Source organism: Strongylocentrotus purpuratus, unplaced genomic scaffold (genome assembly GCF_000002235.5).
Source record: "Strongylocentrotus purpuratus isolate Spur 01 unplaced genomic scaffold, Spur_5.0 spur5_contig_850, whole genome shotgun sequence".
Lineage (NCBI taxonomy): Eukaryota > Metazoa > Echinodermata > Echinoidea > Camarodonta > Strongylocentrotidae > Strongylocentrotus > Strongylocentrotus purpuratus.
The window spans coordinates 1,950,669-2,088,487 of record NW_022145558.1 but is presented as its reverse complement, the minus strand read 5'-3'; the positions used below and the strand labels follow the sequence as shown (position 1 = coordinate 2,088,487).

Below are 137,819 nucleotides of genomic sequence, written 5' to 3'. Positions count from 1 at the left end.
TGTAGAAGTGACGGATAACCCAAATGAAATGAAAGACATAGGCTGCATGAGTCTGTTTTTCAACATCTGGTGAAATGGCATTTGGCAGATACCTGTGCAAGTCAGTTGAATCGTGTGGTCCAAAAATGAAGCCAGAGGAAAATACATCTAACTAGAGCTAATCGACCAAACAAAAAATATACATATCTCTTGCTCAGTGAGTCGGTTCTGTGGGCATTGTGGCGCAAGTAATATCACGTGATAAAGTGGCCTGGGCATTCTGCTCAACAAATGGAAACCTTAGTCTGTTACCAGACAGAAAAGAAACTACTTTAAATGACGATGGGGAGGGGGGGGAGGAGGGACTTCAATGTATATCAACTGCCATTGCATCTGAGTTCTTTTCCCCACAATGCAATCACTTAAATATACTACAATAGCGAATAATGTAACATGCTATTTATTTGTTAAGGGGGTTAAGGGTACGCCAGACTTTTGTTACCCGGTGACTATTTAATTATGTTTTCAATTTTGATATAAGCGTTTTGTTTTATCATGATTTGTATACATGTGTTTATTCATTAGTATCTAAATCTAAGGACATTTATACAAATCTAAGGAACTTGAAGATAAAGTTGAGTTCTGTTTATGCGATTGCATTGAGAAAGAAACTATCAAAAAAAGGGTTGATCAAATAGCATATACGTCTAGGTGTGCAAGGTTCTGGAGTAATCACAATGATAACAAATTTGGCCCAGCTTTGGTTAAGTACCAAGCACTGTACAAGGAAAGATGTATATGGGACTAAAGAAACATGTGAAATAAAAATCGGCGTCATTTTTAAGCTGATACTTGTCAACTACGATTGCAAGTCAATTAATTCCTTCAAAAAAAAGTTGAAGCAGTTTCTTTATCCCAAATATGTATAGTTACTTATCTTATGTTTTATATTTGTGTTATATGTTTTTTTGTTTTTTATTTCTTTTTTATTTAATATTCTTCTTTTTTTCTTTTTTAATCTTTGCTTTACTTTATGCTATGAATGCTTTGGGAACTATGCTTGTACAAGGCCTAAGGGCTTTATTTATGTAGTTTCCCATTTCATTTCTAAATTTGTCATGAATAATTTTGTATCTTTTGTATCAATGTTATTTTTAATCGAGAATGAAATAAATGCGAATTCAATTCAATTCCATTCAATTTAGAATAGAAGAGACATGTTTTTCAGGGAACATTTTATTTCTCTGATTTCTTCCACACTTGCATTATAAAAATATTAAAACTCACAAGTTTTGTTTTTACCTCTTCCCAGAACTCAACCTTTTCTTTAAACTCAACGATAATTGCCCGACAATGTTTGTGAAAACATTCATGAAATTCAAATGAAGCCATAAAATAATTATGTCCTTATTACATCATGTAGAAAAGAGGCTCTCTATGTAAAGTTGAAGACAAAATAATCACGCGACATTTGACGATTCTACAAGTAACCTTGCTCGCAGCCTAACGAATTTTCTTCTTTATATTAAAAACATTGTTGTGGAACCAGTTCTCAGTTTATATTATGTATCCTATATGGGTTTACTCATAGACCCTGGATTATTTAATACAGAGAGAGAGGAAGAGAGAGAGAGACAAAAGAATGACTTTGCCTGGAAACCACACAAATCTATGTCTGACGCCCATTAGTCATATCATGATATAAAGACTGGCATACCCTTATTATCATGTCAAGTATGGTAGGTGAATAAGATATTTCATACGCCGACTGGGCTTGTATCAAAGGTGTCAGAAGAAAGAAAAAGCACATTTGAAAGGAACGTTCTAAAGAGAAACGTACCTTGATTTATATCATTTTTAATGAATTTTACGCTGGTAGGTGGTACATTAAAAAAAAAAGTTTGATGCAAGTCAGTCGGATCATGTGGTTCAAAAACGAAACCAGAAAAAAAACAAATAACTAGAGCTTTTCGACCAAACAAAAAAGATACATATCTCTTGCTCAGCGAGTCGGTCCTGATAGGCATTGTGACGCAAGTAATATAATGTGAACAAAATACGACTGAGCTTGTATCAAAGATGACAGAAGAAAGAAAAAGCATTTGAAAGGAACGTTCTGAAAAGAAACGTACCTTGATTTAAATCATTTGTAATGAAGTTCACGCTGGTAGGTGGTACCTAAAAAAAAAGGTTATGAACACTGGTTGTAACCCGAGGAGCGTGGGTGGTTAGAAGCTCAAAAACATGTTTACCAAATTGATTCTTTAGAGCAAAATTACAATGGAAAACTATATTTGAAATGTAAGCATGTCCAAATTATGGGTATTACACCTCGTTCTGCTTTGATACAAACATTGATTTTTATGAAATGATTTATTTTGAATGAAATCTCTAATAGAAGAAATATTGAAAAAGAGGGGGGAAGTGTGTGTGTGTGTGTGTGTGTGTGTGTTATGCGTGTGCGTGAATTCGATTGCGTGTATGTGGTCCTTGTTTTTAATTTCTGGGTGTAGTGCTTTCCATTGTATGTGATTTTCAGCAATATGTTCTATCATGAATCAATTCTTGAAAAGAGTGAGGATGCCAGAGCCTCAAAATACATTATGTAATTATCGCTGTGTACTATGAAATCTACCTTTCTAAATAGTTTCTTTGATATTAATCAGATTACAGATTAACTCAACTTTAAGGCTTGTTCAGATATGGCTCGGTTAACTGACCAACAACAAAACAACGCCGCGCTTTTGCAGCGTCTTATGTGAAGGAGCCTTTACATTTAATGGTTGGCCGTTTCCCTGTTTCAATGGAGAACCATCTAGGTGCGCGGCTCACACTCTTACAAGTGATGCTGACGGTTCCAGGACACCTACCCCCTGGACATCCACCCCCGGATAACCACCCACAGTCAACTACCCCCTAGGACAACTACCCTTCGGACGACTTCCCACTGGGACAACTACCCCCGGACAACTCATATGGAAACGTTTGCTTGTATTTGTCTCATAAAAGAATTTGACCACAAACTGACTCCCACACGGTGTTGAGTGCTCAGAGGTCACAGGCCACTGGCTTCATCGGGCAGGTAGTTCCATTATGTGAATTGGGTAAATTAACTATTACAAAATGAGGGGACACATCACATTGTACAATAGGAACACACACATTGTTTTTATTGTGCAGAACATACTCTTTCATTGACTTACTTATTGCATGAAACTATTAAACCAAAATGCATTTTGTACTCTAACAATTGGAGTACAAAGAATAATAATAGGTGAATGAAATGCATTAAACATCACAAACACCTGGGGAGGAAGCATTCATAAATTTGAATACTATAGTTGATAAACGACTCCGATGAAACTATAAAACCAAAATGAAATTTGCGTTCTGGCAATTGGAGTACAAAGATTGGTAGCAGGTGAATGAAATGCTTCAACAGCAACACAAACACCTGGGAAGCTAGGAAGCATCCATAAATTTGAATAATTTAGTTGATAAACGACTCTGCATGTGAACGTTTGTTGGAGCAGAAAGCAGTGGATTCTTAACACCACGAACCCATTTAACAGAATGTCGGAACGTAAATTAAATTTGGCGCGGTTGGAAATGCATCTTTCTACCCTGCGACTTTAATGGTACGATCCAGTAAATTAAAACAGTAAAATGGCTGTTATTTTAAAATTACTCATTAAATAAAACCCAAAACTTCAGTGATATCAGAAAAAAATATGTTATATCTTACTAATAATTAAAAAAGATGTATAAACATTGTGAAAGTGTCGCATTTTACGATAAAAGACACCGATTTAGCAAAGATGACCTCATTAGTGCGCTTGTATCAGGGAATTCAAGGTCAAAAGGTCAATTCATACGCTGATAAGTTATTGGTCGAGCATTTTTGTTTCCTTTATTCCGACATAATTATACAATCAATCAAAACAAGTTTAATACCAGAAGAAAGCTAACGATTAGTATTTTCATTAACCGCTTGCCCCAAAGTCGCTTGACCACAGTAAAACGAGTGAGAGCTTGCGAGAGCGGCCAAAGTGTGATTTAAACTCGCTATTTGTTATTCTTCAACGCAAAAAGAAACGACATTGTGCTGGATAAATGTATTTTTTCCGACGAAAGTACAGAAAATTTGCATATGGTCTTTTTATACTTTATACTTTTATACTTTATGAAATGTTACCCGAGTGAAATCCGGGCGCCCCAATGCTGGAAAGAAACGTTCATTTTAGAAAACTTCACTTTTTCATGGAAAAATGCTTTTTTGTTCTATGCACGCAAGTCAGATTGAGCGGATGATACAACGTTTCCATATGCTCCTAGTAAACTACCCCCTAGGACAACTACCCCCGGACAATTACCCCCAGTCAAATACCCCTAGGACAACTACCCGCTAGGACAAATACCTCCAGCAAACTACCCCCTAGGACAACTACCCCCGGACAACTACCCCCGAACATGTACCCCCTAGGACAATTTACCCCGGACAACTATCCTAGGGGGTATTTGTCCGGGTGGTAGTTCTCTCTTTTTTAAATTATATACACTTAAGAAAAACATGTTATTTTACGCACATGAAAGTATGGTTATAATACAATATTTAACGGCTGGCTACATGTAGCTAGACCAAGGCGAGAGATGGCGAAGAAATCGAGAAGGAAAGAAATGACGAGAGAGAGAGAGAGAAAAAGAGAGAGTGGCGAGGGAGAAAGAGAGGGACAGAAAAAGGGAGGGTAGAAAGAAAGAGAGAGGGGAGAGAGGGAGGGGAGGGAAAGAGAGGGGAGAGGGAGAGAGAGGGAGGGGGAGATAAAGATTGACGTGGAGAGAGAGGGAAGGATAGATAAAGAGAGTCGTGGAGAGAGAGGGATAGAGAGGAGAGAACTTTAAAAGGCAAAATAAGAAACAAGGTAGAAAAACGCAGCGTTAAAGCATTAATACTTTTCTTATACACATCTACACAGGAGAAGGCGCACCGGAGCGATCAGAGAAGACAGTAATGAATTGGCCTGCAACCCATCTTCATGTCCACTCCGAACGCCACGGTGCGCCTGCACATGATGGTCAACATTTCAGCATTTTCAAGAAATTCAGAGTAGCTAGATAATGTACAGGCAATTTGGCAATAAATGGCAAAATATAATTAATATCCTTCCTAACAATGTTGTGCACAACATGTGACGCTAATTGTTATAGAGTTAACACCTCTATTAATTGACAAACCCGCATATTTTCAATATTATGAATCAGAAAATACAGCAATAATAGAGTATATTGCACGTATCAGGACAATTGCCCCTGGGCAATCACCCCCAGGAAAATTACCCCCGGAAAACTACCCCCGTAGGACGATACCCCCCGGGGGTATTTGTCCTCGGGGGAGGGGGTAATATACCTCGGGGGTAGATTTCATCGGGGGGGTAATTGTCCTAGGGGTAATTGTCCTCGGGGGGTAATTGTCCTCGGGTGTAGTTGTCATCGGGGGTAATTGTCCTCGGGGGGGGGGGTAATTGTAGGACACATCGGTTCCAGAAACCCATCCTTAGATCTTAGGGGGCGATAATTAGGTAGGGTACTTCGGAGAGGTGGGAGCATTGAACTGCGCCTATAGCTGGTGATGGACTTAGCAAACTTCTCGAATAATTGTTTTCGACGGTGCTCAAGTAATATGATTTTGAGCATTTGCGTAGTCAGAGCAGAGTAATTGTGGTAACCAAAGATTATTCTACACGCACGTTTTTGTGTGCGCTCAATATGATTGCTGAACTGTGAGGGCAGGAGACCACACCGGGGAGGCATACTCCAGTATTGGTCTGATATACATGAGGTAGGCCGATAGCAAATCACTGACAGGGGCTTTGTCAAATGATATGCATGTTGTTGCTATAAATGAAACCAAAATAGATGTATCTATTTTGATGATGAAGTCATGATTGATAATTTTAACTTGGTTCGCAAAGACAGAGTTCGACAGAGAGGCGGGGTCGCCATATATCTTCACAAATCTTTACATTTTGAAAAAAAGTAACGCATGAAACCCTAGATGATTTAGAAGCAATAGTAATATAGGTGTATCTTAAGCTTTCAAAAACCCTCGTGATATCAATTTGGTATAACCACCCTCTTCAGACGTTGGAATCTTAAATTCATTTGAGCGGTTTCTTAGCTTTATTGACATAATAAACTGTGACACAATTTTAGTAGGAGATGTAAACTGTAAACTGGTCAGACCTTTATCGAGTATGAGTAAGAAATATATGGATATCAATAATATATATTCTCTAGTTCAAGTTAACCAACCAGAATCATAAATGCTTCTGCTACGTTAATTGATCATCTCTTAACTAATAACTTCCAAAACTTAAAGAGTTATGGAGTAATTCATAATGGAATGAGTGACCATTCTATTAGTTTTTTTAATTTGGAATGCCAATGTTTCATCACACTCCAGATTGATTAACTTCAGAAGTTGAAGCAAACTTAATGGTAATGAGTTTAGAAATGATATTCGCAACCGGAAAAGGGAGTATATAAATCAGTGCAATTAAAATGCTGAAGCTGTTGAATTATGGCAAAAATCTGTTTTTACAAGTTGTTTACAAACACATACCATTATCATCATCATCATCAACTTCACGTGGCGCTGTCAAGCGCTGTTGTGGCCTTCATGAGAGCACGCCATGCAACTCTTTCACTAGTCCAGATTCTGGCCTATTTAATTTTGATCTCCACCCCACCAACGCTACCTCTACCTACTTACTTGCTACCAGCCGATGATGGCGTGATCACTAAATTAGAACGCCCGCCCGGCTGCGTTATTTTTTTATGCGGCACAGATTGGGGCTTTTTTTTAAAAGGGGTCTTGATTTACAGACTAATAGTGGTCGTGTGCGTACTACGGTACTAGACAGTATAAGTAGTAGAGGTCTGTTTTTAATAGTGTTACGTGTAATCCACTTAGACTACCGTATAGAAAATCATTACATCAACAATTAAAATGAAATTGAAAATCTGAAGAGGAGGCAGCACGTCAATAAGGAGAACATCACAATAATTAGTCAATAAAACTTTACTAACTTTAAACGAAGAGGAATGTTATCTAAACACATAGTTCGCGATGGATATTCAAACTTCTTCGCAGCGCTAATGCGCTAGCGAACATGACTAGTCTCACGTACGTGCAGACACTATTTAGAAGGGAAAGAACGTACTTCCCATAGGCTCAACACGCGCCATGCCCCAATTATGTGCCGCATAAAAAAATAACGCCGCCCGGCTGGGCTGGTGAGCATAATTATGAGTTTGTTGATAACGCCATCTTCGACGGCTTGAAACAAGTGTGTAGTGAAATTATAAAGGACCGTGCAGATTCTGGACTACTCTTTCACCTGCCATTTGTGTTGCACTTTTCATTCCTTGTCCAGACACTTTCTTGATATCATCAGTACAAGATATTGGTGGACGACCTCTACCCCGTTTTCCTTCGACTTCTCCTTGCAGTATTTGCTTCTCAATAGCTTCAGATCTCTTAACAATGTGCCCAAAATAGTTAAGTTTTCTTTCCATAATTCCCCTTCTGATAGTCAAGTCTGTTCCAATCTTTTCCAGGACCCAAACATTTGTCTTTTTATCTTTCCATGACACCTGCAACAGCCTCCTGTAGCACCACATTTCAAAGGCATCAACTCGCTTTCTGTCATTCTTTGTCATGGCCCATGTCGTATCGTTCAAAAAAAATAAGTACTAGCGGCTCTCCGTGGATGAATGCAGGTATTTATAAACTCATGAAAAAGCGTGACAAACTGAAAAGGAGAGCGTGTAAATTTAAAGATTAAAAAACTCATGTGTGAATACAGATTACTACGTAATAAAGTTACTACTGATGTACGAAAAGCAAAGAGAAAATACTACTTTGATAAATTCTCACTTCCTAGTGCTAATCCAAAGCAGACTTGAAAACATTAAAATCTATCATTCTAAATAAGAAACGTGAAACACCAATAGTTGCGCTTAATTCAGAAAGTAATTTTGATACTGCTAACCTATTCAATACCTTCTTTGCTGAAGTAGGAAGTAATTTAGCAAAAGAAATTCCTGATATGCCTCTCCCTATAGAAAACAATATACCCTTAATTAAGAGTTTTGGGTTAACCCCCTGTAACCGAAAATGATGTGTTTGGAATTATTTTTAAAAATGAACAATACTAAGTCAGTAGGTGTAGATCAAATATCAGTTTTTGTTTTGAAAGCATGTGCTACCGAGATATCACAGAGTATTGCCAACCTGATCAACCTCTCTTTGTTGAACGGTAAATTTCCTCAACAATAGAAAAGGTCAAAGATTATCACAATTCACAAAGGTGGCGATAAGAGCTCTCCTGCAAATTATCGGCATATCTCGATTTTGCCCTGCGTATCTAAAACACTGAAACGGGTTGTCCAAAGGCAAGTTTTGGAGTTTCTACATACGAACAATATTTTGTCAACCGCCCAATCTGGTTTCAGGTCACGTCACTCAACTAGTACCACTCTCCTAAAAGTAACTGATGACTAGCGTCACGCAACTGATAAGAAACAGTATACGGGGGTTGTATTTGTGGACTTAAGAAAAGCGTTCGACATCGTGAACTCTTGTTAAGAAACTCAACAGCTTAGAAATTTCTTGCACTCTATATTCATGGTTTAAAAGCTATATGTCAGACTGAGTCAGAAGACACTTATTAATTCAGAGCTTTTTTCGAATCAGTTATTGAGTGTGGTGTGCCCCAAGGTTCCCTTCTAGGGCCACTGCTCTTCATCTTATATATATACATGATTTAGTAAAATGTATACAAACCTGTGAAGTTCAGTTGTATGTTGACGATACTGTTTTATATATTTCTCACATCCTTCTATAGATAAAATTTAATTAGTTTTAAACTCAGACTTAGGAAATATGTATTACTGGATGTACCAACATAAATTAAGTGTCAACTGTCAAAAAACAGTTTTTATGCTCATTGGAAACAACCACTTGATATCTAAAAAAGAATGTCCTCCGAGTTTCATTGAATAACATCTCCATATAGATCAAGTTCATCATGTCAAGTACCTTGGCGTCTTAGTTGAGTTAAACTGGAATTTACATATAGACAATATGTCGAAGAAAATTAGTCAAATGGTAGGCTTTCTAGGAAGATTAAGGCGATTCCTATTAAAGTGAATCCGTACTGAAATTAATATATAGCTCATTGATCCTTTCGTAGTTTGATTATGGTGATATTATTTACAGTGCAGCTTTTAGGAAATATACAGATCTCCTCCAAAAATTTCAAAATAGGGCAAGCCGTATTATACTTAAAATAAAACCTGAATCTTATGTCTCTGTTATGGAAATTCAATTGGCAACTCTTGGACAAAAGAAGAAATCATCATTCCTTTGTTCTTATGTATAAAATTATGAATAATCTAACCCCTGAGTATTTAAGAAATTAAATTGAGTTGATAACCCATTCCTACCCTTCCCGAATTTGAGCTCAATAAAATTACCCAAACCGAGAACAAATTACTTCAAAAGATCATTCTTCATCAGTCCCCTAGTGTTAATACTGTACATTCAAATCTAAGATTGCAGAACTGTAGCACATGGTCCCCTTCCTTATGTTGTTATGATTACTTGTTTGTTTGTTTTTGTGTTTTTTCTTCTTTTTGGGGGACAATTTATTTACGGTTGTTCAGATATTTTATGTTTTGTTTTGTTTATGTCATTGTTCCGGACCCCATGGACCCCAGTTTTCCCATGTCGGGTAAGCTGAATGTGGGCAATCCACCGTTTATCATGCACTGTTACTATGTTTTTATACGGTAATAAATACTACTACTACTACTACTAAGAGGTAGTTGTCGTAGGGCGTAGTTGTCTAGGGGATAGTTGCCCGGGGGTAGTTGTCCCAGGGTAGTTGTCATAGGGGGTAGTTGACTAGGGGTGGTTGTCCGGGGGGTAGTTGTCCGGGGGGTAGTTGTCCTGGATACGGGTGCGGACTTCTCTAGCCTGAGTAAACTTACATTCATTCCTTCATTTTATGGTCCAATGCACATTAAAACTTGAAAAATTGTTTAGCTCCCATTGAAAGATAGGCTCAATTCAGTTAACCTACACTCAACAAGCCTAGATTTTAAGTAAGTTCATTTTTCATTTCCGTATTCAATAATTTACAGGACATTCTTTCAGGTCATTATTTACTTCCATATTACTTGAAGAAATGTTATACGTTGAAAAATACATTATCTCTTGTTAATTTTGCATGGAATATGAATAATAAATATTTTAAAAAAATCAAAGATCGTACACTTTTTTTCAGGTACAATTATTCTTAGTTTTTTGATTGAAAATGTGATTGTGAATGATTTCGATATGTTTTTTTAGTTTAATGAACCATCTAATTCAACTTGACCATGCTGGCTTTTACAAACCATGTAAACTGCAGCTAGGGCTCACAAGAAAAACGGAATTAATACTGATGAGGCTACCCTGGATTAACAAGACATATTAGTATCATCATTATTATTACTGTACATTTACTTCTTTTGAAAAGCATACATTTTAAAGAGGCCAAAGTTAATATTCAACATTGGGTATGACAAAACGTGTTGTAAACAAAGTCAAATCATTCAAAGGCGGGGAATTTCCATTATGTTATTGCCACTTTATTGACAGGTGGGCGTTGGGAAAAAAATTTATGCACAGAAAAAGTCACTCAGAATTTCAAGGTGACGTGTACTTTATGGCGTGCACGTTATTTTTTTAAAGGGGCACGGGCTGATTGCCCTCCCCTAATCCATCTCTGCTTATTATTGATAATCGTGTGGCGGGATAACGATCAGGTCAAAACAAAGGGGTAGATTTTACTCATGTGAATTATTGCGATTGAAATGTTTTCGCTCCTAATGCAATAGCCACACAAAAGTACCTTCATTGTAATCTTCAAGTGTGTAGACCTTGAAGCCCGTCTCTTAGTAGTACATCTAGGTATAATGGCTCCCGAGGAAAAGAGTAGGATCCCCACCCCAACCCCCACTGCCCAAACCTATCGACGTAACTGTACAAGCGAGTGTAAAAAGTGACCGATCTTTTATTTTAATTTTTTACTTTAAGCCTAAGAAGCACAAAATCTTTTTCCTTTTACCCCGTAGGAAAATTCGAAAGGGAGCACTGCAATCGAGCGGTAAAGTTTGAAATGTTGAACATTGATAGGCGCGGTTTTATTCATTAACTCCATCCTCAAATGAGGCTAAAATTGATGAAAACTGTCATAAATATATTCGAGGAAATAAGCATGGTTGAAGATTGCTTTCAAATGTGGAGCCTTTGCAAATATATGTACCATTAACACATTTTTTCATAGCAGTAGGGCGTATTAAAGGCTGATGAAACTCCTGTAACTGGGAGTAAAACAACGAGGAATACGCCGCGCTCCCCACCTAAGTATTTTACAATTAAAAAAAAAAAACAATTTATTTCTGCGCGTGGGAGGTGGGCGCTTTTGTTTGCAGATTAAAGGCAAATATAGACCCGATTGGCTACGTCAGTGAGTCGTGAAGGCTTCCATATTTGGACAAAACATGACAAACATGTCGTGATAAAGGAACGTGGAATTCGAAATATTTTTATTAGCTCACTTGATGATAAGTGATGTGAAAAAACAGTATATTATACGAAATATGGCGTTAATGTTGTTTGTACTTTGTGTGCTATTTTTTTTCAAAAATTTACATTGTTTGTATGTTGTATAAATATATTTTTATGTTTGAACTTTTTAATTAAATAGGAATATGAGAATTCCGCTTCTGATACGTATCCTTTGTATTCCTATAAAACAATGTTTTGCGAGAGACTAATATTTGATAAACACTTCAAGATATCTGACATTTGATCGAAAATTATCTCACTCATTTTGTAATCAAAAGCTCCACTTCTGATCTCTATGCACGCTCTTCATCGTACATCCTATATCCTGAAGTGAGAACTATACTTATCTGAAAAGGCATGTATTTTTGGAAGAAAGAATAATGGATAAATCTTTATTGTGTATCAAGAAAAGTTGTCTCCCGCTCTTGGGGAAAACCCGCACGATGTCTTTTTTTTTCGCGTGCGTAGGCAGTACGGGGGTTAACGCTTTTGTTTGTAGATAAAAGGCATTACTAATTTAAGATAACATGTAGACCCCATTGGCTTTGAAAGCTGCCTTATTTGGGCGAAAACATGACAACAAATTATCGTGATAGAGGAATGTGGAATTTTAAATGTTTTTATCTGCTCACTTGGTGATAAGGTGAAATCTGAGAAAGGGCACTCGCCGGAGATGAAAGGGGCACTTTATGAGAATTCACTTTCAGATTTCAGATTTTCAAGTTTTCCTTGTTGTTGTATAACCGATTATGGTATATAGTATTTTGTTCCAAAATTTACTAGCCCGAATCATTCCATTAAATGAACTATAAACCTTGATATGCCCAGGGGTTGATAAAAAATATATTGTAAGGTGAAGGGTTCATAAGCACCAAGCTATACGCTCACTAAAAAGGTGACAACCCAAAGCCAAATGTGTGTGCGCAAGCATATGTATTATATGTCGTAAACTGCACACATATGGTTTTCTGTCTCGCGTGCCTTCTGTCAACTGGGCTGTCGCGCCCATCCCCTGGATACGCCATCTCCCTCCTCATCCCCTACATCCCCCAGTGCTTAGTTTGTCAAAAATGTATGACAAAGAGAGATCACAGCAAGTCAAAACACGAAATCGGGTGATTTTCCTCACGCTACTATGAATGACCATTAGAATGGTGCCACGTATTTGCTATGACCCCACATAAAAAATCCCCTCAGAATCTTGCGCAATATTGTGACGTGTCACTGGAAACCGCCCTTCTCTCACGCACACACACTCACACACACGTATTTATTATCTGCCTCCGATATACATTACCCATTCTTTGTTTCGTCGATCATAAGCTCAACATCCGATCTCCACGCACGCTTTACATAGTATATCCTAAACCTGAAGTGAGAACTATAACTATCTGAAAAGGTATGTATTTTATAAAGAAAGAATAATGGAATACATTATATTTAAACTGTTCACTGCTTTATTAATTATTACACAATTATTACTTGAAAATGTGGGTATTGCTATTTGTCATAATACTGGTGTTTTAAGTGAAGAAGTAACGGTGGTCCGACATTAATTTTGCTCGGGTTTCGTCTCAAGTGTATTCGAATTAGTGGCGCACTTGTAGGTTTAGAGTAAGGGTTAAAAAATTGTATTGAGTTCAGGTTTGAAGTTAGGAATTCAATCTGTGTAGAGAAATAATCGAGCAAATTTTGTCCTAGGAACAACGCAACCAAATTGAACATCGTGTAAATTGTGTAGACTATTAAAGATGAAGACCAGTTATGGTCATGCGATTGCATTGTGAAAGAAACGTTGTGGAATCGATCAGAAAAGGTTGATCATCTAGCATATAAGTATTGGTGTGTACTGCAAGGTTCTGGAATCATCAAAATGATAAGAAATTTGGCCCAGTCTTCGTAAAGTTACAAGCACTGTACACATAAACATGTATATGTGACTACGCACACGTGCGCGACACGTGCGTTTATCTCTCACAGTCCAATAGATAAACTAATTTACCAAATATATCAATTAGTAGGCGGTTTCCCGGCAAAAAAATTATCATCATGTATTAGTCAAAACATATTCTTTCACATGACTGGTAATAAAGAGCTTCCATTTCATTTTTTGAAATTGGGGCGTTTCCAATACTGGTCTTTACATTTAACCTTAAATCCCTGCAAATTTGTAGCATTTTGTTAAATGTTGCAAGCGTCTCTGCGTGCGAGTCAGTTGGTAATGATTTTTTTTCAATAAATAAAGTAATTTAAAAAACATATCCGACCTGAGAATTAAATGCCCCTGAGAAAGCAAAGACCAAATCTTTCAGTCAACTCATATTGTGTCGACACTCTTATCAAAGTAACATATGACTTTTCATTTAACCTGCAAATGTTACCTAAATTTTGCAGATTATTTTATCTATTCATTCCTTATTTTGTGTGTTAGCGTGTGTCCCTTTGCACTGTAGATGTACATGTACAGAGTGTTTTCAAAATGCGCATCCTGTAAAAAGACATCAACTTATTTGGGATAGCATAAAATTATTATACATTATATTATTTGATCTTTTTTTTTTCTTTTGTTGGCATGACAACATATATTATATGTTTAATCAAGGAAAAGTGTTTATGAGAACTTTTTGATTTATTTTTTTTAAACTTTGAAATATGATTAGTTTTAATAACCCAATATTAATATTCTGAGTAAGTCACACATTTATGTTTTATCGGCCGTACTTATGTGTGTTAATTACACAGGTTTATTTCTTCAGACTCATAATGAAAATGTTATTAAAAATTTCGCTTGGTATCCACCCGTTTGTTATTCTTTTGTATTTACGAGAGAGTTTTAGTATGGACGCCATGCATTACCCCAAAAATGCTGTCCAAAGTAAAAAGAAATCACGTCTTGGCTGATCTACTACCAAAGACAATTTCTCTTCGGAATATTACCCCCGGAAACTTACTCCCGAGGACAATTACCCCTTGGACAATTAACCCCAAGGACAACCACCCCAGGATATTTCCCGAATTTTGGAACTCTCTATGTAATTTATCAAACTTACCCAATCAAAGGATTCATTTAAGAGAAAATTAAAATCGTAGTTTTTTGGCAATTTAAAAAACAAATTAAATCTCCGCGTAGTAAATTTGTGTTTACTGTTCGCCTATCTTTTATCTTCGAGTTTTTGTTCCCGTTGCGTTCTCATGTCATTCTTTTTAAAACACATAACTGATCATTTTCTCTGCATCATTCACATCGTGCGCTCCTCCTTTCTCCCCTTCTTCTCTGTTCTCATGTGCAGCCCTATTTCCACCTATGCAGTTTCCTGTTCCCCTGCTCCCATGTTCCTTTGTCTTTTGTCTTTATTTTATGCGTGTCCTATCTTATCAGGCCATTCTTTTTCGTAAGTCTCTGTTGGCTCAATATGTTCACCCTAATATAGGAGAAGTATGTGGTTATAAATTGTCATATTATGAATTTATAATTATTTCATAACCCCACACTTAAGTTCAATCTATGCATCCCTTTTTTTCTTCTTCAAATGTATATATGTATTTATTACATAAGTTTGTAATTATCGATATTTGAGATATTCACATTCTACAAGCCCTATTTCTCAGTTGATTTTCGGTACAGCGCAACTCGGAGAGGAGCTCGCGAAATACGTCAGAGGGTTGCCAATTTGTGTTTGATTGATCGCAACTTCGAAAGTTCATAACTTTCCTTTTTCTTAACGGATTTTGCTCAAACTTAAAATAACTCTCTATTTGCTCTGCTTTTATCACAAGCAACTTATTATCAGGGTGAACTTCCCCTTTAATGACCTGGAGATAATTTTCCGGGGGGTAATAGTCCTCGGGTTGGTTGTCCTTCTTTGTCCTTTGTTGTGGTTTACCTTGCTAAAACTTTAAAAAATACCGAGGAATATAAACATACGTGTGGGTGCCATGTCTTTGTAATTGTGCAAGGGCGGTATTCTCATCGGGGGTAATTGTACTAGGGGGTAACTTTTCGGCGGGGGTAATTGTCATTGGGAGGTAATTTTCGGGGGGGGTGGTATTTGGCCTGGAGTGATTGTCCAGGGGGTAAATGTCCTAGAACCTTATTATTGATATAATTGATTTTATCAAATCCTCTCCACTTTTACCTTTTATTATTTTTGCTGATGATACGAGTATTTGTTTATTGGTTTAATTAACATATCATGTATTGTAAAAGTAAAACAAACTTTATTTGTTTGAGAAAGACGAACGTACATGATATAAGAAATTGTTATATTGAGATTGACGGCTTGCCTCTCATTGCAAAACAATCTGTAATTTGTTTAGGAGTCACTATTGACTATCATTTAAGTTTGAATGAGCATCAATATCAAGGAATATTGGAATACTTTATAAGTTGGTTAAATTTCTTTCTGAAAGATCCATTTAATATATTATAGAATCCTTAAATTTATCACATTTGTTATATTGTAATATCATATAGGGCAGTTGTAGTATAACAAGAATTATTCCTTATTTTTGCTTTAAAAGAGAGCGATTTGCATAATTACCAACTCCAATTTTTTGATCACACACGGAACCTTTATTTTATCTTTAAAAAGCATTACAAATATAATCATTTTACAGACAAGTATTTAAAAATACTCTCACAATCAAATTCCATCCCTATTTCACAACATTTACAATTTAAATTCAAACATTGAAACATATCGCACCCGCCGTTCAGAAGATTATCACTTAGAAAATCCCAAAATCATTTTAGCCCCAATGTCAGTCAGACATCATGGACCAGATGCTCGAAAATGTTCATCTCTCTTTTCGTTTAAAGCATCTCCTAAAAAACTCTTATATCGAAATGTAAACAAAGTTGATTTCAACATGCTAAATGCAATTATTCATCTCGAATTTCGGTCACGTTTTAATCCCTTTTGCTATTCGTATTCTTTGTTCCTTTTTAACGTCCTATCCGAGGGACGGGGTGTTTTCCACTTAACATAGCCTTTGTCCATGAAACAAGGGGAGGGGCACGTTAACACACAACACAGGCTTCAGTCATCCGCCTGGGTGGGAGTCGAACCCGGGATCTTTGGTTCGACGGGCAAACGCTTTACCGACTGAGCCAACTCGCCTCCGATTGTTTTAAAGATGGCTGCGCTCATCATGCGCTTGATGGTCGTGATACTAATATATTGTCATTGCATTATATGTCATTTCATTATATAATTGTGGAGGAGTCTTGGTTTCATAGAATCATTTGTAACGTTATCATGGTTGTGTGTCCTGTCCAATACTTTTAGGGTATATTAGAGAGTTAATAAATGTATGAGTGAATTGTTGAATTGAAGTCTAAATAACTTGAGATGTTTCTAAGTATCACTGACATTTAGTGATTAAACAGTCTGTCCTTTTGTAGATAAGGATTTAATGAGACTCTTTAGACAATTCCACTCCTCATTTATGATTTTGATACCAAAATTTAAATTCAGCTATCAAGGAAGGGCCTTTTTCTTATAGTCAAATATTGTCTTTAGCCAACTTAATTGTACCTAATAATGATGGTTAAATATTCATAATTGGTAATTATTTTCTTTACCACATGGCTGGTGTATGGCTACTTCATTGTAAGAGCCAAGTCGGTTCCTCTATGGTTGGACGTAGGAGAGTTGGAAGTGTCTGTCCTGTGTGAGCATTTTTTCCATCTAATCCCTTAATTTGAGGTCAATTGTATGTCTTTATTATTGATTAGTGAATTGTAAAGTTTGATGTGGTGGGAGTACTTGTTTATTCTAAAAATGTTCTTGTTGTACTTGTACATCAGGGTGGGGTATGTTATCGGAGGATAACGAGGTGGCTAATTTATAATTTTATTATGACGATGGTCTTAGTTTAATAAAACTTCATTACTGTCTGTAGACGGAGACACAGAATAAATGATGCTACGATGGGGAATGAATGACATAGCGACTTATATGTTGCTATTGTTTGTGGTATTGTAACAGGTGGACAACTTTGGAAAAGTTACATGCCACTTTCTCAAGTTAGCTCATTGATGACTGACAGATGATGTCACAAGGGGAAGGAGATCTGGAGGTTTTTGGGGTGGAGCTTAGCAAGTTTGAAAAACAAATATTTAAAAAAATATTTAAAAATCTATAAAACAAATTCAGAAGTTTACATAACAAAATATGACATGTATGCAGTACTGCACACCAACAGGAATACACTTGTATTTCGATGTCATGGGCCCTTTAAATTAGAGGCCGTGAAGACAGATAACTAACTACTACAGGCAGGGAGGTGAATACTTTTTTATGGAGGAAGAAAATCACAGCACTTCACCTCATGCTAGCCAAGCATAGCATACCCAAGATTCCCACCTGCTGCTGTGCAATTCTAGCACACATGGACACCAACTCATCCCTAACTAAAACCAAGCCCGGAACCCATATTTCTTTTCTAAAAGCTTTCAACTACAGCACTATTTAAAAGAAAGGAATTCTCAAGATTATTTTGGACAACTTACAGATTATCAAGCAAATCGGGGGGCACACTATCATAACATCTAAAGGTAAAAAACCTGACCTCCGACATACACAAAGATCGTATAAACACTTTTTCATTTAAATTTCACTTAAAGATTTTCCTTTTGAGGCCACCATCCTAGTCAAGCGTCGCTTATGATGGCGGTCTCCAGCACTTTTTCACAGATAGTTAATACTTTAAATTCATAGTTATATAACTTATTATAAAAATATTAAATTCGTTATTATAATGTATATATGTAAATCACATTTTGACATGAAATTATTTTTGTTTGCATATTTGTATTATCTTACGTTAACATGTTTTTGTTGTACAGTTGAGAAAAGAATTTAACCGATTCAATTACTGTGTTTTTAACAAACTATGTTTGGCATTTGATGCCATGAAGATCAATCAATATTTGGCTTTTTATTGTAAACATGTTATTGTTAACAGCTTTGACAAATCAGAGAGCCGAGTTCAACTACATTTTTTCATTAAACCACGCGCCCGAAGCATGTTCTTTGGTAAACTGCGAGATGATTTTACACAATCATCGATTGGTCCGGTTGCATGAATTGATCGCAAGCTAGAACTCTCTCCCCAAAAAGTGTGTAATAAAATATCTATATTTCTAACTTCCCAAATTTCTGTCGCGGTAAGATCGCTTCTCGTTTGATGCTTATATAGACATAATAGTGATAATTCCGCACCATTCTTACTTTCACAGGATATCAAGAACGAACCAAAGAAGCCTGATACTCAACAAACATGAAGATCATCGTTGCCATACTCTTTTTAATCTCAATCGTTAGTGCGACTGAGCAGGCAAGGCGCGACTCACCCAGGCTCAGTTTACTCGACGCCCTGCGATATACTTGTAGTGACATAGCACTACATGGACTTGAACTTTTGAATCATTTTAATCATTATTTTGGCGATCTAAGGATGGGACTGGAACCCGTATGTGCCCTCTTCAACAAGGCTGGCAGTCTTAAAGAATTTTTGGAATCGTTTTATCAATCATTTCCCCTCTTCAGGGATTTTATTGATTATGGTGTCCAACAAATTAAAAAACTAATATCAAAGGTAATTTAAATTTATAATATGAATAAAATTGACTACTCAAGATACAAATGTCATACCTTTTCATGTTGTATATACTTATGTTTTCTTACGTTATAGAAATTCTACAAATTCATCATTATTTTCCTCTTCTTCCTTCTCCTCTTTTTCTTCTTCTCCTTCTTCTTTTTCTTCTTGTACTTAATATCATTTCTATCATCAGTTTAATGTTGTTATTATTATTATCTTTAATAAGTAGTTCTTTTAATTTTCTTATCTGTCTGTAAATATTACTATTTTAACTTATTAATTTTATTCATGTCTGTAAGGGACCCCACTGGAAATAAGCTCTCGAGCTTTCGTGGGTTATCCTGTTCAAGCTGACTTATTTTTGATCTGTAATTATTGTATATTGTTGTATGTTGGAAGCTTGTCGAATAAAATCAATCAATCAATCAAATATTTGTTGAACTGTTGAGTTAACAGAAGACAAACATATTTTCAATAAATAAATGTATTTCTGATGTTCGTGGGTAAAAAATGGAAAAACAATACAAAAGACACATATTTATTGTTTGATTATTGGGCTATACAATTACATAGTTGTGACCACTGCTAATGATTTGGAAAATATATCTCTCATTGGCAACACCTTAAAGATGATGCACAATAATCTAGTTCGGAGCTATATTATGTGAATGACTAGATCAAGATCGACTGCACCAAATTGTGAAGTTTAAGGCCCGGTCCCACTGCACTTACGGATGCAAAGAGGATGTAAAACGTACAAAAATCTTGCCATCCGTTGGAAAACGCTATGCATCCGTTGTGCACTCATTGCATACGTGTTTCATACGCTCTATCCATCGAGCATCCGTCCACTTTGATTTCATCCGCGCAAAAAGTTTTGAGCTGCACAAACTTTTAGAACGGATGAACTTCCGCCGTGTACAATGTAAATCCGCGACAAATACGAGCAACAGACGTTCTATGTCCGTTATCATCCGTTAAACGTCCACTGTATCCTCTCTGTATCATCTGGGCATCCTCGCAACTCACATGCGCTGCAGCTGAAAACGGAGAGAGGGAGGAAAGATAAGGTACATGGAACGTCTATACATCGTTAGTAGCACGGAAATAGAAAGAATGTAAGCGTATGCATCTCGTATTTATTCAAAGCTGTCATCCACTTCCATTCGCTTTCATCCGCTAGGCTTCCGATGAACATCCGTTTAACATCCCCGCTACATACTACCCACGTCCGTTATTTTCCGTTCTGTTTTCGCCAATTTTCGCCAATTTTGTCCATTTCTGGAGCGGATGAACACGGATGGAGCCACCCCCGAAATTTTGCTCGTCCGCTGTGTCCTTTATGCATACGTTTTGTGTCCATCGGCCAGTGGGACCGGGCCATAACCAAGTTTAGGCTCCCCATCACTACAAAGGGCTTCCAATCACCAGCCCCGGGACAACAACGCCACACACCCAATCACCAGCTCAATATTTACTGCTACGTCAGACAAGTCCCAACAATAGGGAGTTTTCGCAAGCTCAACGAGGACGGAGAATCTGCGGTTCGTGTGCAAAATCGAGAAGCTACAATAGTAACAGCAGGCATGCGCGTAGCCAGGATTTTATTTTAGGGGGCGGTAGTGAGCACGCGAAGCGTTCGAATCACTTACAGAACGCGCGTAGCGCGCTCTTTAGGGGGTGGGTGCAGGGAGGGGGGAGTTTAATTGGATTACTAGAGAAAGAAGGCGATTTGTTGTACCGTACTCGACTCTTAATCCTTGTCTAAATTCAGTTTTTACTGACGTTTCATTAAATCATTAGAAGACGATTCGTTGTAATAATAATAATAATAATAATAATAATAATAGCTCGTTCTTATATAGCGCTTTTCAGGACCGGAGGCCCTCTCAAAGCGCTTTACAGATAAGTATATTATTACCCCGGTCATTGTACAATTCTCGACTCTTTAATCCTTGTTTGAATCAAGTTCCCTGCCTCCGCGCGTAGCGCGGAAGCTCAGACGTTTCATTAAATTATTAAAGAAAGAAGACAATTCATTGTACCATTCTCGACTCTTAATCATTGTCTGAATTCATTTTGCCCCTCTCTCGCGCGAAGCGAAGCGCGGAAGCTTTGGCGTTTCATTAAATTATTGGAGAAAGAAGACGATTCGTTTTACTGTTCTCGGCTCTTAATCCTTATCTAAATTCAATTTTCCCCCGCCTCTCCCGCGCGAAGCGCGGAAGCCTTGACTTTTCATTAAATTATTAGAGAAAGAAGACGATTCATTGTACCGTTCTCGACTCTTAATCCTTTTTCTTCCTCTTCCTTTCTTCTCTCTCTTTTTTTTTTTTTTTTGGTTTTGGCCGGCGTTTTTTGGGGGGCGACCGCCCCCACCGCCGCCCCCCCCCCCCCTGGCTACGCGCCTGACAGCGGGGTGACCGATGAAGCTATGGTCACAAATCAGAGCGGCGACCGACCGATTAGTAGCCTGCTCAGTCGCCGCTGGAATTTAGGCTTCGCCCAGCAATTATTTTGAGAATTCGAGCACGCTGTAGAGCCCCAGCGATGCCTGGGCGGTACCCTGTCTATTTCCCGTCCGTCGCCGGTTGACCCAAGCAGTCTCCCTCTGGCCGCCGGCTGGTTTTAAAGATATTGCACGGCGGCCGGCCAGTGATCGGCGGGGCTCCAAAATACGCTCGAATTAGGTCAAAAATCGAAGCGGCTAGGTCAATGGCTGCCGACTGATTTTGGACTCGCCGTCAGTGACCGACTGATCTCCCAGCGGCGACCGAGTGGCGACCGGGCGGCGACTGCTCGACAGCATTTGACCTAGCGGCTTCGATTTTTGACCTAAATCGCTCGACGGTGAACGCTCAATTAGGTCGGCGTCCGGGCGGCGACTGTCCGGTCACCGAGCGTAGTGTGGGCGGCGAGTGAATGTGAGCAGACGCCGCCCGAATTTTAACTCCGCGCTAAAACTTCAGCAGCGACCGAGCGATGCCTTAAAAACCTGGGCGGCCGCCGCTCGGCCACCGAGCAGGCTACTTTTGGGTAATGTGACCATAGCATTAGGTACTGAAATCCGGAACGGGTGATTTCAATTACGCCCCAAGTGAATCAAGTGCCTCGATACAAACTATTTCATTCCCCTGATAAGAATAATAGTATTTCAATAGACAGAATTCAATCTACATACATTAGTTGTTGCCACACTTAATACATGAAGTTTGCACTCTGACTATTGAAATATGATTAATATTAATTAGGCCATTTTCGTAATGTAACTAAATTCAATACATAAGTCTTTGTGAAGTGCCTCAATACAAATTATTTCACTCACCTGATAAGAATAATAGTTTTTCAATAAACAGAACGCAAACTGCATATATCAAGTGTTGCTAAGAAGGTCAAGCCATAGGCCCGAATTCACAAAGCAAGGTTTGAGCTCAAACCTCCTTTTGTTTCGCCAAACCTCCTTTTGTTCTTTACAAACCAGGTTTGTAAAAAACGCGTAAAACGCGTTATATGACGTACGAAAACCAAGATTTGTCGACAAAAACTGTTGACAAGTTTGTCGACAAAACTTCCTTTGTGAATTCGGGCCATAATGTTTGTTCTACCTGGCAACAATTAATGTATGCAGTTCGGATTCTATCTAATGAAATAGATATAATATTATTCTTATCAGGTGAATGAAATAATTTGTATGGAGGCGCTTCACAAAGACCTATGTATTACATTTGGTTAAATTACGAAAATGGCCTATTTGATTACATTAAGAAAATGGCCTACTCCCTGCCACGCAATACAGTACATACGGGGCTACACGACTAGCACAACTTGTCTCGACCAAGCCACAAAATGGCTTTTTATAATATTTCAACTATTTACTATCAAGTTCTATAACAGTTCATGTTATATCCATATTCATGTTGTGATAGTTGTCCGAAACAGTAGTCGAAAAAAAACCTCACCGAAGAGCCGTTCGCGTTGAAATTCGTCATCCTTCGTTATACAACGACATAATTCCCATACCATCATTGGTGCAAGCTCGCTGAATGGCTGTTTCTTCACTCGGGGCGTCATTGAGAACGCCCGTAGATTTGGCAAAAAAACATCTAGATTTTAGTACCTCAGCGGTCACCCCGCTGTATTGCTACGTTTACACTATGTTCCCGGCGTCCACGGCAACCGCGTTTCAGGCCACCGTGGACGAAACGGGATTGACGTGACACAACGCGGGGGACCGTATGGGCAAACGTGACAGGCCGTGATTGCCGTGGATACCGTGTCAGATTGTTAAACTATCAAAAGATTTGCCACGGGAGTGACGGTGCGGATGAGATACCTATTAGACCGTCGTAAAACGGGGTGAACGTAACAAAACGTGACAGTCCGTAATATGCCGTAACAAAACTTGGAGGTGGTCCGTAGTGGGACGGGAGGCCCGCACATTCCCCGAAATCTTACGGTCTGTTCAAGTTTTGTCACGGTCTGCCACGTTTAGTGCACGTTTTGTCACGGTTGCTTCACGGTTGCTGCACATTTTCTCCCGTTTTTCCACGGTTTGCCACGGTTCTCACGGCAGGCCAGGGTGTATGGTAGCCGTTTTGTCGCGTTAATCACGGCGTATCCCGGCTTCTGACGGTTTACGGGCGCGTTGCGTTCTGACATAAAAGAGTTTATAAAAGACGGACGCGACAGGAGCTTCATTCGAGTCTGAGCAGTCGACGACACATTACTGCATCAACAATACGAAGAAAGAAGGTCAAGCTATGCCACCGAAGAAGCCAAGTCGTTCGAAAACCCTCCGCCCTGCACCACTAATACCACCAGTAGTGCTAGGGAGGCCTTCTTTCTATACAGTGGGCACAACCTCGTTATGCTACGTTTACACTATGTTCCCGGCAGCCACGGCAGCCCCGTTTGCACGAAACATAGTGCGCCGTGGGATTTAGACCAATTTTATCTCTGGATTCAAGTTTTGTTACGTCTTGCCAAGTTTTCTCACGGTTTACCACGGTATCCGTGACGGGCCGTGGGGGGAAGGGGATGCTAAGTCCCGGAGGCTCCAAGGCGCACTACGGTTCGGCCCACGTTCTACCACGGATGCCAGAACGTTCCCTCCCGGCCCGTCACGTTCTGATGGGGTCCCTCACGTTTCCCACGTTCTGATCAAGGTCTGACACGTTTTTCACGTTCTGTCAAGGCTTTGTACGGATGAAACGTGGACGCAGGGCAGCTTTGGAGCACGTTTGTGCCGGCGGTATAAAAAGAAGGTCTCCCAAGCAATAGCAATCATGGTATTCTGAGACCTCGCGTTGTGTCAGACCGTAGTGGAACGCAACGCGCCGTAGCGTGCCGGGCGCTTAAACCGTCCCACTACGGACCACCCCCAAGTTTTGTTACGGCCTATTACGGACTGTCACGTTTTGTTACGTTTACCCCGGTTTATTACGGCCTACTAGGTTTCTCATCCGCACCGTGACTGCCGTGGCAATTTTTTTGACAGTTTAAAAATCTGACACGGTATCCACGGCAATCACGGCCTGTCACGTTTGCCCATACGGTCCCCCGCGTTGTGTCACGTCAATCCCGTTTCGTCCACGGTGGCCTGAAACGTGGTTGCCGTGGCCGCCGGGAACATATTGTAAACGTAGCATAAGCTCGTAAGCTGCCCAGCGTCTACGTTTCATCCGTAGAAAGCCTTGACAGAACGTGAAAAACGTGTCAGAACTTGATCAGAACGTGAGAAACGTGAGGGACCCCAACAGAACGTGACGGACCGGGAGGGAACGTTCTGTCATCCGTGGTAGAACGTGGGCCGAACCGTAGTGCGCCTTGGAGCCTCCGGGACTCAGCATCCCCTTCCCCCCCCCCCCCCCCCCCCCCCCCACGGCCCGTCACGGATAACGTGGTAGACCGTGAGAAAACTTGACAAGACTTAACAAAACTTAAATTCAGAGATAAAATTGGTCTAAATCCCACGGCGCACTACGTTTCGGGCAAACTGCCGGACTGCCGTGGCCGCCGGGAACATAGTGTAAACGTAGCATTACTATAGCTTCTCTATTGTGCACACGAACCGCAGATTCTCCGTCCGCGTTGAGCTTGCGAAAACTCCCTAATGTTTGTCAAACCTGGCAACAACTAATGTATGCAGTTTGGATTCTGTCTATTGAAATACTATTTAATTTACCATAAGGGAAAAAAACAATGAAATAAATTTATTATTTTCATTTTATCTCCCAATCAATTTTTGTGTGCATAATAAGAGTAATTTTACATGGAATTACTTGTTGACACTTGGCCACGCATGAACAGATGAATCTGTGGACTAATTAGTCATGCAAGGCTTAATTTAGGCCGCTTTTGAGAGTATGGGCCTTTGGTTCTAATGGTTTGTCTGTTTTTTCATCCTTCTATCCACAGATTATGCAGATTGAAGATGCTAGGATTAAGAGTGAATTACAGTGCTCAAGCGATTCATGCTCTTAGGCCACTGTCTATTAGTCTACAACTAGGATCCCAGACAAACCGGACAGAACTGTATGAGACATTAGGCGACCACGCTCGTTTAGATTTGGCGCGGTATACCTCCGCCAAAAGAGCCGCTGTTTTTTCTTCATGTAAATTAATGTACATTTAAAGGGATAGGGCTGGAGTAGTAGAGTTTTGGTATAGAGAGTACAGTTTTGGTCAAACTGAATTGTATTGACCAAAACTTTGACCATTACATTACAAACTAATAGTTGTTACTGCACTATGCTCGAAAGGTATACAAAAATTACAAACGACTTAGTCCGTTAACAATTAAAATGAGCTGTTTTAACACATGAGGGCATTCTCTAAAAAAAAATCATTAGTTTCATCAATTTTTAATAATAGAATTGTGCGTGTTATATTTTGTTAAAATAATGATTAAATAGAGAGATCATCAAGAACTATTTAAACACAAATTTAACGTATATTGCTGGGGCCCAACAAATATTAGAAATGGTTTTATTTATGGATATTTCACCCGTCTCTGAACCGATTTCGATCAAACAAAGGTGATTTCGCCATTTTAATTGCATGCTTTTTTCAAATTTGACACTCAGTTTTTTTAATTATTCTGTGTAGTGTTCTCCATACCAAAACTCTTCTATCCCTTTAACGCCATCCACACACACACACACGCACACACACACACACAACAATACACCGCGATTTTGCTGTGGCATATCTGAACGAGGCCTTTATTAGAGAGTAGGTTAAGGTCTGGTAGAGGTTAAGAAATATTTATGAGCTTTTTCTTTTCTTTTATGTTAGTGTAGAAGAATTACTTTTATAAAAAAAAGATGGCTCATCAAACTATGCATGGTAATCAGTATAGCAAGAAATATCTAGAATGTTTAGACTAAACTTTCATGCAACATTTCTGTGTTTTATGTATATTACTCTCAGTGGCACTGAGTCAATTTTTTTTTAATTCTTCCTAAACCACGTATAACATACAGCAGACTACATCATTCTCATGTGCTATAATATCAACTTTTTTCAATAATTGCATCCATACACTTTCTGTCACAATGCAATCACATGACCAAAAATGAACTTTATCATCTTGAAGTAAAATAAGCAGTTGAAGACAGTACTATTACTAGTATACGATATTTTCTACGAGATATATACATATGCTCACTGCAAAAGAGGCGCCATTTTGGCTGACGCATGACTGTGTCATTAAATAGATCTTTGGCGCACGGTGAGAAATTCGTTTCGTACAAATGTGGGTGCACTATACACATTTTAAACAATTAAAAAAGTATATTTAATTACTAACGTAAGGGCTATTTTTTCTCGACACAGTTTTGATTAGCGCATGTTATGACGCTTTCAAAGTGTCGCCTCGTGGGTAGCAGGCATTAGAGTATTCTATAAAAATGTTATATAAATATACGTCAGCATTTTTCAACCTTTTCATAGTCAAGGCAGCCTTTACAGAAATAGGAAATAAAAAGTTTATTGTCACCCCTTCTTAAGTTCATCATAGAAGAATCATTTTGCATCACGATGGTAGTCGTAAGTGCCATATATACGTATTGTCACATTCTTCTTTTCTAATTGCGAGTAAGCGAAGCGTGTCAGCTCGGTCACCTTACGAATATGAGGATGTTCGGTCAACTCGTTGCCTAGAATCAGCCTGTTTCTATATATCCCGAGCGAGTAAAGCGAACGAGCATGGTATAATTTATTTTCGATAGAAAAAAAAAGATATATAAGAAATATTCGGACACCTCCCTGTCATATTCTGGCACCCCAATTCCAAAATAACGAGACATTCAGGCACTCAAAATCACAGCTTAAAATCAAATTTCTAAATTTTGCGAGCGAGGGAAGCGAGCCAGGAGAAAATAACAATTAATTGTTTTTCAAACATTATTTCATAATGAAAATAGATACCGTTGATATTTTTTTTCTCGCGAATTTGACGTTTTTTTAAAAATGCATCAACAATGGATCTTTAATAAATTTCTCTCGAGACACCATTAGAGATGTCTGTCACGCCACTTGAAAAACGCCGAGTATTCCTATTTCTATGTTTAAAGTAATGTATTGAAATGTAAGTAAATGAGTAGTTTAAACTTGTACTAGATTTTCCACGAACTTGCGAACCATCGTGAGCTTGTTAGAGTGTTACGATATTTCGCAGCCTGGTTAACTTAGTTATTTAGTATATTTCTTGAGTTGAGAATATTTGCAGATATCCACTGAGTGATTAGTGTGTGTGTGTGTGTGTGTGTGTGTGTATGTGTTTGTGAGGGAGGGTGGCATGGGGAAGCAGGACTTTCTTCCTTGTACCAATAACATAACCTGCAGATTTGTTTAAGTATTTTTATGTAGAGTAAATAACATGTATTTGATTTGAAAATAATGTTTATGTACTTCAAGTTCACTTTGTTGCTCAGTTATAATATAGTGACAATGATGATTTGTTTATAAGCAATTAATATTGAAAAGGTTTTTTTTTTAATTCAATTGTATGTTGTTCTTGTTTGTATTAAATTTTGTACAAAATAACCACAAAAAAAGTTTATGAATGTATAAGTGCATGTAACCTTATAACCATGCTGTTAGTATCTGACTCGTAAAAGCTCGAATTTAAAAACCAATACTGAATTAAAGAAACAATTAAAGTCTCTCTGTAAATATATAAACACGCTTGTAGTCTTGTCTGCAGACACAGAACCTTGTCATTATGACATTGGTAAAGCGTAGCAGAGGGTCTGAAGTTGTACATAATGTAGATCAACTCCATTGGTCATATATCTACTCCTGAAACCGACAATGTTAGTCAAGGCTCAAGACTTCACGGAATTGTGTTGTTTCATCAAATTAGTCCTAGTAAAATTGATGGATTCCTATTTTCTCGTCCAGATCTTGGGTTCCATATTATTTAATATTTAATAGCTTTCCTGTACCTGAAAATGCAGGGTATTGCAATATCGATACATATTATCTTAGATACTTTATTTTCATTTGATTTCGTTGTTTCATGCACTTTAGAGGCTCTAAACGAGGTGAAATTGTTTACTTGGTAATTTATGTATATCATTTTTTTAGAAAACATCAGATCCTTGACTTCAAATTTCAGCACAAAATTATCAAATTAATTCAAAATAAGACAAGCCATACAATAAAGGGAAGGGTGAGAATTTAGGAATTTAATTCTTTTTGGCTTTATATATGCATCCATGATTATCATTTATTTGTCAAATTGAATCATTTTTTATCGTCGAACATGAATCTTTAAAATGTTTATTGCTTAATTTTTTGTTCTGTTTCAATTAAAACGCTAATCCTAAAATAAACTCTTGGTTTAATTCTAATAGTTGTTTGCCGATTGTATTTGTTTCCTTCACATATTCTATTAAGCAACTAAAACCGAATTTGGTGAGAGTAAATAATTAACTATGCCCCCGAGACGAACTTCCGACAAGACTGTTTCGTAGACCAGGCGCGGATCCAGGATTTCTAAGGGGAGGGGCCCAATTTTTTTATTTTTTTTTGCTCCCGAAAATTTAAAAATCGTGCCGGCCGAAAAGTCTCCCAAAGTCCCCCCCCCCCTTGAGCGCCAGGGGGGCCCAACCCCCCAAAAGGGTAAAAATCACGTGATTTTACATGATTTTTTTTTTCTCGAGATCATTTACATGATTTTTTTTCTTCTGGATCCGCCACTGTCGTGGACCTTCTTTCAACCTACTCTGATGATCCACTAGATCGGTTGCTCACGGAATCTAAAGCCAGTAAGGCCGACATAATATCTGACTCCTTTTTTTACGTGTTTGTAAGCCCTTTTTTATCATTTGTTTTATTTTTTAATATCACCTCCTGGAGAAACTATAGAATAAGCCATAACTAATTACAAATGTACATGAACGAACATCTGGGCCCCGTCCTATAAACGGTTGCGATAACCGCATCTTATTTGCGATTGATATCAATCGCAACTATGTACAGGAGAGACTGCAAACTTGCGATTGATCAGGAGACTTGCGATTGATTCTAATCAATCGCAACTCTTCATAAAGACGGGGCCCAGATGTCCGTTCTGTTCTTTATCATGTACATTTGTTTCTTTTCTATGTCTTTCCTTTTTTTAATATCTAAGTTTTTCATTTTCTCATCTTCTATTTGCTCTCTCTGTTTATTTTCCTCGCTTTTCTCTTGCCACTCTTTTCATGAATGTTTTTATGTCTTCAATATTTCATCTTTCAGTATGCATTTCTTTGCTCTTTCGGCCGATGGGCAATCTAGCCACTTTCAATTATGATTCACTAGACCGAATGCCAACGAGAAAGACATCCCCCCCCCCCCATTCAGTATTACTTCATTTTCTCGTGGGTTGTTGATATCCTAGGATGTCAGTCTCGCGGACCGATCGGTTTTGTAGACATTTCGTAACCTTTATTTTTTTCTATTTATGTCTTTCTTTAATTCTTCGGTCCTGTGGGCTGTCGATCCCATAATTGGCAGTTACGTGGAGCGGTGAATATGAATACGTGGGCAACTACAAGATATTTATATCTATATAAACAGATGAATATCAAACAAGAGTCCTAAACTGAATTGTTGCCAAATACATACAATTATTGTCTTTACTCTGATCCAATGTTTTGTTGAGTTTTAAACTGGATATAATCATTGGGTAAGCCATCACACAAAGAGAGGGAGGGAGAGAGAGGGGTGAGAGAGAGTGAGAGAGAGAGAGATAAAGCGAATCTTGAATGGCACATTAAGTTGTTTTTCAGTCTCATTAGCGCCTTTGATCAGTGGCGGTCTACAAAATATAGGCCTTTATCGTGATGTACCTAATTTATGCATATTTGAAATGAATTGAATTGAATTTATGTTCTTCTCCAACAAATCAAATTGCATTTCAGAAACACAAAATAATAAATGATGGCATCAAAACAAAATGTAAACTGATAACACAGAACCTAAAATTATTCATAAAGAAATACGCAGAAGAGGACGGGCTATTAGGTGATTGCTTGATAGCGTGATAGCCCGGGGGTTGCCCACTATTCGTAAGGACCGCTATTCATAAATTCAGAAAAGAGTCATTATTCATAAGGGTCATTATGAATAGCGCCCCTTCTTCGTGATTATGAATCGCAACCCCCATGTTGCATTATGAATAGCGGTCCTTAATTACCCTAAATGTGATTTTTGAATTTTCCAAATCGTTTTTCCATGAAAATAAGACATGAAAAATGTTTTTTTGATATAAATCTTACAACACTTAAATGTCTGGAATGGTAAATAGAGCCAATTCTTTTCTTTAGGACAATTTACATTCACCGAAAATGTAATTAAATTGTAGTAATATAAATGGGAGAATTAAGGAAACGATCAGATCAGTTTTTCCCAATTTTTATCATCTATTTTCAACAACAAAATTCAAATTTATTTATTAATAATGGTCTGTCACTCAAACTTTCAGATTATCTTTAATTGTACATCTAGCATTGAATTCACTCATCTGAACAATGTTACCAAGTCCCTTTAAAGGGCGAGTCCATCCCACACATAACTTTCTTAAAATAGAAGCAGAAAAATCAGACAAACCAATCGAGAAAAAAAGTTTGAGCGAAATCGGATAACTAATAAGAAAGTTATGAATTCTTATTGACATGAAAATCTTTGAAAATCACAAAACAAATTGGCGATTCACTTATGAGTTTGTGACGTCATTGCCTTACTATCCACTATTCTGTCAGTTTATCTGTCTTCAAAGGTAAACTGAAGTTATACTTGTTGAATAATTACTTAGTTGATTCTTAATCTATGCTCCAAATTGTGATGCTGCTGTGATTTATATTTGAACTTAATCCATTCCTCAATTTACTACTGTATAGCAACTGCCGACTTACCTTTTCCTTATTCTTTCCTTTTCTCTCATGTATTAGCTTTCAGCTTACAGTGAAAGTATGTCCCCCCCCCCCCCCCCCTCTCTCTAACTCTCTCCCTATCCCGCCCCCTCTCTCCATTTCTATATCCCATGTTATTATCGTTGTATCGCCCCCTCTTGTACAGTCTCTTCTCCCCATCCTTTTTTTATTACTCAGTTAAACCATATTTATAATCATAGGGTTATAGTTATTACAAAGTTTTGGAAAAAATTTGAAAATTGGATGGATAGTAATTTTTTAAAGTTCCCGGTAAATTTCAAATATTTCAAATAGCGCCTAAGGCCATTACATAGTAGCTGCGACCATGAAAATCTCAGAATATGCAATTCTGATATATAGTTTCCAAACGGTAGAAGCAAATCGGTCGATTGTAGTCAAGAAATATTGTTTCAAAGCTAAAGTAATATCAGTCTTGAGAGGGCGCTATACAACATAAAGAGTTTATTATTTACAATTTCATTACTTTAAACTAGATTTCAACCACAACAACGATCATTGAATATTGTAAAATCGCATATGCTTCCAATATTTTTATTTCAAACAAATTCATGAACATATGCTTGCCGTAGGTACCAAAGGGACATTTATTTGCTTTAAGCGCCTTCAAGTTGACGAACATTTCTTGTATTAATCTGTTATACACTATGTATAATCAGGCGGGGTGTTTTTGTCTATATGACAGGGGCGGCGATTTCTTTTCATGACCGAGGGGGGGGGGGGACGACGAAACGCGAGGGATGAGGGAGTAGTGGCGTAATGAGCAAAACGTTTTTATTTGGGGGAGGGGGGCAGAACAAAAATTCCGCACCACCCCCCACTCTTACATGTTACATGCAGGCCCCGCGGAACGTTTTTCAAAGTGGGGGTGCTAAAGTAAGCAAGTGGAGCGTAAATTGGCGTGGGGTCCAGGGGCAAAGCCCCGGCGGTGTTAAGGAGCGTAGCCTAATGAAGATCGGGGGTTTTAGGCATTTAATAACGGTTAGATGAGCATCCAGGGGGTGGATTCCCTGGAAACTCAGGGGTTTTAGGCATTTAATTACGGTCGGATGAGCATGTTTTTATACCTTATTTGTGACACTGGCATTCATGTCACTAATTGGAGTGGGGTAAAGGGGGCGCAGCCCCTAGAATCTAAGGGGTTTTAGGCAGTGAATTACGATCAGATGTGCATCTAGGAGGTGCCTTAGGGCCCAGGTGGGGTCCAGGGGGCGGCGCCCCGGAAGCTCAGGGTTTTCTTAGGCATTTAATAAAAATCAGATGAGCAACCAGGGGTCTGCCTTAGGGCCTTTGGTAAGGTCCAGGGGCAGAGCCCTCGGAAGCTCAGGGAAAGACCATGCCATTTCAGCAACATTTGTAAATCACTGGTATCGAATTAAAAACAATTCACGTTTGAATGTTAATAGGGGCAACTGCCCTCCAAGCCCCCCCCCCCCCCCACCCACCCCCTCCCACTATACGCTTGTGCGAGGGAGCATAGTGAACGAGAGGGGTGAAGGTGACGGAAGTGACTACCCCCTCACAGGTTTGTAAAGTTTTGTTGAATTAAAAAATGACGTTCCTTAGCAAAACTATAGTATAAAAACAAGCAATATGCTTTTTTCACACTTCACTTTTCTACAATATTTACGTGAACACTTTAAAGGATATTATGCGAGGGAGAAGATTTTTGCATTTCTATTTGTCTAAACGTTGCACTCTTGGGCCCTCCAGAGCCTAAGGGTTTGTTAATGTGTTTAGTCAGTATTTGCTATACACTTTTTGGCACTTTTCCGGGGGGCGATCTAAACAAAATTGAGGGGGGACGTGCCCCCCCCCCCCCCGGATCGCCGCCCCCGCCATATGATATTGTTTTGAGGGACCTGACCTCTACGAGCTAAGCTTTCTTAAGGTCTCCTCGTCTTTCTTTCTTTTTTATTCACTTCAATTCAATTTCAATTCATATTTATTTCATTTCCAACAGAAAGGTGAACAAAGATTTTACATTTTTTCATACATAATTCATTTTTTCTTGTAATTATACAAATACACTTTGCACATAATACATTATTACCAAAGAAATTCTTAATTTCTGAGGAAACCTGAATGCATTAGCCTATATGAACTTGTTCCTTATAAGTTTTCCTTTTTATATACTCTACATGTTATCAAATTGTTTAATTGTATTACATTCATGTTGGAAGAAAGACAAATAAACTTTAACTTGAGCTAATTATTGTTTTCTTCATATTAATAATATAAATTTCCAATTTCACCCCTAACAATCTTATTTCCTCACACCAGCATCCAAGTTGTATTGATAGTAATATGTTTTTGTTTGGGTACTTTTTTGTTCTGTTAAATCATGAAAAATGTAAAATTTGATAAACTATATATAATATAAAAATCAGCGATTATGAATAAACAATATATTGAAAATAGTATCAATTCTTAAAAATGTCATAAAAGATTTTATGAAATGTCATGCACGCAATCGTGATACAAATCATATAACCTGGGCAAAGGCATTGGGGAAATCAAGTTTTGGGGGATAAAAAGGGAAATTAATGGGATAAAAATATATTAAGCAATTGACAAATAGTGAGGCAATGACGCCATAAGCTGATAACCAAATTGGCAATATTTTGTCATACTTTAAAAGAAATTCATAACTTCCTTATAGTTATCCGATTCAACTCAAATATTTTGTGGTCTGTTTCTCTTGTTTTTCTGCATCTATTAAAAGCATTTTTTGTTTTGGAATGGACTTAGCCTTTAATTACAGTCAGGCTCACAACCTACTTCTCGCCATTGATTTAGATAACGTTTAAGGATAGGCTAACTAGAGACAGGCTCCTGGCCTAGAGAATAAACTTCTTCAATGATAAATTGATAATTATGTATAGATTATATATGATTCTATTTTAGTTCAGTTCTTTTTGCCTGGCGAATAGCTAGCTGGCCTGTTTACTGTAAATTAACAAGTGCTTTTTCCACACACCATTCCAACAATTCATGACACTCCTTGTAGTTACTCGCCTCACCTACCATCACAGTATAGCTACTGAGTGAGATGACAAAGGGATAACCAAACCAAGTACCAAGTACCAAGTACAAGTACATTGGGTTATAATCTGACGTCACTTCCGTTTGATGACCTAGGCTCGATATAGCGTGACCCAGCAGGGAGCCAGCTAGCCACAGAATCAAGGTACCGTATTGTCATTTTTTTCAACCTTGAATGTTATAATTTCGACCTTTACCTTTGATGATATATTTATTGTTACGTTAGGAAGATAACGACTCCTCAATTTAACGATAATTTATTTTATAACTGATCTAATATTGAAATTCCTAAAAAATGACCCATGGCTAGTTTGGAATGTTCGGTCCCACCTACACAATTTGACGTCATGTGAATGGCCGTCTCACATTAACATAAGATTTTATATCCTAGATCCTACACCGACAATTTCTGTCTCTTTTGTTCGTTAGCCTCTTATTTAATTGTGTATGGTCGGCTCCTCTCCGACCCTACCCTACAAATAAGAGGCTAACGAATGAAAGAGACAGAAATTTTTGGTCTAACATAGATCTAGATCTAGATCTAGATCTAGATCTAGTAACAGTGTTGTGTTTTGCTCAAATTGTTTTCTTTTGTTTGGGGAATGGGGACGGGTTTCTTTATTGTTTTTTTTTTTTGGGGGGGGGTGGAACAGAAGGTAAGCTCATTAATGTACATGTATATTAAGAATCAGGCAACGATTTTTTAAAACTAAAGTAGATTCTAAATAACAACAAAACCAAAAAAGGTAATCCAAAATGGGAAAAAATGATGTTTTTAAGTCTTTAGAATACCTCTAGATAGGGTGTTTGAAAGATTTTTCAATTTTCCCTTTTGGAGCATTTACCACTATGGTTAGATAATTGAAAAATTCATTTACTCAGAATAATACAATTCAAATTTCAAGAAAGACTCACTGATGTTTCTATGAAAAGATACAGCCGCGCCCCCCCCCCCCAAAAAAAAAAAAAAAAAAAAAAATCTAGGCAACATTCATACAATTTTTGTCAGAATTATAGATAAGCAAATTCATGCAAAAAAATATATTAAAAAAATTGACTTGAAAACACATCAGACAATTATTCTGAAACGAGTCAGGAGCAAATTTGAAGAAATTATATTTTTAAATGTTGTAAAACCAAAGATATAAGAAGAAAACTGACCAAGTATCTGTACTAAAAATCGTACATGTAAAATTGGTCGTATACATTCGACAGCTGAAAATGACGCGCACGGTTGCATTACGTGCGTTCTCGAATCCAAAATCATACTTCACACACACACACTCTCGCCATACCGCGAATGGTCCTTCGTGGGGAGCTAGCCGGCTGAGAGTTTGCAGCGATACCAATGCAGCTTCGGAGCTCCGCAGAGCGCCATTTTAGCGGGACTCGGAAGGGTTCGCGTGGGAAGGCAGCGGCCTAGCTTTTTGCCCAAACAACGCTAGATCGGCTGCTGGCAAAATGAAAATAACTAAGATCGAGAACATCGTCGGTTTCTTAACTTTTCAGTGAGATAATTCTGAATTCTAATTGAGACTATATAATCAATTGAATCGACAAAGAAACCTCGGTAGAACTCTTATAACTATACAAAAGCTTGTTTATTTCTTCATTTGACATTTTGTTTTCGACCATTTTTTCGTACGCGAGTCAATGCAAACTATGTATTACCAAACTTTCAACACGCAAGGAACGGGGAACACTCGCGGACCTCGTATCAAATTCGTTGCAAAAAAAAAATTCAAGTGTGATTTTGAAGCAGTGTAGAATATTGGCGCTGCAATGCGCAGAAATATACTTGAAAGAAACTTAATAAATCATACCTGAATTTTCAGAAAATCGTATTTGTATTAGTGTACCTAGATGTGACTTGTTTATAACTCAGATTTTATGAAGATTTGTCGGGAAAAAATGTCAGTTTTTTCCGTGTGGTGGTCATTTCTAGGCTAATATTTAAAAAGTTACTTCAGTAATGGGCCCGATGTTTCTCTTATCACACTCGCATGTTATTTCTACATAGATTAAACATAGGATGGTTAAGGGTAAGACCGGATAACATTATAAAAAAGATATATCCTTCCAACCTCCCATATCCAAGTTTTGGGCTGATTATTGCCGACCCACCGCAGCAAGGCCATTCAGATTGTCGTACGCGAGCGAAGCGCCCTCTAGTGCCCCATGAATGTGCCTATTATAGAATAGACGAAAAAGACGTACATGTACACGCAGAGTTATTTTGTTTTGCTAAACAGCTGCATTGCGCGATATGCAAGCGTAGGTGTGTCGCTAAGCTGCAGCGCTACATGTGTGCAATCGGCAAGCTCTACCTCCATTGTCTTCAATGTCATGTGCATCCGCATGCGGTTCCATTCGCCGAATACACAAACACACACCCGACCTGAATTCATGCATACAAACACATGTCCGAATGCACACACGCAGTACTATGTGTACGAAGGCTTGCGACACAGGTAGCACACACAAAAATTGCTTCGCACAGTTAACGTGAAATACATTTGCATGTGCAGATTTTACGCGCCGTCACTATGGATTTGGGCTTAGCAGAGTCACGCCTCCCTATTTAGCTGATTCAACAAATGAGGGGAAGGGTATTTTCAAACTTTAATGGCTTATGATCCCTTGGGGCTAGCGAAAAAATAAGTGCATGGATATATTCCTTACAGCTGGCCCAACATTTTGGAGCCACGATGGAAACAATGTTTAAATTGCGGTTTTGATCAAGATATTTTTAGAGTTCCGAGATAACGCCCTTTTTGGCATATGGAGGAGAACCTGCTCTTTCATATGACACCTCATTTGTAGTGTATTGCCTTCAGAATCACAAAGCAGGCAGCTAGATATATAGGTTCACTGTTCGCTGTACACTCTGAGTTCATAAAAACATGAACTGGACACAAATTTGACTGTTTTTTTTTTTTTTTTTTAATTTTTTTTTTTTAATTTTTTTTAAACTCTGGTTGTTTAACTTTGTTAGGTCAGGAATATTCCCGAAATATAGGAGGGTAGAGATTTTTTGGACACTTACGGCAAAATCCGAAATTTGGCTCCTTTGTTTTAGTATTATTTTCACTTCTTATTGAAATCATGAAAGTTAATGTTTCAACAACAACAAAATCCAGAAAATATACCCGAACTATTTGTATTTTATATAATGTATGTTCTCGCCTTCTTTCTTTATATGTAGTTGGCTGTCAAAACCTGAGCACACTGTACTATGCATCACCTTTCCAGGCAAGGCCGGTGTCACTGCTGTTACTGTTAGAGAAAGATGGCTTTGCAAGACCAAGAAATTGTTCTTGAAATTAAGCAGGAGCCTTCGTGGCAAAGCGGTAAGTACAGAGTAGACTACAATCATACAATGGATAAATTGCCATTTGGTCGAATACCAGTTTATTCAAAGTTCTTTTCAAACCCCAATTCATTCAATTCATTTCCCCTGTTGCATTTATAAGAAATTCTAAGTGTAGAACTGTAGATTTTTATCTTCGTACACTATCTAGTAAATTGATTTATGGTCAATTTATTGGTCAATATGCGAATTTTAATGGATGAATCATTTATCGGTCAGTATTCAATATTTACATGATTAAAAATAATCTTCATGAAAAAATAATTGTATAATGTATTCTTTGAGTGTGTACATGTACATGTATGTGTCTCGTAGAATTAATAAAATGATAACAAGTTTACTTAATCCTGTTTAGAATCACAAAATGCACACATACAACTTAGGGGTAAATGGACTACACACTCATAAGGCATGAGAATTTGGTTCAAAGTTTTAATTCATTACTTTATGTAGAATATGTTTAGGCCTGAGGGCATTTCAAGATCAGCCCGTTTAATATATATATTTAAAGTGCACTGTAATACAGAAATGGCACTCATGGCACTATGATAGATGTTTGACCTATGGAAATAAGCATGTACATGTACATTGAAAGTTTAATATATCAATTAACTACATGTACATATCTACAACACCAGCTTTGTGTAAAAATTGAAGATGCTTTTATTGTTCTTGAAATGTTTCTAGACTATTTCTGATGCTACATGGAAATGGTGCGAAACGTCTACAAGTTCAATACTATTCATGTGTCACTACAAATATTTATAACTGTCTCTTATAAATAATAATAATATTCCGCTTTTATATAGCGCTTAATACATCTATGATGTCTCTAAGCGCTCTACAGATTTACTTTAACCCGGGCATTGGATTCAATACTTGCCAACACACACTGTGTGCACGATCTCCACTCCCTGGGGAGCATTCCAGCCAGGCGTTACTTGACGCTCAAAAACTGTATGACCAACAACGACGGTCGCATCCTACCGGGTGGAGAGTAGCAAGTGCAGGTTAATATCTTGTCAAAGGATATTAGTGCCGTGTCGGGATTTGAACCCTCGATCTTCGCATCTCCAGTCAGACGCCTTAAACAACTCGGCCACAACACTCCTTCTAAAGCGCTTTACAGACCAAATACTTACTTTATAATAATTACCCTAGTCCGTGGATTCATTTACTATTCTGCACATTAAATTTCACACTATCCACTTCCTGTCCAGCATTCCAGCTTGTCGCCTTCTTACGGGCACAGCCACATGCATGCTTATGCAATCACATTGACCTTCTCGTCCTACCAAGTACCCATTCAACACATGGGTGGAGAGGAGCAATGTAGATAAAAATACCTTGCTGAAGACCATGAATGCCGTGCCTGCGTTTGAACCCATGACCTTTGCATACCCAGTCAAGTGATTGAACCACTTGACTATAACTCCTCTACTACAATATTCTTCCACTTTATACATGGTCTAAAAAATTAGAGAGCTAACAATTTATTTTCACCTTTACAAGAACTCTTATTTCTCCTGGAGATAAATATATGAATGATAATTAATTTAAATAATTTACAACTCTCTCTCTATCTTTCTTTCACTCTTCTTTCTTTCTTGCTCTCTCTCTCTCTCTCTCTCTCTCTCTGTCCCGCTCTCTTTCTTTCTCACTTTCTCTCTCTATCTCCCTCTCTCTATCTCCCTCTCTCTCTCTCTCTCTCTCTCTCTCTCTTGATTCCATCAGAGTACGGTTCCAATCAAGAAGGGTATGAGATGGGTTTCAAGGAAGGAGAGGAAAGGTCCTCCAGGTCACCTGATTCCCAAGGTGAGTGATCAATTCATCACCTGACATGTCACATGACAGTGATGTTTACTAACAGGAGCTCGAGGTTGGACAGGGGAGGGGGGTAGAAGTGCAGTTTGTCTGCAGATCCTTGTATTCCTAATATTCTTTTTTCCCAGATTTGAGATTCTCATCTGCATTTCTTGAGGGAATAAGCCAACTTCCAATTAAAGAAAATGTATCTGCGAGGCCAACAAACAGAGGACAAGAGTGATTCGTAGTCAGAGTAAAGTTGCAGTGTTAAGTGTTTAGAGACCTTTCTGATGATATGCACATAAACAGATTTGTAAATCATTGGCAATATTCTTTGGGTTTGTTTATTCTACTTCTCCTCCTCTTCCTTCTCCATCCCCTCCTTCTTCTCCTCCTTCTTCTCCTTCTCCTTTTCCTTCTTCTCCTTCTTCTACTTCTTATTTTTTTTCCTTCTTTTTGGCCTGCTTAGAACAACCCAATGTTTGGTACATTATGAATTCTTTCATTTTATTTCATTTCAGTACATCTTTATTTCACTAACATATAATTTTAAAAACTCATCAATATAACATAGATATTAATCTGATGATGTAAGAAGAACAAACTTGCATACAACAATAAATTAAAACATATGTAGATATTGATGGGTGGATAATATTGATAAAAAATATTAAAAAATTGTTTGTGAGGCATACCTAAAAGGGCCTAGAGGCCTATGGGCAAGGTAGCCCATGTAAGAATAGATACTATTTTCTTTTTCTTCAAAGAACACAATTAAGGTTGGAGCGTTAACATAAAGAAAAAAGAGAGGAGAGTTGATAAGGTGAACTGAGAGGGGAAGTGCATTAAATAAGTACAGGAGAAAGGGGAGAGAAAGAATCTATCTCTAGATGAAACATTGACTTACAACAGTGACTTTCAGACCCTTTCACAATACTATTGCACAACTTTTACTCATCTTGACCCTTTACAGGCACAGAAAACATCGAGATGGAAGAGCTCGACAATGAATCAGCGACCGTGGAAGATCTCGGAGAAGAGTGGTGTGAGGACGAGACTGGTAACCTCTGTGATCCCCTGTGTCACATGAGCTCCGATGTCCTGGGGTCACCTGAGTCGTCGGATGGAGGAGATGCAGGGAGTTATAGCTCAAAGAGAAGTAAGCAAATACCTTCAATATCAGACACATTATTAGAGATTTATCTATATATATACAGTCAAACCTGCTTTAGTGACCACCTGTCTACAAAGACCACATTTTTTGTTTCCCTTAAAAATGGCTTCTCATTGAAACATGTACTAAGGTAACCTGTCTACAAAGACCACTTTTTGTGTATCCCTTGGGCGGTTGCTATAGACAGGTTTAACTGTATTAGTACACTTGAAACTGGAAGTGTGCATGAGTTGGTTTTTATATTGAAGAAAAATAAACATGGGTAACTTTTGAATTGAAAGCATTTTACTGAAGCGCCAGTCCTCTTGTGGTTTTGTTTTTGTGGACCACAAAGATCTGGCAATCGCAGATAAAAATCTGTTTATATGCTGTTGTGTTTGTTTTGTTTTGTTTTCAAACTTTAAAACTGTCCATACACTGTATTGATGCATTGAGGTGCCGTAGCAGCTTTAAAATGTTTGAACTTATTATTGCCGTAGAATGATTTAATCTCACAGCCTATTGTCATTGTGTATTCAAGCGCAGTCCTTCCTCCTCGCGATTCGTTTTACCTTTTCTGCTCTATGGACAGATTGCTACTCATTAATCAAGTCACATGTATTTACATAGTTTACGTTTCTTTGACTATCACATCGCTCTGCTGTGCTCTAGGTTATGTCAATATCGGCTTCAGTCATTCTGTGTGAAGTGTATTCTACATCGGTTGTTAATCAATTTGATCGATGGACAATGTCCGGTTGATCCGTTACTCTATGAAATCAGGCAGTCCTGGTGGCTTTGAAACAAAATCATCCTTGAGGTTATTAAAGCCTTCTAAGTTTGCACTGCTTCTATTTGGTTCCATCGCTAAAAAAAATTCTTCATTGGGGCTGGGGCACTTAAGCATCATCGTCGTTGGTTCTCATGGAGACTTTGACACCAATGCGGTGTTTACCGGATTATGGGTGATATCAATTACAGAGAGTGGACTTCACCTTCACGACCAACAGGTCTTACATCACGCGCACGCCCTCCACAAACTTCAGAAGAACCGCGCCATCTGAAAAAATTCCTCAGAAATCTCATCCGAACGGCGTGAAAAGCTTTGTTCACTCATCAGTTGCTAATTCCATCAAGTTGTATGTAAACAAACTGTGACGCATTGCACTTGGGAACTCACGAGGGTATGTCTTACGTTTCCTTGCCTGCTCTTCTTCTTCAGGGACCACGCCAAAAGGAGGAACCCAGGGAGGCCGAGCAGCTAGAGCTCTGAAGAGGACGTCGAGGGGTGAGACGCTTCGTACCTCGACTCGTGCTACACCTCCTAGAGGTAAACCTCCTAGAGGTAAACTTGGCAATCAAAGGAGTGAAGGTCATAATCACAATCAAGGTCACAGCCTGGACGATGAAGAGGTACTGGGGGATATGCCTCAATCTCCTGGGAAAAGAACAGAAACAGACTCTTTCGCTATGAGGAAGAAACGAAAAACTGCCCGTCTAGTTCTGACCGACGAGCAGGAAGAGGGCCTGGTGGAGTGGCTGCAGTCATCTCCGGAACTGTTCGACAAGAGCCACCGGAGGTACAAAGACATTGATTTGAAGAGTAACCTTTGGGAGCAGAAGGCAGACAAGCTTGGTGTGGAATCGGGAGAGGTGCTCCAAGTGTGGTACAAGTCGATGAGGACAAGGTTTGGCAAACTGAGGAGGATCACGTCAGTGGGCAGGAAAAGGGAATTCACCTGGAGGGACCAATGGATTCTAAAGAAATTTGCCTTTATCTCTCCACACATCTATGCTTGCCCTAACAGAGGGACTCATCCGACGACTGGCTTTGTAAGTATTGACATATATTTTTCTCTACTTCTATACATGCACTGTACAAACATACAAGATCTCTATAGTTGGTTTATAGAATATAATTCATCAAATTTTATCAAATTGCTATATGTATCATTAAGGTTGTAAAGAAAGGAAAAGGGATTAATCTGAACGTACATTTCTGTCACAATGATAACTGTACAGGTACTATATGGTTTGTAAGGAAGACAAATTGTTGAGTAGATATTTCCAGGTGGTATGTGTATACTTCACACACAGGATAAAGGAAAGTATTATCTTTTTCTCTAGTTCTATCTCACACCATTGCTTATTGCATTTAGCTGTTACATTTCTCAAGTTATCCTATATTTGTCTTCATTTGCAGCCTATTAAGCATAAACTACAGTCAAAATCGGGTGGCCAGTGGTCCAATTCGCAACAACATTCTGGTTCAGAGGATGATGACAATGATGATGACCTTTACAAGATTCCAACCATTCCAATAAGCACTGCAGCGCCCTCACCTTCTGCAACCGCACCTACTGTATCTTTGGCAACAAGCAAAGCTCCTTTGCAGATAGAGTCCATCCAGCCTTCCCCACTACCTGACCCCAATCCAGTGAAGCAGGTATCCCAGCCTGATGCACAGGCGGACCAGCTTCTCGCCGGCATCTCTGCAGCGATCCTGCCCGGCCAGAACGACAGCATGGCCAAGGGATACGGGACGTTCCTCTCCACCGTTGTGACATCCCTGCACCCGTCACTCTTGACGCAGTTCTACCAGGAATCGTGGGCCATGGTGATGAGGTACCACACGCAGAGTGACGAGTTGAAGGAGAAGGAGAGACAGAGACCGCCTGTACCTGTTACAGTCAGGCCTGCTCAACCCCTTCCACAGGGGTCCAAGTCCAACCCTCATCCAGCAGCCCAGCCTTCATCAAAGGTAAGGTTCATTGGGTTCTCCCATGAGTGTTTGTCATCTATCACACATATACAATTCAAATCAGTTCATTTTTTTTTATTCATCCAATTTACAAGAATACATGAGCCAAAAATTGGTAATCTATACATGAGAAACTATATTGTTGTGTTTATAATTATAGAAGAACCATCAAAATAAAAGATAGAAGAGATAGAAATATTCTTATATTCTAGAATTACACATTGAAAATGATGAAAAGGATAAAACATCATTTTCATAATTTTTAATGTGTGTGACGAAATTCATGCAAATGCTTGTGTGCTATACCTTAACAGCTGAGCTATTTAAACCTGGGTAATAATATTGGAACTCCAAACTTTCTATAATGTTCATAAGTGTTATGTTCTCCTTCTATTCTGCTTCTTGTCAAAGCCTGTTCAGCATCTAGACAAGCCACTAACACAAGTATATTTTTTTCCTTATCGTTAATAATTATGATATTTTTTCTCTCTTGAAATTAAATTACTTCATCGCTTGCATCTTATTCTTTATTTGCTGTCAGTCATCACAGGTCGTGATACACCTAGAAGAACGTTGCTAGAACCACTCAAACTTACAAAGTAAACGCTGTGGACCAGAAATGCCAATTCTAAGGATGCGTGTGTATGCTCATCCATACCGGTAGGAGACACCAGCATATCAAAGTGGGACAATTAGTTTGGAATCTACCAAGATTTGCATACTGAAACCTCTGGGTAGGGTACCAGTTCCTATACTGCTTCAAATATGTTCATCCATATCGGTAGGAGACACTAGCATGTCAATTTGGGACAACTTTGGAATCTACCGAGATTTGCATACTGAAAACTTTGGAGAGGAATACCAGTTCCTATACTGCTTCAAATATGTTCATCCATATTGGTAGGAGACACTAACATGTCAATTTAGGACAATTTTGGAATCTACCAAGGTTTACAAATTAAAAACGCGGTAGGAATGCCAGTTCTAAGGATACATGAATACGATCAGCCATTCCTGTGAGAGAGTCTGGCATATGGAACTACAGCATTTCCGCGAACCAGTCAGCTGTACAAACAACATTTTGGACTGGAATGTCAGTTCCAATTATGCTTGAATATGTTCAGCCGTTTTCATATAGGAGGCGCAATGGCCCAGTGGTAGAGCGTTGGTCTCGTAACCGGGAGGTCCAAGGTTCAAAACCAAGTCAAATCGCCCGTGCCCTCTTGTAAGGCACTAATCCTCATTACCAATTTCCTCAGAGAGGACTTGAAGCTGTCGGTTCCCAGGTTGTTTACCCAGCATGTACATGATTTCTTAGCAGTCGGGTAAAACAATCATCAATCATCATTGATAATATATAAAAAATTGAACTTGTAAGTTTCGAACTTGAATAATATACCGGTTTGTTTATCACATGCAAAGTGTTATTTGAGCTTTCCTTTAATTAATTTATGTTCGAAATCATTATCCCTTTTATTCAACTCATAGAGCTGCAATTATGTCATTTTTAAAAAATACAAATAACGAAGTATCGCAATGCTCTCATTTGCAAATCGATGTGAAATCGAATGTAAATCCTAATCAGGTAGGCTTACGTCTTGCATTAGTTGGTGATACAGTCAAACCTGCTTTAGCAACCACCTGTATAGATAGACCATCTGTCTAAATAGACCACATTTTTATGTTTCCCTTGAACAGAATTTCTCTTGAGACTTAAACTAGAAGAACCTGGGAATATCATTAATGTGTTTACAAGTCTGCACACAGCGAACCTGTAGGCCTATCAAGAAATACCCCCTAGTCTCTAGGAGAGTCTTTGGGCCAGGCAAGAGTGAGATAATGATTTAACCATATTGATATTATGGAGGAATGCAAATCATTACATAAGGCCTGTTGGTCATCAAACTAAAGGCTAATCCTGATATTGGGTCAACACCTGAATGGTGTCAAATTTCCCATAAGAGCCCACTCCTTTGTGTCTTTAAAGTGACTCAGTAACATTGCCTCAGATTCTGAAACAAAATCCTGAATTTAGCTCATGCTGCAATCATACCGGTAATCATAAACCTTTAGGTCAGTCAGGAATCCCATGACTTTTACTAGCCGATCACCTCTCTGATTATCAAGATATTTATGATTGGAAATCGAAATTTCATTTTTCATTTTCTTAACGGTTGTTATAACACCACAGTCTATTGGGGAAAATGAGTATGGATGATCATTTTGAAGTGCAATTTGATAACACTGATAACTCGTAGGGTCATGTATCTCAGATTTAACATTGTTAAACGATGCCCTTAAGGATTGTTGTGGATGACTTTTGTTATGGGCGTGTATTAAAGGTCACATAACCTTGTGCGATCTACTGAAGAGATGATCAAATTAAACTTGAATATTGTTCCATAAATGTGTCCAAATATTTACATGTATGTACCATATTCTTTACATTCTGCCCAACCTTGATTTACCTTGAATCAGAAATCAAGTGAAACCTGCTCAAGTGACTGCCTGTGTAGAAAGACGACCTGTCTATAAAGACCACATGTCCTGTTCCCCTTGATGAAATGTTTTAATTATTGTACATGTACTACAGGAACCTTTACATAAAGACCACCTGCCTATAAGGACCACTTTCCTTGTCTCCCTTGGAGTGGACTTTATATACAGGTCCTACAGTATCTACTAATCCGCTCATGGTGCTTCTGGACTTCGAGAGCTCTATGATTCATGAGACAATCGGTTGGCTAAATAAGGACCTTCCTATTTTGATAGATGATGTACTCCTTGATATTCTTCATACGAACGAACGAACTGTACATATTAGCTTTTTTTAAATCCCATAGAATGCCCAACATTCAGCTCTGTGCACAAGCTCAACACTTTTTCATGCGGTTCACACAGCCTAAATATTCATTTGTGTCATTGTCTTGTTAATATTATAAGTAAACACCTGAATAGCAGTGTTGTCATCGATACCAGTTTTGTGTAAAATAAATGCTTAATTATATTTTTTCTAAAATACTCTTGTGTCTTGAACTTTGTTTATAATAAAGAGAAACAGTCGTTTTGTAACTTAGATTTGATGACAGAAACATGGGAAATTCTGTAAGGTATCAATATTCCTAAAGAATAAACATGTATGTCAAGAAGTTACAGGACAGGAACTTTCAAAAATCCTTGTACCTTTACCGATATTGTGCATTATCCAATATGCACGCTAGGGTTCGTCTGAATAAGTTGGTTTTGGAAGAGCAATATATAGCCCTGCGAGTCGTTGAATCTGCATCTACTCGGTACATATAAACCCATGAGTATGCAAGAATGGATCCAGAGTTAAAGATGTTAATCCGTGGGTATAAAATCGTTCATGAAGTAATCAACTGGCGATCACTACATAACACTGAGCCAACAGGTATTACACTCCTGTGAGAACGTCCATGTGCTACCCCTCTATATACCCACACATGAGCAACTTTAACATGAGATCTTTTAGAAATATTTACTTGTTGCTCGCTGCTTGACTTAGTTTTAATTGTACAGTGTAGGAATAGACTGGTAGAGTGGCGTGATGCCTAGTGCACAGCCGACCGTACAGCGAGGTTGGATTGCACATGTGTCATGGTATAGTGGTTCATTCACTGGACTCTCAATCCTAGGGTTGAGGGATCAAATCCCAGCCTGGCACTTACATTCTTTGGCAAGTAATAATTCACTTTTGCCACCCTCCACTCGGATGTAAATGGGTAACCGATATGGCAGAGCACTACATATTTCTTTGTTGCAAAGCTGTACATCATTGGTTTCCATTAACAAAAACAAAAGTCATTCTTCCTTATTGTGCTGAAGATCATGGGGGCCTTTCACAAAACTTGTCATCAGTGATAAATTACTGTTTTTGTTATAAGCTACTGAAATCCTTGCTTCTGATTGGTTATCAGTAGATTTGTCACTGATTTTTGTCATTTGTCATTGAAAAAAGGCTTTGTGAAACGGGTTCCAGGTCATCCTTGTGTTCATCTTGTTTTTTCACAGCAGTCTTCTCAGCTTGAATCGATGATCCTTAACAGATCGGTAGGAGTTTGTAAGATGTTACAGTGATTCAAAGTTACTCAAACTATGCAAGTGTGTACAGGGACTTGTTACATGGCCAAATGGAATTTAGCTATCTTACCAACTAAGCAGTATCAGTTTCTTGAAATGGAAGAGGAAGGACTTCTAAAGAATACACAATAATTGGTGATTAAGACAAAATCCTTGGAATGCGTCATAATTTGTTTGACATTTTAAAACTGTTGCAGCACCTCGGTGAATCAAGACAATTTGCAAATGTACAACAAGTGTTTAAGAGTACAATAATGAACTAGGACTATGGTAGTGATGATTATATGGAACTCTTTACATTGTAACTGCATATTTTGTTACTGCAGAAGTTTTTAAAATTATATTTCTGTTCAAAGTATGCACTTTGAACTCTCATATTGTATGACACCTACATACCCACTTTTGCAATGAAAACACAATAAGAAGGTACATGTAAGACATTGACTTCCTTTGAAGCCATCCGTAGCACGTACTAATCTTGTGAGGAGCTCAAGGAGAGAGATGGTCCTTATCGGCATTCAGCAAAATATTCTTTGAATTTTAGTTTTTGGGTAACAGAAATGAGTGTTTTGGTGTGAGATGCTCACGATATTGGATCTGTGTACATATTAACTGTTAACCCCTTCGAGCTTCTTTTTTTCTCTTGTGAGAGTTTTGTCCAGCCTAGAAAATTTAGCAATCGTTGTTGACACGTGTATCATACAACAATCACTTATCGTTACCTTCTTTAGAGAATACAAAGCGAATCGTTATTCTGAGATTACGACAGTTTGATACAAATTCAGTACACAACACACTTAATCGCTTAGCACGTCCTTAAACTCGGCTCAATCACGCGGGATTAGTCACGTGTTCCGGATGCGCAGACACGAATGCGAGTATACATGTACATGGAGCTAACAGCGCATTTCCATCAACCACAACAGAGAGACCCGTGGCGCCCACGAGGAGCGGACGCGGAACGGCCCCGAGAGTGAGCCAGATCTCCCAGGTACTCCCCCGGAGGATCCTTAGGAAGAGGTCTCTAGGGAGAATGGATGATGGAGAGCAGGTTTACTATGACTTTGAGGAGCAGGAGGAGGAGGGAACTGATGATCTCCCTGACCCGTCCATCGCCGTCCCGCCCCCTCGCATCACGCATATCCCCAGGGTGATTGGCGGCCCTGTCGAGATCCCTCAAACTTACCAATTAGAAACCTTCAGCCCCAACTTCAGCCCCAACTTCAGCCCCAAGGGCAGGAAAAAGCGCCGACCAAACACCGTCCCGTTCCTCTTCACACCAGAGGAGGAGAAAGAGCTCGCCGAATGGTACCGCGACAATCCTCGTTTTTACAACAAGCGGTGCAGAGACTTCCGACTCACCCACGTGAAGCGCCGTATGCTGGAGAACAAGGCCCATGAATACGTGGACTGCGAAGGGAATGAATGCTCTTGTAAGTTTCATTCTTTAATGTGTCAACACCATTTCTTTTTATACATGTAGTTCATTTGTTTTAGGTATACATGCCTTTCTCTATTTCCTAACAAATATTGATAAATTAGTGTGATTTTGTTATTAGATGATAAGTTCATCTTTATATTAATGGGTAAAATTTGCTGAGAAATTTATCCTAGTATGTTCAAATTGTAAAGGTAATATTACAATGTAGATTTGAGCTGAGCAACAATTTCATCTGTAATGCAATGCCAGTTGAAAACATTCTTAGAATGTAGTGAATATTTTGTCAATATTTAAGGTTGTCTTTGATAAACGAAATTATAATATCTGAGAGAATTTTTAAAAAATACCAGGTGATAATATACGGCAAGTAAATAATATCATCCAAAGTAATTTGATAGACAAATATGGAAGCACTAATGTCCCTTTGCAAGGCATTTAATCTACATCTGCCTCTCTCCATCCTGGAGTAGAATGGGTACATGTATTGAAGGAATGAAATCTGTACAAGAAGCTAATGTTTCTCTGTCTTATATTTCATTGAATAATCCCTGCCGCTCAATACTTTTTCATTGTCACTGCGAGAAACTTCTGTGACAATGTACCTATAATTTATTTACAGTCCTTCAGCTTTCCACTTGGATGTCGAACATGCGCACATATTACGGGAAGCTAGGCAACCTTCCCAATACTGGGTACAGAGCGTCTGACCACAAGTTAACAGAGAGGGAGCTATGGATAAAGAGCACGTTCAGTTTCCTATCGGACCACATAGTTAGGATCAAGTGTCGTAAAGGCGTAACGGTAAGCAATTCAGTTTGATTAGTTTGTGTGATATTGAAGTTTTTAACAAATATGCACAACTAACACTCGTCTAGTGCTTCACGTGTGTCTAATAAAATATACATATCAAGTATTCAGACACTGATTTTGAGACAAATGGGTCTGGAATATTTTTCAGATACTTGTACCAATAAATCATGAAAATGAACAATATGGCTTGGTTTATCCATAATGATACTGACTTCTACAGTTTCTACAGTGATGTACTAACTAAAAGACATGACAAAATGAAGGATATCTTCTCCTTTGGGGGTTTTTACCCCACCAACTTTAATCAGCTTTTTTGCCTTCCTATTAGGACAGTCACTTTGAATGTGTTCTCTCTTTATGAGTGTAAATGCAATTTATTACAGTTGACAGGTATTTGATTGTTTGTTACTTAGTGCATATCCAAGATCAACAACAAATTGCAAAAAAGGTATTTGATGGCAGCATCATTTTCTTGGAATTTAATCAGATTTTAGCTCTAGTATCCTGTCAACTTGATAGGCTCATTGGGTATACCGTACTTTTAAGTTCTAGGGGGTGTTTCACAAAGACTAAGATCGACTTTAAGTTGTACTTAACTATGGCAGGCGGTTCATGCTACTGGTTGCTCTCACCCTTGGTCTCTCAATTATGATCTTTAGATAATATTTTTCCCTCAAATAATGAACCATCACCAAATGTAAATTCTGTAGATTTGTGACATCGATTTATACATCCCTTGAGAAACGAATGTCAGGAATGGTTAGAGGAACTAGTGGCATGAACGACCTGCCATAGTTAAGTCCAACTTAAAGTCGATCTTAGTCTTTGTAAAACACCCCCCTGATGATACTGGTTAAGAATTGGAGAAATACCTAGGACCTGTCTAATAATTTAAACCATATTGTTTTTTTAGTTGGGAAAACATGGGAGAAGCAAAACGGATGGCCGGACTGGTAGCCGAGCAGGCAGCCATACAAGCAGCCAAGCAGAAAGCATCACGTCCGATGCCGGTGAAGACGACTTACAGGTCATGCACCCTGAAGCGACCGTTGTTGATACCAAACCTGGCACCAGCACCGGTGGGGCCACTCCCCAGGGCAAGGGTGACAGGGCAGGGACGATGCCTGGCATCAAGACAGAGTCGTCCCCGGTGGAGAAGATGGACCCGGTAAAGAGGATGGACCTGGTAGAAAAGATGGACCCGGTAGAGAACCAGGTAGAGAAGATGGAACCGGAGGAAAAGATGGACATCAAAACAATAGAAAGGGTGAGTTTACCATAAGTCAACAGACTATGAAGCAGTTGTATGACACATACGTCAGTGACAACATACTTTTGAAATGCGTTTAAAAAAAAAGATGTTGTTTTGCCCTTTGTGTCTTATCTATGGTCGGCTTATAATATAATTCTGACCAACCGACCCAAGTTTTGGCACCTAAAGGGCAAAACAACATTCTTTTTCGTTAGGCCTTATTGCAATTGACCGGGATCAAGGCTCTTTCCATGTGCAATGGATTACAGTATGGTTTTATTTACCCAGGATAGCTGAATCAGTAACAATACTGCTCTTCCAAGGGCCCTGCAATTATCATCAACTGGTACCCATTTAATGCACCTTGGTCGAGATTCGAGAGGGACAAATGTTTTCACCTTGTTCGAGGATGTTAACTCAAAGCTAGGATCACACACTGGAGCAATCGTATGAAGTAAGACCAGTGTCTTCTTACGTTTGGTGCTTATTTGGTGTGATGGCCATTTCCGCTCTATCTCATGTAGAGGATCATTATTCTAAGTTTCATTTCTTCTTTGCATTTTTTTATGTTTTAGATATGCGCCAGGATCGTAGAGAAGGGCCCTGTCCAGCCCACAGCAGCTCCAGACTCTCCCCACTCCGCAGAGCTTAATGACTTCGCCCGCACCATCGTCAGCAGTATGAGGCGAATCCCGGAGGTCAGATGGAACGATGTAAAAACTGACATTATGCTGGTCGTGAGGAATTATTCCACGTCAGCTCATACTAATGCGACCCCGCCGATGCCAGCTCCCGCTACTCAGTACCCCATGGGGTATTGGCCACCTGCCCCGCCCGCTCATGCTCCCCCATACAACCCCAATGCAATTCCTGGATACAGTTACCCCGCCGCTCCAGGTCATGGGTACTATGGACCACCTCCAGCCCCCTCTACCGGCCCACCGCTGTACCCTCCAGGTCCCCCTCACATGCACCCAGCAATGCAGCAAGGGCCACAGTTCATGCAGGCAGGAGTGGTAGCGGCACCCATCAGCACCGCCAGCGCCACCACAACAGCCACCAGCACTGCCACAACAGCCACCAGTTCTGCCGCAAACACGTCTGGTTAGACTTTTTTTTGTTTCAAAGCTCAATTGTTAATCATGCCTTGGGTGATGGGAGAAAACCAAAACCATTACTAGATCTCTGATCCTGACTGTTCGGAAGCCAGTCCTTCCTCAAGCTTTAAATGTCATCCAATATGATAAACCCACCTTCACCCATCTATAATACATGAGAGGTAATGGGATCTGAAGTGACGTCAGCCTATTTACCAATAGTCAACCTACTTGCTAAGTATACAAATCTATTATTGAATTGCACCCTTAATTTTCAGTCATTGCTTTCATATTGTCTGATTTCTTTTCTTTTGATTTTCACCTGTTTATTTCTCTGATTTTTTTGCTATGATATCATTATTCAGTTTTTCAAACAAGTTTTTTTTCTCAGGTCTATAGTTAAAGATTGGCCAAAAGTTATGACTATCACATCTTTTTTTTCATTCTCAATTCACAGGATCATAACGAAAATCTTTCCTGAACATCCACCAATTTTGAGGAGATATAAGGAAAACCTGAAGTGTGTATCATGAAGCCCCTACATTGATGAGTCAGACATTTATGAACCTGAGGATAATGACAGTATCACCATCTGCATAAAATGCCGTCAAAGATACAGTCTCAGCTCCTCATGCAAATTGTATGTGTCAATTCTCTTGATTAGAGGGAGTATGTCGTCCGTTTCCATGTGCAGAAGGCTATAATTCGCTGACACCAGACTTGGTGGAAATACCATTGATGGTCGTACAAGTCTGCACACAGCGAACCTGTAGGCTTATCAAGAAATACCCCCTCGTCTCTAGGGGAGTCTTCAGGTGAGGGAAAAGTCAAAGCATTGCATAAGGCCTGTAGATCATGAGACTGAAGGCTAATGATTGACAACACCTGTTATTGGGTAAGCACCCGAACGAACAGTGTCGACTTCCCTATGAGAGCCCACTCCTATGCATGTTTAAGGTAAGAAGATGTCCACATGACCAGAAAGCTGCAACTCAAATGGCAACTCAAAACGTTTACCGTATGACAACTACTGGCTGATGTAAGGTATCCTGTAAGATTTAAGCGTGCCATGACAAAATGTATTAAGTTGAACATTACTAATGTGACTCAGCATACATTGTGTGAGAAAAAAAAAATGTCATGCAATATTCCAGAGAGAGAAAGTGCTTTTTTTTTTAAATCCCATATGAAATGATGGTGGTTACAATGTCCTCCACTCTTTCTCAAGGTTTACACTAATTGTACTTTGTTGAGTACCTATAGGAAGATGCTTGTGCATGTTCTGTGTTTTAGGAACAAGTGAACTGATTTAGTGTTCCAGTTTGTTTTGATAATATTGCCCTTAAAGGTACTATGTCCCTTTTGCAGCCAACCTCAAATTCTGTAGAACTTTGCAGGAATTATGAATATGTCGTGTATGTCCTATCTGTGAAATTTAAACGTTAGCAGTGTCCTCATATTCAAATTATGCAAGGAAATCTGTTTACTTGCTAGACTTCACTGTCAGACACTATTGAGTGACTGACTGGCTTTTTTCTTCTTTGGTAATAACATACATGAAAAGAGTTGTAAAGGATACATGAGCATTTGTCTACATCAATAACCCACTTCTTGTGATGGCCAAGATTAAACTGATTGAATCTTTGCGCAGCATAAAACGTATGACCATTCGGTACAATTGTCTGAAAATCAAGACTATTACTTTTGGGCTCTATAGCCCTAAAGTCGATTTGACAACTAATAGTCATTATTTTCCCACTTGAAGACATTTTCAAGCCCCACCTTTTTAGGAAAGTTCTAAATAAGTATTATCTTTCAAATGCAGTTGGAATTTAACTTTTTCATTTTTTTGGCCTACAAATGGGACATAGTACCTTTAAAGGGATCTGGTAACTTTGTCTCTGATTCTGAAACAAAATCCTGAATTTAGCTCATGCTGCAATCATAATTATAAAGCTTTAGGTCAGTCAGAAACCAATGACTTTTACAAGCCAGTCGCCTGTCTGATTATCAAGATATTGAAAAGGAACTTAAAGTTGTACAGTACACATGTTTTGTGTTTGTGGCATGTATATTTTGTATCAGCGACAGATGTGAAAGAAATTTTTTCTTTAAACTTTAGAAACAAACCGTGGTTAAGCAATGTATATTGTAATATGTGGACTTGAAATAGAATATGGATTTCCGATGTGGTTACCAGTTCAGAAAAAAATTGTATATTCGTCTTGAGGTAGTACAAATGTGATTCTCAAAATAATGTCCGTAGATTAGTTCTTGTTCACTTGCATGTGCATTTTCAACAAAGCATTCCAAAATGTGATGTGATACTGTAACTATAATAATTTGAATCATTGTTTTGTTGTTTTTCTGAAGCACTTTTCTGGTATGGGTTGATCCATTAAGTAGTGTTCCCTTTGTGATATTTTTAATTTTAACTAGGTCTTCTGGCAATTCAAGAAAACAAATCATACCAGGGTCATGAATGACAGCCTTGAATCTGATTATTGTTTTTGTAACATTAAGATATCCCTCCAAAATAGGTTAATTTTTTTGCTGAAACTAAAATTGCTTACATTTTTGTTTCCACCTTAGATAAAAACTATCTCTATCTGTTCTTCTTAAAGGCTTCTTAAAGGAGTATCTTGAATACTTTCAAACTCTTGCTTTTGTTCTGATATTGGCAAGGAAACTTCCTCAATACAAATTTTGGACACAAATTTCAACGGATATATGATTTCCTGTTTTTAAGGCCAAGATATCGCTGTTCACTTGACAGAAGGCTACAAATGGATATGCATGTAACAAATATTCAATTTGAGAAAAGAGCCTTCCTAATTTTGGGCTTCCTTTTTCGTAATGTAATCTAATTGTATTTCAAAACGCATGCATCTTTTTGAAGTGCCTCGTTACAAATTATTCCCTTCATATAATTGTATTTCAATAGTCAGCATGAAACTGGTTACATTACATGTTGTTAGATAGGGCAAGCCATAATGTTTGTCCTACCTTGCAACTCGCATTCTGACTATTGAAATACAATAATATATAACGGGTGAAAATTGTATATATTTGAATACATTCCACAAATCGCTTATTGTTAACAGTAAAATCGTTAGTTGAGAAACCAAAACCTAAAGGTTTAGAAATTATACAAAACTTTGTATTCATGCCCTTTTGGAAGCACATAATGAACTATGTCACAAATTGAACCCCAGATTAATGGATTCAAGTCTTGCCTGCAATGTTAGTCCTACTCTATTTTGTGATGAATTCACAGTCTCTAATTCATTCATGAATTAACATGTTCAACATATGGCCCATTATTCTATGTTTACAATAGTTTCAGTATACTACATTAACAGCTGGAGAGATAGAGAAGAGAGAGTGGGTGGGGGGGGGGGGGAAGAAAGAGAGAGAGGATGAACTTCTATAACCCACTATAATTTCTTGAATTCATGACTATTTTGTGTAGTAATGGTGCTAATAAATGCAAACTGAAGATAAAATGATATATAGTCTGTGTGTCTTGTCATATTTCACTGTGGTACATGTATTCTAAATCTCACACAAGACACTGCATAAAAAGAATGTCCCGTATACACACGGGTACAAAGTGTGCCGACACATACATGTAGGACTGTTTAAGAACAGTAAGTATTTGGGCCATTATGAGCACCCTATAAGAGTCTGAAACTGCAACCAGCACCTGCCAAAACAACAAATATGTGCTAATTACAATTTGATATGAAATTTAAATTTTAAAAAATCATTTAATTTCCAGGAATACAACATTAACAAATTTAAACTCAACATCAAGACTAAAAACACAATTTCTTTCAAATGTTGCTGATCAACTTGTGATCCACTCTTAGATTTGTCAAAAACTTACAAAATTAAGGTTATCTACCATAACTACACCCAAGAAGAGCTAGTCGTATGTTGTGTTTGATATTGCAAAAGTGGGTACCTGACATAAGTAATATGAGTAATAAGGAATTCAAGTTGACTTTTTAAAGCCCTGCTGTACTACTTGTAGCTACTTGCTCCCTCTGTATAGAAAACAATGCCTAAGCGGTGCCCATGTGTCCCCCATGAACCTCTTTTTCTTAAATTAATTGAGAGCTGAGTTGATGAGATAGCCACCTGTAGGTGACCTTGCTGGGTGGTCTAATCCCTCTTGGCCAAACTAGTACAGACAGGCTTTAAAGGCAGGGTATTTTACCTCTGATGCACTGCATTTTTTATTATGCCATCTTTTGGTGAAGGCGTACACAGAGAGCGATTTCCGGTTCCTGTACCCAAGCATCATCACTCGCACGTCATCAGTTGCTAATGCATTGTGGGACATGGCTGTAGATGCATTGGGACATTGTGAGCAGCAGATGGCAGTATACATGAATCTGAAGTGGTGTCAGTAGAATACCCTGCCTTTAAACCACAAACGGTAGAAATGAAGTGCCAAATGGGAAGTGTACTTGGCTTAAAGATTTAAAGTTCAAAACAAAGTCCAAGGCAAATGTCTCATTTAAGCCTCGTTTTCATATGCCATGGTATGGTAAACTACCATTGTAAACTGCCATGGTTTTCCATGGGCTTTTTAAGCCTCTTGTGCTTCACACTTGTATATCTTATAACACACAGATGAGTACATGTATCCAGAGGACCATACTTAATTAAATGTCGCCCATATCGCCTATCGTCCCCAATTGTCCTTCATTTAGTGCACAGAAACCAAATGGCACATGCGACCGAATCTTAAAGGTAAAGACCAGTTTTGGAAACGCCCCCCTCTCAAAAAATGAAATGGAAGCTCTTATTACCAATTATGTGAAAGAATATGTTTTGACTAATACGTGATGATAAAAATCTTGCCGGGAAACCGCCTACTAATTGATATATTTGGTAAATTATTATATCTATCTGGACTGGATAGATATCGGTACTTGTCGGGTAGTCCCATTTCTGTGTACAGTGCTTCTAACTTAACCAAGACTGGGCCGAATTTCTTATCATTTTAATGATTCCAGAACCTTGCAGTACACACCAATACTTATATGCTAGATGATCAACCTTTTCTGATCGATTCCACAACGTTTCTTTCACAATGCAATCGCATGACCAGAACTGGTCTTTACCTTTAAGTAAGAGGGCAAAATATTTTTGCTATATCTATCTGTCAAAGTATATCACTGAGGTCCTAATAGTAGATCTGTAATCATCAACTTTTTGTTCTTCTTGTTATCGTAGCTTTAGGTTATGAGGGCGAGGTATCCGCATCCCAGGTTGTTGAGAGGCAGGATCCCGGTGTTACCCCAGGAACCTCAGGCAAGGATGTTGATAGCAGTGGCACCGAAGAGAACTCTAGCAGAGAAGGGTCGAGCGGGCAGAGCGGGATGACTTCAGAACCGAAAGATCCTCCAATGAAACTCTATACGATGGAGTTATGTAAAGTATGCAAGAAGACGTTGTACATTGCCGATGAAGGTGACGATGAAGGCAACCTGAGGACCCCGTTGTGCGATTCTTGCAGGATACAGGACAGTACAGGGGATGGTGATGAAGCTTTTAATTGCGACGTTTGCTCGCAACGTTTTGCCCACTTTCGGGAACTTGCAACGCACATGCGGTCACACAGGACTGGTAAGTCGCACCAGTGTGATGAATGCTTGAAATGTTTCTCTGATCGCTCTGGTTTGCTTCGTCACCAGAAGATCCATTCAGGTCTTAAACCCCACCAATGCGAAATCTGCTCCAGGTGTTTCACCCTGGGAAATGCCCTCAAGGTTCACATGCGAACCCACAACAAAGACAAACCATTTAACTGTGAACACTGCGATAAAACCTTCGGACAGAGCGGACATTTGCTGTCGCACATGAAGGTCCATAGTTCTGTTACGCCTTTTGGCTGCAAGCATTGCTCTGCGTCGTTCCCGAAGCTGCACCTCCTCAAAGCGCATCTTCGCAACCATGGCGACGAGAGGCCGTTCAAGTGCGATATCTGCACCAAGGCCTTCACAAGGAAATCCCACCTCAAGACGCACCTCAAGACGCACGGCACAGAGCGACCACACGAATGCGAGATCTGCTCCAAGACCTTTGCCGATCAGCGCTACCTCAATAAGCACCTGAAAGTCCACAGTGGGATCAAGCCGTATCAGTGTGAGTACTGCGACCACAGGTTCTCACAGCAGTGCTATCTGCAAACCCACCTCATGATCCACACAGGCACCAAGCCTTACGTCTGCCATCTCTGTCCCAAGAGCTTCCGGCTCCAGGAGCACCTCAAGACCCACCTCCGTGTCCACAGCGGGAGCAAGCCGTTCGAGTGCGGGGTATGCTCCAAGCGCTTCACCCGCAAGGACTCCCTTGGGATACACATGCGTATCCACACGGGGGACTACCGCTACAAATGCGAGGTCTGTTCCAAGGGATTCACCGATCCGAGCAGCTTCAGGGCTCACGTCCGGTCTCACTCGGGCATACGCCCCTACTCCTGTGAGATTTGCGGCAAGAGCTACACCCAGAACAGCTCCTTGAAGGTCCACATGCTGAGCCATACGCAGCTGCATAATTTCATGAAAATGTCTGCCGGAGAGACTTCTGCAAGTCGGCTTCCTGCCACCTTCTCCAATAGTACAGGAGATACCCTGACAAACAGTGCAGAGGATATTAATTGTGTTCCATTAGATTTGAGTATAAAGCGGACAAACCCACAAGAGACATCAGAGAATGAGCAAGAGGTGGGGGAAGAGCCATTAGTTGAAGAGCCGAGGATGGGGGAAGAGCCAAGGGAGGAAGAGCCATTAGTTGAAGAGCTGAGTATGGGGGAAGAGCCAAAGGGGGAAGAGTCAATGCAGGGAGGTCTATTGATGAGGGAAGAGCCATCAGAAGGAGAGCTAGAAGGGGAGGAAGAGGGATTTGAGGAACAGCCAGGGGAGTATGATTCATTAGATGAAGAGTTGTGGGTGGGGGGAAAGCCAATAAAGGAAGAGCCATTAGACGAGGAGCAAGAGAGGGAGGAAAATATAGGGCTGTGGGAAGGGGCATTAGTGGAAGGGCCAGAAGGGGAGGAAGAGTCATTAGAGGAAGAGCCATTAGTTGAAGAGCCAGAAGGGGAGAAAGAGCCATTAGAAGAAGAAGAGCCAGAGGGGGAGGAAGAGCCAGAAGGGGAAGAGCCAGAGGGGGAGGAATCACCGGAGGACTCGGCAGCATGGATTCCTGTTTAGAACCAGCCTTAAACAGAAACTTAAGAGGGTGGTTGAAAATATACATGGAAAGAGTAACATTCAAGCTAGGTAATAACTTCCTTACAATTGTACAACTCACATATAAGGGTATCCATGTTGTTTCATATATTTTATCTGTCATTATCAAGCAAAAGTTTTACCTCGTAACATGAAATTTGCAAGGGTTTTCCCAATATACAAAAACGATGATGCATCATTATTAAAGAACTACCGACCAATTTCTTTCAGATTTCTACTAAACAGACAGCATCCTAGGCCCCCTTTTATTTTTGATATACATCAATGATATTTGTAAGGCCTCTGAACTTAAAAGGGAAGTCCTTCCTGATATTAAGTTATAAAAAACAAGAAAACTTTTATTTGCTGAAATTAGACGAGTATTATCATTCAAACTGCTTGCCCGAAACATAGTATGACTTGACCTTGCCACTTGAGAAGTTGTTTAGTAGAAATCTGAAAGATCAAATGAAAGAATACTCTTCACAGTATTTGTTATTGAATTGAAAGATAATGTTTTTTTAGTGATGATTTAGAAAAAAATGTATTTAAATGTGTGATAGTACAAGTCAAAGTAGAGACATGCTTAATCATGCTTTGTAACTTATTGTGTCATTTTCATATTAAAATGTAGTGGATTATCACAACTCTTATATTAGGCCTTATCCACAATGCCCTTGATAATGACAATAATGTTGATTTATAGTGTGGATTTGCCATTGCCTGTGTATGTTGATAAAACAGTTACTATCAATTGATTCATCTCAAACTCTTCTAAAGATAATTTTTTTAATTTCATTTTTAGAAGTAATAATTAATTCACTAGACATCTCAATTTATTCAATTGCAATTACAATACTATCTTTCCTTAATTTTGATAGTTATCATAGGTTTAGAAACAAATTGTTATCAAGTAGTAACACTGAGGTGAATATGGACAAAATTTGAAGTTTCAGAATGATACAGGCTCTTTTTTTTTAACTTTCATTCATGATAAACTGAAAGATGCAAAGGAAAAATCATGTTAATAAATCCCAAAAAAATTCCCAATTTGCTTTGTTTAATGTTACTACCTGTGACAAATTTGGTAATTTGGTAATTGGTATATAGGTCTTGATATAAGTGGCATTGAGAAGCTCAAATTGGTTCTGTTTATGATCATGCAATTTCAAATTTGTCACAGCTCATATGTTTTATATATTTGTATGGTATTTGTAGTTCTTACTATTTTAATTATTTATTGATAGGTTTGTATACAAACTCTTGATCACCGTTGTATTATGTACATCGTGTATTGAACATTTTTTGCTTGCCATGCTCGATTATTTAGGAATCTAAGATATTTTCTTAGATTTCCAGTTTTAAACTATATTCTTTATATTATTTTGTGCTTTATTTTCTTCCTCTTTTACATATAACTCTGTCTCTTTTTGTTTTGCATTTCTCTGCTTTATTCCCTCCTCTTAACACAAACCTTGTCTATCCGTTTATCTTTATTTCAGATATTGATTAGGAAATCAAGAATTTAACTTTTTTTGGTAGGAATCATGTCTCGTAAAGTATCATTTAAGTGGCCCAAATACATGTGGAGCTTAATACTTTATTGTGGGGCACGTTGTAACTATAAGTAGAAGGTGCTATAGGAAATACATTTTAAACGTATTTTTAAAAATAATCATGTAGATTAAACAATAGTGAAGTAAAACGGATAATGTAGTTAAACCACATAAAGATGAGTAGATGCACTGGTTTAGTGGTAGAGCAGTGGTCTTATAATCGGGAGGTCCTGGGTTCAAAATGAAGTTGATGTGCTAGTGCCCTTTGGTGAGGCATTAATCCTCATTACCAAGTCCCTCAGAGAGGACTTAAAAGTGTTGGTCCCCTGGTTGCTTACTTACAAGATCACAAGACTTTTTTTTTAAATCCACGTGTCGCAATTTTAAAAGCAGTGTGTGTCACCTATTGAAGCATTTGCTCAATACAATGATACTATTTAGACTGCACATGGTCTCCATAGGCAAAACAACAAGGTACTGTAATTAAATTCATTTTAGTTGATTTGTTGAGAGTCTGCGGTGGTATTTAATATATTTTATTGCACCAATTACCAAGGTAATTAACTTCCATTTAGTTTATTTCTTAAAAGTCTGCCGTGGTGTTTAATGTATTATATTGCACCCATTACCAAAGTGTGCTGAATCCAACCTTTGAATGTTTGGATTGTCATTACAATTTTGTTTTAAAGTTGAACTTGTGGTAAATAAGAAAATGTATACAATTCAGACCAGTAAAACATTATTTTTTCTGTACTATAAAAAAAAGAATAGTATGAACAGTAAAAACTCAATGAAAAGTATCAATCGAGATGTCTCGACTGATCCATTTATTTATTGTTATTTGCATATTACTGAAGTTGCCAACTTGCGCTTGATCAAATACAACTGTAAAATTCACAACTTTGATAGCGAACTTCCCATTTGACAAAATCTAACACATTAGACATCATTTTCTCTTCCTCATTTAAATAATGTATGTACTATTTTTGTCATCATACATTAGGATGAAAGTTAGACAAAGTTAGTGATTTCTGTTAGATTAAAATGCACAATATATATATGTATCTGTTGGAGATTTTGGTATGCAATAATCGTTTGTCATGTAACATTAAAGATGAAATAGGATTTCACTTTACAAATTGATTATTTCTCTTGTTCTTCATTTCGTTTGATTTGTCTATGTTTTTGTCCATGTATGTACATTATCTCCACAATATATCTTACTAGGTTCTTTGTTTATTCTTATCTATCTCTTTATTCCTTTATGTACTTCTATTTCTAACATGCATTTTTCGTAATGTAATCAAATGTAATGCATAGGTCTGTTTAAAGTGCCATGTTACCCTATTATTTCATTCCCCCATTATGAATATTTAGATTTCATTAGTCAATACAAAGTGCATCGCTTAGTTGTTGCTAGGTAGGACAAACATGGCTTGTCCTACATAAGAACACAAAATATTTACAGTTTGCATTTTGACTATTGAAATATCATTATTCATAATGGGTGAATGAAATAATTTGTAACATGGCACTTAGCGTAACAAAGATCTGCGCATCAAATTTGATAACATCACAATAAATGCATATTGTATGAAATTGCTATCAAACAGAGCTTCATGTCAGAGTCAAGGGTATTACGTCTTACTTGTTCCAGCTCTCATCACACGATGTATATAACAAGAGGGCGAATTTTATGTTAACGTTACAGTTACAGAGGTGAAAACGAGAGAGAGAGAGAGAGAGAGAGAGAGAGAGAGAGGGGAGGGAGAAGGAGAGTGGGGAGGGAGAAGGAGAGTGGTACGAGAGAGAGACAGAGAGAGAGGGGAGGGAGAAGGAGAGTGGTACGAGAGAGAGAGAGAGAGAGTGGTACGAGAGAGGGGAGGGAGGAGAGTGGTACGAGAAAGGGGAGGGAGGAGAGTGGTACGAGAAAGGGGAGGGAGAAGGAGAGTGGTACGAGAGAGAGAGAGAGAGTGGGGAGGGAGAAGGAGAGTGGTACGAGAGAGAGAGAGAGAGTGGGGAGGGAGAAGGAGAGTGGTACGAGAGAGAGAGAGAGAGTGGTACGAGAGAGGGGAGGGAGGAGAGTGGTACGAGAAAGGGGAGGGAGAAGGAGAGTGGTACGAGAGAGAGAGAGAGAGTGGGGAGGGAGAAGGAGAGTGGTACGAGAGAGAGAGAGAGAGTGGTACGAGAGAGGGGAGGGAGGAGAGTGGTACGAGAAAGGGGAGGGAGGAGAGTGGTACGAGAGAGAGAGAGAGAGAGTGGGGAGGGAGAAGGAGAGTGGTACGAGAGAGAGAGAGAGAGAGAGGGGAGGGAGAAGGAGAGTGGTACGAGAGAGAGAGAGAGAGTGGTACGAGAGAGGGGAGGGAGGAGAGTGGTACGAGAAAGGGGAGGGAGGAGAGTGGTACGAGAGAGAGAGAGAGAGTGGGGAGGGAGAAGGAGAGTGGTACGAGAGAGAGAGAGAGAGTGGTACGAGAGAGGGGAGGGAGGAGAGTGGTACGAGAAAGGGGAGGGAGGAGAGTGGTACGAGAGAGAGAGAGAGAGAGAGTGGGGAGGGAGAAGGAGAGTGGTACGAGAGAGAGAGAGAGAGTGGGGAGGGAGAAGGAGAGTGGTACGAGAGAGAGAGAGAGAGTGGGGAGGGAGAAGGAGAGTGGTACGAGAGAGAGAGAGAGAGAGGGGAGGGAGAAGGAGAGTGGTACGAGAGAGAGAGAGAGAGTGGTACGAGAGAGGGGAGGGAGGAGAGTGGTACGAGAAAGGGGAGGGAGGAGAGTGGTACGAGAGAGAGAGAGAGAGTGGGGAGGGAGAAGGAGAGTGGTACGAGAGAGAGAGAGAGAGTGGGGAGGGAGAAGGAGAGTGGTACGAGAGAGAGAGAGAGTGGTACGAGAGAGAGAGGGGAGGGAGAAGGAGAGTGGTACGAGAGAGAGAGGGAGAGAGAGAGAGACAGAGAGAGTGGTACGAGAGAGGGGGAGAGCCAGAAGGGCATTACCCCCATACTTTTAATAAGTTCAAAATACAGTTTGAGTATGTATTTCTAGCTCTCTTAACAGGAGGGCAAACCTTATGTTCAAGTAACGGTTGCAAAGGTAAAAGTGAGAGAGAGTGCGGTGACAAGAGAAGAGGGAACGTGAGGGAGGGAGGGACAGAAAAAGAATGAAGGTAGAGAGAAGGGTAATGCCTCTACCATAGTACAAATCAATATAATACAGGGAGAGAAGAGGGTAGAAGAATAAACATCAATAGGAAGAGCAAAAAAACTTAGCATATTTAGCAAGTTAGGAAATAAGTCGACGGTAGTTTGCTCTTTAGCTATAGTGGGGCTTAATGCATCAATTTCAAATGCTTTACACTTAATACAAAGATTTGTTTACATGAAAAAGGGGGGATATGCGGGTATTTTTTTTATTTATATAAAATGTAAATCGTATACTGCGTTGATTAGTACTATCGCAGAAGTAGTCTAGCGCCATCTCTTGGCAGAAACTTAAACGACACAACAAAAGTAGAATAACTTCTTCTATTCTCATTTTATTACACTGTGCATAGATATTCATAAAAACCACAAGAAACAAACTTAGATATTATTAAACAACTTAATCATTCCTTCATAAGTTGGTATGCTAAATTTACATCTAAGATTATGTTGCAGGTGCATGTGGCAGATAAAGTAGAAATATCATTGTTATTTTGGTGTAAGTCCTTGCTTATGTGATGGACTGATTTACGTAGTGTTTTTTTTTTTTAAAGCTTTCTTGCCTTTATTCAAATTTGCATGATTATACAAAATGATCAATAGGAACATAATTGTTCCTACAGTATAAGCAAAGTACATTGTCTCATATATAATAAACACAGACATATTTTTAAAATATTTTCCATAAGCATCCAAACTAATATAGTACATATCCAATCAAGTGTACAAATTGTGATACAATTCTGCAATTTGGGAGGAAAAAATAAATAAAAGGAAAAGGTGACGGTAATACTTCATATTAATATTTTCGGATACAACATTATCAAAGGGGAACACGTTTTACAGCATAAGCATATCTTCTGTGCAAATTAATTAGTTTGATATAAATCAAGCAATCTGAATAAAGATTTTCTCATATAAACAAAAGAGTATAAGCTGAAGGTGCTGCTTCATAACCCATAATAAACCCATCGTTATATTTACAAAGAATGACACGGTGCTGCATTTTTGTTAACTAGTAGATTTTTTCATTGTATGAGGTCTTTTATCAGTTCAGGTCTGTAACTATACTTTTGTAATCAATTAAAACAAAACATTTAAAAGACTAGCAAACAACGATAATAGATAAGTGTCAGAATCGATGTGAGCAGGAATTTTTATTTCAAAAAATATATATATAATCAGCCCCACTACCTTAAAAATACTATGTCCCTTTTGCACTGGCCAACATCAAATTCTGTAGAACTTTGAAGGAATTATGAATATATCTGTGAAATTTAAACATGAGCAGTGCCATTGTATTCAAATTATGCAAGGAAACCCGTTTACCTTCTAGACTGCACTGTCAGACACTATTGAGTGACTGACTGACATCTTTTTTCCTTTGGTTATAACATACCTAAAATGAGCTATAACAGCTACATGAGCATTTGTCTACATCAATAACCCACCACTTGTAATAGCCAAAATTAAACTGATTGAATCTTTGTGCAGCATAAAACGTACGACCATTCGGAAAAACGTTTTAAAAATCACACTGATTGCAATCAGTTAAGTCGATTCGACATCTAATGGTCGTTATTTTCCCACTAAAAGCCATTTTCAAACCTTTTCGTTTTGAGGGAAGTTTTAAATCAGTATTGTCTTTCAAATGCCGTTGGAATTAAACCTTTCCATTTTTGGCCTGCAAATGGGACATAGTACATTTAACGAGTAAGACTTTTCAACCTTTGTATAGTGTATTGGCAATTTGTCCTTTATTTTTGCTTTTTCATATAGTTCCGGCTTCACAGCTTTACATATTTCTTTGCTAGTTGGAAACTTTCCATTTTTACGATTACTGGAAATCATGTATTTGACCAAAATCAATACATGATTTAACAATTATCATCTTTCATATTATCTCTGAAACTAAGTAACACATCAATCCATTGCATGTTAAGAAACTGAAACATTTTTTTTATTTGTTTCTCATCTCAATCCATATACTTGACACTTAAGCACATTTAAAGAAGATATGATAATATGTTTCTACATCTTTTCTGCAAAAGGAACATAAATGTGACTGTATTCATCCAAAATGATTCAGTTTATCTTTAAAAAATACGATGTTATGTAAAATTTTGAAAAAAATACTAAATTTCCCTTTACTTCCAATCTAGAGTGGAAATCCTCGGGATTGAGAAACATGTTGTAATCGCCGACTTATTTAGATTTAAAGCTTTTACCACTGGATGTTTAAAAGCAAAGGATTGTAGCAACACAAATGTTATAGTGTTGATCAACGTATAAGTGGAGTAGCGCCATCTGTAGACAGAAAGCAGTAACAACAATATTCCAATGTGTGGTTTGTTTCCCCTTTTCTAGTGAGTGACCTTTTTGGTCTTCTTCTTCCATTCTTCCTTTCCCCCTTTTTCTTATCACATCGGCGAAATAAGGGTCTGAAATAATGTAATCTTTATAAATTATAACGACACATCTTCAGTTTATGAATACCGTGATCCGTGCGATGACTGAATTGATAGCTTAATACACTACTAGTGATGATGACTGCTTTACTCTCATTGGCTAAAAGTTTCAGGGGTCGGTTCGTCTCCTCCACTTCGCTGGTTTATTATGATTTTGTTTTCGGGGATGTCGGTAGAAATCTAAACTCTGTACGAAAGACCACCGCTGACGGCTGAAACACTGAAGTGTCTGAATCACCTGAAGAAAAAATAATATTGTGCATTGGCAGAATGTACACGTTTTTTTTTTACCTGACATTATTATGTAAACGATTAAAGGGGTAGCCCGCCCTGATATTCCGTTGGTTTATTAGAAGAAAATTTTTTTTTTTTTTTTTTAAGTATAGAGCAAATGGTAGGAGAGCTCGCAAGATACGTCACAGAGAAGCCAATTTGTGTTGGATTGATCAAAACTTCAAAAATTCATAACTTTCTTGTTTTTAATCGGATTTTACCCGTACTTTCTATTAAAACCAACTAAATATTCCCTTTAGAACATTTTTCAACCATACATGCATCCTAAATATAATTATCTCTGTATGAGACAAAATAGTCTTCCGTCATCAATAACTAAGAAAATATCAGTTCGTCAATGAATTCCTGTACAGAGCAAACTGGAGATGACCTCGCAAGATACGTCACAGTGTTGCCAATTTGTGTTGGCACTGATTTCAACTGATCGCAACTTTCACTGATCGCAACTTTACTTCAAGAGCAGAACATGTTTTGGTGATTGATACACTTTAAGCGATACCCATGTGCTGGAACATTGACTCCAAATGGCATACAATTCAACCTGTTAGGGCATATGCTTGTTTAAAGAATAGATTGTAGAGAATGTAGAGGTGTTGTGGTCGAGTGGATACGTCGCCGGACTGTCGATCACAAGGTCCGCGGTTCGAGTCCCGCCGCCGCGCTAATGTTCTTTGGCAAGACATTGATCTACATTTGCCACACTCCACCCAGGTGAAGTAAATGGGTACCTGGTAGGAATTGATTCATTGAAATGCTAGAGCGCCGTATGGCAGCCGCGCTAAAGCCAGGGTAATAATCGGGAGCGCCAGGAGGGTCAAATTTGACTGACATGAGCGCTATACAAGAACCCACTATTATTGTTATTATTATTATGTTTAACAACAATAATAACATGTTTGTTTACCCAGGGTAGCCTCATCAGCAGTATTACTGTTCTGCCTGAGGGCCCTGCAATCATATTATTACTCCGACTTTTAATTAGCCGATCTGCAATGAAAATGCGCTCAAGCATTCAAGGATTTCTTCCTACCAGGTACCCATTTACTACGCCTGGGTGGAAAGTGGCAAACGTAGATTAATGTCTTGCCAAAGGATATTAGAGCCGCAGCGGGACTCGAACCGCGAACCTTGTGATTCACAGTCCAGCGACGTATCCATTAAACCACGACATCTCTACAATGAAGTTGAAATCTCAATCAGTCGATTATAACATATTTCGTTTTCCAAACAAAAGATGGAAGCAACATTACACTTCATAATGACCATATCATCATCATTCAAAACACATTTCGTCCCCCATTGGAATAAATTTAGGGAAATTAACACCCATTGACATTCCTGCATGCCTCCCCATCATTAAAACGCAATCCATATCACACGTAGTCAAACGACAAGCATAATCAATTATATTAAAAAGTGTTGGATCTAGGGGGCACCGGGGGTCACATGCTCCTACCCCCCCCCCCCCCGCAAAAAAAAAAAAAAAAAAAAAAAAAAAAAAAATCTGTCTTAACTTGAATTAGGACATGAGAACATAATTTGAGGGTCATTTCTTTTTCGGTATTTTGGGTTGGTAAGGTATGCCTTAAGTTTTTCTCGTGTTAAAGGGCCACGAACCAGTTGTGCCCCCCCCCCCCCCTCCCCTCCCTCTCTCTTCATAACTCCGCCTCTGTTTTGATTACAGTTGTCGTTATCATTCATTTTGCGGGACCGGGCATTTATTTCTAATTCGACCTTGTCTATTAAAAACCACAATGGAAAAGGAGAGAAAAAAATCTTTATTTTCAAGCACCTTGCGCTTTGTGGAGAGTTACGGCCTTTGCCCTCTGTTTTTTCCGCTTTTATCATCCATAGCATTTTTTACCATGGGAAAATATTTGTGAACAATGACATTAATACCATTTACACACACAGAAATGATGAGAATGGATTCGAGTCCGGTCGGAAATAGATTTAGGAATTTCACGGCTGGTTAGTGATACTAAGTAAATATTTCGTACAAGTTCATTCCTCAATGGTTCAAAGCAAACACAAAATATGGAGAGAAAAATGAAAAAGAAAGCAAAACAAATATATAAATATACATGTATACAAAATTATATCAACAACAAAGTATAAAATAACGTGAGAACAGGAAAAAGTAAGTTACAAAAAATAAGATAAACTAGTAGGAGAAATAGAGTATGGAAAACAGAAAAACTAAGAAGATAAAAAGGTTAGGCCAAGGTATGGCCAATACGTTTCTAATTATTCTGAAATTGAAGTATAGAATTGACAAACTAAAGCTATTATTCCGATTTATATTTTGTCTGATTCTCACACTATAGTAGGGGGTATCAGTTTGATACATTCATTAGATATATTTAAAAAGTATTAGATATGGTCGGTATGGGACAAAATAGCTTGAATTTGCCCAATAAAAGCGCCTCCCCAATTTTCTTTCTTAGAAATTGATGCAAGGTGTATGGAAATGGTATATGTTCTGTCTGCTCCGTTCAGAGTAAAGTCAGTAGCGGTTCTAAAGGGGTAGTCCCCCCCCCCCCCCCCCCCCCACTCCCGCCCCGCCCCTCTCGTGAAGCACATGTAGAAAATTAATGCAAGAATCTCAAGCGCCTCCTACAAAAAAAAGATCTGGAACGGCTTCTGAGTACTGTATGCAATGGCATAGTTTTGGTCCATGGGGGGGGGGGGGGGGGGGGGGTCGGGGGCACCCGTCTTACAAGGTGCGGGGAGCGGACCTGGGGCGACACAACTGGGAAGGATGTAAAAGGGATGGGGCGTAAGTTATTTCAAGTCAAACTCAACTGGGAAATTTCATAGTGGTCATTTTGTTGTAATATTTGACAACTGTTCATTCGTTTCGGACACAAAATTATCAAAATTGTAAATTTTTGGTTCGTGGATATTATAAAAGTTACGAGGGGCGTCGTTGTGGTCCAACGATCAAATTGTCCTATTTCATGGTCCTGCAAGTTTATGTAAGTTTGGAGGTGAAGAAGGTAAATGGGTTGGAGCCAAGGGTGTCGATATGTATCCGTGGTTGGGGGGGATGATAGGTGCCAAAATATTTTCGGCAATGGATCAAAGCAACCAAGAGGTAGAAGCGTGTGGCAGGTTGCACCCCATCCCTAAGCGCGTTGCACGCTCCCTAGGGGCTTGGTGCAGGGAGGGAGGAGTTTCCCCCCTCCCCCGAGAAGCGCGAAAGCTTTGACGTTTCATTAAATTATTAGAGAAAGAAGATGATTCGTTGGAACGTTCTCGACTCTAAATCCTTGTTTGAATCAAATTCCCCCTCCTCCGCGCGTAGCGCGGAAGCTCTGACGTTTCATTAGATTATTAAAGAAAGAAGACGATGCGATGTACCATTCTCGACTCTTAATCCTTAATGTTTAAATCAAGGTCCCCTTCCTCCGCGCGTAGCGCTGAAGCTCTGACGTTTCATAAGATTATTAGAGAAAGAAAACTATTCGTTGTATCGTGTACTTGTCTGAATTCAGTTCCCCCCTCCCGCGCAAAGCGCGGAAGCTTTGACGTTTCATTAGATTATTAGAGAAAGAAGACGATTCGTTGGAATGTTCTCGACTTTAAATCCTTGTTTGAATCAAGTTCCCCTTCCTCGGCGCGTAGCGCGGAAGCTCTGATGTTTCATTAGATTATTAAAGAAAGAAGACGATGCGATGTACCATTCTCGACTCTTAATCCTTAATATTTGAATCAAGTTCACCTTCCTCCGCGCGTAGCGCGGAAGCTCTGACGTTTCATAAGATTATTAGAGAAAGAAGACTATTCGTTGTATCGTGTACTTGTCTGAATTCAGTCCCCCCCCCCCCCCCTATCCGCGCGAAGCGCGGAAGCCTTGACGGGTCAATAAAGTATTACTCTTAATCCTTGTCCGAATTTATTTTCGCCCATCCCGCGCAAAGCGCGGAAGTTCGCACGTTTCATTAAATTATTAGAGAAAGAAGACGATTCGTTGTATCGTGTCCTTGTCTGAGTGCAATCCCCAACCCCGGCCCTCCCGCGCAAAGCGCGAAGGCTTTGAGGTTTCATTTAATTATTACTCTTAATCCTTGTCTGAATTCATTTTCACCCATTCCTGCGCGGAGCGCGGAAGCTTCCACATTTCATTACATTATTAGAGAAAGAAGACGGTTCGTTGTATCGTGTCCTTGTCTTTATTCAGTTTTCCCCCTACCTAGCGAAGCGCGGAAGCTTCGACGGTTCAATAAATTATTACTCTTAATCCTTGTCTATATTCATTTTCGCCCATCCCGCGCGAAGCGCGGAAGCTTTCACGTTTCATTAAATTATTAGAGAAGGAAGACGATTCGTTGTATCGTGTCCTTGTTTGAATCCAGTTTCCCCCCATATACGCTTGTCTCATTTATTTCGTATATATGTATATATTATGCAAATGAGATTTTATGCAAAATGTGTATATTGATGGTCATCTTGCGAGTAATAACCATTAACTACTCTCATCGGGCTCTTATCATTAATTTTTCTCTTTATTTATTTTTATTTTTTTATGGTGAATTATTGGGGGGGATGATTGTACAGGCCATCCCCCCCCCCCACCTGAAATATTGGGGGGGGGGATATATCCCCCCCCCATCCCCCCCCCCCCCCCCGGGATCGACACCCATGGTTGGAGCACTGGAATGTCCGCCCCCCCCCCTTCCGTTCAATGATGAAACCATGGACCTAACTTGCTTGGTCCTAAATTCAAGGATATAGGACCATGGGACAGAGGACTAGACAGATGAAAGACCAAGGGGGAATAGGACCTATGGGGTGTAGGATCAAGGATATAGGACCAAATGGATGAGCGACTGATGCTTTGTAGCAGTGTTATAAAGAAATGTTAATGGAAATTGGAAAGTAGAATCAATTAATGCTATTTAAAGCCCCACTGCAATACTTATAGATACTTGCGCCCTCTTTATAGCAAACAGTGCCTAATCGGTGACCATTGGTCCCACATTCACCTAAAATGTAATTTTTCCCGAATTTTTATCATTAATAACGGTCTGTTTTCACTCAGACTTTCAGAATATCTTTAATTGTACATCTAGCATTGAAGTCACTACCTAAGCACCATTTTCTCTCATCTGAACAATGTTACCAAGTCCCTTTAAGGCAATTTTCTGCAAGTTAGAGTGCCCTTGGTAAACAAGATTTTGTTCTAAAATAGTTTCGATTTTGATCCTATGCAAAATACGGCTAGCTTGAAAACAACCTGTAACAAAAATATATATTAAAGAAGACGAAACTATTATCATAAATTCCTCAAGCTCAATAACAAAAGATACTGGTGTGAAATCCACATGTGTTAAGGATGTAAAAAAAACAAAGAATAGAACTATCCTAAAAATAAGAACGAGAAATATTTGAATCGTCTATTGATTTTGGAATTTGGTTTTCACCTTTCCCCGATATTTGTGTTTTCCTTCGGTTTCATTTTTAATTTTCCTCTTAAAATATGTAAATCATGACCTATACTTTCCAAGTAAACTACGTGCAGTAAACCATCTAACCAGCAAACCTAAAAGTGTATTGATTGATCGTTTGCTTGCGGTCTCCTGCCCTTTTTCCATAGATAGTTCGGATAATACTTTACATTTAGAACAATATGTTATAGAAATATTATGTTTCATTATTATATGTGTATGTAAATAACATTTTGACATGAAGTATTATTGTTTGTATATGTTAAATTATATCTTACGTTTATATGTTCGTTGTTATTCAGTTACTGTATTTGGAAGAAAAAAAATGCAGATATAAAATAAATCGATAAAATGATTTGTTGGTTGGTTGGCTGATTGATTGATTGATTAATTTTGGTTTAAGTGGGTTGGTTGACTGTTTGGTTGATGGGGTGGTTGGTTGGTTGATTGGTGAAACTTTCACCGTATCGCTTGTTCATTTTTTCTCTATTGGTTCAATTCAACTTGCGATGGGCCGGACTTGCCCCTTTAATTCCTTTTTTTTTATATTTAGGTTTTATTTTCACTTTAAATGCATATGAAAAGAATTTACAAAGTAAGGCATATACAAGGTATCAAAACAAAACAAGTACATAACATTCGATAGATACAACAGTACAAAAACTTTTTAATGGCAAGCCATTAAATACAAATGATGGTAACAATAATCTGCAGTAATGAGGTGGAAACCTTGGAAGCATTTTATGCTTGTAATTAAGGTTCCCTTAATACTTCTTGGACCCAATGGAAGAACAGTCTTGTATGCTTGACTGAACTGGGTGTCCTTCTTCTTTTCTTTTTTGTTTACATTGTATACTATGTTTGTTTTAATTGTCTATTTATGTTATGTTGTAAATGTTTTGTATATATGTATAGATTTCATTGTGTTTCATTGTTTTGATTGTGAATTCGGAGAATAAATAAATCAAATCAAATCAAATACTTAGTTGCTTGGTTTGTTAGTTGCTTGCTTGATAGGTTAGGTGATCGATAGGTTGGATTGTGTGTTAGCAGATTCTTATTTGATTGATTCGACTGGTTGCACAAAGTCATCTTGATCTATTATTTAAAGGGAGGACTGGTTGACCTTGAACTATGGAGTATCTAATTCAATGTGCTGAATGTGCATTCTAAAGATTATGACACATCTTTTGTTCCGCGGAGTTGAATGTTAATACAATATTTAAAAAGTCATAGAAAAATTCCAGACACATCATCACAAGAATCATTCTAGTGTGAAATTAAAAAATTAAACATGAAACGGCTCATCCGAAAGCGAAAGATATTTCGTAGGAATGCGAAGGATAATCGAAGAAAATTTTCTTCGAATGAAATAAAAAGAAAAGGAATCGTGGGATTTTGATTGGAATGCCACTAATGATATGCAACAAAACTGTTGTTTCTTTTTAAATCTAACGAAGGTTGTTCGACAAACCATGTACTGACAGCACATCTACAGCACACCTGTTGACTAATATTTCATGTTTATTTTTTTTTTTAATTTCCCTTGACAACTATAATAAGAAAGTTTGCTAGGGGCTTGCCCGACATAGCAAAAATTAATACATACAAAGGGAATTTCCATCCATAAAAATGCTTTGCGTATGGAATTTCATTGACATACAAAACGAATCTTATGGCTTTATGCAAGATGGTTTTGTAACATGGTTGCTGATATTGGTAGCATTATGATTCAAGATGGAATCCAAGATTTTCGCCTTTATGGCATTCAAGATGGCTTCCTTTTTTTCCATAATCAGATGACTGGGAAAAGTAGTTTTAAGTCGTATTAGCTGCTGTTTGAGTCACTGTTCAATTAACCTGTCATGGAAACCATTGTCTGTTAAAAAACATCACCCTAATAATAATTGGATGAATCGGAAATGTAACTGTGTTGTAGTGCCGGACAACTTTCCCATTTGTTCCTACAAATGAAATGACTACACATTTCTTGTCTTTTCTTTCTTGAAAATATGTGACTCCGGAGAGTCTCTTCTCTTTAGAGGACCTACAATAATATACATGTACTATCCGTAATATATTTGAGTAGTCCACAAGGGAGAAGGTACTTAGGAGAAAGACAGAAATTAATTATATTTTTGTACACGACGAAAGGGAAAATTGTCCGTGACTACCAGTCTTCACAATCAACTGAATTGCCAATTTTAGATTTGTCCAAACATTCACAACTCTTTTATTATTGGTCCGAATTACAGCGAAACCTGCTTTGGAGACCACCTGTATAGAAAGACCACATTTCCCGTTTCCTTTGAATAGTGTTTCTCATTGAAATGTGTCCTAAAAAACGTGTCTTTTACATAAAGACCAACTGCCTATAAAGACAATTTTATTGTCTCAATTGAGTGGTCTTTTACAGATTTCACTGCATTTTAAACTTTCACCATTCTGTTTCTCTTCTTTTTGTTCTGCTTTTAATGAACTTAAGACAAGGGTTGGATTACTCTTTAACACTTTTTGATGGTATAAACCCTGCCGAGAAAGATGAACGATACACGTACCAGTCGGAAACCCGAGTTGCCCATACGGGCTATACGCCCACCTCTGCACTTAAACGTGTTTGCCAGCCTGCACAAAGCAGACCGTGTCACGCACATCGGAAGCTGATTCCATTCTATAGCATGGTGCGCTCATGACGCCATCTCCCTGACGGAAGGCTGCGTCAGCGACTGGCACAGTATTGATGCGTCATGTGAGTTATATAAATGGTGAGTGTAAAAGAAATGAACAATGCAGACATTGCCTTGAATTACCATGAGTTTTGACGTATGGTATCATGAGCTCGATAAGCGAAAATTTTAATGCAATCGTAATGACGCATGGCTGCGTCAGTGACTGGCGTTGTCGTTGACGCGCCGCGATTATGAGAGTTATATCGTACAAAAAGTGAGTGCGAATTATGAACAGTGTAAACGTTGCTTTGAATTCCTGGCATATTAACTTATTATCTTCACTAATTAAATAGCACATTGATTAGCGCAATCGAAATAACGCCTCGTGTGCAACGGACAAAGAGGTATTCGTCCACTAATACGATGTTTCATTACGATGTTTCATTACGATGTGTCACGAGCTCTGCATAGGCTGACCCGTCTACTACGCGTCATGAGTTACCAATGGAACTAAGTAATGTACATTGGATACTATGCGTCATTTCGATTGCGTCATTACTTGCGCTAATCATGTAAGTGAACGCAATTAGTTATTCTACACGTTTGATTGTACTATTCATTTCGCAAAACACTGTCGCGTTTACGTATTATTTTATTCTTGTTTTCTTTCGTTTTTAATTGAAATCTACCATTTTATAATGTTTAAGCCCCACTGCACTATACTTATAGCTAAGTGCGCCCTCTATTTAGCAAATAATGCCTAATCGGTGACCATTGGTCCCCCATGATCCTCTTTTTCTTATGTTAATTGAGAGCTGATTGATGAGATAACCACCTGTCAGTGACATTGCATGGTGGTCTAATCCCTCCTGTAAACTAGTATGCCTACAGATGGGCTTTAAACAATAATAAGGAATGCGCTATTAATATTACCTGCTTTTAAGTGAACTAACGTGTAGGTAAAACTGGAAATTGTACAATGCACCGATATGAATCGGTACCTTGAAAGCTATGATCCCAATTCCAAATATAAACAAATATCTCATCTCAAATTCTCAATCATTGTTATTTCTTTAAACAAATAGAAAAGAAAGAAAGAACGAACAAAAAACGTATGACGTGATACATAAACTGAAAATGAAACCAAACTACGTGTGGAGAGATAAAAAAATCTATACCAGCTTTCCTTAACTGTTCGTAAGCTCCCCACCTACAACGAAAAGCTTTTGTTATTGATCTATATCTTTTTTTTCTTTATCTGACTTGGAAATGTTGCTTAACCGTGCGAATTTGCGAATGAAATATGAAGCAAATTTTACTGATGTTTGATTATTTCATGATAAGCTTGCTTTTTGTATTATTACATAATGATTAGAAGCTAATTTTTTTTTAAATGTAGTTGTTTTTACACAAAAGTAACAGTTTGTGTTGTACATTATTTTTGTATGAGGCGCGATGGCTCGGTGGTACAGCAGTAGTCTCGTAACCTTGAGGTCCCGGGTTCAAAAACAATTCGATGCGCTAGTGCCCTTAGGTAAGGCATTCTTCCTCATTACCAGGTCCCTCTGAGAGGACTTAGAGCCATCGGTCCCTTGGTTGCTTACTTATTTACAAGCATACACATGCTTTATTAAAAGTCAGGCATTAGTCCTCATTACCAAGTCCCTCGTAGAGGACTTAGAGCCATTGGTCCCTTGGTTGCTTACTTACTAACAAGCATACACATGCTTTATTAAAAGTCAGGCATTAATCCTCATTACCAAGTCCCTCGTAGAGGACTTAAAGCCGTTGGTCCTCTGGTTGCTTACTTACCAGCATACACAGGAATTATTAGCAGTCAGGTAAAGCAAACCAACCAATCACTGTTATGCACTTCTTTCTCCTCACAAGAAGTTTTATTCTGAGCAAGTCAATCTTTACTTTGGAATTCCCTTGACCAATGGATGAAACAAAAACAGACAATTCCAAGAAGGAATGAATGAACGAATGAAAGAATGAACTATTGAGTGATTTTATGAATGAATGGACGAATGAATGGACAAAATATGATTGAGTGACGTTATGAATGAATGAATGAATGAATGAAAGAGCGAATGATTGAGTGACATTTAGAATGAATGAAACAAAACCAGAAACCACCATGAAATATGATGAATGAGGGAAAGAATGAACAGATATTTGATCGACTTTAGGAATGAATGAATGAAATGGAAACAGACACTATAATGAATGAACGAAGGAATGAGTGACTTTTTTTTAATGAAGCGATGAATCGCTGAATGAAACGAAAAAAAAAAACCATTAATTTGATGAAAGAAGGAAAGAAGGAATAAATGAAAAGATATTTGATCGACTTCAGGAATAAATGAATGAATGAAACGAAAACAGATACAACCATTAGATGAAAGAAGGAATGAATAAAAGATTGGAAGAGTGAGTGGATTTTGAATGAATGAATGAATGGATGTATTGATCAAAAACAGACACTACCATTTGATGACAGAAGGAATGAAAGAAGGAATAAATAAATGAATTGAAGAGTGAATGGATTTTGAATGAATGGATGGATGAAACGAAAACAGACACTACCATTATGATGAAAGAATGAATGAATGAATGAATAAAGGTAATTTTACGAGGTATTGTGTGAATTTAGTAGGGCAGCTAGGCTACTTAAGACTAAACAAATTAGAAAACCCACAAAAGCTGTTCATATTGCGACCATTACGAAGATTTTTGTATCGGTAATTAAAATGATGTATCGACAAGGTTGATGTAAGTTACTGCTATGGTTACATTAAGTGCCCCTCCTTTTACAGACCACGCCCCTTAACTACGCCACGTCGATAACGTCAAAACATTGTATCTACAACTAAAAAGAATGTGAAGAATACGTGTATATGAATGCCGCCTTATGAATGGACGTCGTTAGAATATGCAAAAGTGTGCGTGTATGTATGTGTGTGTGTGTGGGGGGGGGTGGGGGGTGTTGGACTGACTCACGTGATCAAGATTCCGAAGATTTCCGAAGAGCAAAATAATACTAAAACATTAAATTGCATGGTACAGTATTCCAATTTGGCGCTGTTCTTGTTGGGGAAAGGGGGCTCGGGAGGGCGTGGGAGGGGGGGGGGGCTCTTCTTGTGAGGGAGAGAAACGACTCATGGGTAGTATAGGCTAAAATAGTCTTAATATAGGCTTTCTAAAAGTATATACAATTTGGGTTCTCTTTCCAATATTCAATAAAACCCTCTGCCTATGTCATTTGGCTTACAATTTTCTAAATCTTAATATTTGGGGGGTTAACAGTAACAATAAAATTCCGTTCTTGAATAGCGCAATATCACACATGATATTAATCATCACTACATGACAAATGTGATCATAAGAGCTATACATTACTACCCGGACCTAAGCTCCGGCAGCCATTATCATTGCATACTGCCTTTCCAGGAATAATGTATCAATGTAGAGGTGCGGTGGTCTAGTGGATAAGTCATCAGACTGTATATCACAAGGTACGGGGTTCAAATCCTAGCCCGGTACTAACGCCCTTTAGCAAGACGTTAATCCGCAATTTTCCCACTCTCCACCTAGGTATTAAATGAGTACCCGGTAGAATGCGACCGTTAATGAAGTTTTCAGCGTTTGTTAAATGGCGCGTGGCTGGAATGCTCCCCAGGGAGTGGAGAATGTACATACATCCGATTACTGGGGTAATAATAAAGCGCTTATATAAAAACATCGTCGATGTATTAAGCGCTATATAAACGTGAAATATTATTATTATTGTTATTATTATAAGTAGTAGTAGTAGTACAAGTGGTATTATAATCCTACCGGGTAGTTTTTATACCTCACCTGGGTAGAGGGTGGCAAATGTAGACTGATGTCTCACTCTTGTCTAAGGATGTTAGTGCTGTGAGAGCTAGGGATTTTTATATGATCCGAGAGAGCGTAGCGAACAAGCATGACAAGCGAGTAGATTTTCCATTTTGGAGGGGTGAAACTTTGTACTTGATCACAAAATGATGTAATGGTTGGATCGAAAGATTTCCCTTGATGTTAGGAATTTAGGCAGATGTGACGGTCTGTGATTTTGATTAATTTCCATCGGTCCAGGATATCAAAAATGAAGAGAATCAAAGGGGATTTCTTCTTGGGGGTAAGGAGCCCCGAGCTATTACAAAAAGGGCATTCTATCTCTCTTGGGGGACCCCTCTTTCCGAGAGTTTGTCGTCATTGATCGTCAGCTACCAACAAAATTAATATCAGGTAAAAATCTGACACAAAAAAGAACCAATAATTGACATGTTACGGGGTAATAACCATTATGCAGGGGTTACGCGCACACGGAGTATGGGGTTATGTCTCCCAGACAGCCGGACAAAAAGATTCTTCTTTTTTTCTTTTCCAGCACGGTTTTGGCTTTCATTCGCTTCTTTTGTTTAGGGGCGCATCAAAGGGAAATATTGTTCTGGAGTTATGATAGGGGTGAGGCATTCTAGTTCATCATTGTATGAGGTCGAGGTATTGCAGGTGAATCAAAAAAAAAATCATGGGCTTCGTTCTGTTGCATGGACTAGCTAGTGAAACCCGGATTGTGTTATGAAATTAATATTTTCTAGATCATTCTTGACGTACTCATCCAAATTTATCCACAATGTTAAGAAAAGATGCCACAGACTTCTATATCAATAGAAGAGACATAGATTGAAATGGACTGTCACGATATTTACATTTTAACCCGATTGTCTTGTTTTTGTTGCATTTTTGTTTACATTGCCCTTTACACCCCCTGTGTTACCTTTAATATATACACTAATAAAGAAGAAATATGCCCACACTAATTATTGTGCCATTTTGCTGGCCCTTACCTTTTAGGCCCCAAAGGCACCTGAGGAATCTGACAATCCTATTTTTGCCTAATTTTTTTTGTTTTTTGTTTTTTTGTTTGTAGTAAAGCAACCCCTGAAAATTGTGACAAAGAAATTTTTCGGAATTGATACAGAATCATGGATCCGCCCATATTTTGTTGAATGATTTTATTTCTGCATTTTTTTTCAACATAATAACAAGTAATTTACGAACTAGGTACATATATTTTATAAACGAAAGTCAAAATACATAAAAATACCTTTCAAATACACACTCACATATTTGAAAAATCATTTTAAGCTAGAGCTTAAACATGATGGTTACACATTACACATTTGTTTAAGGTTAACTAGGACCAATGAGACAGGCACAGTTTTAACAAATTTTTTAATTAATTTATTAATTTTGTTGGAGGGAGGGGGAGGCTTTGGAGCTGGGTGGATCTTGGGGTCTTCGGGTATTCATTTTCTACATGTCTTCTTTCAGTCGCCGACCACCCATTGCAACGCGTATATTAAGTTTAACACGCGTTTCAATGAGGTGTCTGTGAACTATACTACTCATGACGGTTTCGTGAAACAATGCCCAGGGGCCCGTTTCACAAAGCCTTTTTGTCAATGACAAATGACAAAAATCAGTGACAAATCTGCTGATAACCAATCAGCAGCGAGGATTTCAGTAGCTTATAACAAAAACTGTCATTTGTCACTGATGACAAGTTTTGTGAAACGCCCCCCCCCCCCCCCCCCCACCCCCTCGCCAGGTGTATTGAGATCAGTTATGTGTGTGTGTTCATAGGCATACGAGGAGGAGTTTAGGGGCTGCGAACCCGTTGAAAATGTACAACTTCCAATATCCGGGCAACCGTCACCCACCCCCCCCCCCCCCCGTGTACGAAGATGTACCGATCTAACTGGCTGCCCCCCCCCCCCCCCTCCCCTTAATATTCCCTAAACATGAGGTACGATTTTGTGTTGGAAATTAATTTTGTCCTTGACATTTTAACGTCAATTCAATTCAATTTATTTATTTTCCATTTTAAAAGAATGAAAACACGAGGGCAAACTCCAGCAATAAAATCACAATATAGGCCAAGATGATGGGATACCCTTACAATACAAGCAAAGTGCTTGTGGGAAGGGTCACAGTTTTACATAATGATAGATAACAATAATATTGTTATTTTCTTATGAATAATAACTCACCTATATTCTCACTTAAGTGCAAAGTCCAGAATGCAAAAATGATTTATGTCATTTCAAATTTTTAACCAAAGTCTTAATATTGGGTACCCTTTCCTGCCCGAATGACCCAGAAAATAGGTATGGGTATAGAGGCTTCAGACGCACACCCGTCCAAACCTATACTCGGGCAGCAAAATAGACTATGGATCTGTTACATCTTTGTAACCTTTTAAGGCCACTTTCTATCATTAATGATCAAATAATATTTAAATGCATGTCAATTGAATCTTGACGCACAATGCATTATCAGAGAATGTCTCGATGAAGAAGCGTTATAACTGTTGCTTAGTTCTCTCGCTTTGCTTTCTCGAAAGATTAGAGACTGGATAGGACGTACATTAGCCCCTTGTCGACATTGTGCCCTCACACCACCACGTGTGTACCTCCTATCGGCAATGAAAGATACCTGCATGAAAGCAAGAGATTGAAGAAAATAATGATTCTTTTCAATATCACTCTAGTAATGGTGGAAAAAGAAGCCTTATGAAGCGAAGCTAGGTAATGAGCCGGATTATTCTGCCTCGAGAGGGAGAGAGAGGGAGAGAAAGGGGAGAGAGACGGGGGAAGAGAAAGAGGGGAGAGACTGATAAAGAGAGCAAGAGAGAGAGAAGAGAGAGAGAGAGAGAGAGAGAGAAAGAGAGAAAGAGGGGGGAAGAGAAAGAGAGGGAGAGAGAGAGAGAGAGAGAGAGAGAGGGGGGAAGAGAAAGAGGGGAGAGACTGATAAAGAGAGCAAGAGAGAGAGAAGAGAGAGAGAGAGAGAAAGAGGGGGGAAGAGAAAGAGGGGAGAGACTGATAAAGAGAGCAAGAGAGAGAGAAGAGAGAGAGAGAGAGAGAGAGAGAGAGGGGGGTAGGGGGTGGGAGAGCGCATGCGACAGATAGAGATAGAGAGAAATAATAAGAAATAATAAAGAGAGAGAGAGAGGGGGAAGAGAGAGAGAGAGGGAGAAGAGAAGAGAGAGTGAAGAGAGAGAGAGAGAGAGAGAGAGAGAGAGAGAGAGAGAGAGAACTTAAGTATATACTTAGGAGGCCAAAAGAGAAAAGGAAAAAGCAGAGGGGTGCAACAAAGCCCCTAATTATACAGGAACCTCGCTCTAGCGGTTCTTTTGATGGGTGTACACGATACCTGTAGAGTTCTTTAGGGTGCATGCCCATGTGAATGACCTGGAAGTCTAAAGCCCTACCAAACACCCAATTTCTACTGTGTTACCATGACAAAGAATGTGTTCGAATAGGCCATTTACGTAATGTAATCAAGTTTAATGCACAAATCTTTGATTCACCTCTTATAAATAATTGTATTTTAATAGTCAGAATGTAAATTGCGTATATTACGTGCCTAGCAGTAACCAATGTATGTAATTCGCATTCTGACATTCTGACAACGTGGCACTTAACAAAGATTTGTGCATTAAATTTGATTACATTACGAAAACTGTCTATTTCTTCTGTTACTACGACAGTAATGTGTTCGAATTCGATGATAGCATTTTTTTAAATCGAGCTGATTGCAGTCGAACCTGTGAATATACTCAAGGGAGACAACGAAATGGTCTTTATAAGCAGATGACCGAGCTTTATGTACAGGTTACTTTAAAACGTTTCAATTTTATCAGGGAGCATTAAATATGGCCTTAATTAACAAATTACATCATAATCACTGATGTATTCAATTAGACCCTATCATTCTTTTAATGATCGTCTATCATTGTGATTATCAGCCTTCTCCTGCTCCTAATCCTCCTTTTCATCATCACTGATATCATGATCATGATCATCACCATCATTATCACTATCATCATCACTATCATCATCATAGGCCTCCTTATAATCATCGCTGCTATCATCATGATCATCACCATCACCATCATCATCATCATCATCACCACCACCAATATCATCACCATCATTATCATAGGCCTCCTTATAATCATCACTGCTATCATCATGATCATCACCATCATCATCATAGGCCTCCTTATAATCACCACTGCTATCATCATGATCATCACCATCAACATCATTATCGTCATCATCACCACCAATATCATCATCACTATCATCACCATCATCACTGCTATCATCGTCATGATCATCACCATCACCATCATTATCATAATCATCATCATTATCATGATGATCATCACCATCATTATCACTATCATCATCATCATCATGATCATCACCATCAGCATCATTATCACCATCATTATCACTATCATCACCATCAACATCATTATCATCATCATCATCATCATGATCATCACCATCAGCATCATTATCATCATCACCATCAGCATCATTATCATCATCACCATCAACAATATCATCATTGCTATCATCATTATCATCATCATGATCATCACCATCACCATCATTATCATCACCATCATTACTATCATTATCATCATCATCAACACCAGCATGTGCATCATCCCCATAATCATTATCGCTATCACCACCATCTTCCTCGCCCTCGTCATCAACACCATCAATATCATCTTCATCTCATAATCACCATTACCAATCATCACCAACAATATCCACAGCCATACCTGCTAAACTAGAATGGAATAAAATCCAAATCACACAAAACATTTCAGGTTTACTTTTTGTTTTATTTTATTTTTCTCACTCTGAAGGTCTCACAAAATAATAATACCACCTATTAATATATCAACTCTTCACACATTAGCAACTTTGAATCCAAAACACACCTAAAATCTCAAAACGTCACAGGGGCACTGACGTATACACCTTTAAAATATGTAACAATTTTCACCTCAGTGCCCCTGTGAGATTAAACCATGTTTTGGATTGCAATACTTTTTAGATGCTAAAAAGGTATAATTTTTTTTCAATATCACCCATATGTAGTAGAATGCACTTCAAATTTACGCACTTAGCATGGGTAAGAGAAATGTTAAAACACATGGGCTAAACAAAAGAAGCATTGATTTATCAATAATCAATGGAAGAAGACAGAAAAGAAGAAGAAGAAGAAGACGCAAGTATATGCACAAAGTTTGAAAGGAAAGGAGAGTAGAAGCTTGAGAAAGTTTTAAATAAGTGATTATGGAAAATTTTGTGATTACAGTTATCTTTTCTCATCTGCGTACAAAATATTCAAGGTAATAATAATGTTAAAGCTCTATCAACTGATGTTAACATTGCAGGGAATTCTGCGTACATTTTTTATAATATTCTTGATAATTTACTCCATAAACAGGGAGCTCCAAATTCAGAAAAATTGTTCAACAAATTTTAACACATTGATAAAAGTTTAAACATTAGTAATTAAACATTCTCAATTAAACACTAGTTCATTGTTTTTTAACGATTTAATTATTACATTATACTGGACAGGTGGTCACTTTGTTTTAACAAACGACATTTAAACATGGGTTAAATTCAACAACATTATACTAATAATAACGAGATTTGCATTTATAGTGCACAATATAATAATATATCATGTTTAAGTACTCAACTCCCTCCTTGATATAATCTGTTTCTTCAATATTTACTGTTTCGTTCAACAACCCCTCACAAAATTTCCAAAGTTCAGAATAAGTTGGAAAGTTTAAAAAAATAGGGGGAGGGTACAATATAAGAAAAATTTGACACACATAAGACACTGAGAAACATGAAGAGGAACAATCACAAACAAACGGATTACAAAACCAAACTCACATCATTAAAGGCGTAAATTTAACACTTTTTTTAAAGGAAAAAATGATATATTTTTTAATGATAAAGGACACGGCAAACTCGTTTACTATATTTTCAAACTCTCACTCACTTACACTCTGTCTTATAAACCTTACACTCAAATGCAATCCAACTCTTTCCATGAATTCCCACCTATTCTCAAATTCAATCACTAACTACAATTTTTTTCTTTTTTCTAGGTAAAAAAATCTGTAAAAATGGAAGAACAACCTTATGTTATACAAATCAATTAAAAATTTGAATTGAGTTACATAAATGTAAAAAAAAACCTACAAGGTTTAAACACACCAAAATGGATAATATTCTTGCAAAAAACACCACATAACTTTTTTTCTTCAACTAGTACTAATATTTTTTTTTCCTTTTTATATATAAATGGTCCAGTTTTAAAAAATGGAAGGAAATTTGTGATTGTACATTTTAGTTCTGAACACTGGAAGTACTGTATGATTAAGGAGTGAGTTTCCAATAATTAGTTGTTTCTGGCACATGTGTCGGTAAAAATGACAGGAGATTCAATTAATATCTCTAGTTGAACATAATTTGGACACTCGAGCAGGTTTTTGCTACAATCACCCTCAACAACATTTATCAAACTCTCAAATCGATTTATCATGAACATACAAGTTTTGAAGCAAACTATGCGGGCAAGCTCTTAACATTAATCAACATTTTCATAACATAATTGCAAATACAAATTGTCAATTCTATACCTAATCGGAAGCGAAGAACAAGAACATTTGAGAACATTATTTGAAATACTGTAGGAAAAAAACAAACGGTCCTACAAAATACAAATTGGTACTTTCCAATCACATGGTTACATTCTATGACATCTTATGCCTGTACACGATGAAATCCAACAAAATCCTCTGATTTTTTGTTTTTTCTGTGGAATGATCGTCAGGAATGATAAAATGGAAAAGAACTACTTTAAATGGAATCCTCACATCATCACGGAATGATTGAATTAAAAAAATAAGAGTACGCTGGAAATCACAACATTTTACAATTTCATTTTATGGTTCCTTTGGTTAGAAAATAAGTCAAGGCACTTCATGAACGTGTCAGGAATATTCTTTGTCTCTTTAGAATTATGGCACAAAACTACATATTTTAACAACTTATTCAGTAATCTTCATCCAAAAAGCACAAATAATGGTGAAATGTATTCTTTTAGAAACAAATTTGGGGAAAATACACTAACACTCCCCAAAGAGCTTCACAACTTTCAAATACACGCTTCCAGTAAATTGTTATATTAAAAAAGTATTAAAAAGCGGCCCAACATCACAATCATTCATACACACACGGTCACTCGCACACAAATAAAAGAGGAAAATTGAATAAACTCAATAAAAAACAGGTTATAATTTAAAGAGAATAAACACAATAATAAAAGAATTCAGCTTCTTTTTTTCATCAAGAAAAACAATTTAAATAACCTATCGTTGCCTTGCAAAAAATAATATATTTGTGGCATATGATGATTATGATCACGTTCGCCAAACATCATCAAGACATTTAACATGAACCAGTCACATATTGCTTTTTATCATTCGCTTCAATACTACCAAGATCTTTTAGAGCCAATATGAGGGCTATCAGAACAGTCGTGTTGCCAATTTGCAACTGAACACTGATGAGTGACAAATTTTAAAATTCAATACCCAACATGTCCGACAGTACTCGCATCCATGAGCCTGTTTATCTACCGAGTCACGAAATATCCACAGATTATTGTTATATCGAAAATTCAACTGAGTAAACAATTACGATCCAATCCATCGCGCAACAACATCACCTGTTCGATGTACTTAAAGACTACATACCATCTAATTCTACTTCAATTACAAAATAAGGCACAAATGGTGACAGCCAAATTTCAAAAATGAAATATTCACCTTCTTTCATGGATAATAATAATCCAATACATAATATTTTGGCCCGTTTGATGGAGTCTCTTGAAGGCACGAATGTTTATTGCAGATACTGTTAATACAAAAAATGTGTATTTTTTCTTTTCTTCAAATGTCGAAATTGTCTGAGAGTAGTTACAGAATATATTGTATTTCTCAGCTGCCTTTGTTTTATAACTACCCTCTTCCTACGAGAGGCTAACTGTGTCTTATCTCCTACAGATTTACAAAGAAATCAGGGAAAACATGCAGTCCCGTTTAAGTTCAGCAGTACTTCCCTAAATGAAGATGCGATCCCTGTTTCCTTTGGTAGTATTTCCAGTAATGACCCGACGGAGCAATCATTGGACGCTGCTCTGCTTTGGCAGTTTAACTAAGCCTTGCAAATGAGACGCAAACTAGAGTCGGCATTAGTGGATCCCGGTCGTCTTCAACAGTTACGAAGAACTACGATGGCCAGTCTCATCTTCAGAGACACAGAGATAAGACACTGCACCCTCTACAACATTTCCTGGTACCCGTTTCCATTTTTAATCTTTTTTTTTGTTACGACTGATCGATTCTGCGACTCCTGTCCTTAGTGGAGTCGACATCCAGCATCACATCAACCGTAGCTTTGCACTTTTTGTTCTGTCCGAGTGTTGTGCATTTTCCACTCTCCGTAATTGGAAGGAACGGTCGCCTCCGACGCAACATCCACACCAACGTTTCATCGAGGATGTTACGATATGATATATCGTTCATATTCAGCGATCTGTGTCTTGTCGACGCACCTTGGAATTCCTCTGTCAGCAGAGACCGCTTGGCATGGTGATAATTTCTACTTCGTCCACGCCGGTTGGTGTGCATGGTTTGTCACTCTCGTCCATGGATCGTGTCTTCTGGACCGTGGTGTGTCCTGCGGTCTTGGTTGGAGAGCCAGGTACAAGGTTCTTGCTCAACAAGTTTTCCATTCGATCTCTAACAAGAATGAGGTAGTCCTGTAAATGGCGAGAAGAAAAAAAGAAAGAAATATCGGATTAATTATCATAACCGAGAAAACTACTTGAAAACTGAAGCCTCTGATAGTCAACTATAGCACAACAAAATGAATCAGAACATAAATGGAGAAAAAACATGACATCTACATCTTTAATCTATGATGAATTGATTATGCTGCATGCACATGTAGGTACATTAAATGTAAACCTGTTAGATGGGGGAACACTTGGCCTCCTTTTCTTCATGAATGCCATACAGGCACTTTAGACATAATGAGGTGAGTTTTTACATGAAGGTGAAAAACAAAGGAGTGCGCCTTTGAGCTTTTGAAGATCGTGCAGGTATGCCGGTGGATTCTAATAGGGGTGATGGAGGGGTCAAGTGCCCCTCGTCCACCAATCAGACTGCAGCGTTTCCACCCGTAGGCTAGACAGGGGAGAGAGATAACCCAATACTTTTGGCTATCGTCATGGAGACGGATGACAACAGACCAGGTTGGGGGAGACCTAAAGTGTGTCATATTTCCCTGGAATCCTCATGAAAAAAAAGAAAGTAAAACACCCGGTGGTAAGCTCGATTCTTTCAAATGATCCAGGGAAGGGCTGCCAAATTTTTTCTCCGTCATCCTTCCCTTTTCCCATGTTTGCGTGGGACTTGCACAATGGACCCCAAGTGCAGTTCTGAACATGATGTATGCGGTCTCAATAACATTGTGGCTTGCCGGATGATATCGTGGAAGAGACCTTGGCACATTTTCTCCGGGTGGGACCTTCGTGTTTGGCCACGCTCGACCGCAAAAATGCAGTCCATGTTCACACGAGGTTGGGATTAGGTACGAGCAGTCTGTCCTCGTTATTTCAAAGTACAGATACTCGGTCATGCCCTCCACGTTTTAAGGTTTTTTGTTGTTAAATTCTTAACGGTATTGAATGATGGAGTGGAGTCTTACCGTGCCAAAGCATTTGCTTCTCATCTTTTATCAAACAATATGACCAAAATCTTATTAAGTTGTATGTTATTTATCTTCTTTCTTTTTTAAGTTTAACTAAAAACAACAAATAGCTGACCATTAATGAATGGAGGAAGCAAACTTCTTTTTTGGTTCCTTCCCTTTTCTCTGTCTCTGTCTATTTCTACAATTTAACCTGTTGATGCTGTTTTTACATGACAATGAAATAAATTGAAATTGGAATCGATAGGTATTAGTGGGCACATAATCTCTCCATGCCTACATTCTTTTGTAGGAGCTATTCCGGATGGCGCAGTTCATTTGGAAGTGGAATTTTGAAACGCTAGAAATAACATCCTCTCTGTGGTGAAAACAAAGTTGGGAAGTCATAACAATCTCAAACTCTGCTACAGAATGCTGGAACCAGAGCAAAGAGCTTGAACTATTATCCCTAAGTCACGTTTAACAAAAGACATTCTTTTTTATGTACCCCATCCCCTCTTCGTATTGTCCCACCCTTTTATAAAGTCCACGGCCACGATAATTGAAAAAGAATTTAAATTGGCAACTGAAGTATGATCATCACATGGAAACCTCAAAGTTGGAAACATTTTAGAAATTCTAAAGATGACCCTCACAAACTCTGGTTGAACTTCTTTGGAACTTTGGAAGGTTGAAAACTTGAATCAAATCTGAACTGTAAGCACCAGGATCATGAGAATCAAATATCAGTAATGTTATGACGCTGCAAGGACCAAGGGGAAGACCAAACAAGAAAAAGTTGCTTTCCTTTTATCTAGTTCTAGTTCATTACTTGATTATGCAACATCTGTAGCTAGGATTTAACAGATCACAGTATACATCCTGAGCAAATTATACCAAAATACCAGCCCAATTAAATGCCCTTAGAGTCTCGAACCAGACTCAGAGACTATCATTTAATCTCTCTATCTCTGTATCTGAATCATGTTGATTCTTATGGGCAGCAGCTATCCAAAATCTGGTCATGTTTGATTTAGGCCGGAGATAGACCTGGTTCTACCCCCCTAGGCCCCTGTGATCCTTTTCTGGCAATGCAAAGATCAGACCTGCATTAGTCAACACACAGCCTGAGTGTTTGCCTCATTTAAAATCTAGTTCAGTTCTACAAAGTTAACCTGCACATATTGTTACCAATCCATTCAAACTGCATGTCCCTATCTATAAAACTATATGATTCTATGTAGGCTATATACTTATACATGTTCATACAAGGCCTACTTGTTGTCTTTGTGCACTGGTAGTTTCTGCAATGGTAGGGAGATCAAACTGATGAAGACAGACCCACTATTCTTCTCTAATTCACAATTTATTACCAAAATTGGGAACCAATCAACAACAAAACTACTAGTCAAGTGCCAGTCATTAGAGGAACACTTTCATGCACTTTGTACCAATAAAACTATGTGATGTGAAGGGGAATTGTTGAATGTTTCCACTACCTGCTGGCCCCTTGGAATGTCATGGAAATAAATCTGTCTTGCACAGGTCACATGACCTCTCTGTGACCTTTTGACCTCCCCCTTGTTTGGACTGTAGACCCTGGGGGATGGGCCATGGGGGTGGCATGGGGTCAAGGGTTAAATCTCCCCTCCACCTGTGCTGTGTACCCACAGGCAAAGGTAGAGGAAGGAGGAGGAACAGGGAGGGGGAAGGAACCGGGAGGGGGGGGGGGGGGGGGGGGGGGGGGGGGGGGGGGGAGGAACCGGGAGGGGGAAGGAACAGGGAGGGGGTGGTAGGTGTTCTAGAAAATGTCCAACTACCTGGGAAGTGGAGACTTCAAATTGCCAACATTTTCGCATCATCGTAAGCCGAGGATGACAGATGTTCAATATCGCTATACACATGCCTATCCACTTTCAATTTTCATATACATTTATATTTATGTAATACATTGAGGTGGATCTGGTGGTGGAAAAAAAAGATGAGAAATGTTATGGTCGTTCCGCACGTTCGCTTGTACGAGGTTAAGGGGTGGTTGTGGGGGCGTGCACGGTGGTGTATACTCCTCTCTTATGTCATGTCAGCTAGTTTAACAGTCATGGAATGTTACGCAGTCTCATGGTGAGACTCCCCCTACTACTAGCCTACAAGACCCCAGACATGGTAACATTCTTGGCAATCTGCGATGTAGTTCAGTCCCATGAACTCTTTTTCATGTTTGTGCCATGGTGTTGTTATGATAAAGTAGGTGGATGAACCGCATGTAACACTGATTGTCTGATTGTGCTCAGCTCATTATAGCATCAAGACAAATGCTTACACAATCAGTTTAACTTTCAGAGAAGTATCTGAAATCTACCTATGAACTTGTAGCAATGTAGTCACCTAAGGCTAAAGGGCTTTTCCATGCAAACATGGCCAAGTTGAAAATCATTGCCCATGTTCAGAAATCCATAGGTTCTGCAGAGCGAGACTAGAAAGTTCAGGACGAACATGAGGAGGCCCTGGAGTCTCCCTCGCTTGGTGGCAACAGGAGAGCCTTTTGGCGGGGAGAAATACGATAGTTCCATAAAGTTCAAAATCATATCGGCCTTATTACATCATTAAACCAGGTTGCAGAGGCCACCTCTTGTAACCACAACACAAGTCCCAAGCACACTTGACGAGCTCAAGACATGTAGCCTAGCCTAGTCCTTTGGGTTCCCTACATTTATGTCAAGTTTCAGAGGTTACAAGTTACTTGTGTCTGTATCCTAACTCCAGGTTTGTAGGACCATGGACCTGGTACTAGTTAGTCCACAGTGCTAGGCCAACATGTCATGCACGCAAAACCTAAATGAGGAGAGAGCCAAACCTGTGGGTTAAATCAGTTCATGATTCACCTATAAAAGATTGGACTGCAACTCTGCAAGTGTCCACCAACTTGATTTCAATATACACATACTTTCTCTGGCACATAATGGTCACCCCTCCCCCTCCCCCTGACCCTTCCTAACTTTGGCCATCAGGTTTAAAAACATAACCTTGGAGAGCTAGCAGGAAATCCATCCCAAATGTTCATGGCTCTTTTGAGAACCCATTGCATTCCTGGGTAATTGAGGGCAGTAAAAAAAGACCTGGGCAAAGGCCGAGAAAACAGAAAGAGAAAGGAAAGAAAAAGGAGAAAGTCATCACATCCATGTACACTGCAAACACTTGCCCTACAAAAAGAATTGTAACAGGTCAATGAAACTTACAATGGGGTCAATGTGTGTCTGCATTCTTGAGTTCAGTGTAATATAACTTGAAAGATTTGTGACTCTGGGAGTACTACAGGACCTTCTAGGACCTTCCTGAGACGAAGAGAATCACTGTTCTCCCGGTCTCCAAGCAACTCACAACTCACGAGGAAAAAATTTGGGCTAGGCATCAACAAAAACAAGACATACACTAGCATTTGTCACGAATGTGAAAGTGACGGTGTCATGTTTACCTCTAGGTAAAAGGAAACTTGGCTGTTTATGGGAGACTAGCTGGGATAAAGCGAGGAATGTGGGCTCTTTTGAGTATGAGGAAAAAGAATCTTTCAAGAAACATTCTGCACAAAGAAAGACGAAATAAAAAAAGGTGTTGGATTCAGTCAGGTTATTTGTTCTACCCTATTTTACCTTAATTCTCCCCCTATAGATTTCAGAAACTGGATTCCACGGGTGGAGAGAAGCGAGGAGAGAGAAACACGGGCTGGATTTCGTCTCTCGGTTACCGTCGGCAACCGCTGGAATCCAGCAGGCTGCAGGAAGCCAGACTCGATTTCAGATGCAGCGATACACCCAAATTATATCAGGCATTGTTTGGATTTGAAAGCGCTCTTCCTAAACAGATTTCTTACCAGGTCGGACCCTACTGATGTTACATGCTCACATTAAAAAGCCACAATAGAAATCGGCTCAATGAAACCGCTTCTTTACACTGCTATATTCATTCTAAAAGCAGGAACTTATACCCCCCCCCCCCCTTTTTTTCAAATCACAAAGTTCATCTAAACAATCAAAACATTTTACAATTTGAAGGTTGAAATTAACCTCAACCATTATTTCAAACTGTTACATTAATAAAAAAAAAACTGAGATTCATACCCCTTTTTTAAACCAAAAAGTTGCTCTAAAGTCTAAACAATGAATATAAAAGGGTTGAAACGTAAAGGGCTCCTTTAAATGAAACATTGGAACCAATCTGTTGTTTCAACTTCCAAGAGACTTTAGACTTTGATTTGAAGTCGTCTACTGCATAATTACTTTGAAGTTTGCATTTTGTATCATGTGAAAGACAAGACAAGATAAAACATTACACCAGACCTAAAAAGCAATAAATGTAACTTTGTACAGGCTGTTTGCAATTCAGCAAATACATTAAATTCTTTGGCTAATCTGCAGCTTCCTATGTTACAAAGACGCAAACAAACCAACAAACTTTTCAACTTTTACCTAAATAGCAACAAAAAAGGTTACGGAGAGGCCGAGAGGAGAAGTCTTCGCACAAAGAAGATTTCTTCTCAACAATTTTTCCACCATGAGTAACAAATAATGGAATGGTTTTTCTTCTCTTATTCAACACAGACTGAATGGTGTGACAAAATTGCTCTCCACAAAACGTTTTTTTCTTTTCCCTTTTCTCATCGTGCAGGCTTTTGAATCGTTGTTTGGAATATCAGCATGAACACAGTTCAGTGTCTCTATCAAACAGTTTGCACAGTGTGGGGTATGGGCATGTCCACTCATAGGAGAAAATTTATGTTTGAAGTTACGTTTCATCAAATGAGAATGTACAACCACGTTGAATGGTCAGTTCATCATCAGGCCAAATGATGACATATTGATTGAATCAGAAATTATAGAAAGAAAATGAGAAAAGTATTTCAGAAATAGCATTTATAATACCACAGCTATATCATATGCAACGAAAAAAGGTGTTCTGAAGGAATGTGTGAACACTGAACACGAGCCTTATCATTAGTTGCATACACAGTGTGTGGTGGAGAGGGGAGGTGATAGCCCTCAAGCATTCTGGGTCTAAAGAACACCTTTTCGTCCCTCTTTGGCCCCCCCCCCCTCCCCCTACCCCCTCCACATGCCTCTCCTCTATATATATATACAATGTACACATGACCCTCTCCAAACCAAAGGTTCTTTTTCCTTTGTTTGGGGAAAAAAAACTGTAAGAAACATTCTTTTCGGTGCAAAAAACTAGGCCTTTGGTGTTTTTACTCTGCCCCTCTGCTCACCCCTCTTCATCCAAAGTCACTGACCGGTAGAGCTTACATAAAGCATTCCACCGAAACTCAGCTCAATTCACACCGGCGGGCGGACAGAGTCCGTGAGAGAAAATTGGCCCAGTGTAGCAAAAGGAAAGAAAGAAAGAAAGGCTAAAAATGCTATTCATGTTTATCCTTTGACTTATTTGCATGATATATTGTTTCCTCAGAGTTTAGTAAGAGGATGCTCGCACAAAAGGACTTAGAATTCCTCTTCTTTCGGTCCAAGATACCTCTCTTACAAGCTTTTGTACTATGTAATGAATTGAGAACAGAATGACGCCTTAGTCTATAGTAGTGCTGTAGTCAAACGTTTAACCGTCCGGTATCCGACCGCCCATGGCGGATTCCGTTTTCAATTGGACGGTTTCGTTTTCCCGATTTTTTTTTTTTTTTTTTTTTTTTAATATTTTTTTTTTTTTTTTTTTTTTTTTTTTATAATTTTTTTTTTTTTAAGTTTCGATTTATGCCCCTCCACCTGGCACTATGCCTGGCAATGTCTCCCAGCTCAGTAATCTGTGTGTTGACTCACCACTCCAAAACTAGAACAACACTCCAATTTGTCTGTCATCTTGGTTTGAAAGTAATCTTTGTAATAGATCTCATAATCTTTGTAATAGATCTCATAATCTTTGTAATAGGTCTCATCATCTCAATATGTAGTTTATAATAATAATTTATCCAACTTTTACACAAGGTTCTGTCCTAGGTCCTCTACTGTTTTTAATTTACATTAATGATCTCACACATTCTTCTAAAAACAACATTGTTACTATTATTTGTGACAAGTTCACAAGCACAAATCGGCCCCTTTAAATGCACCTCGCAGTTAAATGAAAGTTGCAGAGTCGGTAAAAAAATTATAAAAAAACGATTTTTTTTTTTTTTTTTTTTTTTTTTTTTTTTTTTTTTTTTTTTTGATTTTTTTTTTTTTTTTGATTTTTTTTTAAAATCGTTTAACCGAAAACCGTCCGGTTTTGACTGGCGGTTAAACGGAATTGGAGATATCCGTGATGTTACAGCACTAGTCTATAGAATGGTCATAATTTATCTTTGGATGAAGTACGTAACAAAAGTTTCTAATCAAACACATCACATAGAGAAGCTAGAAAACGTCTTTTCACCCTATAAATACTGCCGTAACTCTCCACATGAATCAAATCCACAGAGATTTGTATTTATAAGATTTTGTATTTATAAGATATATTGTATTCAGTACATAATTGCTTCAATCAAACATTAACAGAGAAACAAGTAAATACTCATTGTAAAGAAGTATCAACAAACAAACAATGTGCCAAAAAGGAGTTGGCTTGCAAGTTGCGACCACAATCACAACCTCCCATTTTCACGAGTGCTTCAACTTATTTGAATAAATAAAAAGACATCTTTTCACTGTTTATTTATTCTATGCATATTTATGTTCTCTGCTATTGTTCCATGTCAATTGATGTCATCTTCTAGCTGGCAAGACACCAAGTGATTCGATTTCTCTAAGTTTACTTGGTACACTTCCAGCTTGGTTTACATTTGTTGACTCCAGGAAAAACAAAGAATTCTTAGTTGACGCCCTTCTAGTCTAGTACCCTTTGTTGATTTGAAGACTGTTGACTTGATTAGTCTCATGAAGGCAGACAAATAATAACAAAGCGCATGAGTAATCAAGGATTTGATGCTTTCGCTCTATAAACAAAATCAGCAGCGGGATAGAAATAGAAATCCAGGGTTGTAAATGTACTCAGCATAATTCAGCCATTTTATTTGGTTACTTTATTTGTTGTTGTTTTTTACAATCTGTGTTCTGTTTTGTTCTTGTTTGTATTTATTACTCATCTTTTTTCATTGGGGGAGGGTTGAGGGAAAGTTCCAATTATGTATCTCTTTTCATTGCACTGCTAAGGATTTTTTTTGTTCTTTCTGGCAAGAGGACCCTCTTTAGTCCCTGATACTCAATTCTTTGTGGTGTGACTTTGGAAGGTTAATCACACAGATTAGGGGAACTCAAAACCTCAAAGGGTGCATCCTCTTCACAGCTTGTTTGGTCAACCATTTGTTTCTTTTCTGCTAGCCACTTTTCAGGGCGGATGACTCACCCTTTTTCTTTTTGTCATCAATAGAGTGAGAAAATCTTGAGAAAATCTTGGGAAATTGGGTCTCGAAGGGGATATTGGGGGTCAGGAATGGTATGCGAGCCTCAGGAATTTCGCAGATTTGGACAAAGTTTGTCTCTTTTTCTGCTGAGGGCCAGACATGACCCAACCCTTGTGACATTTGCCATCGTAGAAGAGTTCACAAAGTGTTCACATGTAGTCTGGTTACAAGACGTTTTCTACCAATCATACCCATCGCATGAATACCGACCGAATCGTTGCAGATCTTTGGCAAAGTTGACCGTCAAATTCTTAGCTTTGGAAAAACTGGAACATTTCTATGAGATTCAATTTAATCGTCTCACCCCAATGTTTTATAAGAATCATTAAATTCTCTGAAGAGCTTAGAACTATTCAGCTTAGCTTAGCTCAAGTGGAGAATAAAGGTAGGTTTATCTCAACTAATCCCTCCTTTAAAGTGCTAATAACATGCCCAGGCACAGACTAGGGGTTCCTCACCGCCCCCCCCCCCCTTTCCTGACGAAGAGGGGCGAGTGTGATGATGGAAGAAAAGGCAGGAGGATACAATGTGTGTTAGACCACAAATGATAATCATAGCACTTTATTTCTTCGTACAATGTAGCTCAAGTTTGTTTATTAGTTCTGTGGCATGCAGCGTTTCCAGAAATTTTTACCACATTGGGGGCAAGTTCAAGATGTAAATGGCATTGACAATGGACACCTAACACAACTTCACAATGATGGGTCAGAAGTGGAGAGAAAGAGAGAGAGAGAGAGAGAGAGAGAGAGAGAGGTCACTGTTTCTATTTCCATGTGTTTATTCCTCATACTTCACAAAAATGGATTCATTCATATTTTGATGCATTTGACAGAGATCTCAATGCTATAAATATATGCATCTTTCATTTCCAATCATTAAAAAACGAAGGAAAGACGTCATCGTCATGCTTTGATTACGCATTTGGTGCCATAATTTGAAAGTCCTCTACGTCCCGATTGCGTTTGATCACAATTGATCTAATGCCTTGCCATAAGGGCCCATGCATGTGCCTGGTCAATTTCCCATGTTAAATCCTATGGCCTTTCAAAGCACAGATCTTCCAATCACGTGAAACTTCCAGTAAAACTCGGACAGAAATCGAAAGTCTCACTGACAATCATCGCACACTCTTGGTGACCACTTGTTTTTTATCTTTTCTCCGTATCACGTTGCAAGGCGAAACGATGAATTGAAAGTCATTTTTGGCCGAGGATCACAACCGATTCACTTCAGGAAATGACACTCCAAAGCCAGCCATGATAGCCATCACAAGATTCTAAAATATATGGGGTTTCCCCTTAATCAACTTACTAATAGGGGAGGTTCACATTTGGATGGTGATCGGTCTTTCATAGCTCATTCTCGGAGAACAATTACTCTACCGCTTTGCAGGATAGAAACTCTTGATCTACGACGACTCAACGTCTAAAGATTCAGTGCTCAATGATTACCACTGAAACTGCTCCTTATGATTCCCCAGGTACTTCTTAATGAAACATAAAATCACCATATGTGAACAGCCTTCTGTTTCCATGCCCTCAACTTCAACTCTGTATCACTGTAAATGACCATATGTTAAAATCATTCCCATTTAAAAGAAATAGTGTTGACAATCAATCAGACACATATTCTTAAAATGCTCTTTTCTTATAAAAATTAAGAAAATAAATAGATGATCTATTTATATCTTTTGTCTTCTTTTAATTCAATTTGTGAAATGAAGTGTTTATATCTGTCATTGAAAAGAACCCTGGGAATTTAAAATTGTTGTATGGTAAAGTAATTGATTAACTATGATTCATTACTTTTAATTTGGATTTCATATGTCATAATACTTGACAGTAATGATCTCTTTTTATGACATAAGACGAGATCTGCAAGTACACTTAAAAATGAAATGCCATTAAAATTAAATCTTGTTTCCTACATTGGTGTAATTAACCTAGAAAACACATTATACTTCTTTCTTTCTTTATTGCATCATCAAATTGGCAATATGTTCCAAAAATAGATGATTGTTATAAGCTAATTATCATTAAAAAAAATAATGAATTCATGAAAAGCTTGGAGCAAAATTGGATTCAACGCTTTATGTTCTTTATGGTAATATAAATTTGTGATTTTCATGTATAATTTAGGATCTAATGAGGGCGAAATAATCAATGGTGGAACTGTACTCTTGTCTCATTTACATCCAAGAAATGGTCGTCTTAAATTTGGCAGTGTAATTTTGGAGCAGCGCTTTAAACGAAGGGTCCAAACACCTCTTTTCTCTCATGTTTAGAAAACAAACAAACCGAGGAAGTCTTTGAACAAAGACTAAAACGAAGGCATGTGCATCGGACCGAAGTCCCAACCCTCTCCCATTCTTTCCAAAAAGAATTGTTCCTTTTTTTTTGTAGTTCAATTAGACATACAGGTTTGGCATCAAAGGAAAATGATCAAATGAGAGGTATGCTAGCTAGACAAGTAGGAGACAATAAAACCGATCCATTATGTGACTAAATTTGCAAACTAAAGAAAGGGGGAAGTGTGTACTTTGAGAGTTGGTACTAAAAAAAAAAGAGGTGGAGACTGAGAGACAACTGACACAAAAATGGGGCCATGTTTGCGGATGGTTTTAAGGCCTATTCATTGAGCGTTTATGACAAGGTTTGCTTAAGAAGGCTGTGCCGAAAACGTAGTCTCGAACACACAGCCTGATTAAATCTGCTTTTCAGGTCCCAAATCCTCTCTGCCTAAGTTGTTGAGGCAATCAGGACTAAAGTCACTAAACCAAACAGGAAATTAAATTTTTCTTTCTTTTCATAAGACTCCAGAGAAATCTTAACAGAAAATAATCAGTTCTCTTCAAAGAAAATTTATAAATCATAGTAACCACTGGGAATTCTTGAAGAGCTATCTCAGGAGGGCTTCAACAAGAAGAAAAAAGAGAAAAGGAGCCTGGTCTTACTTTTGTTGCGACTATCTAGGACATGTCAGGTTGCTAGGGGAGCTTCTGTTGGACTACAAGGTATGTTTGAGTTTGAAGGGGGTGGAAGCAAGTTTTTTTCTTAAGTACACACTTCCTTTTTTGAGACAGGCTTTTAACCCTAACAATCTGAAAACTCACAGAAACTATCAGGCTAATTAATCCCTTTATGTGTACCATACAGATAGATTCTTAGATTCTGCTAATGCTTTGGACAGTAGGCTGACTAGACTCAGTATATGAGGGTGAAGATTACAAATCCAATTACACAATTGAAATGACTTGGGAGATTCCTCTCATGGTCAATTTCGATATCGATTGCCTAACATGTACATATTAGAAATCATGTGGATGATGTTATATCTCATTGTAATGTTGCAAATGATAGACAGGGCTATTAAAATTGCCTCGTGTTGATTTCTTGAAAGTCTGTGCTATCCTGTTGAATGCAGAGTCCTGTATGGAACCAGAGAACCAGTGGAAGCACACCAAACACAGTCCAAAAGCTACTTTCATTAAAAAAAAAAACGATACAACTTACAAGCCAAATCAACCTCGACTGAGTTCTGACCCCTTGAAATATTGTGACCCAAAATGAATACCACACATAAGATTCAATTAAATATAATGAGACCATCGCAAGGCCACTCCAATTTGGTCTTTTCATATTTATTCAGTAATCCATCAATGTATAGTAATTGTCCCATCTTGTCTCTCCCCCTAGCTCTAATGGGGGAGATTTTCACCATTTAGCGGGGCGTTACTGGAACGACCTGTCGTGGACTTAGATTGATCACTTAATCCAAAGAACTGAGCGACGTCTGCAAACAAGGTACAGACTGCAATGCCTTTGAAGCACAAGGTCGAAGGTGCAAAAAACTTTAATCAAGGTGAAAAACCCAGTACAAGGACAACCTCATAAATCCAGTCATGCTTGCATAAATTTACATAAAAGACAAATTCTAGTTGCTTTTGATGTTTTTAAATGTTTTTAACAAATAAAATGTACTTACGGTTTCGATTTTTGTTATCCTATGTAGTAGATCTATTACTTTAGGGATGTGCATTCTAAGTCCGTTTGCTGCTGCAGCTACACCGCTGGCGGCAATTAACGATGGGGGTTGCATTGCAAAATTATAATCTGTAGAGAGAAAGAGAGGATAAAAAAACGTAATGCTAGGTTAAAACAATGTGAAATAATCATTACAAGATTATCAATTAATCCTTTACGCACAAGAACAGGTGGTCACTGTATAAACCTTAAATCAATTACATAATTCAGTAGTAATCTGTTTATGTAGTTAATTTGCATGATTCACACAGAGAAAGAGGGAGAGGCTATCAGACAAACTATGGAAAGGAATACCTAAAAATACCCAAACTTCCCAAGAGAGAGAAAAGAAAAGAGGAAAATGACTAGATTGAACAGATACGAACACCAGACGTCTAATGAGGTGTAACTTTTGACAAATGGTGGTAAAGTCTTTCTTTAAACGCATGCCCTGAATCCCACGCAAATCATCTATGCTTAGCCAGTGATTGCCTAGTCCTGCGAACAAAATAAAATAAATAATAATTCATTCCTTCATTTGATAGTCTAGTATCATGCCAACAAGGTGATTTTCTTTTTGTTCCTTGCAAATATGGTTAGACAAAGTCTGGAGAAAAGGTGTGTTTTGAACTTTGATTCATATATAGATATTGCCCAAAAAAAGAAAAAACTCCTTGGCAACTTTTTTTTCATAATGGAATGCTAAACCAAACACAGAATGAGAAAGAGATAGACAGAGAGAGAGAGAGAGAGAGAGAGAAGGAAAGATATGCAAATTATTTTTTCTATACTTGGATTCCTTGAGTAGATTTTGACAAAATGAAAGTTGACATGCCATGACTAAATGAAAAAACCAATAGGCCATGGAAAAAATTAGATGTATGTACAAATAAATTCAAGTTTGGGTGCACTTTGGTATTGCCATGGACCGTGGGAAATCTGGATTTTTGTTAAAGTGAAAGACGGTGTTGGAATGTTTCATGCTTCTATTCATGTCTTGTATTTTAATTAGAAACAGCCAGTGTAAGGGAGAGTAAGAGAGTGGATAGCAGAAAGAAACAGAGAGAAAGAGAGAGAGAGAGAGAGAGAGAGAGAGAGGGGGGGGGGCATGGATTTAGCTTTCATTATTCCTTTACAGATCTCCGAAATATTCTCTCTTCCTTTTCTGCTCTTCTAATACCATCTTTATCCGTTGTTTTATATTTTTCATTTCTCCTTCCTCGCCTATTCTATCTCTCTGGTCAATATAAATCTGATCCCGAAATAAAGGTGACATCAGACGCAATTTTCTTTCGTTTGTTACCATTCTGTAACATTGTTCGTCGGCTGTAAGTCCCTCTTTATTTGGGTCTTGTTCTGCCTTTCATACCCTCTGAATGAGGAACAGGATCCAATCAATGGGGCTGGAATGTGGAGGACACAGTGGGGATCTAGTCCTAATAAGAGGATGAGAGAGGCCTAAAAATGGGTCTGGGGAGTACATGTGGATCTCTACGTATCCTTTCGTTTTGCTCGGTCAGTTCTCTAAGGCTGCGTTCATGCTTAAATTTTGAAGGCAGAATGAGCGATCTGAAACGCTCATCGTAAACGCTCATCGTGATCGCAGTTCCACGATGTAGTGTTCATGCTTACTTCTCTGGCTCCCCCAGGCAATTCTCAGTGTGTGGCCTTAATTGGTCTTCCAGCTGGATTCGCAAACCTTCACTGTGCATTCTACGTAGACCCACTAGAGGTCAGTGCGTTGACCCCATTTAAACGCGTTTACAAATTGTAAACGCATCTTTTTGTGAGTTTACGATCGGCGATCGTGATCGCCGTTTTTCGGTGATTCTACAAAAGTGAGCTAAGACGCAACCGTGTTTTAAACTAAACGCGTAACAGATGCCTGATTCTGGCCGTCAAAATCAAGCATGAACGCGCCCCAAATGGATTTCAAATGAAGAAAAAAGAGTAGAGGGGGAAAGAGAGAGAGAGAGGGGGGAGAGGGAGAGAGACAGAGAGGAGAGAGGAGAGAGGAGAGAGAAGATGTAAATAAAAAGAAAGACAGATAATACAGGTGAAGATATAGAGAAGATACATGTAAGGGTGAAAATGGCATTTAACCATGTATGGAAAGTAGAGCCCTTCTGGCTCCGATATCTGATTTGAAACACTTTGTGTGACTTGGAATCTGAATGTTGTAAATGGAAATTCTTGTGCTTGCCAGCAACTGGGCAACTTGCCCAAGAAACTCCATTCGGTTGCCACTGATGAGAGAGGATTTGTTTAGTAACGCCCTACGGAACACGCAACTTAGCACGAAATGAAAGGGGGAAATGAAAGTAAGAGACTGACATTTAGCAACATTTCGAGAACACTTGACAGGAGGGTCCCCAGCTAACGCAAGAATGCGGAGAGTGTAAACAAACTGTCCCAACAAACTTGCTGTAACCAAGCAAGTAGGAATTAATCGTAACATTCAGAGAGCAAGGTATTCAGGCATACCACTTCATGTAACTTCACAATTAGGGTGTGGCCCTCGACTTTTTATTTTGATCCAGCCTTAGGCTCAGGAAAGCCGGTTTCAGATTTAAGGATTTCCTTTTGAGCAGTTCTCCAATATGGAGATTTGGGGGACCTGTTAGGGGTCCGAGCAAGGACCAACTAACAGCAGGGGCAACCCCCCTTCTGCTTCGGAGAGGGATTATCTCCAGAGAGAAGCACTGTGTCTTCTTCTCAGCATGAAAGGGCCCTTCATGTTGCAAAAGAAAGGAGCACTTCATGATAAAAAGGAAGAATGGAGACTTGGAGAAGAATGTGAAGGACTAGGCTTCAAATCATCCTGAAGAGCAGGAAAATAGAATTTCCGCCAGACTTTTATTTGATTGAATGCAAGGGAGAGTTACAGGAGAATGCCTGATAACCCTGGCTTCCGTCACACCAATTTGTAAGGAAAAAATAGCTAAAGAGTGGCAGTAAAATGTCCTACTCGAGATCTACACAATGTTACAATATTCTCCATTCAGACCAACAAAGATGTTTACTTGTGGGACTACACATTAATCTCTCCTTTTCAAGATTCTCCCATCATGCAGCAGTACTCACTGCAAACGGGAAATGAATCCCATCCACAATCCATTCCGAAGATTGATAATGATTAGTCAAGAGGTTTCTCTGTAAGTGGGAGGTTTCGTTCAATAGAAACTTAGCCCAACAATATGAAACATTATATATGAGCGAAAGCTGGTAACAAAATGGATATGAATTTGCATTGAACTACATAACAGCTATTGCCATAGATACTATGGCCCGATAGTTTAGAATATGATTAATTTGATCCCACACTGCCCAGGAAAAGGAAGGCCCTCCTACATGTACGTCTCGATTCTTGGAAACTCGTAACATCTATGATGCTGGTACTTTCACAATTGCTGATTGAAAGGGTAGACTTAAAAGCAAACTTCAGCATTGAGATGAATTCATAAACTCCACGGACCAATCAAAGTTACAATCCGATCCTGGGCCGCTCACATTGTGTCCAACAAGTCCTGAAACTCTGACTTGGTTGATAAAACGAGAAGCAAGGTCTCGCGTAAGGAAAGGAGGGGATAGCGAAGCACCTTCATGTTGCTGTTTTCTCGTGAACTTTGCTGTGTCCTCCGCTTGTTGATTTGGTTACGCTCAGGTTACGCAGATCGACGTTACGCCTGGTGTGCATGCTAACATAACTGGCGGAATTTCCTGCGAAGCTCACAGCTTGAAAGAGCCAGAGAGAGAACTGGAGTTGGGGAGGGGGAGGGAGGGGCAGATCGGCAGCACTTGTCTTGAAAGAGTTGGGTTTCCCATATTCTTCCTCATTATTCTCTTTTTTCTCACTTGTCATTGTAAACCTTACATACTTAAGGTAGTCCAATGGCATTTGTAAGATGAACATTATTTCCATGACTGTGGTTTTGGCTTTACCGAGTTGAAACGTTCTATGAAACATTCTTCGGGAAGACCAAGAGCTGTGTGGGAACACGAGGACCACCTGCCTTTACAGTTTCCCAGGGCAAGATACATATCACAGGCAACCCTCAAACAATGTGGGTCCTCGTCTGATGAGCGGTATCAATTAAAGAAGGCAGAGTGGGGATTCCATGAGAATTCGGGACACACATGAAGGAAGTCATGAGCGAACATCCAGGGTGGGGTTTCGTAAATTAATTCAATGATCCTTTCTGGTCCAAATTCATTTGTAGGAAACATTATTACACCAGAACTTTTTTGATGAAATTGAAAAAGGCTGAGGCCAATTGTCGGCTCTTTTAGCTGATAAGCATCAACATGCAACTTTTTTTAGCATGGAAAATAATCAGTGTGACCCCAAGCTAGAGAGACACAGACGTGTCTTTGTTGTTAGCAGGGTTTGAACCTTCAACGATGAGCTTACAGGGGTGATAAAGGACAGGAGTAATGTCTGGAGGCTTTGGAAGATTCCCACCCCTCGTTTCCCCTCCTCCTCCTCCTCTTCCATTGCTGACATCCTCATCCTGATTCTTGCTCAAGTAGGTGGAAATTCCAGAGGCGGACATTGTCCCCTGAGCTGACTGTCGCCTTGGCAATTACCTTCCCAGCATGCTTTGTGTCTGGTGAAGCCCGGACGGTGGGATTGTTAAAGGACATACAACATAATATTAAAGGGTGCCGGTTGCCTGTGGTTGTCCTGTTGTCCCAGCATTCACACCCCTATTTACGGACTTATCTTCCAAAACAGAAATGGGAGTAATAATTTGATTGCTCAAGATCACAGACTCTTGCACAAATTTTAAAAAGAATGGTTAAAAACATAGAACGATTAACAAAGGCCAAGTTTTCGCCGTTTGGTCAAACATTACAAAACCACCTGTTTTCAAAAGCAAGACTTGAAGCTCTCACATAACCAGGCTCGGGCTCTAATCTTTCCTCGAGATCTCAATCATGAAACAGGCTATGTCTTTGATAATGACGACGCCTTCTTCCCCCAGATCCCATCCAGTTCCCAGACTCTGCCAGCCTCCAATGGCAAAGCCAGAACAAGGAAGTTTTTAACTGAGACGCAAGGAGGTCCCTAGTAAAAAAAAAAAAAAAAAAAACAGAGAGAAAGAGACCTTCTCTTTCCGAGTGCAGCAGGAAACGGCGGTTGATCTGATATTCCCATCAAGCTGTCAGGCATGGTTACCCAGCATGGGAGATAGGATATAAGAAAGGGTCCTAGCTCGCATACTTGACCTCTAAGACTAACTTACAGCACCTTGATGAACTACTGGTAGGGTCATTCCCATACAGGGAGAAGCATGGTATGGAAGAGAGGAGAAAGCGAGGAAAAGGGGGAGAGAGAGAGGAGGGAACAGAGAGAGAGAGAGAGAGAGGGGGCAGAGATAGAATGGAGATAGAAAGAGGAGAAGGAGAGAGAGATGAAAAAAAACTTTTAAGCAGCAGAGAAAGAAAGATATGAGAAGAAATGCTTGGGGCAGGAGGGACAACACTAGGTCCGGTTATCATTTCCAATATGTGCATGTTTCGTACCAATTTGTTAATTGATCTTCAGCAATTTAGAGTCTTGTAAAGTAAAGTGATGCCCAACTTAGTTAAATCAATTAATCATCATTTAAAACAGACATCAAGTATTATTTATAGACAATTCATAATACATTGGCTTAATTATAGAGGACGGGTTTGGCTTACCTGTCGCGCACAGCACGATGAAGGTTTGGGCGTGTTTCCTTAGCAACGCTGCCTGCTCCTTATCGACGGGAAGCCGGTGGAAAATGTGCTCAAGAAATGCGTTGGGGGTGATTGCCATAAGGTCCCATTTTAACTTGGTTAGTACTAGCTGTTCAAATTTCTGTGAATTGGGAAGAAAAACAAAGGAAGACAAAAACAATAGCATTCAGGTTAATACTTTGTAAACAGCGCCATCTAGGGTATGCTTAAGAGAATGAAGAAACATGGAGTACATCAAATAATATTGTATTTCGCACATTTTGAACTTTATACAAAATTGGACCATGTTAGGGAGCTGAACTATTTTTATGGTAGATCTTACATGATGCAAATACAGAAAGTACACTTGCAAGTTGCAACTAACAGACATGTTTTTTTTATTGTAAGATTATGACATATTACTTCTCCTTTACAATCTGGCTAGCCAAGTTATAGTCAATTACTAATGACATCTTAAAGTTGTTGATGATGAAAATCTAAAATTACTTTCCAAACACATTCCTGATAATTCTAAAAGGGTCTTTTCTAAGAAACGGTAACCTACAAGTACTGGTATGCTCCTTATTGGACGATATCCATCATACGATGATGTGCAGCGCCTGAGCACTGTTTCACTACCATCAATTTTTTTATTAAAACATTGTCTGCTCCGAAATCATTGAAAGGGTTAATCAATCATGTGCATAATACCATTTAATAAAAAAAAAGGGCATGGTGTATAATATAACCTTAGTACCTAACTGTACCCACAACCCCCCCCCCCCCACACACACACACACACACACAAAGCCTCCCACCTTAAAATATTAATGCATAATATTCAGATCTTGTGATAAGAGCACATTATACAGTTAGTTTGATGAAGGAAATGAAATAAATTAACTCTTTGGTGCCAGAAAGTCTTTACCGGCAAACCATATACTTTCAACACAGATCCAACGCCATTTTTGCTCTGAAGAGACATGATCCTCATGCATGGAAGTGTCCAATTTACATACTCTGTGGTCGAATGTGCGAAGAGGGAAACAAAAGAACAAGACCGCTTTTTTTTTATCAAGATAATTTGACCACACATTCGGTATCAAATCCTTTATCTCTACTTGCACATCAAGACTAAAGAAAAGGAAACACTTAACATGAATAGTGTCACTTTTGTCAAAATTAAAACCTAGATCCTGTTTCATTTTTGCTAGCGAAGACCAAATGCCCTTTTCAGGATTTTCATCGGTCTTCTCAGACCGCATGAAACCCAAGTAGATCATGAGTGACCACATTCATCTCTATCACAAGTCAATGACACTCCTAAAATAACATGAGGGGGAAATAATCAGTTCAGAGCCAGATACGCCTGATGAACTACTCACAGAATGAATACCCTACTGACTCTTCACAGATCATTTCATCTCTGGCAGTTTGGTAAAAGAACTCTGATTATTAAACTTTGTATTGAATTTATTAAAATTTACAACAAAATTGTGAAAATCTAAAATTGCAGTCACGATTGAACATAAATAACAGAAACCTTCACTACAATGGGTGGTGTTTTTGTTCATTTCATATTGGATAAGATTTTTGTGTTATAGCTATAGTAAATGCATTTTCCCCACATATTTTCTTGGTCGAACAGGCCCTACATGTGCTTAAAAAAATAGGTGTGAATTCATCACATGATCTATGTAATGTTCACTTTGAGTGTTTTTAAATGAGGAAACACGCTTATGTAATCGTTGCCCTCTTGCAGGCTAAACTGTCCATAGAGTACCACCAGCAAACATTTCACAATCTCCAATTTCTGACAAATACTCACTGAACGAGAATCCCCTCTCATCCATGTGACTTTTTTTAACGCACACTGAGAGGAGGATTAAGAACAAGAAAGGGGAAATAATTAACATCAATTGAAACATAACAAGGATCCTATCACATCCGGAATCCCTCCTCGATCAACTCTCAATCAAGTCCTGTTTTTGTTTAAGTGAAAGAAAAGCTTTTGCACTTTGTATTTGGTGTCTGGGCCCGGCTGAGACTAAATTATGAATAAAACGAAACCAGTAAATTGCTAAACTAAAAATTGGTTCTGTTTATTTTCTACCGGTATATGTTTAAAGAGTAAAAACTATGAAAGCAGAGGCCATGCAGTTTGTATTTTCATACTTGTCACTGCTTAAAAATAATCAAATAAAGTATCTATCTTGAGATCCCAGTGAAATTATTTCTCAAGTAAATGAACCGGCTCATTCATAAATCGTCTGTCTCGTTAAATGAAAGAAGGAATGACCGAAGTTCATATTTCACACTCGTAGGCTAATTATCAAATGCCACATCCTGTTTCGACGTTAAAGGTATCGATACGATAATCGCTTGAATTGAATACATGTGAGAAAAGATTAAAGACCAACTTCAAAAATGCACTTTAAATGAATGATGATTTTCATTAAATATATTCCATTCTAATAGTAACTATGAAACAAATTTTCCTTTCTTTGAAGACATGCATACTGCAAATGCAAAGTGACATTTATAAATATAAATTCTATGTCATTTTTATTGAAGCTGATTAAATCTAAAAAGTCGCTTCTATTTCCTAGTGTGGCAAATTAAATTATTTATGGCAAAAAGATATCATAACTTAGTAAGAACTTATAACACCCACAACAAACTGATCTGCAGTATACTTTGCTTGACCTTGTTTTTGCAAGGACGATGGTGTCACTGATACGCTTTTTCCTATTTTAGAAAAAAAATCCTTGTTTTATAAGAGTTAACTATGACAACTCCGTCTGACCTGTAGATGAAACATAATGCTAAGTTGAGCTCTTTTTGAAATTTACTGGTAGGGGCGGAGGAAAGCAGTGCTGTCAGAAACATGTATAAGAGTCAAGAAAAGAGAAAAACCGCCCCATTCTCTCCAGAGTTTACAGCTTCTGCAGCTGTTCAGCCTGATACTGTAACTTGCATATATTATGCACTTCCTGGTCAGCTTTCTATTGTGATCTTCCTCTTCAATTCCAGTCCAAGTTAAATAAGAGTTTTAAAGAATAACTTAGGAATATTAATAGGAGCTACAATGTACATAATAAGTGGGAAACTATATAATTTAAATTTAATATTGCTTGTGATATATCAAAAAATTGATTTCTACGCACTGCAGAACTTATTTATAGCTCAATTATTATTATGAACACGGCAATAAATGAAATAGTAAAATACTTCCTTACATAACTATTCAGGGTCATGTCATTTGTAAACCAAACCAAATTTAAATATTTGTTGTTCGACTCAATGTTGACAACGACTTGTGATATCCTGAGCAACAACACTAACAATAAAGTGTAATCCCATCTTTTGTTTTGGACCTCTGAAAATTAGCCAGGAGATTGGAACATTAATTTATTGGCAAGTCTGCTGTGGGAAGCTTGAACCAGGCAGGAAGCTCCCTAAGACTCTGAAAGCTTTGAATAAAACTAGTTTGTTCCACTTGTGAGTATGACACCTAGGCTATTGAGGGCTTAGAGCCATCAAGTTCACACATATCCAATAAAGACCCCAGAGTTGAGCCCTTAATCTTCTTTTCAAATCCATTGTTCAGGGATTAGAGACAAAACAGAGTAGGACTCAGTTTCTCTCCTTGGAAAGATAAAACCCAACAGAAGTTCAGAACAATAGTCTTAATCAAAATTGGCCAACATACTGCCCCCCCCCCCTTATAGAAACTAGTTTGTCATGATGATTTTAAAGTTCAATCCCCAAGTTGCTTGATCAACAACTAAGCCTAAATTCGATGTAGGAAGATCCTGAAGCTATTGAAACTATGCAAATGAGACAAGATCACTAGAGCACTTCTTTCTTAGAAACGACAAACCAGTCTCTTTGTTCTCATAACTCTTCAGCAGAGCAGAGAAACTGGATATGGCGCTACAAGATGAGAAACAGGAGGGCGTTAACGCGAGGTAAAAGTATAAGAGTTAAAACCCTTCTGGCTCTCAACAGTATAGCTGACTGTGGTGGAGTGAAAAGGTGGCTGGGCTTATGATAAATCCCATGCTACTAGACTACAAAAACTGAAAAATAAAATTTTGATAAAAAAATATATAAATGGGGTGAATAGTTTAACTTGGATGTCAAATTAAGAACAATAAAGCCGAGTGTTAACTTAAACTGTGGTTCTTACTAATCCAGAGTATTTTTGTATCACATACCAGGTCATGTTCCCCTTCGACGAAGGAATGTGGCTGTGGAAATTAAAATACCCCAGAGCTTAGAAAATGTACTTTTAATCCTTTGAACATTCTCCCCATGAAGCCTATTGATTTTTCTCTTCATTATATCCCATCTCCCCCGGTCTCATCTTCCCACACACAGGCACAGGACTCTTTGGGGGATGACAAAAGGCCCAGGACAATTTTCCCATGCTCTCTGTCTCTACCTAATCAATGCTTCAATCAATCGCTTCTCATTCTTCCCCAAACTTTACAAAGGGAAGCCATTCATTTGGATGCCCTGATGACCCATACCATTTCAAAAGGAGTTGTCCCTACAGAGGTTTTTTTTCTTCTTTCTCTCCATCTCTGTCCAGGTTTTATTTAGTCCCTCTATCATCGATGATAGGAAATCGCAGAACTGTTACGAGTTGCCAAGGATGGACAAAGTGCTAACTGAATCGAGACAGCTCCCCCCCCCCCCCTCAAATAAAAATAGGTTTGCATGTAAATGAAGTCCATTAGCCAAACTAATTCTTATCTACACAACATGAACAGAAGAGTTAAATATTTTACACAGAGAGAAAAAAAGGGAGAAATAATCTACCTACAAAAAAAAGAAGAAAAGTAGAACTTCACCCCCCGCCCCTAAAAAAAAAAAAAAAAAAAAAAAAAAAAAAAATCTAGATTCTTGAACATCTTTTACAAATTATTAGTTAAATTACAAGTCTAAGCAGTACAAATTTTTATCACTTCACTGCATATAGGTGCGGGAGAGTGCAAAATAATGATTGGAAAAATATTCAACACAATAGCAACTACATTTTGTACAAAAGCCCCGACGAGATAATGTAAACAAAGCTGTACTTTTTTTGAGGTGAACTGCGCCCTGCATAAAATGTAATACAATGTGGAAATGAGTACTTCCAGCGCGCGCCGAAAGTTTTATATTTGGCGCGCCCCTGGGCAAAATGTTAATTTCAGCCAATCACCGCGTTACACAAAGCACAGACTAACCAGTCACGCACATCGTAAAGTATGCGCGCCGTCATTATTGAGTGTAATTGGTCAACGATGATACACACAGACAAAGTGTACACACACACACACACATAAACAATGGACACATGATAAGCGACGGAAACGCGGCGCGCTAAAAACCTATTTTTTCCTTTTCAACAGGGCATAGAAATTGTCCACTCAATAAAGAAAATTGAAACCTAAACGAATAAATAAACAAAAACTTACCTGATAAATTGATGATTAATAAAATATCCATGAAATATAATCCAACTTCAAAACACATCTTCATCAAAAATGCATGAGAATGTTTACAGCGGATTTTTCTTTCGACTCCATTGACAGAAAATATCGACTGTATTCATTCTCAAACACTTCCGATACCATCAAAACACCAAAGTGTAAAAATGCTTTTTTTTTTTCATTCACGGGAGCTTTCTTCCTGAAAACACCCCGTTTCCGTAACTTTCTAACAACTCTGCCGCTCACTGAAATTAGAAAAGAAGGCCTGGCCTCACGATTCATGTCGTCTCGCGTGTTTTTACCTCAGAACTCAAACTCATATTCGGTTTAATATTTCCATTTAAAAATACTTAATGCCTGAAAATTGATCGCTCAAAAATCATCAGCATAAAAAGCACCCAAAAATGGAAATACTTACGAGTAGTTGCTCCAATGTGATACTATTGTCTGTATAGATGATTAGTTTTTCCGACGTGAGGGGGATCGTTTCTAGAAGTTTGGAGGCCAGAAACATACAAGTGGCGCCCAAGAGCTGGAATTTGTCTCTAGATATTCTCTCTATGGATAGGAATCTGTCCAGGTAATTGACTGAAAGTGGGAACACATCTTCTTCTCGTTGTTGCTCCTCGCAAACCTGCAGAAAACAAACAAAAAGAAAAACAAATATTTTAATGAACTGCAGATGATCATAAATATCATAATTTTCAATAATACCCAGCGGACATGACAGAGGAAGGAAGAAGAAAAGACATATGAAGTGAAAGACAATATAAATGTGAAACAAACCCCAACAGAAGGGGCAACAAAACGTCTTTTAAAAATGATGAGAATATTGCTAAATTGCCTTCGAAAAAAATCTTCAAATTTCATGGTAGGAAGACAAGAAGGTCTGATAAGATCATAGAGGTCTGTAATATATCTAAATCTGGCCTTAAACTTTGGCCTACATATTTATAAAACTAATTATTAAATAAATGCAATTTCCCCCTTCGGCTTTAGCTTTGGTCTATTATATTTTTCAAAGTGCGGAGGACGATAATATCTCCAGCTTTGCCATGTCCTGTTTATGAATGTTTTTATATGAGCCCACGACTGACTAAAATATCTGTTGTAAAAATTGTAGATGATTAAAATTACGAACAAGGATGCACTGACAATTTTATTTTAATATCATTCTACAAAAGAGAAGACATACGATCTGTTTACAAAATCCAAACCAAACAATGGACTTCCCCGATCTAAGTTTTTGAAGAAACAGTTGAGTCAATATGATTGAATGATGATGGATTTGTATCCGTGAGAAACATCTATCAAATGAAGAATGGTCGATTTACAAAAATACAAAATAGGCCTATAGAAAATGAGATTCTGACATAAATGATGACGATTCCAAACAAGATCGGACTTAATAATGATTATAATTTCTCAGATTTGATGAATATGAAATGCAAATAGATCTCGATCTACCGCCCGATATCCTGCGCAATCCAGGTTCCAGTTATTTACCCCGAAAAAGTAAAAAGCGCGCGCCAGAAAAAGACCAATGCAATGTAGAATTCATACATCAGGCTCGGTCAAGTCTGCTGTACAATACGGTAATGTCATACTGCACACACGGGCTAGCGCTCGCCTCGATGTGTCTGTCCGTGCATACACGCTGCACAACGCATGTTCGCTCGCGCAAACTACATGACAAAACCAACACGAACTTTTCTTGAAACACGAGTAAATTAATTCGAAATAAATAAAACCCGGCACATGTTGTAATTTTTTATAGCATGGCTCGAAAGCCTAATGCCTATGCTTTGATTTCATATGAATACATTTTCAAAAGAGGGATAGGAAAATTGTTAAATTTATATTTTCTAGGGAGGTTGCAAAAACGGCTTGGCAGTTTTGCGTCTCGATCACACATGCCTGAATGGAGAGGAAGCGACTTGCGTTCTCAGAAGTCGACTTGTCATAAATTCGTGTTAAATTCGAAAAATTTAATTGACGGCGCGACATATGACAAATTTAATACCAAATGGAAGAAGAATATATTCTCTAACTTTTTATATGGACAGATTTTCAATTACTTTCTTTGAAAAGCGATAGATTCGATGTCTTTCGGCACCATACAAATCGGTTTGATGTAAAAATCTACAACAAAGAGAGTGCACATGACGACGACATATTTTTTGCATGGCAAATCATGTCAACAATTATAAAATGATAGAAACATGACATTCAAATGTTAATATTATTTTTAGAATGACATCAATATAGGCCTAGCACAAGAAGCCGAAGGCGAGATCAATGAAATTATGAATAATTCCGAGTCTCATGACGAGCAAAACCACGGCGCGTCACGCGCGGCCCCGCTTTATGAAATAAAGATGAAATGTTTACTTTAATCAGCAAAAAAAGAAAAATCATGGAAACAAGACAAAATATATATCAAAATAATTCCAAAGATCTATTCTAGTTAATGATATGCTTCACAAGCCTCTTCATTCCAAAATTTAGGAGAAAACTTGAGTCAAACTGAGACATGTTGCGGTCAAAACGTCAACAGGTTGTTCCTGGAAATTTGCGATTTCATTCAAATTCAGACAAAAATAGAAAAAAGAAGAAAATAGGAACAAATCACACGTCAAAATAAAGCTAAGGATGTATTCTAGCGATTGAGATACAAATTATTTGATTTTGAAACCGAGAAAAGTGAAAAATACTTACTTCGAACATCCAATCCACGACTAGCTTTCTCATGGAAGGTCTCAATTCTCGCTGGAAGTGGTTGCCAAAATAGTCCGCCGACAATACATATTGCTCTTCCACTGCTAGTAAATTGTCCAGATTTTTATCTCGCAATAAAACTTGGTCCACGTATGACATTGGCGATTTGGCATGGTCGAAATACTCTTGCTCAAAGCACAACAAATTATCCATGATTGATAGAAGACGTTCCACCAAGAAGTTCCTTCGACTTCGAGCTCGTTTGCAGACAGGCGAAGAAGTTGAACTTTACTTTGGAATGGGTTATTTATTTCTGTTCTTTTTTAACTTCCAAGGTGAAAAAGGGGTGGGAAAATGGGATAGTTTTGGTGACTTGACACAAGGGGAACAGCAGACGACCAGAACCTACAAACCCAGTGGAGATTGGAGATCAGAATATTGGCGAAAACGGGTAAAATCACCACTAATATGAACCCAAACTCCAAAACTTTTCTCGTTCGTTCTGGGATTGTCTGTTAGGCCTGTACGTATTCGGTGCTGTCCCTTTGCCGAATGCTTTGATATTTCCTTCACAACGCATGCTTGTGATGCACACATTGCTTCAACGTGTAAAACGTGTACATTCGACCGGCAACTAGTGGTTGTTGAATATGCATAAGATCAGACCGTGCTACCATTTGATTGGTCAAAAGCTTGGCCTATATATTTTAGTACCGTACTATATCACTGAGCTACATGTAATATACCACACACTAAGCTCTCTCCTTCATTCTATCTATCTCTCTCCCTCTCTCTCTGTCTTTTCTTTCAACCCAGGCTCCGCCTTCTAGGGTGGAGTCGGGGGGGGGGGGGAGAGAAGTTTAAGAAGAAGAGGGGGTGGGGTAGTATTTGGGTCAAGCTAGTCTCTTGTCGGTCCCTTGTAATATGGTCTGGTGTATTCACGTGTGTAGTGGAAAACTGGCTAGGGCCGGTTATATCTTTCGATGGAATGTTTAGCTTTGAATGGTCAACTAGTTTAGGAATGGCCGAAGTGCTGGGGCGGCCATGGTCAAATGTAAGTGTCCAGCGCTTATGGTTGCCAATAATTTCGGAAACAAGAACTTCCCCAAAATCCCTAACAAATCATTCCAGCACCACTTTATCATTACTGGCTATAATTAATATATATTCTAAATCATTACACGCTTCATGTTCAGTCCATATGACGATAGACAGATCATGAAGGATAAAAGGTTGAAAACTTATAATATGTATCTCTAACCTTTTTGCATTATCATGAACGGCTTCCTTTTCAATGTATCACTTCTCAATAGTTATATCAATTATTCTAGTATTAGCCCAGAAATATTTAGTACACACTCAATATGACAATAGGCGTATAGGCCTATGCACGAAAAAAAAATAATCGTGAAATTTTTGAAAATAAATCAGTTCATTGGAAAGATCATATTTTTCTGAACATGATGAATGGTTGGATTATCACTTTTGGCTATGTATGAGCGATTTTATGATTTTTGAAATATTTTCCAGCAAACTAGCTAGCTGCATACAACTTGACTCCACGCACTACTCTATGTAATTTACTGTGTGCACAGCTATAGTGAAGTATCTCACTCCAATGCATGCATAGCTCACTGCACTACTGTATACATCGACCGCGGCAGCCTAGCCCCATACACAACATACACACGTGTACAAAGTGAATGGCCGTTAACTCTATAGGTATTGCTCTCTCCCGTAGACAGTGTACATAAGCGAGACATAACTTCCTTGATCGTGCTAACATGTAGCGTAGCGTACAATGAAAAAACTCTGCCCATGGCGAGATAATTTAGTCTACAAAAGCAAGACCCCTTAGCTGCGTTTCCTGCGCTGCCAAAGTTAATATACCATGGAAGGTCGAGAGCTCGTTATTAATTGAATAATTGGTAATTGATTTTGTCGTATATAGTAATGATATATATAAAGGTGATAAAGTTCCCCAGTTTATGATTAAAACTCACTGGCGAATAAAAATATTGGGATTTTTTTTTTTACTGCCTTTTCATTGCAAAATACACGGATACAGTGCTCATTTCACAACACACGGATACATTCGTTTCTAATAAATGAATTTATTGTAAAAGGATCGAATATGAAATAATGATATATGAGCAATATTAATCGATAGGATATTGCCCATTTTTCTACACGTTTCATTTTCCTTACACAAAATTAATAATCATGGATTCATGCTTTTTACCTTTTCTCTAACAAAAATTGTGGTCAGAGAATAATCTTTTTCAACCTTTTCATTATCTTTCTCAATCGAATTATAAATAACAAATTCGTACCTTTGTTCATTTGTGTATTCAATATTGGGAGGACTGTGCGCATTTATTAACTTAATTTCAAAAGACATATCAACTTTATACATCATTTAATATAATTTTTAAAAGTGTATGAGTAGAATACACTGAAGAACTATATCATACTTTTTAATATTATTATTATATCTATTATCTCATACGTTTCAATTCTTTTAATCTTTGCATGTTTTATTGTACACAAACAAATTAGTACAAAATTAGGTAGGAAAATTAAACCTCCCACTATTCTAATAGTTTTCCCGCGACGATTTTGTAGGCGGGCCTTCTGAAGAATTGTCATTCATATAATCATAGCCAGGAACCTGGGAAAAACTGAATGGCGTTGAAATGCATATCGCTGCTATTTCGCTATGCAGTTTTAATTTATCAAAACATGACTTGTATTCGTAGAAGATATGGTTAAAGGCTTCAAAATAAGATTAAATAGTTAGCATTTCGACTATCTTCAGATTAATTGACATGATATCATCAAACTACTATTAAATACACATATAAAAGAGGAAAGTTTATCAATTGATTTGGCCTAGGCAACAGTGGTGATCACGGCGCGCCAAGCCCGCGAACGTTAAACCAATGATCGGCGCTCCCCGGAATTCATGCATAAAACATGAGTTTGTGGACGGCGGCTGTGTCGTCACTCGTACAAAATGCATGCAAGCGCTACTCTATACAATCGTCTCTCCCTCGACTCTGGTTGGTGCTAGGCAGAAGTTACTATTTATAAAAACTCGAGGGGCGCACACTCCATCGCCACGTACATACACACACAACCAGGCCTATAGATCACGTCATTTTGTCCTTCATTAGCGAAAAAAATAATCATAAAAAATCAAGGAAAAAAATTGCTTGTGAATTGAAAAATTTTAACGAAAACTGTGCGATCGCAAATTTTGTTTGCTGTGGACAGGTTGAATTTTGGTGACTTAATTTGACGTGTGACGTGGAAAAAGGTCGGGATATGTCGTAGAAACTTTGATCAAATTTGTTGAAATTGCATATATTCTTTGCGGCCGGAGGGAAATGTAGGTCTATTTATTTGTCTCAATACTCAACAGAATGAGGAAGAAAAATATAGCACATCCGGCTTTAATTCATTTCTTGAGACTTTGTCGAGAGACAAACAATATGTGAAAGATAATACAATGGTCATTAATTGATCTATAAGCCCGTTTTGATTTGTTTTGTCAGATATTGATATTACAGGCGTCGAGAATAGCACTGCGATATGTTTATTTTTACTAATCAAAATAATGTGTTTTTAGATATGTTTCATAACCTCTATACAGAGGTTCATATGGCAACAATTAATCTGGGTGTGTGAAGGTTCAGGGTTCGATACACTGGTACACACATGGCCTGAATTTATAGCCCCCCCCCCCTTCCAGCAGAGGCACTTCAATATTTCGGCTAGAAAATCATATACATATATATATATATATATATTTATATATATATATATATATATATATATTTTTCTTAATGGAGTAAAGTTTGTAATATATTTGCTATATACTACCAATAGCCTATATATTCCTACTGCACATGTATCATATTAATGATGAACAAAATTAAGTTACATTAAGTTGAGATACAGCCTGGTAATACGAGGATAGAGAGAATGTGAAAGAGATAGAGAAGGGGAAGGGGGAACTTCCAGTCTGAAAGCATATAGAAAACGGGAGGGGGGCGTAGACCTACAACTCAAAGATTGGACAATCCTGATTATTCCGTTTCCCAAACCATGGAAATACCATGCCCAAACCAAGTCCTGTTATTAATGGGCGTGTTTGTAGAAGCGCAGCGGAGGCGCCTAACCCTTTCACCATGGTAATTTGTGCTTCATTAAAAGTACATTTGAAACGGTTCGAGAGCAGTCTGGAAAAGGGGATATCAACTGCTTGACCATAATCAAATGTCCACCCTAATTGCACGTTTATGACACAGGAAATGTTTTGTCAGCCTATCGTTTCAATGGACACACGTTCCTGTACTTTCGATTTCGAAAAAAGTTCTTCCTACCTCGAACCTCAGCTCACCGCCCCCCCCCCCCCCCCCCCTCCAACACCAATACCACTACGATGTGTGAACATTCCCTTTACTTTTGTGGCCCGGGGGTTCTATACTAGTAGTTGAAAGGAAAGCGAAAGAGCGATGATGCAAAAAATATGTAACAAGAAAAGAGTCATTTATCCATGTAAACCTGTTCTTTGGCAATGTATAGAAACAATTTATGTCATGACGTCACATGGTAACATTCATTTAACAGGGTGGGTTCTATATAAAAGAAACGATCGTCAACTTGTCAATGCGATTTTGAGAGCTGAAAAGCAAACGTCTATCCTAGCAAACTTTTAAACTTTTAAGTGCCATTTGATTCTAAGCCCAGAAAGGTACACTTAACAACATGTAATTCACATTTCTTTAAAAAAAGGTAGATAGAATTTGCAAACTTCTTAATTCACAGCCCATATCGTATGCCGTTAAAGCTTGGGATCTACAATCTTTGCTCTCTTCAGAGAATACGGCTATGGTTCCACACCCAAAACCACAACATACAAAATGGCGCGCCGCGGTATTGAGCGTCCTTAGTAACGAGCCGAGCATAGTCTCACCAAATGCTGCAATGTTGTAAATAAGTGACTTCAATATAAAGATTTGTGAGCACATCGGTAATTTTTTATTGATGTTAGTGATATTCTATGTTTTCTCAATTACTGTGATATTTTAAGGGGTTTGTATCAATGAAATTAAATGCAAAGGCGGTTCGATTTCATCTCTATTATGTACGCGACTATGAACGCAAGACTACGCCGCAGACGAAAAGTGCACGAGTGAACGTGTTGGAATTTAAGTTTTATCGTGGTTTTATACATCGGCCGAATGTGTGTGTTCAGCTAGCTGGGGAAAAGGGGGTAACTAGTGTAGTCGTTAAAACTGAACCGTTTTAAATATAAATGAAGTTTGAGGCATCTTCTCCGGACGTCGGGATTTGGGGATGATATTTCGATGTTGACTTTCCATTCCAATGATTACAATGTTACTCTATCAAGAGTTGGACAATGCCCGTTATCCCAATTGTGCGATTTAAAGATATATTGCAGAAGTATATTGGATTAATGGTTATCATGATTATACACTACTGGATTATACAAACATTGTGATTGGGGCTCATCCTGTCTGTTTATTGCCGTTTGATCTACAACTAGTTCGTCTACTACCCAATTGGTCTATTCCCATATGGTCTATATTATGTCCGTCTATACTATCCACAACCATGGTCTGATCAAGCTGATAATCATTTCGTCTACGTATCATTTGGTCTAGTCGGTCAAATCTCCGACAAGTCTACTACCCATTTGGTCTATTGCACATTTAGTCTAATTTTATCAGTATGTCTAATTCCCAGTTTGTCTAATGCCTTTTTTTGTCCACTATCCACATCGTCTAATAATCATTTATTAATAATCTTAAATAAAAATATTCATTAAATGATTGTTCATAGATCAAATCAGACATAAAAAGGTCCATGATTGAACAGCCAAGCTCAGTAGATAGGCCTGTGTATTGTATATAGGCTGGCATGGGGCACAATCTCGATCAATAGGCCCTACACATCTATAGTTGCAACAAGAAAAAATTGTTTTTGTTTTGTTTAGACTGTGAGGTTTTTCGCCAAACATCCTGGTCATGAATCGTCCGTATGTTGTGTTGAGTCTGCGAGTCAGAAGAGCATTGTCTGTATAACAGAATTTGAGTTAACGCGCTGTTGGCTCTAAATATACGGACTATAAAGATGTTATGTTATTGTTGTTGTTGTTGGGGGATGTGGATTGACTGCAATTACGGTGTTCTTCGTTAAATGCTTAGGCCTACCTAAGAAAAGGAGTATTATGGTAAACCAAATATGCGAGATTAATGAGTTGAAAATGCAGCGTGTGTTATACACAACAAAAGAAAAACAGTTCAATAAAACTTTTTTCTCACATTCTATATTTATACTGCTGTTATTCGATCGTTGTCTTTTGATCAATGAAAACAGAAATAGTCATTTTCCCTAGATTAATGAGTTGACCCGACAAAGGAAGGTCAAGGAGCAAACCGGAAGTTGGGTACGACCTACATCCGGTATTCCATTCACCTGTTTCACCGATGTCTCGCCGCACTAATCGAGGTAACAGCCCCTCTGACGTCACAGGCTACGTAAGTTATTAACCCCCCACCCCCTCCCCCTCCCCACCCCTTCCCCGGTGACCCCACATTTCCTTCAGGCTTTGTTTCGTCCTAAATATAATGTTAGCGTGAGGGCTGGTGTTATAATTTGGGTTTTACGTTAGCTTTATATGGTATATGGATGGCGATATGTTTTATATTGTCTTTATAATTTAGGGTGAGGCTATAAGGGTTAAGGCTATAAAGTAAGGGCATATAGTCATTTATGACAGAAATGCCTTAAAGTCCAATAAAAGTAAATAAAAAAAAAGGCCGTCATGTTAGGATTAGGATTGGGGGTATAGGTAGGCCGATATCGTTTGGTCCTGTCGGAAATGTCAAATAGTAAAATCACCTCTGGTTGATGTTAAGAATTCGGTTAGAGTAGAAAACTGACCCCCCCCCCCCCCCCCCCCTCACCCCCTGCCCTGCAATGAAAACCTAGTCAGAGTATTATGCAATGCGCAAACTGGTCGTGGATTTCTGTACAGAGCAATTTGGAGAGGAGCTCGCATGATACGTCTCAACCCCCCCCCCCTCCTCCATCCCCTATCGTGGCCCCTCCCCTTCAATAGGTTGGACCATGCTACGCCCCTCATTCTATATCCAGATTTGCCCCGTCCATTATCAAATTATACCATGCTGGTCAATGCAAACATGTTGGATCTTGACCGACATTTTTTTTTCTTTCTTTCTTTCTTTCAAACGGAAAAGTGTTATTAGTACGTCCAGGGTCGTGTCATGGATTCCAGGAATTGTACATTTATACATATCCCGTCTTTTGGTGGCGATTTTATTATCTCATTACCTTTATCAAAGTGCTCATACAGCCCTTCCATCCGGTATTGGCACTGTGCATCGAGCTATTATTGAAGTATTGAAAGGTGATCTTCAATTATAAATAATTATTGGTTTGTTAAATTTACCCGACTGCTAAGAAACCATGTGTATGCTTGTAAGGTGAGTAAGCAACCCAGGGACCGACGGCTTTAAGTCCTCTCGGAGGGACTTGGCAATGAGGATTAATGCCTAACGATATGGCAGTATAGCGCATCGAATTGATTTCGAACCCGGGACCTTCCGGTTACGGGACCACTGCTCTACCACTGAGCCATATTATTGATGAATGAAAGCAAATTCGTACAAAATTGTATAATAAAAAGTGATAGGGGCGTACAATGATATGGCAATAACTTCAATATGGCCCATAAAGTTGAAATAATAATTTATAATCACTTTGCATGAAATGATTGTGGCAGTTTATGATTTAGCCCCCCGTGGTAGCCCCCCGTGGTAGAAAAAAAATCCATCTTCTCAGGACTTTATCGATTGTTATTGGTCAGGAAAGTTCTGAGGAGATATGAACTTTACTTATCAAGTATAAACCCTATTTTCCCAATAATTTCATGAAAATAGGCAAGAAACAAATTATTCCAACTTTAAGGGCGCCGGTGACTATGGGATATGAAAAAAAAACTAATAACTCGTATTGCTCATTATAGTAATGTGCTTTGCAGAGCATTATTATCATAATGCAGACAAAATATGTATACTTTCAGAGTATGCGATCTTTAGTTTAGCATTTTGTTTTCTCGGAATTTCACTTTTTCATCTTAATTGACAACTTCTATACTCATCTGAATTCAAGACATATCACGCAATCCCATATCTATAGAATTAAGTATGTATATACCGCTGGCTTTCCTGTTTGTACATGTATATTTGCCGATGCCACAATCGGAAATGCGCATTAAAATATTATACACTAAAAGGTTTTTCACATTGCGTGGGTTCTCTAATTTAATGTTACCCATAAAAAGCATTTATGAGAGGAAATAGCGTATCAGTTACAGCCCTTTCTCACGTTCCGACACATTGTGCCTTGTTGGATAGGTTGAGAGTTCATAATTAGAGACCTTCAATATTATGCCGTCAAGGATTACAATAAACAAAAACATAAACAACAAAAGCACAACAAGACAAAAGTAGCTCTAAACACAGAAAGGCCTACCGGTTCCTTTCATCGCAGTCATGGCTTTATAGGCCTCTAGATGGTTGTTCAAAGGTCATTGCATGTACATGTGTACGACTATATCAAATATATTGATTTGCTTTCTATATATATAGGCAATATATGGGGGGGGCGGGATCCAACATCTTGAGCGATTAAAATATGAATATTTGACTGTTTTTTCTATTAAACAGAAATGTTGACACGATTCCCCTGGCTACCAGTATGTGAGGGCGACAGTGCCTTGTCCAATTTCTAATTGTTTTCTTCATATTTTGGTTTATTTTACTTATTATTATCATTTGGGGAGGGGCACCCAACTTCTCGAGCGAATAAAACAAGACTAATAGGTTAATATTATTTAACATGGTGACCAAAATGTGAGGGTATGTTCAGATGGAAGAATGACGTTGGCGTATCCAGGAAATTGATATACAGGGGGCAAAACATGCCCCAAAAAGTACTGAAATGTTTTTTGGTATGTTTCTTTTCTGCCTGTTTAGGAATATTTTTTTTCTTTCAAGATTATTACCTTTCCAAAGGTTTTCTTGGCATGCAGGCGGGGCGTACACCTGGTCCGCAAGTTGCTGGATACGCCACCGTCTAATGCTAGTGGGGGAGGGCGGCGGGGTAGTGGCCCTTACCTTCTAAATGTGAAAAAATATTTTGTTCACAACAACAAAAAGTAATGGTCCCATATTGTATTCTATATTATACACACAATTTAGCCGAATAAACGAACGTACCTCAATAAAAATCATTATATTGCTTACAAATTAGTAAAAACTAAAAGATAACATTAACAAATTATAATTTTATGTATATTACAGACAATTATTTAGCCGAAGAAATGAACATTCAAATACATTGATAAGGAATATAATATACATGTTATATATGGCACTGGCCGAAAACGATTGTTGTTACTGGGACTAAGGAGATTTTTCCTCCCTAAAGATCAATGCTAATGAGTAGATTAAGTTTACTTTCATAATTCCTTATAATTTTTTCGCGGTCCTAGAAGCTGCAGGAACTTGACGCAATTGACAACTACCGCGTACAGTGGCGGGAAACCAGCCAAAAAGCGCGGGAAAACCTGCCATTCACAATTATCATTAGCTGTCGTCCGATCATGGTACAAGCATGATAGAAAAGAAAATAGGAAGAGATTTGAAAACATATCGGGGAAAGGGAGTATACAAAAGAGAGAGGAAAATTATTTATCATGATAACTTCATCAACTCCTCGAGATCTTTGAAATCAAAATTTGCTGTTTAAAACAGAATGTCCCGAAAGTCGCAATTAAAAGAATAAGATCAGTCGATAACAAGTAAATTTTGTTTTGGCCTGACTGCATGTTTAAAATGGTGTCGATAAAAAAAAACAATGCGGAAGTTACTAGTTTTAAGTGTCATCTCATAACTATTATTGTTTTAGATACGGTGCCTACGTATTTCCTTTTGCGGCCATGTAATTATAATATAATATTTTGTTTACCCAGGGTAGCCTCATCAGCATTCTTCCTGTGGACTCTGGAATCACAATTACCCCAGCAATTGCCAGGTACCCATCTGGGTGGAGAATGGCATGTCGAAGGTTATTAATGTCGGTCTGGGGTTCGAACCTGCAACCCTTAGTTGTATTGAACCACAGTTCCACGACACCTCACACGCTTCCAGTCAAGATATGATTCTCAACTGCTTTTCGGATGTTTCGGTTTTATATTAATGATGTTCATATGTTTACGATTATACGACCAAAATGTCATGAGAAAAAAATAATCTGGGGCCTGTTTCATAAAGCTTGTTATCAAAAACGTATTCTAAAGTTCTATGACAAATTTGCTCTCAGCCAATCAAATGCCACTATTTCAGTAGCTTATAACAGTTTATTAGTAACAATGACAGGACCCTGTTTGTAAAATATGAGAAAAAGGGAAAACGAGGAGGAAAGACAAATTTACAAATCAGTTGAAGAGTTATTGTCATGCGATTACATTGTAAAATAAACTGTCCAGGGCTCCATTTCACAAACCTTGTCATCAGTGACAAATGACAGTTGTTGTTACAAGCTAGTGAAATCCTTGCTTCAGATTGGTTAACAGCAAATTTGTCACTGATTGTTGTCAATTGTCATTGGAAAAGGGCTTTGTGAACCGGGTCCCTGACTGTAGCAGTGCATATTGTTAGATTTTATAATGATGAAAATATTAGAATGAAGAAAGAAAAAAGATTCAGTCTTCTGAACAATGCCACGCAGGTCACATATAATATTTATAGATGGAACTACATAGTGAGGTCTGAATGTTCGGTCCAAATTGTCAAGCTTTTTCTCGCCGTATTTCGAAAAAGAATTGAAGGTATTTGAAGAACAATTCCTTTCCTGGACATTTCTTCATCGTTATTCTTCAATAATGGCATACAAAGAATGAACAAAGACTGAGAAAACTCATTACTTCCAGAACACATGTGGTACGATATGACAATCAGATGACACGCGACGAGGAAGTACAGACAGGTTGCTCACCCGGATGAAATTCCTGGAAAGCTCTGACCTCGATTTGACCCCATTGACCTTGCCAAGACAAAAAGAGAAAGAAACTGTCCCGGCTGTTTGACAAATTTGCAAGCATGAAATCGATTGAAACTCAAGTTCTGCACGGCTCAGTGAATGGGTATAGTGTTATGAAGCCAAGAAAAATTGATAATTGATTCCTAGTTTATAAGACGCGGTGTCATCGGCATATGGAAATTTAACATAATAACTCGGGGTCTTGAGCGCAGGCTGTTCCCTGCATGCAAGGTCGATGGGTATTGAGTTCATGAAGGTAGGCGCCAGACAAGTGATGCTATCGACCGAGTATTACCTTCTTGACTCCGTAAATAAATGTTTTCCCTGATCTCAGCCCCGATTAGAAGAAGAAGGGGGGGGGGAATCCTGATAGACTGGTAGCGCATGGTCGCTGGATGGAGAAGGGTAGGGAAAGGGGTATGGGAGGGGTATAGGGGCACAGTCACCGTGTGTCCCCTTTGTAAACCCAACTAGCATACCTGAAATACACAATCTTCCAAAATGTGCTCACTTTTTATACATTTCCGATCCAAAGGCATCTGGAAGTTGTGGTGAAAGTCTCTCATTCTTGTCTGATAATTACTCAGATTTTATTTTTGCCTCCCCCTTCTACGATCCTGGATCTGCCCCTATACTAGGTAGACCACCGTGGATAGATAGTAATAGCTAGTCTCTGGTGCAACTAATTAGGAGGCTACTCTTCAATGCAACATTATTCCCGGTACAGTTATCCAAAGACAACCAATGGGGGTAGGCACCCCCTTCCCCCCTTTGGAACCTAAATGGGCGTACCGTATATTCCAGAGCAGGAATCGGCCCCCACCGTCTCCCATCATAACTTTCCTGGAACCGCCCCTGCTTGGTATTACCTCGATTCTAAAGAGGTCCTAAAACCATTCAGTTTATGATGTAATCAAGTTAAAATATGTTGATTGATATTTATTACGTCTCCCTTTTTATGTAACAGGGTATAATGTTTTGTATGGTTTTGAATAACATGAACTGAACTCAACTGAACTGAACCTTGGTGTAATCATAGTCTATGGTGTAATGTAACTCACCGGTCATTATAATTTATTTGGGATGTCGTAACACATGGCAAGAATGGTATGTTACCAGACAAAAAATTAATGTGATGTTTTATGGGGTACTTGCACATTATTTTATATCCATGAGAGCTCAATCGCTTTACAGCGGAGATACGCCGGAGAATGTGTTGAATTGAATCTAGAGGTATGAATGGGGTTGGATGGAGCTCATTAATCAGGGATACTCGATGGTCCATACTAAATCATACCAAAAGCTCTTAATCTAACCTGTCTCTCGACATTTTCTTTCTCTGATAGTGTCATGGAATCGAGGAGTTGCATCTTGGTATGGTTATGCACTTTTCACCTCCGTCTTCTTCTGCGATGTTCTCTTTGTGTTCTTGACCAAACCATGATCAGACTAGAGCATATACTTATGACACCCCTACTACCAACGCCACGTTCGTCCATCACACCATCCCCCTTCTATTAGTACCCTTTCATTATGACATCCTTGCACCCATCCACGCCCCTTCCCCATCATGCGATTACGTCACAGTGCGTCAACGTTACACCTGTCACCACCACCACTATACCACTAAAATCCCTACCACATAACCCCCACGGGCATCATCATCGTCACCATGACAACCTTATCCCGTCATGAATCTCTGGGGATGAAGTCCACTACCAGTGGTCATGTAATCCTATATTGGTCTTGGACCCCTCCCCGGTGGTTCTACACCCACCCTCCCCGCTAGTCCGACACCCCTTCCCATTGACATTGGTCCTATCAACCCTCCTTGTTGGTCCTACACCCATGCACCCCTTCCCGCTGGTTCTACACCCCTTCCTATTGGTCCTACACCCCTCCCCGCTGGTCTTACACCCCTTCCAACCCCTAGATCCTTACCCCTATCAACATACCACGATTTAGGGTTGGTCTTATCAGTTAGGAACCAGACAGAAGAAGGGAGAGAGTTCCACGCCTGGCAAATCGGTTTGGCAGGTTGCAATGATCCCACTGGGAGGAGGGGCCAGCGTGCAGGGCTCATCAAACACTTCCTCTCTGCGAGTGTGTGGCGGCATTAAAGGTGGAGTTGTCATCTGGTCCTGAAAATTCCACGAGCGCCGTAGGGCGTATGATGCTCTCTAAATGTAGCTCTCTGTTTCTATGTCATGATGCACCACCACCACTAAAACCACAACCATCACCACCACCATCTTTATCGCCACCACTATCTTCACCACCATCAACACCATCACCACCACAAGTACACCACCACCAACATCACTTCACATCTTATCTGCGACATTAGAATTGAAGATGAGCAATACAACCACCATCACCTCTAGACACCAATCCACCACCACTACACCATCACCACCACCACCACCACCACCACCACCACCCCACCACCACCACCACCACCACCACCACCACCCCACCACCACCACCACCACCATCACCACTAACACCACAATCACCACTACCACCAATCCACCACCACTACCACCCATTAACCACCACCACCACCAACACCGTCCATCACCAACACCACTACCAACATTATCCCTGCCACCACCACACCATTGTCAACATTTTTACACCAACACCCCTTCCTTGACATGAGCGTGATGAAGCTCAGGCCTTTTTGGACATACATGTATTCTAATGAATGTTAATAATCTATTCTGATTTTTTTTCTCCCCATTTTCCATCTATCCAACCGTCACTTCACCAGAAAAGTGGATATGACAAACAATATCAATTCCCAATCATTGCTTTTTGCAAGTATCTGTATCAATTTTTAAAAATGTAAAATTTGACGACGAAATTTCACCACTTTCCATATCTTGACCAAGTAGCGTTTCATCCTTTAATCTAACCCAAATTACATGAGACCTTGTGCGGAGCGTGGACCTACATGTCTAGGGGGCTAACAGCCTCGAGTGACATGGAACGGTTTCGTAGTTCGTTGACTCCATACTTTCCCTCTAGTGGAATGTCATATTTCAACGTTGTTGTAACGCTGTTTCGACGCAGCGACGTTGATGCGACGTTGCAATTGACGTTGAACATGGGCCTATTTGCTACCACCGGTGGCGTTTTTGTAAGTGCAGTTCGCCGTTGTCCACATAAACACACTCCCATGTTCATGTTGCCAAAGGTTCGGGGACAGCGAAAAGGCACAGGCTGGGATTCGTGCCAGCTTTGTTCTCAAGAAGTGGCGTAGCCGGAGAAAAGGGTCGAACAATGGATGGTGGAAATACCCAGTTGAGTACTGAAGAGAGAGAGAGAGAGAGAGAGAGAGAGAGAGAGAGAGAGAGATGGTGGGAATCCCCAGTTGAATATTGGAGAGAGAGAGAGGGAGAGCAGGAGAGAGAGAGAGAAAGAGAGAGAAAGAGAGAGCTAAGAGAGAGAGAGAGGGAGAGATGGTGGGCATCCCCAGTTGAATACTGGAGAGGGAGAGAGTGAAATAGGGGTAGAGGGGAGGGGAAAGAAAGACAGGGTGGGGGCAAGGATAGGGGTTGACATGATGTGGGTGATGGTGGAGATAAAGCGAAAAAAAACACACGATTGTTTAAAAAAGATAGATGGATAAAAGAGAGACCAACTCACATATCCCTGGAGAGACGGTGAATCTGAGAAAGATACGGTGATTGAGGGAGAAGAGAGAGAGAGAGAGAGAGAGAGAGAGAGAGAGGGTGGGAGGTAGGGAGGTGAGGGGGAGGGAGGCAGGGTGAGAGGGGATGCAGATAGAGGGGGAAATAAAGGTTACGATAGGGGATGGAGGGAGAGAACGAGAGAGAAGAGGGCAGACAGGCAGAAAGAGTTGAAGTGAAAGGTGGAAAGTGGAAGGGAGATATAGATAGAGAGAGATAGAGAGAGATAGAGAGACAGGAGAGAGACAGAAGAGGGGGGGGGGGGTACAGAGGGTGGATATCGAAAGATGTCTGTGTATAATCGTAATAAAAATACCAGATAAGAGGTCCAATCAAACCAATCAATGTTGTCTAAACTTTCCCAAGGATTCAACCATTGGCCCAGATGGTGATTGAAGTTCGGCATGTCAAGCGAGGTACATGTACGTACAGCATGTTACAAAAGTTTGTACTGTCATTCGTACAAAGTAGCATCGATAATAACTACTCAACGCAGGTGGAAGCGATCCGATTGCCGAGTTTCAGGCGAAGTGAGTTTTGTCCCCACTTTTTTGTCCTATACTCTGTAAAAAAAAATCGAGTGATCACGGACGTCACTCCTCTGGAGAGTGAAAATGTAGTGAAATAGAGTGAACATTCACTCTTTTCTTCTTAGAGAGCACTCTAAAATCAATCGATTTTCACTCCTAAACAAGTGATAACGGACGTCACTCCCAAGAAAGTGAAAATAGAGTGAAAATTCACTCTTTTTTTTAAAGAGAGTAAGTTGATTCGAACCCCTCCAATATCAAGCTATAACCCCACACTATCGTAAAGTCTTTCGGGAAATCGACTTTTCTGTTTCTTGTTCTCATTACGTAACATGTAAATTTGACTTTCCGCTAATCACTTTATCAGAAATTGAAGGTGACGCACGAGGCCATGGAAATTGCCTTGGGTCAATTTTTGCGAAAGTCTTTGCGATCTGCTTACCCGAACTCTGCCCTTGATTGGAGAATGAAAAACGGAGAGGATAGATAAAAAAAAGCAGAAAAATGTAAAACGGCGGGAAAAGTCCTCAGAGAGGTCCTAAAATCCAAACGAAAACTCAAGACCTCGCCATAGATCATTAACACTAACCTGTATACATACAGACTATAACACTGCAGACAGGATGAACGAAAACAAGCCCCTCAAATTTATTTGTCAACAACGTAGATTATCTGTCAACAAGGTAGATGAAGAGAGTGAGACGTCGTTTACTTTCAATTCGACCATAAAGTAGGTCCATGCTCCGACACTTCTTGGAATTTTCTCTCTTCTCTTTTGATTCAGTTGAGCCATTCTGATTGGTTCGAACTTAAAAGCCCGAATCCTAGTTTGCAGATACAAACCCTTGACCTTCAATGAACGTAAAGGTGTCTGCGCTTTGAGACTATGGTCTCAGCATGCTACGTGGGCTCTGTACCTTAGCTGCTCCTCGGCGCTCCGGACATAGCCAGCGACTGACAGAACCAAGCCTCTGCTCAAGGCTTCAGGAATTGGGGTTAAGTGTCACATTAGGGTCTGCGCTTGCAGACTAAGCTAATCATCCATTACATCGTTAAGTGTACGTATATGGCCACCACGGGCCACCATCCAGTTGTATAAAAGTCGAAGAGTTACTGAGGAGTCTAATGCCTTCTTAAGTTCTAAAGACGTGTGACCCCATTATAATATTAATTGTATTATCAAGACTTGGGTCTTTGGGAATGGGAAGACGGAATGTGAGGGGTTTATGATAGGTCACCGTCAAAAGTTCTGTCCTGAAACTTTCCTGATTAGATAAAATATAGGACAAGTTTTAATGACGTAATGATGATGACAGTCAAGAAGAATTAAACGAATTAAAATGTGAAAACACGTGATGTTGTTTTCTGCACTTTTGTTTTGTAACTTGCTTTTCTGTATGCTTTCTTAAATATTAGCCTAACCTTATTTCCTGGGCTAGTCCTTGCCCCTCTCCCCCTCCCCCTACCCTGCTAGTTTAGCCGGCCAACTGCAGGACTAACCCCGCCAGCCCCCTTATAACAAGGGTTCGAATCCCAGACTGGGACTTGGTCTCATCTGTCGGACTTGTAATGAAATGGTTTAGGACGTGACGTAAATATTTATTCTAGGCTAAGCATGCCAAGACAGTGAATAAAAGAAAGCAAACGAACGAAAAAACATGAAAAATTTAAAAATGATAACTAACAATAAAAAGAGATAATTCATTAATCACGCATGTAGCAACTACATTTTCTATCAGGCCTTTCGGGCCAGGAAAGGTATAACGTGTATTTCACACCAGTGTCTGTATCCACACACCAATCTCCACTTCGCTCTCCCTTCTCTCTCTCTCTCTCTCTCTCTCTCTCTCTCTCTCTCTCTCTCTCTCTCTCTCTTTCTATCTTGATCAAAAGCGCAGACCTGTTTCACAGGCTGGCTCTCTTACAGGAAAGAAAAGATTAATTGTTGTGACGTGACAATGTCGGAGACTGGGAGGTATTTGAGAATGATCCTCGCCCAAAGAAGGGCACAATGGGAGGATTCCAAGGGGTAAATAGCCCCCATTATTCTCGAGTGGTAGTTTGAACTTTGATTGGATCGAAAAGGGTTCACGGGTTTTGTGTCTCTAGCCTTTGCGAAACGGCATTAAAAACACCGACGAGAAACGGAGTTTACTGGTGTCTGCAACTTGCTTTTCTTCCAGAACCCCATCACTGTCTGCTGGGCTTTGGTTCTGTACAAGCCGCTTAGGTGTGGCGTCCCCCCCCCCCCCCACTCCGGGAACGGAGGGACCACCGCATGCGTGTTCCCAAAATCTCCGGCTCGTAACAAAAGAGAAAGGTCTACCCGTATTGACTGTACACACAGGACTTATGCTGAAAGGGAGGCGGGGGTGCTGGGAACACGCATACGCGTACCTTAAATAACACTGAGTGGGGGGGGGGGGCGGGGGTGGCGTATCCAAAAACTAAATCCTTGGTCCCCATGAAAAAAACATCCGTGCTAACATGCATGGACTTAAATACGAGAGTGATGTCACAAAGACTGTAGAAAATCACATGCCCATATACCGTCCATTTCAGAGGTGATTTTGTTTAGGGGGTGAGGACACGGTCTGCACCCGCCCCTTCAAAACCAAAGTGACATATTACCTTAATATGTTATCAAAAGATATTTATGATTATTGAACCCTCTTCATTAGTCATTGAACCCTGTTCAAAATTTGACTTATTTTGCCCTTGAAAATGTGGCGACTTTTTCTTTTCCTCCTTTTTCTTCTTCTTCTTAATAATACCATAATTTATCAACATTATTGTAATTATTATTGTTAATATCATTATCTTTAATATCATTTCTGTCATCATCTTCATTATCATCAATATTTGTTTTATCAATATCATTATTATATATTTGTTTATTTATTTATCACATTATATACATTTTTTCTTTCTTTACACAATCCTGGATACGCCTCTACATAGCCCAATTAGGATTAAGGAATTTGACACGTTACCACAATCCCTAAAGTCTTGAGCAGAGCCTAGATCTATCAGTTTCTGACTCTGTCAAACAAGACCTATCGTAGTCTCAATGTGCAGACACTGTTGCACACATCGACTGCCTAGAGTCAGTGTCCCTGCAAACTATATAGAACGATGAATGCTTGGTACTGGAAACATAAACATAAAACACGTCAGCGACGGTAGACATGCCCTATACAGATGATATAATTTTATGTATCTCAATTTATTAACCATTAAATGAAGTCAATGATCTCAAGCTACCCGTCTTAATCAAGTTAATTACCAGTGTTTAAAAGGGCAACACAAATGGGTACAAGTAATATACATGTACATCACATTTGCAATACAAGTGCTTACATGAAACACAATTTTCAAAAATCAAAAACAAAAACGGAGGAAGCAAATTATTGTGTTAAGATATATTTTTCGTTTGTTAATTTGATATGTTGCTATATTTACCATAAATCATTCATTATGTTTACTGTGATGTAATACAGGCAATATTCATAAACTGTTCAGCAATCATCACGAGAAAATGCACTGATCAACTCATATTTTAACATAATATTCCTGGAAATGAAAATACACCATCAAATAACAATATTTACAAACAGTCAGTATTGTTTACAGGTCACAGTGAATCACATGAAATCATTTTTTTTTAAATAAAAAATTATACAATGATTTAAAAACAATCTTGGCTGACGTGGCAATATGTTGTGTTTTTTTTTTACCATTCCATGCACGAGCATGCGATGGGAAAGGATCTGCAATAAAACTCTTTGAGCCATGACTGTGTCACTATTTAACATTCCCTCTTTTGTCGCAAAATCTAACCATTCCGTTATTACTGCAAATTCTGGGATTAATTTTTGAACAGAATTGTTAGCTTTTACTCAGCAGGTAGTCGACTGTTACGCACTTCAACAAAAGTTGCTATTGTTGAAAGGTATTCGTCGGAAATACATGCAATAGAAAATAATGACAAGTGTTCTTAATGGTATTGTGGATAAATAGTTTTTATGTTCCAATTTCCAAGGGAACAAATCTCATTTTTCATATTCATTTTTAATATATCATGTTTTGTAATTTTTTTTGTAGAGCGTTTGTCTTTATGTCCGTCAATAAAGGGAAATGAATGTCAATATCGCTTACTTGTAATGGATGTTAATAAAAATAATTAGTTGGAATTACAGTGCTGAAACACCCCCCCCCCCCTCTTTTTCTTCCTCTCTCTCTCTCTCTCTCTCTCTCCCTGTTTTCTGCCTCTCTTCTGTCTCCCTGCCTCCCCTTTTCTCTCTCGCCCACTCCCTCTCTCTTGCTCTCTCCTTCTTTCCATGCACTTCGTGATATTTAATAAAATATAATCGTAATTATGCATATTTTGGCTCCACTGATCCCCCCTCCCGTACCTCCAGTTTATTTCTTATAAAGAGAAGGTTCAATCCTGGAAAAGGTGATTAACTTGTGTGAGCCTTTTCTTTCTTTTTATGTTAGTGCATGGGAGAGTATCGGAGAAAAAAAATCTCCCTGAAAAGGACGGCTCTTCAAATACCCTCATATTCAAAATATGACAATGTACAGCTAAAGGTCTTGGACCACAATAATGCCACATGTAAGTGTAGTCCCATATACTCATTTCGGTGTACAGAGCACGTGTTTAGACCAATTTGCATATCCTTTTGAAGATTCCCAAACCTCAGGGTATACAGCATTACGTATGTGCTACCTGATCAACCTTTTCCAATCACTCCCAAACAGTTTCTTCAGAACTCAACTTTAAAAAGACACAAGAGAGCAAGCTAAAGGAGTATATTATTATTATACCCGTGTCAGTGGCATAGCGTAGGTTCAGTCCTTGAGGGGTGGGGGGGGGGGTCCTGCATCCATGGACTGGGGGGGGGGGGGGAGGCACCAGGCTTACTTAGTAGAAGGTATGCGATTGAACAAAGCGATCGAGTCAGGAGAAAATGTCGACAATGTAACATCATAATCCCCTCTCCCTCTCTAGTAAGCGTCCTTTCTTCGCCATTGAATGGGAGGGGGAGGGGCGTCCCCCGTGTCCCTTTAGCTACGCCTCTACCCGGCGTTTTTTTGATAGAAACCTGTGATGCTGTGCTCGTAGATGGTACACGTCGAGTTTATTAGCAGAAATATTAAGTGTAAGATGGAAGTATCCCGCTGCGAATCGAGGTAGGGTACGACACCGATTGGCGACAGCCAGGAATTCTTGTGGTCACCTCGAGAAAGAAAAAAAACTTGAACCCTGCGAAACCAAGAGGTGTAAAAATACTCATCTTAAAAGGAAAAGGACAAGAAAAGAAAACAGAAGGGAAAAAAGAAGTATTAAATAATAATTCAGACAGATGCCAATGGAATAAAACAACTTCCCTTTTCAGCGAATTCTTTTCGGAGATAATACGTTTATATATCTCTAAAATTGATAAACTGTACTTTCTATATATCATTTTTTCAACTTATAATTTTTAAAGATATAACATTTTCATGTTTCGAACATTTTACGGACTATTTTCTATTAACCTGTCATATCCGTGGTCATTTCGATATTTCGTTCCAGCGAGATTTGCTCCGAGCATTATTGTGTCAAAGATACATAATGATTAGGGCATAGACTAGGCCTGGCATAGACTATCTTGAAGTATATTGTATATTAGGTTCAGGTCAAGGGTTAGGACGAACTGTTGTAAAGGTGAAGAGGTTTGATCTAGTGTAATTAATAATTGACCTAAGGGCAATGACTTTGGCTATAGTAGCGCATTGGAAAATCAGCTGTGAGATTTGCGGAGGAAGGGGGCAAGGAAAACGGACAAAGAAATATGAAGATAGAGAAAGAAAGAGAGAGAAAGAAAGAGAGAGAGGGGGAGGGGGAGAGAGAGAGAGAGAGAGAGAGGGGGGGGGGAGTGATAAGGGGAAGAATATTGATGGAGACTCGATACTAATTTATAGAATGTGATGGTATTTAGATTTCGCTTCTTGGGTTAAAACGAGCATCAAGCGGCCGGCTCTCCATGGGAACTTTGCCGGGTGCGACAAGCCCCCGTGACCGCCAAGCCCTCCGGGTCCTTGTAGAAAACAATCAAAATAACAACCCCAAGTTCAAAATTTTCATGGAAAACCAATCATTCTAACAGGGCTTGTTAGAAGAAATTTGTGATAATAAAGCCGGCTAAATTACGGGCTATTCTCATGTGGCGGCAAGTTACGTAGAATCACTCTCTGCGGCACTGCAAATTAAAAGGAGAGCGTAATATAAACCCACGGTTGCTCCGACTCAAAGGTTTTATTTGCAGTAGCGCGGTGTGTGACCGCGTGAACCTACGCGCTTTGTTCGAAACGGAGTCCCTCAAATTGCGGTGTACATGCTACTGAATATAGACCTGCGCTATACCACACAAAGATAACATTATTTTAAAGGGTTCGTTTCCATTAACAAACACTAATGAAAACTGAATATTACTTCAAGATAAAGTTGAGTTCTGGTCATGTAATCTCCCTGTGAAAGAAACTGTTTGGAAGGGTTTTGAAATTTTGATCATGTAGCACATATATATTGTTGTATACTATGTGGTTTGGGAATCACCAAATTGATAATACACTGTACACAGAAATGTTTACACGGGACTACACAGACATGTGACATGAAAGTTGTGGTCCACAACATTTAGCTGTTTATACTTGTCATATTTCGAATATGAGGGTTTTTGAAAAGACATCCTTTTTAGGGGATATTTTTTTCTATGACACTCTTCCATACTAACTTAACATAAATGAAAAAGCTCACAAAAGATATTTCACCTTTCCCAGAACTCAACCTATACAAACGGTATAAAGCGCACGACAATGATGATAATGCTTGTATACATGCCAAGCGCGCGTTGTCTTTGATGCGATGGAAAGGGGCTAGGCTCAGCCTCACTTTTTGAAAACCAAGACATTTAAGCAACAGTGTGAACGGAGGGCCGAAGGGGTCAGTGACTGACCAATTACCGTAAGGGGATAAAATGAACTTGACAGAGAGAAGGTTTATAGGGGAAGTTACTACGGCATAGGGTCAATTAATAACTCATTGGAGAAATTAGAAAGAACTTTTTGTTTCCAGAGAGAGAGAGAGAGAGAGAGCATGTGTGTGTGTGTGTGGTTGTGTGTGTGTGAGTATGAAGAGGGGGTAACAAAGAAAGAACAATAGAAAAGAGGAATTGGGATGGGAGAGATGAAGAGGGGAAGAGAAGGAAAAATGAAAAAGGAAGGAAGAGAGGGAGAGGAGAGGGGAGAAGGAGAAAGAGAAAGAAAAAAGGTAGAAAAATACAGAGAAGGAAATGGAGAATGACATATAGAGAGAGAGAGAGAGGGGGGGGGGTGGGGTAGGAATCGACAGGACGCATAATTATTACTCTCATTAGTTACAATTTAAACATTAAATCAGGTCTGCAAAAAAGTCTAATATCATCAAATTCAATATTCATATAGCAATTTGAGATGATATTGTGCACATATCAAAACACACACCAAAATACATAATTTTCTGCTTTACACTCACACAAACAATAACAACGTATCAACCACATATGACACAGGTTATAAGAAGTAAGAACAATCGTTTCGGACACCGGATATTTATTTAGAGAAAGACTATATTGGTTTCATCCAATTACCCAGTTTAATTCTTCCGAGACACGGCCATTCAATATTTGAAGTACTATCCGCTTGTCCAAATACAGGAGGCAATGTGGTATTTGCGGTTTCTGCGGTTTTGAAACGCAGGACAGCGCGCTCGAATACGTCATCAAACTTTCGACCAATCAAAGCGCTTGCTGTGGGTGCGCTCTGTTGTGTGTACGTAGATACGGGAGCACACGCAGCCGAGCGTGCGAGAGGAGGGAAAGCATCCCGTAGTCTTTAATACCAAACACTGTGGCCCGAATTCACAAAGGAGGTTTGTCGACAAACCTCCTT

The 137,819-nt window shown here is 38.8% G+C and overlaps 2 protein-coding genes across 4 annotated transcripts; one reads left to right on the top strand and one right to left on the bottom strand.

Moving 5' to 3' along the window:
- The first annotated feature begins 34,835 nt into the window (after positions 1 to 34,835).
- On the top strand, positions 34,836 to 62,045 carry LOC588106 (zinc finger protein 2). 3 transcript variants are annotated; one of them, XM_787807.5, is made up of 9 exons: positions 34,836 to 34,894; positions 37,955 to 38,099; positions 39,854 to 39,934; positions 40,899 to 41,084; positions 48,867 to 49,373; positions 50,001 to 50,182; positions 51,105 to 51,458; positions 52,019 to 52,547; positions 52,998 to 53,951. In XM_787807.5, the coding sequence occupies exons 2-9, from the start codon at positions 38,039 to 38,041 to the stop codon at positions 53,003 to 53,005; spliced, it is 1,908 nt and encodes a 635-aa protein (XP_792900.3). In that variant the 5' UTR covers positions 34,836 to 34,894; positions 37,955 to 38,038; the 3' UTR covers positions 53,006 to 53,951. The 3 variants fall into 3 exon arrangements, with proteins under 3 accessions (XP_792900.3, XP_030850118.1, XP_011682875.2); XM_030994258.1 differs by lacking the exons at positions 48,867 to 49,373; positions 50,001 to 50,182; positions 51,105 to 51,458; positions 52,019 to 52,547; positions 52,998 to 53,951 and adding exons at positions 42,301 to 42,911; positions 43,282 to 43,839; positions 44,381 to 46,858; XM_011684573.2 differs by lacking the exons at positions 48,867 to 49,373; positions 50,001 to 50,182; positions 51,105 to 51,458; positions 52,019 to 52,547; positions 52,998 to 53,951 and adding an exon at positions 57,788 to 62,045.
- Positions 62,046 to 84,124: 22,079 nt separating this feature from the next.
- Positions 84,125 to 115,030, bottom strand: LOC115927903 (G1/S-specific cyclin-D1-like). Its single transcript, XM_030994243.1, has 5 exons — positions 114,458 to 115,030; positions 112,158 to 112,373; positions 106,239 to 106,398; positions 100,516 to 100,643; positions 84,125 to 88,158 (listed from the first exon to the last, which is right to left on the bottom strand). Exons 1-5 carry the CDS (start codon positions 114,668 to 114,670, stop codon positions 87,967 to 87,969), a joined length of 909 nt encoding a protein of 302 aa, XP_030850103.1. The 5' UTR covers positions 114,671 to 115,030; the 3' UTR covers positions 84,125 to 87,966.
- Between the last annotated feature and the right edge of the window lie 22,789 nt (positions 115,031 to 137,819).

Coding starts and splice junctions, on each gene's coding strand:
- LOC588106 (XM_011684573.2), top strand. CDS start 38,039: ATGGCTTTGCAAGACCAAGAAATTGTTCTTGAAATTAAGCAGGAGCCT. Junction 39,935..40,898: donor CAGGTCACCTGATTCCCAAG/GTGAGTGATCAA, acceptor GACCCTTTACAG/GCACAGAAAACATCGAGATG. Junction 41,085..57,787: donor GAGTTATAGCTCAAAGAGAA/GTAAGCAAATAC, acceptor TTGTTATCGTAG/CTTTAGGTTATGAGGGCGAG.
- LOC115927903 (XM_030994243.1), bottom strand. CDS start 114,670: ATGGATAATTTGTTGTGCTTTGAGCAAGAGTATTTCGACCATGCCAAA. Junction 112,374..114,457: donor TCGTGGATTGGATGTTCGAA/GTAAGTATTTTT, acceptor TGTTTTCTGCAG/GTTTGCGAGGAGCAACAACG. Junction 88,159..100,515: donor GGATAACAAAAATCGAAACC/GTAAGTACATTT, acceptor CGCCATTTACAG/GACTACCTCATTCTTGTTAG.